This window comes from Trachypithecus francoisi, unplaced genomic scaffold (genome assembly GCF_009764315.1).
Source record: "Trachypithecus francoisi isolate TF-2019V2 unplaced genomic scaffold, Tfra_2.0 Lachesis_group3, whole genome shotgun sequence".
Taxonomy (NCBI): Eukaryota; Metazoa; Chordata; class Mammalia; order Primates; family Cercopithecidae; genus Trachypithecus; species Trachypithecus francoisi.
Window position 1 is genome coordinate 71,304,050 of NW_022681468.1, and position 143,056 is coordinate 71,447,105.

General features: G+C 45.2%; 2 protein-coding genes and 2 pseudogenes across 5 annotated transcripts; 3 read left to right on the forward strand and 1 right to left on the reverse strand.

The window, feature by feature from the left end:
• The first annotated feature begins 3,085 nt into the window (after positions 1-3,085).
• Positions 3,086-76,683, forward strand: SNX6 (sorting nexin 6). Of its 3 annotated transcripts, none has more exons than XM_033188302.1 (14): positions 3,086-3,090; positions 5,313-5,360; positions 24,060-24,164; positions 25,975-26,085; positions 32,883-33,004; positions 35,142-35,265; positions 40,929-41,024; positions 46,556-46,661; positions 51,192-51,267; positions 57,863-57,902; positions 63,211-63,297; positions 70,385-70,544; positions 70,627-70,712; positions 74,920-76,683. In XM_033188302.1, the coding sequence occupies exons 1-14, from the start codon at positions 3,088-3,090 to the stop codon at positions 74,971-74,973; spliced, it is 1,218 nt and encodes a 405-aa protein (XP_033044193.1). In that variant the 5' UTR covers positions 3,086-3,087; the 3' UTR covers positions 74,974-76,683. The 3 variants fall into 3 exon arrangements, with proteins under 3 accessions (XP_033044193.1, XP_033044191.1, XP_033044192.1); XM_033188300.1 differs by lacking the exon at positions 3,086-3,090 and adding an exon at positions 5,049-5,156; XM_033188301.1 differs by lacking the exons at positions 3,086-3,090; positions 25,975-26,085 and adding an exon at positions 5,049-5,156.
• Positions 76,684-79,755: 3,072 nt separating this feature from the next.
• LOC117071738 lies at positions 79,756-79,929 on the forward strand (annotated as a pseudogene).
• Positions 79,930-86,145: 6,216 nt separating this feature from the next.
• On the forward strand, positions 86,146-114,708 carry EAPP (E2F associated phosphoprotein). Of its 2 annotated transcripts, XM_033188303.1 has the most exons (6): positions 86,148-86,347; positions 89,445-89,626; positions 92,186-92,281; positions 96,812-96,929; positions 101,372-101,482; positions 114,069-114,708. In XM_033188303.1, the coding sequence occupies exons 1-6, from the start codon at positions 86,274-86,276 to the stop codon at positions 114,343-114,345; spliced, it is 858 nt and encodes a 285-aa protein (XP_033044194.1). In that variant the 5' UTR covers positions 86,148-86,273; the 3' UTR covers positions 114,346-114,708. The 2 variants fall into 2 exon arrangements, with proteins under 2 accessions (XP_033044195.1, XP_033044194.1); XM_033188304.1 differs by lacking the exon at positions 96,812-96,929 and having other exon boundaries at positions 86,146-86,347.
• Positions 114,709-138,643: 23,935 nt separating this feature from the next.
• Positions 138,644-139,119, reverse strand: LOC117071326 (annotated as a pseudogene).
• Between the last annotated feature and the right edge of the window lie 3,937 nt (positions 139,120-143,056).

Consider the following 143,056-nt stretch of genomic DNA (forward strand, 5'->3'; position numbering starts at 1 on the left):
CAGGCTGATCTCGAACTCCTGGGTTCAAGTGATCCTCCTGCCTCGGCCTCCCAAGAAGCTAGGATTACAGGCGTGAGCCACTGCGTGCAGCCATAGGGGTAAATCTTGATTGGGCGAAGTCTTAGACTCTAAGCCAATCATGATTATATCAGTCCCCTTGCCAGGGATTGTTTAAGAGTAAGGATGTGACCCATTTCTAGTCCATGAAATATGAAAAGTATATGAGACGGAGAGGGGTCACTTCTGGGCAGGTTTCTTGGGTTTTTTTTTTTTTGGTTTTTTTTTTTTTTTTTGAGACAGAGTCTCTCTCACTCTGTCACCAGGCTGGAGTGCAGTGGCGCGATCTCGGCTCACCAAAACCTCCGCCTCCCGAGTTCAAGCCATTCTCCTGCCTCAGCCTCTCGAGTAGCTGAGATTACAGGCACGTACCACCATGCTCAGCTAATTTTTAGTAGAGACAGGATTTCACCATGTTGCCCAGGCTGGTCTTGAACTCCTGACTTCGTGATCCACCCACTTTGGCCTCCCAAAGTGCTGGGATTACAGGCATGAACCACGGCGCCCAGCCTGGGCAGGGTTTTTTTTGTTTGTTTTTTTGTTTTTTCTGCTTGTGGATGTTGTTACATCAAGGTGTAAAACCTAGAAATACTGAAGTCATCTTGGATCATGAAGAGAAGCAGCCTTGGAATGAGGTTGTTAACTGAAGGTGGCAGAATGGAGAGTCGGAAGAAATCTGGGTCCTTGATGACACCATTACCCACGGGTTGTACTATGCCCAGAAACAGCTAGTTTCTTGATTTTTGTTGTTGTGGTGGTGGTGGTAAAATAATAAATTTCCTTACTGCTCAAGTTTATTTGAATTGGTGTTATCTGTTACTTGCAGCTAAAGGCATCCTGATTGATACAGTACATCTTGGAAATAACAGAGTTCAGCAATCTTCCTATAGAGAATTTTATTGCAGCATAACTCCTGTGGAGTAGGAGGAAAAAATTAGGATCCACAGGTTATCCAAAACAAAAAGGGATCTTCTAGAATTTGAGGAAGTGAGAAATTGGCAAAAACACGTTTTGGTGAAATCTTCTTTGATCAGAACATGATAAAAGGAAAGGAATTAAACATTTTTCTTCTATAATTAAATAATTGTCATTTTATATTAAAATTGTTTTCTAGAAAAAACTTGATTTTTGTTTGACAAAAATGTTTAAAGCAAAAACTATTTTTTATTTTTAAAATTTAAAAATAACATTCATTCTCTAAAATTTTACTCTTCTCTAAAATCTTCTAATACATTTGTTTTTGAAGAACACTATTAACTATTCACAATCATAACATTTTACTTTAGTGTAGCTAAATCTATTAGTAATCAGACAGCAACTCAGCATAATTAGTTCATTACATTTGTATAGAAGTAGATAATTTCATAGAAATCTATCAAAACAAAATGAAAAATTGATTATTTGCTTACAAATATTAGAAGAGTGGTTCAGCTTTAATGTCTTCTTTATTTTATCAGTAGCAGAAAAATCTGTCATGTAAACTTTCCTTAACTTCGTTTCTTCCGAAATTCCTTACTTTCTATAACTTGGCCTTTTGACAGTTGTTAGAATAAGTTACTGACAATTCCTTTTTATCATTCACAAAATATAGCTGGAGACCTTTGCTCAGAAAGGAAAGCTCTGGTATTAATTATCAAGTTTATTGTTTCAAGGTTGGGTTCTGTACTCATGTGAGTTTTCAGCTATGAATTATAGCTGCAGTAATTACCATGCCTTTGTTGATAATTTTAGTTGAGCTACTTGTACTTTAGATCATACCTCTTTTTTTCATAACTAATGATTTTAAAGTTTTGGCATTTGGGAATTACAATGTTTCTGAACTTTTTTTTTCTTTTTTTTTAGATAGGGTCTCACTCTATTGCCCAGGCTGGAGTGCAGTGGTTTGATATGGTTCACTGCAGCCTCAGCCTCCCTGGGCTCAAGTGATCCTCTCACCTCAGCCTCCCAAGTAGCAGGAACCATAGATGTGTGCCACCATGCCCGGCTAGTTTTTGTATTTTTTGTAGAGATAGGGTTTTGCCATTTGCCCAGGCAGGTCTTCAACACCCAGGCTCAAGCAATCCTCCCACCTCAGCCTCCCAGTGTGCTAGGATTACAGGGGTGAGTCACCATTCCCAGGCTGGACTTTATTTAAATGTTGAAATTTAAAACTCTTGGTTAATGATAGGAGGCATTTCAGGTGGTTCTCTGTGGCACTTCTCAACCTTTATCCACAAGGATGCACTTGGCCTTCCTAACAGTTGTATATAAATCCCTCTAATTTATTGTAGCTCCACTTCTTTCTCTCCACCTAGGAAGAGCTTTACAGACATTACCTTTAATCTAAAAACAAACCAATAGGAAATAGTGGCACTTTTAATCAGTAGCAAATTACTGGAACATTCCTCCTGACACTTCATCACACTACAATGACGCCACATGATGCCTCATGACTCCCAGTGAAAAAGACTACTTTAGTAGTCACCGCAATGCAGTAGGAAACAAGAAACAAAAGACAAAAAATAAAGTCCCTTTCACCCCCCATTTTGTAGAGTAACTTTTGTTGGAGCAGTAACTTAACCTCTCTATACTTCAGTTCTCCTTACACACAATATGAAAGCTAGAAGTTCTTATGAAAATATCAGTTAAGTGGTTTTTTAATTTTTAATTTTTATTTATTTTCTTTTTGAGACTCAGTCTCACTCTGTCACCCAGTCTGGAGTGTGGTGGCCTGATCTCGGCTCACTGAAATACCCGCCTTCCAAGTTCAAGCAATTCTCCTGCCTCGGCCTCCCTAGTAGCTGGGATTACAAGCACGCACCACCTCACCCAGCTAATTTTTTTTTTTTTTTTTTTGAGACGGAGTCTTGCTCTGTCGCCCCAGCTGGAGTGCAGTGGCCGGATCTCAGCTCACTGCAAGCTCCGCCTCCCGGGTTTACGCCATTCTCCTGCCTCAGCCTCCCGAGTAGCTGGGACTACAGGTGCCCGCCACCTCGCCTGGCTAGTTTTTTGTATTTTTAGTAGAGACGGGGTTTCACCGTGTTAGCCATGATGGTCTCGATCTCCTGACCTCGTGATCCGCCCGTCTCGGCCTCCCAAAGTGCTGGGATTACAGGCTTGAGCCACCGCACCCGGCAATTTTTGTATTTTTAATAGAGATGAGGTCTCACCATGTTGGCCAGGCTGGTCTTGAACTCTTAACCTCAGGTGATCCACCCCCCCCCCCCCCCCCCCCCCCGCCCCGACCCTTGGCCTCCCAAAGTGTGGGATTACAGGTGTGAGCCACTGCGCCCAGCCAAAATATCAGTTAAGTTTAATATTGTTTTGAGAGCTTCACTTCAATAAAATAGGATGGAGGGCCTTGCAGAGTAGAGAGGGATTCAAATGTAGAAGGCTTGAAATCGTAGGCTAAGGAACTGAATCGTGGGGGCTTGAGGGCCGGGCGCGGTGGCTCAAGCCTGTAATCCCAGCACTTTGGGAGGCCGAGACGGGCGGATCATGAGGTCAGGAGATCGAAACCCTCCTGGCTAACACGGTGAAACCCCGTCTCTACTAAAAATACAAAAACTAGCCGGGCGAGGTGGCGGGCGCCTGTAGTCCCAGCTACTCGGGAGGCTGAGGCAGGAGAATGGCGTAAACCCGGGAGGCGGAGCTTGCAGTGAGCTGAGATCCGGCCACTGCACTCCAGCCGGGGCGACAGAGCGAGACTCCGCCTCAAAAAAAAAAAAAAAAAAAAAAAAAAAAAAAAAAAAAAATCGTGGGGGCTTGTAAAGATCACTGAACAAGGTAATAGTATAATCATCAATATCTGTGTTTTAGGAGGAACACTCTCAGCAGTGTGTAAAATAGGAGAGAGTGATGGAAAATAGTAGAGTCAGGAGAGTATTGCAAAGGTCTAGACAAGAGTTGATGGTAATTGCTGTGAGAATTGGAAAAATTGGACTAATTAAAGAGGTATGGAAGACAATCAATTGTAGAAGCCATAGGATTTGGTTGGATATGAGGAGTAAGGGAGAGTAAGGATTTCTCTTTTTCTTTTTTGAGACAGAGTCTTGCTCTGTTGCCCAGGCTGGAGTGCAGTGGTGCAATCTCAGCTCACTGCAACCTCTGCCCCCCGGGTTCAAGCGATTCTCCTGCCTCAGCCTCCCGAGTAGCTGGGATTACAGGCGCACGCCACCACACCTGGCTAATTTTTGTATTTTTAGTAGAGACGGGGTTTCACCATGTTGGCCAAGATGATCTCGAACTTATGACCTCAGGTGATCTGCCCACCTTGGCCTCCGAAAGTGCTGGGATTACAGACGTGGGCCACAGCACCCGGCCCCTAGAGTACAGATTTCAATGGGTTAAGGGTTTCCGGTCTGAACATCTGAAGATGCCTTTCCTTAACTGAATGCAAGCTCAGGAACGTGTGGATTCTAGGATTAGGGATGATTTTCTCCTGTTATTTGAAATGCCTGTGGGTCCCGTGTGATGCTAACCACCTGGACAGTTAGAGTAGCTGTGGGGAAATTTCTTCCAACAAAGGAAAGGAATATTCATGTAATGAAAACAGCTCAATTTTGTAGTTCGCAACCATTAGTGCCCCAAACTCTGAGGTAGTTATTACCTCGCCAGCAGTAAAAGCTTGATTGTAGTCCCTGATTACTGACTCTGTGAAGGTCCTTGTTTCCAGCAACTTCCATAGGCAAAATATTATTGTGATTAATTATCGTGTGGCATAATACAAAGACTAGACGATGTATTGTGGCTTCCGGAGGGCGCCTGCTTCGTTTTTTCGCTGGAGCCCTCGCGGCAGGGGAACTGGAGAGATCCCTGCGTGGCCTTCGGCCCTTCCCTGGTCAGAGCCCGCCAGCAGCGAGGTGCTTCCAGCCATGAGGTCTGGGTCTTCAGGATCTCCCGACTTCGGTGCCTTGACCTTGGGCGGAGGGCCCTGTTATCCTTCCTTGCTTACGGACTCCAGCTTTCAGCGCCGGGGACGGGGCGGGACCGCACTTAGGTCCCGCCCCTCCGCCTCCGCCTCGCCCCGCCCCGCCCCGCCCCGCTCGCGGCCGCCTGCTCCCTCGGGCAGCAGGGGGATGCGCGCCTGCGCTGGCCCTAGCCTCGGAGCAGCCATGATGGTGGGTGTTCTCCGCGGCGCCGAGCCCCGGGAGCGCGGTGGGGGCGGCGGGCGCGGGGCGGGCGCGGGGACCGCGCCAGCCTGGCACTAATGTCTCCCTTTGTGTCTCCCCCATCCCATCCTTTTCTCCGGCGCGTCGGGCCCGCCGACCCCGCAGGAAGGCCTGGACGACGGCCCGGACTTCCTCTCAGAAGAGGACCGCGGAGTAAGTTCTGCCTCCGTTTCGCTCGCAGCCCTGCCACCCTCCCTCCCCATTCTGGGTCCACGGGTGTGGTACGGGGAGGGGTCCCCAGCCGCGCCGCACTCCCTCTCCGTAGTCCTCCTTTCGGTTTCCTCGCTGCACCGCGCCCCACCCTCCTGCAGCCCTTCCTCCCTGGGGGCCGCTTGGTTCCGATTCCCGGGGACCCGCGGCCGCTTTCTTGTCCCCCGCCGCTGGTTCGGGCCTTCTGGTGGACCTCCACTCCCACCCAGGGCGGGGTGCAGGTGGGGAAGTGGAAGTGGAGGCGGGAGCTGGAACGCCCCCACCTTCCCTCGCCACTTTTGGGCCATGAAAACCCATTCTCGGACCTTCTGGCGGCACCCTCGATTTTCACCCGGTGTTGACATTTCGAACTTGCTCCCGCCCACCCTTCTCTCTGTCTCTCAAATAGTACAGGTGTAGTCTACATTACCATTTTGCAAAGATTTTTACAGTGGCCGAATCAACTCCTGTCCAGTGCCCTACTAGATTATGCAAAGTGCGGGTAGCCCACGGTATCTTTACTTTTTCTAATATCCAACAAATCCTGTCTTTGGCAGGATTTCCTTGGTGTTTTATTCTTCCTTAGCTTCTTTGAGGTATATTGAAAAATACTATTGATAATTGTATATACTTAAGATATACATTATATTTTAATACACGAATACATTGTGAAATGAGTACCACAATCAACCTAACATATCCATTGCCTCACCTAGTTGCCAGTTTTTTTTTGTGAGAACATTTGAGATCTAAGCAAATTTCAAGTCTGTACCCTTTGACCAACATCTACACTCCACCCCCCCACCCCCTACATACACACCCCGCCAGGCCTTTGATAACCTCCATTCTACCCTTGGTGTCCTGAGGTTAGTTGCATTCTACTTCAGAAAGAGCCTTCCGGTCTCTGATTCCTCTCTTCCACCCCACTCTCCACTCCCTTTTTTCTTGGCTCAAGGGTGGTTATCTTTATAGTCCCTTGTACAAGTGAGCACTTGGAAAATGTTGATATATGATAATTACCATTCAGCAAGGTTCCATGGTTCCTTCACATTTCACAGCCTGCACTTCAGTTTTCCCTTTTGCTTTTTCTTAGCCATCTTAATGTGAAAGAGACATCTGTTAGTGCATATTTAGTAGGTGATAAAATATTGTGGGTTGTTATTGCTGTTTGTAATAACAGATGAGGTAGTTAGTATGAACTGATGACTTTTATAAAGCTTTTATTTACTTATTTGGTTTTATGAGACAGTATCTCCCTTTGTTGCCCAGGCTGGAGTGCAGTGGCATGGTTATAGCTCACTGCAGCCTTTACCTCCTGGGTTTCAGTGATCCTCCCACCTCAGCCTCCCAAGTAGCTGGGACTACTGGCATGGGCCACCATGCCTAGTTAGGTTGTTTGTTGTTTGTTTTTTGAGACGGAGTCTTGCTCTGTCACCCAGACTGGAGTGCAGTGGCACTATCTTGCCTCACTGCAAGCTCCGCCTCCCGGATTCACGCCATTCTTCTGCCTCTGCCTACCAAGTGTAGCTGGGACTACAGGCGCCCGCCACCACGCCCGGCTAATTTTTTTGTATTTTTAGTAGAGACGGGGTTTCACCGTGTTAGCCGGGATGGTCTCTATCCCCTGACTTCGTGATCCGCCCCCCTCAGCCTCCCAAAGTGCTGGGATTAGAGGCATGAGCCACCGCACCCGGCCTGTTCGTTTGTTTTTATAGAGACAGGGTCTCACCATGTTGTCCAGGCCAGTGTCAAACTCCTGGGCTTAAGTGGGCCTCTTGCCTCTGCCTTCCAAAGTGCTGGGATTATAGGCATGAGTCACTGTGCCCAACCGAGCTTTTAAATAGTAAGAAAGATGGAGAAGGTGCTGCATACTTTATAAATTAATTTCTCAGTGTAAACAAAGACATTATTTAGAATTTCAGGTTAAAGCAAAAGCATCATATAGAATTACTAGTTGTTTCTAAGATTTTTAGTTTCGGCCAGGCACAGTGGCTCACACCTGTAATCCCAGCATTTTGGGAGGCCAAGGCAAGAGGATTGTTTGAGGCAGGAATTCAAGATCAGCCTGAGCAACATAGCAACACCCCAACTCTACCGAAAATGTTTAAGACCGGATATGGTGGCTCAGCCTGTAATCCCAGCACTTTGGAAGGCCAAAGTGAGTGAATCACCTGAGGTCAGGAGTTGGAGACCAGCCTGACCAACATGGTGAAACCCCATTTCTACTAAAAATATAAAAATTAGCTGGGCATGGTGGTGCATGCCTATAATTCCAGTTATTCCCGAGGCTGAGGCAGGAGAATCACTTGAACCTGGGAGGTAGAGGTTGCAGTGAGCCGAGATTGCGCCATTGCACTCCAGCCTGGGCAACAAGAGCAAAACTCCATCTCAAAAAAAAAAAAAGAAAAAACAATTTTTTTTTGAACTTAGGCAAGCTTGGTGGTATATGCCTATAGTCCTAGCTATTTGAGAGATTGAGAGCTTAAGAACAGTGAGCTATGGCTTGAGAGGGCCTGGGTGACAGAGTGAGATCCTGTCTCTAAAAAAATATTTTTAATTGTATTTTGGATTTTAAAACAGGGGAAACTAGCAGAGTTACTTAATGAAGTGAGAGGAGTTGATTAGAGCACAATTAAACTGATTTTTCTAAATATAAAGCATATGACCTTTATATTTAGATAACTTTGTGTTCTATTTTTGGGGTCTACTAGCACAAGCAAACAGAATTTGCCTTCTTGAAGGATCTTACTAATAATGTTCAGTAAAAAAAAAATATTAATTTTTGAGTATGTCGATGATGTGAAAAGTATCTTTTGGTGAATATTTGTGTTCATGGCTTTATGCCTTCAGGAAGATTTGCTCATGGATCTGGAAGCACTTAAGTAATTTGTCCAGAAACTTTTTCTTTTTCTTTCTTTTTTTTTTTTTTGAGACAGAGTCTTGCTCTGTTGCCCGGGCTGGAGTGCAGTGTCACCATCTCAGCTCACTGCAAGCTCTGCCTCCCAAGTTCACACCATTCTCCTGCCTCAGCCTCCTGAGTAGCTGGGACTACAGGAGTCCGTGACCATGCCCGGCTAATTTTTTGCGCTTTTCTTTTTTTTTTTTTTTTTTTAGTAGAGGCGGGGTTTCACTGTGTTAGCTAGGATGGTCTCGATCTCTTGACCTCGTGATCTGCTCGCTTGGCCTCCCAAAGTGCTGGGATTACTGGCGTGAGCCACCGCACCTGGCCCCAGAAACTTTTTCGTGTATTACAAAATTAAAGGGAGAGGAAAACAAAAGAGGACGCCTGACTGAGATGTTCTTATAGAATCCTGTAGATGAAAATTTTAATATGGAAATGGAAAAAAAACATGAATTAGAACGCTTTTGGAACATCAGGATGGATATGTACACTTGCCCAGTTCTTCCTTATTTTTGTCCCATGGAACTGAGTGAATCATAATAATGATATAATTATAGGTGGGCACAGCATAATCATTGTTTCATTATATTTCATTATATCTCATCATCCCTCTGTAGCCTTTAGTATCCCCCTTTTTCTAATGAGAAATCTGAACTTCAGAGAAACTAAGTTAGTAGTCTGAGGTCACACAGCAATGAGTGGGAGAGCTGGACTTTATTTTTTATTTTTTATTTTTTTTTGAGATGGAGTCTCGCTCTGTCACCCAGGCTGGAGTTCAGTGGCCAGATCTCAGCTCACTGCAAGCTCCGCCTCCCGGGTTTACGCCATTCTCCTGCCTCAGCCTCCCGAGTAACTGGGACTACAGGCGTCCGCCACCTCGCCCGGCTAGTTTTTTGTATTTTTTAGTAGAGACGGGGTTTCACTGGGTTAGCCAGGGTGGTCTCGATCTCCTGACCTCGTGATCCGCCCGTCTCAGCCTCCCGAAGTGCTGGGATTACAGGCTTGAGCCACCGCGCCCGGCCTGAGCTGGACTTTAAACCACATTTCTGATATCAGAGCCACTGCACAGGTTTCTCAAAGTGCCCTTGAAATACTTGCCTTAGGCCGGGCGCGGTGGCTCAAGCCTGTAATCCCAGCACTTTGGGAGGCCGAGACGAGTGGATCACGAGGTCAGGAGATCGAGACCATCCTGGCTAACACAGTGAAACCCCGTCTCTACTAAAAATATAAAAAACTAGCCGGGCGAGGTGGCGGGCGCCTGTAGTCCCAGCTACTCGGGAGGCTGAGGCAGGAGAATGGCGGGAACCTGGGAGGCGGAGCTTGCAGTGAGCTGAGATCGCGCCACTGCACTCCAGCTGGGGCGACAGAGCGAGACTCCGTCTCAAAAAAAAAAAAAAAAAAAAAAAGAAATACTTGCCTTAGAATTACCTGGGTCGTTTGAAAATCAAAATGAAAGTTTCTGGGTGTCACCTCCTCACTGAATCAGCATCTCCTAGGGTAGGGAATACACAGTATTGAAAACTGTTGGTCACACTTTGATCTTTTCAGCCCCACCTCTACATAAGGACAGATAACTGCATTTTTTTTTTTTTTTTTTTAAATTTTTTTGAGACGGGGTCTCGCTCTGTCACCCAGGCTGGAGTGCAGTGGCATGATCTCAGCTCACTGCAGCGTCTGCCTTCAGGTTCAACTAGTTCTCCTGTCTCAGTCTCCTGAGTAGCTGGGGACTACAGGTGCATGCTACCACACCCAGCTAATTTTTGTATTTTTAGTAGAGACAGGGTTTTCACCATATTGGTCAGGCATGTCTTGAACTCCTGGCCTCAGGTGATCCACCTGCCTTGGCCTACCAAAGTGCTGGGAGTATAGGTGTAAGCCACTGTGCCCAGCTGATAACTTTTTTTTTTTTTTTTTAGAGGGAGTTTCACTCCTGTCGCCCAGGCTGTAGTGCAATGGCACAATCTTGGCTCACTGCATCCTCCACCTCCCAGGTGCAGGGATTTTCCTGCCTGCTGGGATTATAGGCGCCCACCACCACACCTGGCTAATTTTTTTGTTTTTTTTTTTTAATAGAGACAGGGTTTCACCATTTTGGCCAGGCTGGTCTCGAACTCTTGACCTCAGGTGATCTGCCTGCCTCGGCCTCCCAAAGTGCTGGGACTACAGGCGTGAGCCACCGCGCCCGGACGATAACTGCTTATTTAACAAGTGCCCAAGGAGAGTTTCTGTTTGTGACTGAAATTTGATTACTGCTGCACAAAGTTATCCTGCTATTTCCTCATTTTAGAAACAGAAATATCTGGCCTGTTTAAATTTCCTTACATTGTGTTTGTCCTGATAGAAATAGATTGCCATAATTAGAACTTTTAGGCATTGCATTTTTAGTTTAGATCATCTTGTTGAGCCTTTTAAGAAAGGGAGTCTTGGCAGGTCACAGTGGCTCACACCTGTAATTCCAGCACTTTGGAAGGCGGAGGCGGGTGGATCACGAGGTCAGGAGTTCAAGACCAGCCTGACCAACATGGTGAAGCTCTGTCCCTGCTAAAAATACAAAAAAATTAGCCGGGCGTGGTGGCGGGTAGCTGTAATCCCAGCTACTTGGGAAGCTGAGGCAGGAGAATCATTGGAACCCAGGTGGTGGAGATTGCAGTGAGCTGAGAGCATGCCATTGCACTCCCGCCTGTGCAACAGTGCGAGACTCTGTCTCAAAAAGAAAAGGGCGTCTTGATAGAGAAAAAGCATGAAGTACATCTTGATATGAGTTGCAAAGGGGGCAGCACATTCAAAAATAATAACTAGCATTTCATGTAAAGCAGTAAGTAAGCAAATTTTTTTTTTTTTTTTTCCTGAGATGGAGTCTTGCTCCGTCATCCAGGCTGGAGTGCAGTGGCGCGATCTTGGCTCACTGCAACCTCTGCCTCCTGGGTTCATGTCATTCTCCTGCCTCAGCCTCCTGAGTAGCTGGGACTACAGGCACCTGCCACCACGTCCTGCTAATTTTTTGTATTTTTAGTAGAGACAGGGTTTCACCATGTTAGCCAGGATGGCCTCGATCTTCTGACCTCGTGATCTGCCTGCTTCGGCCTCCCAAAGTGCTGGGATTACAGGTGTGAGCCACCGCACTGGCCCTTTTTGTTTTTTCTAGACGGAGTCTTGCTCTGTTGCTAGGCTGGAGTGCAGTGATGCGACCTTGACTCACTGCATCCTCCGCCTCCCAGGTTCAAACTGTTCTGCCTCAGACTCCTGAGTAGCTGGTACTATAGGCACTCGCCACCACGCCCAGCTAATTTTTGTATTTTTAGTAGAGACAAGGTTTCACCATGTTGGCCAGGATGGTCTCGATCTCTTGACCTCATGATCCACCCGCCTTGGCCTCCCAAAGTGCTGGGATTACAGGTGTGAGCCATCACGTCTGGCTACAGGTAAACAAAATTAAAGTCAGTGTTTTTAAATAAATCTTTAAGTAGCCACACATTTTCATCATGATGTTTCGATTAGAACAGAATCTCAGTGCCCTAAGAAAACCTTGTTTTGGCCAGGCACAGTGTCTTATGCTTGTAATCCCAGCACTTTGGGAGGCGGAGATGGGCAGATCACCTGAGGTCAGGAGTTAAAGACCTGCCTGGCCAACATGGTGAAACCCCATCTCTACTAAAAATACAAAAATTAGCCGGGCATGATGGCTGGTGCCTGTAATTCCAGCTACTTGGGAGGCTGAGACAGGAGAATCACTTGAATCCAGGAGGCAGAGGTTGCAGTGAGCCAAGACCTTGCCATTGTACTCCAGCTTGGGCAACAAGAGCGAAACTGTCTCAAAAAAAAAAAAAAAAAAAGGAAAATACTGTTTTGTGAGAAATTTAAAAAACAGGCTTCAAGAATACATAGTGTTGAAAAATATTGGCCACATTTTCATCTCTTTAGCCCTACCTCTATATAATAGGTTTTTCTCCCCCAAATAAAGGACAGTAACATATTATTTGGTAAACAAATGAGCCCTTTGAATTGGACACATTTTTTTCTGATGTGCTTGTTAAATAAGAACAGTGCGTGCCAGAGTGATGGCATGATTCTCTTTGCACTTGATTTCAATTCTAAATAATATGTTTATTGTTTTCAAGAATTACTTTAGGTAGAGTAACTACTCATTCTCCTGTACTCCTAGCCTTGTTCCTACCTCTGTATTTCTTATCTTCGTTAATAGCATCACTTTCCAGTTATGCTGGCAAGAAACCTCTGAGTCATATCCTTTATTTTATATCAGAGCAGTCATTGCAGCCAGTTACTTTCACCTTGGAAATGTTGTTTACCCCATCTTTCATGTGCATGGTCCCATTTAAACTCCTTGCTACTTCTTACTTAGACTGTAGCAGTACCTATCCTTAGTCTCTGTCTTTAGTCTTTCTACTTTCCAATTCAGTCTTCAAATTACTTGTATTACTAAAATGATTAAACCATATAGCACCATTAGTGAAAAGGACTTTCTTGGACCTCAATTTTTTTAGGGGAAAGGTCCAAACTCCTTAGGCTAACATTAAACTCTGTTCATAACCTTTTCTGACTGGCTTCATTTCTCAATATCCCTTCCCCCATATTCTAGTCTATTCCCCATTGCCCAAGCACCTCTACACTTGACTGTCTGTTTTATGCATGCATTTCAGTGTTTTATTTTCCCCTCACCTTTTCTTTCACTTGAAATTCAACTGGAATTTGGCCCAGATGCTTGCATTTTGTTTTGCACCTGCACACTTTTTAGCTTAAACACATTCCACATTTATTGATAGTTATTTCACATAAAAATGTGCTATATATTATGTTGGCTGAGGATTAAAAAGGTGAGTAAGACAAAGTTCCTGCCCTGAGACCATCACAGTGTAGTGAAGGAGCTAGAGTTATAATCCCTTGAAATAAAGTGTATGGGAGTAGAAAGTAAAGTGTTCAACTTTAGGGGAAAGGGTAGTAGTAAAGACAATGATAGTTACACACTTACATAGCATTCACTGTATGTCAGGGACTTTCCATATATTAACTCAATTCTCAAATCCCTATGAAATACACCTACTATTATTCCTATTTGGGAAAGGAAAACTGAGTTGCAGAGACATTAAATAACTTGCCCAAAGTCATACAGCCAGTAGGAGCTGTGGTCAAATAGGCAGTCTAGCTCTAGGGCCTGGCTTTTAACCACTGTGCTATTGGTCTGCTTTCCAACAGGGAGGATGGCATGTGTTGGTAATTTGGTTCCTCCTAGAGCACCTGTTCTTACTGGAGCAGAGGTTGCAAAGGTACATGAGGCTAGTATGGACAGAGTATAAAGTGCATAGTGAAAGACTCCAGGCAGTGGGAAGTGCTGAGGAATTTTAAGCTAGGAAAGACATGCCCAGGCCAGGTGCAGTGGCTCATGCCTGTAATCCCAGCACTTTGGGAGGCCGAGGTGGGCAGATCACCTGAGGTAAGGAGTTCGACACCAGCCTGGCCAACGTGATGAAACCCCATCTATACTAAAAATACAAAAAAAAATTAGCCAGGTGTGGTGGTGGGTGCCTGTAATCCCAGCTACTAGGGAAACTGAGGTAGGAGAATCGCTTGAACCCAGGAGGCAGAGGCAGCAGTGAGCCAAGATCACGCCACTATACTCCAGCCTGGGCAACAGGAGCAAAACTCCATCTCAAAAAGAAAAAAAGGGAAAGACATTTCCAGGTGAAAATATCATTGTAGATTATTCTAATATAGAGGATAGATTGATGCTTCCTTTCAGAAAGCAAAGAAACCAGGTAACAGGCTAATGCAACAGTCCAGATGAGAAATGACGAAAGTAGAACTAAGGCAGTGGAAGAGGGATGAAGGAAGGAATGTAGTAAAGAGATGTTTAGGAGATAGAATTGACAGGACGTAGTGACTGAATAAGTATACATGGGCTGGGCAAGGGAGAAGGAGAAAATAGAAAGGAAGACCAGGATTAGAGGTTAGGTCGTAAGTCTAGTTCCAGGTATGTTGGATTTAAAGTGCCTGTGAGGCATCTAACCTGCCCCTGCCAAACTAGAATGTAAGATCTGTAAGGTTGAGGATTGTGTCTCTTCACTGCTGTCTCCTTAACATGTAGGACAGTGCTTGATACATTGAGGGCAGTGAGTTGTTTAATAAGCAAATACATCCAGATGGCTATGTCTAGTTGGTAACTTGAAATTAAATTGGGAACTTAGAATAAAAGGTCTGAATTGGAGATGTAATTACTTAGGAATTATTAGTTGAGAATGGCTGATATTTCCAACATTAGATAGCACCCAAGGGAAACCAGCATTTAAGGACTAGAGCAAAGATGATTGCTTAATGGGGCTGAGAGGGGTAGGAGGCGAATCAGAGGAGACTTCAAAAGTTGAGAGAAGCTGGCTTAGTGGCTCATGCCTATAATCCCAGCACTCTGAGAGGCTGAGGCAAGAGGATCACTTGAGCCCAGGAGTTTGAAACCAGTCTGGGGTATGTAGAAAGATCCTGTCTCTACAAAAACTAAAAATTAGCAGGGTGTGGTCACACATGCATTTGGTCCTAGCTAGCTACTTGGGAGGCTGAGGAGGGAAGATTGCTTGATCACAGGAGTTCAAGGCTGTAGTGTGCTAAGATTGTACCACTGTACTCCAGCCTGGGCGACAGAGTGAGATGCCTGTCACCAATTTTTTTTTTTTTTTTTTTTTTTTTGAGGGAGAGTCCCACTTTTATCACCCAGGTTGGAGTACAGTGGCACTATCTTGACTCACTGCAACTTCTGTCTCCTGGATTCAAGCAGTTTCTTGTGTCTCAGCCTCCTGAGTAGCTGGGATTACAGGCAAGTACCACCATGCCCAGATAATTTTTGTATTTTTAGTAGACACAGGGTTTCACCTTGTTGCCCAGGCTGGTCTCAAACTCCTGGCCTCAAGTGATCCTCCTGCCTCAGCCTCCCAAAATGCTAAGATTATAGGCGTAAGCCACCACGCCCGGCCCCATCTCCAGTTTTAAAAATAATGATTTTTTAAAAGTTGAGATAGTTTTAAGAAAGGAGTGGTCAGAATGATACCAATGCAGAATACTGCAGAGAGGCCAAGCAGACTGAAAAATATCATTGGTTTGGAAATTAGGTACTCATGTAAAGAATTTTGTTTTTGTTTCTGTTTTTCGACATGGTCTTGCTCTGTTGCTTAGGCTGGCATGCAGTGACACCATCACAGCTCACTGCATCCTTGACCTCCTGGGCCTCAAGTGATCCTCCCACCTCAGCTTCCCAAGTAGCTGGGACTACAGGCGTGTGCCACAATGACCAGCTGTGAGGCAAAATTTATTTGTAAAAAGGTTTGTTGGTGGGCCTGAGAGAATAAACAGCTGCTGGCATTTATTTCTCTGGGCTGGAGGAGGCAAGTTCACTTGTTGAGGGTGGGGTGTAATGTGGTAGTAAAAGTTGGAATTATTGCTGCAGGGAATCAAAAGAGGATCTGAGCGAAGTTGCACAGGACTGGACTGCTGAGTAGTTTTAAAAGAGCGTTTGCAATTTGGAGACTGTTAATTTGAAATGGAACAGTACAAACAATGGTGACTTTTCTGTAGCCATACTCAGCAGCCCAAATGTAAAAGTTGAAGATTATATTGATCTTGAGGCCAGGTGGCTCATGCCTGTAATACCAGCATTTGGGAGGCTAAGGTGGGAGGATCGCTTGAGCCCAGGAGTTCAAGTCTAGCTTGGGCAGCATAGTGAGACCTCGTCTCTATAAAAAAATAAATAAATAGGCCGGGTGCGGTGGCTCAAGCCTGTAATCCCAGCACTTTGGGAGGCCGAGACGGGCGGATCACGAGGTCAGGAGATTGAGACCATCCTGGCTTACATGGTGAAACCCCGTCTCTACTAAAAAATACAAAAAACTAGCCGGGTGAGGTGGCGGGCGCCTGTAGTCCCAGCTACTCGGGAGGCTGAGGCAGGAGAATGGCGTAAACCCGGGAGGTGGAGCTTGCAGTGAGCTGAGATCCGGCCACTGCACTCCAGTCCGGGCAACAGAGGGAGACTCCCTCTCAAAAAAAAAAAAAAGAAAATAAATAAATAAAAGATAAGTAGATCCTGAGTATGGGAATTTGTAAGCCAGGTATGGTAAAAGAACAGTGAAAGTTGAAGGGACCAGCAGGAAAGGTATTGGAATGGCATTTGTGGAGTGGATTGGAAAAGGAGTGAAGCAGAGGGAGTGCTGACAGACTGGAAATAAATGGAAAGCTCACAGGACTGGAGGTGTTGATGAGGTTACATTGTATATGTGGTAAAAGTGGTAGGGAGAAAGCAGGAAGCAGTTAATTTTATGTTACATAGGTTGATTGTCTTTCTCATTGCAAATAGATTTCTTGAAGGCAGGGCTTTTTGCTCACTTTAAATCTTCCGCAATACCTGGAACAGTTGTTTGCGTATAAGTGCTGAAAAAAAAAGTTTATTAAATAACCGCATATTACTGTATTGCCTAGAGAGTCAAGTGTTTATATTTATTCTATCTATCTATATATTTTTGAGACAGAGTTGTGTTCTGTCACCGAGGCTGGAGTACAGTGGCGTGATATCAGCTGACTGCAACCTCCACCTCCTGGGTTCAAGTGATCCTTCTGCCTCAGCCTCCTGAGTAGCAGGGACTATAGGCATGCACCACTGCACCCAGCTAATTTTTGTATTTTTAGTAGAGATGGGGTTTCACCATGTTGGCCAGGCTGGTCTCGGACTCCTAACTTCGTGATCCGCCCACCTTGGCCTCCCAAAGTGTTGGAATTACAGGCATGAGCCACTGTACCCGGCCAATCAAATTCACTTCTATCATGGAGTTTTTAATTGATTGTACTGTAATTACCTGAAAGTAGTTTTGCAGCCCAGTTGTGGTTCCACCTTTCTTTCCTCTTCCCTCCTTTACATTCCACAAATATTTGTTGAGAACTTCCATTGGGAATATAGCAATGAACAAAATAGATAAAAACCTATGTCTTCATGGAGCTGAATTACAGTCATGAAAATACATTTTTGAAAAGTATAGTATATTAGGTTTTGAATAAGCATTATGAAGAAAAATGAGGGAGGAGTAAGGATTTTTGGGCTGGAAGGGAGGATGGTTTGAGCCACACTTTTACATAGGGTGCCTAGGAAATGCCTTCCTGAGGAAGACTTAAGGACTTGAAGAAAGTGAGCTGTGCAGATAGATATCTGGGGAGCAGAGTGTTCCAGGCAGAGGGAACCAGCAGGTGCAAAGACTCCCTGAGACGGCAGCATGTTTGTGTGTTCAAAAAACAAGGAGGGCCGGGTGCAGTGCCTCATGCCTGTAATCCCAGCACTTGAGAGGTCAAGGCGGGTGGATCACCTGAGGTTGGGAGTTCGAGACCAGCCTGGCCAACATGGTGAAACCTTGTCTCTACTAAAAATACAAAAATTAGCTGGGCGTGGTGACGCATGTCTATAGTTCCAGCTACTAGGGAGGCTGAGGCAGGAAAATCACTTGAACCAGAGAGGCAGAGGTTGCAGTGAGTCAATATCATACCACTGTACTCCAGCCTTGGTGACACAGCAAGACTCCATCTCCCCCAAAAAAGGAGGCTATATGGCAGGACTACGCCAGAGGAGTGGTAAATTAAATGATATCAGATGGAGATTTTATAGTGCCTGGTAGGCCACTGTAAGGTATTCAGCTTTTCTTCAAGCGGAAACTCCTTAGATTTTGAGCAGAGAAATGATTTCTAGTTTAATGATACCATAGTGGTGATCCTGTAGGGAATAAATTTATGAGGGGCAAGGGCTGAAGTAAGATCAGTTCAGATACTATTGTAAGAGTCAAAGTTATTTTCTTTCTTTTCTTCCTTCCTCTTTGCCCCATCCCATCCACTCATCCGTCTCTCTACATTTTTTTTCTGTCAAAATATGAACAACTGACTTTTTAGGGATGTTCTAAGCTAGATACTTCATAGTACACTAGTCAGTATAATAACTAGTAGTGAATGTCTTCCTAAGTCTTTTTTTTTTGAGACAAGAGTCTTGCTCTGTCCCCCAGGCTGGAGTGCAGTGGCTCAATCTCGGCTCACTACAAGCTCTGCCTCCTGGGTTCAAGCTATTCTCTTGCTTCAGCCTCCCAGGTTCCTGGGACTATAGGTGCCTGCCACTACGCCTGGCTCATTTTTTGCATTTTTAGTAGAGATGGGGTTTCTCTGCTTTAGCCGGGATGGTCTTGATCTCCTGACCACGGGATCCACCCACCTTGGCCTCCCAAAGTGCTGGGATTACAGGTGTGAGCTACTGTGCCCGGCCCAAGTCTCTTTTTTTTTTTTTTTTTTTGAGATAGCGTCTCACTCCGTCACCCAGGCTGGAGTGCAGTGAGACAATCACAGCCCACTGCAGCCTCAGCCTCCTGAGTAGCTGGGACCACAGATGTGCACCATTACACCCAGCTAATGTAAAAATTTTTTGTGCAGACAAGGTCACACTGTGTTGCCCATGCTGGTCTCGAACTCCTGGCCACAAGTGGTCCTTCTGCCTTGGCTTCCCAACGTACTGGGATTACAGGCATAAGCTACCGTGCCTAGCCTTTTAGTAAGTAATTATATATGGAACAACAGGTCAAGGTCTTTAAATTGTTCTTCTAATGATACTACATTTATGTTACTTAATCCTTATTTTTTTGTCATAATCTTTCTCTTGACCAGTGACACAAATGTTTAACCTAGTCAGCCTCTGACAGAAGACAGTCCAATGTTTATTGTCCCAGAAAAAGATTAAGCCATTGAATGTAATCTAATTAGAAATTTCTTCCAACTGAACTCACTAGTTGCGGAAAGTTGATTAAATTTTTTTTTTACCTGAGACGTCGTGCTCTCTCGACCAGGCTGGAGTGCAGTGGTGCGATCTCAGCGCCTGGTCTCTGCCTTTTGTATATAGATAACATGCTGGGCCGGGCGCGGTGGCTCAAGCCTGTAATCCCAGCACTTTGGGAGGCCGAGATGGGCGGATCACGAGGTCAGGAGATCAAGACCATCCTGGCTAACACGGTGAAACCCCGTCTCTACTAAAAATACAAAAAAAACTAGCCGGGCGAGGTGGCGGGCGCCTGTAGTCCCAGCTCCTCGGGAGGCTGAGGCAGGAGAATGGCGTAAACCCGGGAGGCGGAGCTTGCAGTGAGCTGAGATCTGGCCACTGCACTCCAGTCCGGGCGACAGAGCGAGACTCCGCCTCAAAAAAAAAAAAAAAAAAAAAAAAAAAAAAAACATGCTGGCTTGGCATTGTGGCTCACTCCTGTAATCCCAGCACTTTGGGAGGCTGAGGCGGGTGGATCACCTGAGGTCAGGAGTTGAAGACCAGCCTGGCTAACATGGCAAAACCCCATCTCTACTAAAAATACAAAAGTTAGCTGGGCCTGGTTGTACATGCCTGTAGTCCTAGCTACTTGGGAGGTATTAAATTTTTTTTTTACCTGAGACGTCGTGCTCTCTCGACCAGGCTGGAGTGCAGTGGTGCGATCTCAGCGCCTGGTCTCTGCCTTTTGTATATAGATAACATGCTGGGCCGGGCGCGGTGGCTCAAGCCTGTAATCCCAGCACTTTGGGAGGCCGAGATGGGCGGATCACGAGGTCAGGAGATCAAGACCATCCTGGCTAACACGGTGAAACCCCGTCTCTACTAAAAATACAAAAAAAACTAGCCGGGCGAGGTGGCGGGCGCCTGTAGTCCCAGCTCCTCGGGAGGCTGAGGCAGGAGAATGGCGTAAACCCGGGAGGCGGAGCTTGCAGTGAGCTGAGATCTGGCCACTGCACTCCAGTCCGGGCGACAGAGCGAGACTCCGCCTCAAAAAAAAAAAAAAAAAAAAAAAAAAAAAAAAAAACATGCTGGCTTGGCATTGTGGCTCACTCCTGTAATCCCAGCACTTTGGGAGGCTGAGGCGGGTGGATCACCTGAGGTCAGGAGTTGAAGACCAGCCTGGCTAACATGGCAAAACCCCATCTCTACTAAAAATACAAAAAGTTAGCTGGGCCTGGTTGTACATGCCTGTAGTCCTAGCTACTTGGGAGGTATTAAATTTTTTTTTTACCTGAGACGTCGTGCTCTCTCAACCAGGCTGGAGTGCAGTGGTGCGATCTCAGCTCACTGCAACCTCTGCCTCCCAGATTGAAGCAATTCTCTTGCCTCAGCCTCCTGAGTAGCTGGGATTATAGGCGCTCACCACCACACCTGGCTAATTTTTTTTCTCTTTTTTGTATTTTTAGTAGAAACAAGGTTTCACCATGTTGGCCAGGCCGGTCTCAAATTCCTAACCTTGCAATCCTTCTGCTTCGGCCTCCCAAAGTGCTGGGATGACAGGCTTGAGCCACCGCACCCAGTCAATTAAATTTTTATGAAACACATAAAATTTTTTAAATTTTTATGAAGCACAAGTTGTTTGCTTGACTCCTGTCCTTAATAAAACCCTCTAAATGATTGACTTTTTGCTAAACTGAGAAGAAAATCTGCCTAGACGATTTGTGTACATTTTATGTAATGAACACTAAATCTCACACCTGTAATCCCACCCTTGGCTAATTTTTGTTTTTGTTAACTGTTTTTGGTTTTTTTTTTTTTTTTAAGAGACCAGGTGCTGCTGCAATACCAGCACTCTGGGAGGCTGAGGCAGGTGGATCACGAGGTCAGGAGTTCAAGACCAACGTGGCCAAGATGGTGAAACTGCGCCTCTTACTAAAAATACAAAAATTAGCTGGGCCTGGTGGCAGGCGCCTGTAATCCCAGCTACTTGGGAGGCTGAGGCAGCAAACTGCTTGAACGTGGGATGTGGAAGTTGCAGTGAGCCAAGATGGCACCACTGCACTCCAGCCTGGGCGACAGAGTGAGACTCCATCTCAAAAAAAAAAAAACAGAATCTGGCTGTGTGTGGCAGCTCACGCCTGCAATCTTAACACTTTGGGAGGCTGAGGCGATTGGATCACTTGAGCTCAGGAGCTCAAGACCAATCTAGGCAACATGGCAAAACCCTGCACTCCAACCTGGGGGAACAAAGTGAGACTCCATCTCAAAAAATAACATGTGATTGATTACCTTTAAGGCCTACCTAGATAATCCAGGATAATCTCAAAATCCCCATCTCAAAATCCATAATTGAATGACATCTGCAAAGTCCTAGTCCTTTATTGACATACAAGGTAACATTTACAGCTCCCAGGAATTTGGATGTAGATACCTCCTAGGGAGCTACCACAATAAACATCTTAAAAGTGGCCTGGCCTGGCCTGGCCTGGCCTGGCCTGGCTCAGTGGCTCACACCTGTAATCCCAGCACTTGGGGAGGCCAAGGTGAAAGGGTTATCTGAGCTCAGGAGTTCAAGACCAGCCTGGGTGACATAGCGAGACCCTGTCTCTATTTGAAACAAAAAACAGAAAGAAAAGGCCTGAAGGTGATTAAAGAAAAAAGAGGCCAGGCACAGTGGCTCACGCCTGTAATCCCAGCACTTTGGGAGGCCGAGGTGGGTGGATCACGAGGTCAGAAGATCAAGACCATCCTGGCTAACACGATGAAACCCTGTCTCTACTAAAAAAAATACAAAAAATGAGCCAGGCGTGGTGGCAGGCACCTGTAGTCCCAGCTACTCGGGAGACTGAGGCAGAAGAATGTTGTGAACCTGGGAGGTGGAGCTTGCAGTGAGCCGAGATTGCACCACTGCACTCCAGCCTGGGCGACAGAGCGAGACTCTGTCTCCAAAAAAAAAAAAAAAGAAAAAAAAGGAAACAGGGAAACAGATTTTTTTTTTTTTGAGACGGAGTCTCACTCTGTCACCAGGCTGGAGTGCAGTGGTGTGATCTCCACTTTGTGCAACCTCCGCCTCCCAAGTAGCTGGGACTACAGGTACGCGCCACCATGTCCAGCTAATTTTGGTATTTTTAGTAGAGATGGGGTTTCACCATGTTGGCCAGGATGGTCTCAATCTCTTGACCTCATGATACACCTGCCTCAGCCTCCCAAAGTGCTGGGATTATAAGTATGAGCCACTACACCTGGCGCCCCCCCTCGCTTTTTTTTTTTTTTTTTTTTTTTTATTGAGACAGGGTTTGGCTCTGTTGCCCAGGCTGGAGTGCAGTGGTGTGATCTCAGCTCACTGCAACCTCCTTCTTGGGCTCAAGCCATTCCCCACACCTCAGCCTCCCAGGTAGCTGGGACTACAGGTATACAACATGTGCCAGGCTAATTTTTGTATTTTTTTGTAGAGATGAGGCTTTTCTGTGTTGGCCAGGCTAGTCTCAGATTCCTGAGCTCAAGCAATTTGAATACCAAGGTGGGTCAACATGGCAAAACCCCGTCTCTACCAGAAACTACAAAAAATAGCTGGATGTGGGGGTGCACGCCTATAATCCCAGCTTCTCAGGAGGCTGAGGTGGGAGAATCACTTGAACCCTGGAGGGAGAGGTTGTAGTGAACAGAGATCACCACTGCACTCCAACCTGGGTAACAGAGTGAGACCCTGTCTCAAAAACAAAAAATAAAATTTATATATACACATATATATATTTGAAATCATTGAGTAAACAATTTTGCATTTGCATTCAGCATTTTTTTTCATTTACCATATAATTAAAATTTGAGATACCAATGACCAGGTGAGATTCTCTAAGTCCTAGTTTTTACAACTAGAGTACTGTCTTTGAAACAGCCTATTTCATGTCTTTGCAGCTGGCTAAGACTTATCTTTTAGTGTTTGGAGTCTTTCCTAAGTCTCAAAATTACCCAAACAAGTTACAGTATTTATTGTTTAAAGAGTAAGAAAAACATGAAGTTTAAAAATTTTAAATAAGAAGAGTCTTCTTATAGATGAGAAAGTGGAAGCACTAAATAGGGAATATATTCATTTCTTCAAATGTAGCTTATGGAGTTACTTATTGAGTACTTACTGTATGTTAGTATTTTTCTTAGCACTTTACATTAATGTATTTAATTATATTTGATAGTTTCATTGTATATTCCTGAATATAAAGAGGCGAGAGTTAAACTTGTTGCTTGATAGTCTTTTTATTATTTTTCTTGTGGTTCAAGACAGACACATTCCTTAATTTTAGAGTGCTTGAACTTAGATGGACCACTTTCTTGGAAAACAGGTTTTTTGGTTTTTTTTTTTGAGACAGGTTTTTTTTTTGTTTGTTTTGTTTTGTTTTGTTTTTTGCTTTTTGAGACGGTTTTGCTCTGTTATCCAGGCTGAAGTGCAGTGGCATGATTACTGCTCACATCTCCTGCCTCAGCCTCCCGTGTAGTGAGACTACAGGTGTGTGCCACCATATTTGGCTATTTTCTTTCTTTCTTTTTTTTTTTTCAATATTTGTAGAGACAGGGTCTTGTTATGTTTCCCGGGGTGGTCTTGAATTCCTGGGCTCAGTCAGTCCTCCTGCCTCAGCCTCCTAAAGTACTGGGATTACAGACGTGAGCCATCACATCTGACTGAAAAGAGTTTTCTTTTTGAATTAAACTGTAACTAAACTGTAATTAATCATGATTAGCTCGGTGACTTAAGTAAAGCAAAATATAGTTGAATACTATAAAATGAAAATTCTAGAATTGAATACTACAGTATTAAGGTAATAGCGTTGCCCAAAGCAGCTGCTTCAAAATGTATATAATATGCATGTTATATGGACATGAGTACCTCTTTAGACTTAATCTTTTGTTATTTTTGTTTTGTTTTTGCATTGTCTTGTCTGAGAAAAAAATTACATAAAAGCACATGATTTTCATTAAGATACTGGTTTTCTTCTTCCAGCTTAAAGCAATAAATGTAGATCTTCAAAGTGATGCTGCACTGCAGGTGGACATTTCTGATGCTCTTAGTGAGCGGGATAAAGTAAAATTCACTGTTCACACAAAGGTAAATGTGATTTTGTACTTTCTATTATTTTAGCCATTTGTTATACTACATATGTGATATGTTGACCGGTACTTGGATTTTAAACATAATTGGAAAGAGACTATTTTAACAAAAATAGGTGTAGGAAAATGTACTTTTTTAAGATTAATATTCTGAGAATCAGAACCTAGACAGGGCAAATTTAATTTTTTTCCAAATTTTTATTAGTATCTTTTATCATTCTTGTTACTTTCTTTTTTTTTTTTTTTTGAGGCGGAGTCTCGCTTTGTCGCCCGGACTGGAGTGCAGTGGCCAGATCTCAGCTCACTGCAAGCTCCGCCTCCCGGGTTTACGCCATTCTCCTGCCTCAGCCTCCCGAGTAGCTGGGACTACAGGCGCCCGCCACCTCGCCCGGCTAGTTTTTGTATTTTTAGTAGAGACGGGGTTTCACCGTGTTAGCCAGGATGGTCTCAATCTCCTGACCTCGTGATCCGCCCGTCTCGGCCTCCCAAAGTGCTGGGATTACAGGCTTGAGCCACCGCGCCCAGCCTTTTTTTTTTTTTTTTTTGAGACGGAGTCTTGCTCTGCCACCCAGGCTGGAGTGCAGTGGCCGGATCTCAGCTCACTGCAAGCTCCGCCTCCCGGATTTACGCCATTCTCCTGCCTCAGCCTCCCGAGTAGCTGGGACTACAGGCGCCCACCTCGTCGCCTGGCTAGTTTTTTGTATTTTTAAGTAGAGACAGGGTTTCACCGTATTAGCCAGGATGGTCTCGATCTCCTGACCTCGTGATCCGCCCATCTCGGCCTCCCAAAGTGCTGGGATTACAGGCTTGAGCCACCGTGCCTGGCCCCAATTCTTGTTACTTTCAATTTCATTGTTCTTTCTGTCAAATTACTGTCTTACAAATGATTATTATTACTATTTTTTTTGAGATGGAGTCTCTTTCGTCCAGGCTGGAGTGCAGTGGTGTGATCCTGGCTCACTCACTGCAACCTCCGCCTCCTGGGTTCAAGCAATTCTGCTGTCTCAGCCTCCCAAGTAGCTGGGACTACAGTCACAAGCCACCACGCCTGGCTAATTTTTGTATTTTTAGTAGAGATGGGGTTTCACCATAATGGTCAAGGTGGTCTCGAACTCCTGACCTCAGGTGATCCACCCACCTTGGCCTCCCAAAGTGCTAGGATTACAGGCATGAGCCACCGTGGCCAGGCACAAATTATTATTGTTATTAGATTTCAGTTCTTGAGTGCATTTTCAGATTGCAGATTTCTTTCCTTTGTTTGAATAGGTGAGTTTGATATACTTTAGTAACGTAACTTTTAAGTAACTATAGCAGTACAATATAGTAAGAGTCTGTCAACTTACTTTCCCAACAATCCGAAGATAATTTTGTCCAGATATCTCAGGTTTTACGATAGACTTTAAAGGGCACTGATGGTCTTGAAATAAGATGAATTTTTTTAAATGATAGAAAATATTTATTAAAAAGTTTTTAAGGCCAGACACAGTGGCTCGTACCTATAATCCCAGCACTTTGGGAGGCCGAGGCAGGATGATCGCTTGAGTCCAAGAGTTCAAGACCAGCCTGGGCATCTTAGTGAGACCTCATCTTTACAAAAAATAAAATTAGCTAGGTGTGGTGGTTCGTACCTGTAGTCCCAGCTACTCTGGAGACTGAGGTGGGAGGATTGCTTGAGCCTGGGAGGTTGAGGCTGCAGTGAGCCGAGATTGTTCCACTGTACTCCAGCCTGGTGGCAGAGCAAGACGCAGTTTCAAAAAACTTTTTAGTGTAAATTTGATTTTTATTCAAGAAAATCTCTATCTTTACAGAGTTCACTGCCAAATTTTAAACAAAATGAGTTTTCAGTTGTTCGGCAACATGAGGAATTTATCTGGCTTCATGATTCCTTTGTTGAAAATGAAGACTATGCAGGTTATATCGTAAGTATTGAGACTCCATTTTAATTCCATTTTCTAGGAGATTTTAGGTACTTTATTATGTTTTGGAATATTGTTTAGCATTTTCTGTGAACTGTTTTTTTGTTTTGTTTTTGAGATGGAGTCTCACTCTGTTGCCCAGGCTGGAGTGTAGTGACTCAGTCTTGGCTCACTGCAGCCTCTGCTTCCCGGGTTCAAGCAATTCTCCTGCCTCAGCCTCCCAAGTAGCTGGGATTACAATCACGCACCAACACACCCAGCTAATTTTTGTATTTTTAGTAGAGACAGGGTTTCACCATGTTGGCCAGGCTGGTCTTGAACTCCTGACCTCAGATGATTCGCCCACCTCGGCCTCCCCAATTGCTGAGATTACAGGCGTGAGCCACCATGCCTGGCTCTGTTATGTTTTTTAGAGACAGAGTCTCACTCGTGTTGCTCAGGCTGGAGTACAATGGCGTGATCTTTGTTCACTGCAACCTCTGCCTCCTGGATTCAGGCGATTCCCCTGCCTCAGTCTCCCAAGTAGCTTGGATTACAGGCACCCGCCACCATGCCCCGCTAATTTTTTTTTTTGTATTTTTAGTAGAGACAGGATTTCACCATGTTGGCCAGGCTGGTCTCCAACTCCTGACCTCAGGTGATTCTTCCTGCCTCGGCCTCCCATAGTTCTGGGATTACAGGTATGAGCCGTCACACCCAGCCTGATATGTTTTTTTAAATTATCAGTTATGAAACATGTTTGGTTACCACCTTGATCCTGAAATGTTTTCTTAGGGGATGTGGGGTATGTTACATTCCCTCATTTAAACTTAATTTCTTACCGTTTGTTAGAATTGAAATGGGCTTGTCCTAGGGACTAAGGATATGTGACAAACCATACTGGTTTTAAAACCATGGTTGGGGCTGGGCGTGGTGGCTCATGCCTGTAATCCTAGCACTTTGGGAGGCTGAGGCGGGTGGATCACAGGTCAGAAGTTCAAGACCAGCCTGGCCAAGATGGTGAAACCTCGTCTCTACTAAAAATATTTTTAAAAATTAGCTGGGCATTGTGGCAGGTGCCTGTAATCCCAGATAATGGGGAGGCTGAGGCAGAATTACTTGAACCTGGGAGGCAGAGGTTGCAGTGAGTCAAGATCCCACCACTGCACTCCAGCCTATGTGACAGAGCGAGCCGCCGTCTCAAAAAAAAAAAAAAGAAAGAAAGAAAAAACCATACTTGGACAGATATTTAAGAGTTGGAAGTCTCGGCTGGCCATGGTGGCTCACGCCTGTAATCCCAGCACTTTGGGAGGCCAAGGCAGGCAGATCACCTGAGGTTGGGAGTTTGAGACCAGCCTGACCACATGGAGAAACCCCCATCTCTAATAAAAATACAAAATTAGCCAGGCATGGTGGCACATGCCTGTAATCCCAGCTACTCAGGAGACCAAGGCAGGAGAATCACTTGAACTCAGGAGGCAGAGGTTGCGGTGAGCCAAGATCACGCCATTGCACTCCAGGCTGGGCAACAAGGCACGGTGGCTCACGCTTGTAATCCCAGCACTTGAGGAGCCTGAGGTGGGTGAATCACCTGAGGCCAGGAGTTTAAGACCAGCCTGGCCAACATGGCGAAACCCTGTCTCTACCAAAAATACAAAATTAGCTGGGCGTAGTGTTGTGCACTTATAATCCCAGCTACTCCAGCCTGGGCGACAAAGCAAACCTCCGGCTCCAAAAAAAAAAAAAAAGTTATCTACTTTTTTTTTTTTTTTCTGGAGACATGGTGTTCCTCTGTCACCCAGGCTGGAGTGCAGTGGTGCGGTTTTGGCTCATTGCAACCTCCGACTCCCCGGTTTAAGCGATTCTCATGCCTCAGCCTCCTGAGTCACTGGGATTATAGGCGCCTGCCACCAGGCCCAGCTAATTTTTGTATTTTTGTCAGAGACAGGATTTTGTCATGTTGGCCAGGCTGGTCTCCAACTCCTGACCTCAGGTGATTCTTCCTGCCTCGGCCTCCCATAGTTCTGGGATTACAGGTATGAGCCGTCACACCCAGCCTGATATGTTTTTTTAAATTATCAGTTATGAAACATGTTTGGTTACCACCTTGATCCTGAAATGTTTTCTTAGGGGATGTGGGGTATGTTACATTCCCTCATTTAAACTTAATTTCTTACCGTTTGTTAGAATTGAAATGGGCTTGTCCTAGGGACTAAGGATATGTGACAAACCATACTGGTTTTAAAACCATGGTTGGGGCTGGGCGTGGTGGCTCATGCCTGTAATCCTAGCACTTTGGGAGGCTGAGGCGGGTGGATCACAGGTCAGAAGTTCAAGACCAGCCTGGCCAAGATGGTGAAACCTCGTCTCTACTAAAAATATTTTTAAAAATTAGCTGGGCATTGTGGCAGGTGCCTGTAATCCCAGATAATGGGGAGGCTGAGGCAGAATTACTTGAACCTGGGAGGCAGAGGTTGCAGTGAGTCAAGATCCCACCACTGCACTCCAGCCTATGTGACAGAGCGAGCCGCCGTCTCAAAAAAAAAAAAAAGAAAGAAAGAAAAAACCATACTTGGACAGATATTTAAGAGTTGGAAGTCTCGGCTGGCCATGGTGGCTCACGCCTGTAATCCCAGCACTTTGGGAGGCCAAGGCAGGCAGATCACCTGAGGTTGGGAGTTTGAGACCAGCCTGACCAACATGGAGAAACCCCCATCTCTAATAAAAATACAAAATTAGCCAGGCATGGTGGCACATGCCTGTAATCCCAGCTACTCAGGAGACCAAGGCAGGAGAATCACTTGAACTCAGGAGGCAGAGGTTGCGGTGAGCCAAGATCACGCCATTGCACTCCAGGCTGGGCAACAAGGCACGGTGGCTCACGCTTGTAATCCCAGCACTGAGGAGCCTGAGGTGGGTGAATCACCTGAGGCCAGGAGTTTAAGACCAGCCTGGCCAACATGGCGAAACCCTGTCTCTACCAAAAATACAAAATTAGCTGGGCGTAGTGTTGTGCACTTATAATCCCAGCTACTCCAGCCTGGGCGACAAAGCAAACCTCCGGCTCCAAAAAAAAAAAAAAAAGTTATCTACTTTTTTTTTTTTTTCTGGAGACATGGTGTTCCTCTGTCACCAGGCTGGAGTGCAGTGGTGCGGTTTTGGCTCATTGCAACCTCCGACTCCCCGGTTTAAGCGATTCTCATGCCTCAGCCTCCTGAGTCACTGGGATTATAGGCGCCTGCCACCAGGCCCAGCTAATTTTTGTATTTTTGTCAGAGACAGGATTTTGTCATGTTGGCCAGGCTGGTCTTGAACTCCTGACCTCAGGTGATCCTCCTACCTCGTCTCACAAAATGCTGGGATTATAGGCATGAGCCGCCATACCCAGCCTCAGGTTATCTAATCTAATATGTACCAGATGTGGCCAGTCACGTTTTCTCACGCCTGTTTATCCCAGCAGTTTGGTAGGCCAAGATAGGCAGATTGCTCTAGCGCAGTAGCTCAAGACCAGCCTGGGCAACATGTTGAAACCCTGTCTCTACCAAAAATACAAAATTAGCTGGGCGTAGTGTTGTGCACTTATAATCCCAGCTACTCCAGCCTGGGCGACAAAGCAAACCTCCGGCTCCAAAAAAAAAAAAAAAGTTATCTACTTTTTTTTTTTTTTCTGGAGACATGGTGTTCCTCTGTCACCCAGGCTGGAGTGCAGTGGTGCGGTTTTGGCTCATTGCAACCTCCGACTCCCCGGTTTAAGCGATTCTCATGCCTCAGCCTCCTGAGTCACTGGGATTATAGGCGCCTGCCACCAGGCCCAGCTAATTTTTGTATTTTTGTCAGAGACAGGATTTTGTCATGTTGGCCAGGCTGGTCTTGAACTCCTGACCTCAGGTGATCCTCCTACCTCGTCTCACAAAATGCTGGGATTATAGGCATGAGCCGCCATACCCAGCCTCAGGTTATCTAATCTTAATATGTACCAGATGTGGCCAGTCACGTTTTCTCACGCCTGTTTATCCCAGCAGTTTGGTAGGCCAAGATAGGCAGATTGCTCTAGCGCAGTAGCTCAAGACCAGCCTGGGCAACATGTTGAAACCCTGTCTCTACCAAAAAAAAAATTGATAATAATTAAATAAATATGTACCAGATGTTATAGTAAAGAATAGATGGTTATTGTGGTCTCAGCTGTTAACCGCAGTCTGGCTCTGTCGCCCAGGCTGGAGTGCAGTGGCCGGATCTCAGCTCACTTGCAAGCTCCGCCTTCCGGGTTTACGCCATTCTCCTGCCTCAGCCTCCCGAGTAGCTGGGACTACAGGCGCCCGCCACTTCACCCGGCTAGTTTTTCTTTTTGTATTTTTTAGTAGAGACAGGTGTTAGCCAGGATGGTCTCGATCTCCTCACCTAGTGATCCGCCCATCTCGGCCTCCCAAAGTGCTGGGATTACAGGCTTGAGCCACCGCACCAAGCCTGGATTTCTAAAATTTTTTTTTTTTTAATCATCGTGACCTGATTTCATCTCCATCCTTGTAGCTTCCACTCCTTTTCAGTAATTTGTTTTCTTTTTCTTTTTCTTTTTTCTTTTTTTTTTTTTTTTGAGACAAGGTCTTGCTCTGTCAACCTAGGCTGGGGTATAGTGCTAAGCATAGCTGAATGCAGCCTCCAACTCCTAGGCTCAGGTGATCCTCCTGCCTCAGCCTTCTCGGTAGCTAAGACTACAGGTGTCTACACCCAGCTAATTTTCAAATTTTTTTATAGAGAAGGGGGGGTCTCACTCTTTGCTTAGGCTGGGCTCAAGTGATATTCCTTGGCATCCCAAAGTGTTAGGATTACAGGCATGAGGCTCCACCATGCCCAGCCAACAGTTCTTATTTATGGGCCCTTCCTCCTAAGACAGTTTCTTTTCCTTACATCTTTCTCTTGAATGATATATCTCTTCTAGGTCTTATATTTTTATTTAAGGTAAGTGCTTACTTACTCCCTGACTGTGGATGAATAGAGTGAAGTTAGTCATTAATCTGTGTCTTGTTCTTTTTGTTTTTGAGACGGAGTCTCGCTCTGTCCCCCAGGCTGGAGTGCAGTGGCCGGATCTCAGCTCACTGCAGGCTCTGCCTGCTGGGTTCAGGCCATTCTCCTGCCTCAGCCTTCCAAGTAGCTGGGACTACAGGCGCCCGCCACCTCGCCCGGCTAGTTTTTTGTACTTTTTTTTTTTTTTTTTTTTAGTAGAGATGGGGTTTCACCAGGTAAGCCAGTATGGTCTCGATCTCCTGACCTCGTGATCCACCCGTCTCGGCCTCCCAAAGTACTGGGATTACAGGCTTGAGCCCGGCCCTTTTATTTTTAAAACAGTTCTTTCTTGGCCGGGCGCGGTGGCTCAAGCCTGTAATGCCAGCACTTTGGGAGGCCGAGACGGGCAGATCACAAGGTCAGGAGATCGAGACCATCCTGGCTAATACGGTGAAACCCTGTCTCTACTAAAGAATACAAAAAACTAGCCGGGCGACGAGGCAGGTGCCTGTAGTCCCAGCTACTTGGGAGGCGGAGGCAGGAGAATGGCGTGAACCTGGGAGGCGGAGCTTGCAGTGAGCTGAGATCTGGCCACCGCACTCCAGCCTGGGTGACAGAGCCAGACTCCGTCTCAAAAAAAAAAAAAAAAAAAAAACCGTTCTTTCTTTCTGGTACACTCCTCCAATCCAGGACCTGTTTTAACATCCCTGCTGCATTGTAATGTATTCATTAATTTAAAAAGTTTTAATTTGTATTAATTTTAAAAAACACAATAGCATAAAGCTATTAGGAGTTCATTAATTTTTAAAATACATTTTTGTTGGCCGGGCGTGGTGGCTCACGCCTGTAATCCCGGCACTTTGGGAGGCCGAGACAGGCAGATCATGAGGTCAGGAGATCGAGACCATCCTGGCTAACATGGTGAAACCCCGTCTCTACTAAAAATACAAAAAGAAATTAGCCGGGCATGGTGGCAGGAGCTTGTACTCCCAGCTACTTGGGAGGCTGAGGCAGGAGAATGTCGTGAACCCGGGAGGCAGAGCTTGCAGTAAGCCGAGATTGTACCACTGCACTCCAGACTGGGTGACAGAGCGAGACTCCATCTCAAAAAATATATATATACATTTTTGTTTAATCATACCATTTATATACTTTTGGAAAGCGATATGCGTATTTGTTACACGTATTCAGTCTGTGGTCAGAGCTTAGTACACACATGAATTTGAGGATTCCAGGTTGCTGTTGGAGTCTGTAGATTGAAATTTATTTAGAATTGCTGTTCTGATAGCAGAAAGTAGTTGTATCTATGCTGTATTTCTTCTTTAGTGTACAGGACTTCAGAACTCTTTTGTTTGTTTGTTTTTTGAGACGGAGTCTCGCTTTGTTGCCAGGCTGGAGCACAGTAGCACCATCTCAGCTCACTGCAACCTCTGCATCCCTGGTTCAAGCAATTCTCCTGTCTCAGCCTCCCGAGTAGCTGGGACTACAGGCGTGCACCACCACACCCAGCTAATTTTTGTATTCTTAGTAGAGACAGAGTTTCACCATGTTGGCCAGGATGGTCTCAATCTCTTGACCTCATGATCCACTTGCCTCAGACTCCCAAAGTGCTGGGATTACAGGCATGAGCCATTGCGCTTGGTCAAAACTCTTAATTTCTACAACTAGTCAAGTTCTCCAGTCTGAATTTGGATGTTCAGGGTGTTCAGCTCAGTCTGGATACCCTTAGCTTTCCCAGACGCAGTCTTTTATGGTGGCGGTAGTACAGTGCTTCAAGAAATGAAAATTTCCTTAAAATTAGTGATTTGGTCCTGTTACAGATTCCACCAGCACCACCAAGACCTGACTTTGATGCTTCAAGGGAAAAACTACAGAAGCTTGGTGAAGGAGAAGGGTCGATGACGAAGGAGGAATTCACAAAGATGAAACAGGAACTGGAAGCGTATGTGATTTTTTTTTTTTTTGGGTCGTTGTTGCCTTTGTTAATTGTGCTTGCCTTTTTTGGTGTTTTCTGATATCCCATCATTTTAATTGTTTCACCATGGAGACCCTTTCTGGAAGATGCAGGTTTAAGTCATACAACCAGTATTAATGATCATGATCAGAGCCTACAGGAAAATTACAGAATAGTTGTCTCCACTGTAAAATTATTTAAATTCATATTTGAAATAGACCCTGAAAGTTGAAATTGGAAGATCCAAAAGCTTATTTTAAAAAAGTAAAAGGTCCAGTCTCTTTTTGGACTTAGGGGAAAAAGAAGTAGAGAACGTGACTTTTTTAAAGCAGAATAGACATTGTTTTGTTTTTTTTCTCTTTACAAAGCCTTAGTCACTACCAACCTAGTTCTCTTTTTTCAATGTGGACATATTGCCGTAATTCTCAAAAGAGACTGTACTGAGCAACTACATATATTCTGTTTTCTTAAAAATGCATGTATATGCAGTGCGAATTATCACAATTTTTTCAAGAATCTAATACATTTCTAGTATATATGAAACTAATACAGTCATTTCATGAAAAACAGTTTTTAACTATTCTCTAGTTACTTTGCTTCTATATTCTTTTCTCTTTGGGCAGAAGCCACAGGCAGAGAAAGGAAGAAAGGGAAATTATGTACAGGTTGAGTATCACTTACACAGAATGCCTGGGAGTACATTTTGGATTTTAATTTTTGTTTTTTTTTTGGACTGTTTCCTTTATATTTACTGGTTGAGCATCCCTAATCTGAAATCTGAAATGTTCTGATGAATATTTCCTTTGAGCGTCATGTCTTTGTTTAAAACTTTTCAGATTTTGAAGTATTTTGGATTTCAGATTTTGGGGTATATTTTCAGATTTTCAGCCTATATTTCATTTTTAGTGTATTTACTAAACATACAGAATCTTTCGCCTTTTATTAAACATTTGGAGTAATTTTGGATTTGCTGGATATGTTTCTCTATTTTGAGAGTTGTACAAGGAAATAATTTTCCTTAGTTATCACCTCTGTCACTTTTTTGGGTCATTTCTCCCTTTCATACATTTCCTCTCTTCTTCTTCCACTAGTTTCAGTTATCAGTTATATATTGACACTGCTACTAGACTCCTCCTCAGGATGCTAAACTCTTGAAAAGATAAATCAGCAAAGCAGGTCTTGGATGCAAGCAGTGGTCTGATAGCAGACAGATATGTATTCAAAGTTTGTAAGATTGAAAACTGGAAATGAGCAGAGCACATTAATATAGAAGAATCTGTGATTTTCCAGTGGCCCTGATCATGATTCTTTTGTGGTCTGGTTAGGGGTTGGATAACAGAGAACCTTGGGTTTATTCTACTGCTACCTCCATCCTCTGCATCCTTCTTTTTTGTCTTCACTGAATGACTACCCTCACAGAGATCAAACTTCTCCCAACATTGGTCCTGCTGGTTTGCTGGTTTGCTGGTATGTAAAACTTATCCTTCTTGCACGTAGTTGAAGCAAGAATATCAGGCCTTTTCCTTGAATTTTTTTTTTTCCCCCCAAACTGACATGTATTACTTTGTGGTCTCTGAGATTCACTGCTGGTATTAAAATATTTTAAACACATTTCATTGGTGTAATGGCAAAAAAATCAGTTTCTTCGTAGTGTGTTTCTTGTGTGTTTGGGTAATTAGATGAAAATAATTATTAACGTTGAAAATATGCTCACTGAGGTTTTGGGTTTTAATTTTTTTTGTACTAAGTTGTTTAAAAGCAGTAATTGGATATTGAATCATTAAGATTCTATCAAATAATTTGTAGCATACTTTCTCTAGAGCTGAGAACAAGCAGCCCTATAGTTAACTTTAACATCAACTCTCGTAGTAAGAAAAATTTGTAAAACTTAAAAATATTAACAATCAGATATAAATATTATTAACTGGCATGAAATCTTTTTCAAAGCTGGGTTTTATGTATTTCATTAACAGTTCAACTAAAACCCTTGTTTACCTGAATTATGTCTTTGTATCTCTAATTTTGCATTTGGAATAATCCAAAGAATATTTTCTGAAAAAAATTGTTGCAGGTGACTTTTTAGTTGATGGAGTTTTTTACCTTTAATTATCTGTATTGTTTCTAGTGAGTATTTGGCAATATTCAAGAAGACAGTTGCGATGCATGAAGTGTTCCTGTGTCGTGTGGCAGCACATCCTATTTTGAGAAAAGATTTAAATTTCCATGTCTTCTTGGAATATAATCAAGATGTGAGTATCAAATTGATTGGTGGTCAAGTTTTCTTTTTTTTTTTTTTTTTTTTGAGATGGAGTCTCGCTCTGTTTCCCAGGCTAGAGTGCAGTGGCATCATCTTGACTCATTGAAAGCTCCACCTCCCAAGTTCACACCATTCTCCTGTCTCAGCCTCCCTAGTAGCTGGGAGTACAGGCACCCGCCACCACGCCCGGCTAATTTTTTCTATTTTTTAGTAGAGATGGGATTTCACCGTGTTAGTCACGATGGTCTCGATCTCCTGACCTCGTGATCCGCCCGCCTTGGCCTCCCAAAGTTCTGGGATTACAGGCGTGAGCCACCGCGCCTGGCCCAAGTTTTGTTTTTAAAGAGTCATTGGAAAAGGCAAGAGTAGTTAGAAAAGGCTCAAGGCCTTTTTTTAGAATGTTTGTATTTTTCTCTTTTTTTTTTGAGACAGAGTCTTGCTCTGTCATCCGGGCTGAAGTGCTGTGGCGCAATCTCTGCTCACTGCGACATCCTCCTCCCAGGTTCAAGTGAATCTCGTGCCTCAGCTTCCCAAGACTACGTGCCTATAGTCCCAGCTAATTTTTTTTTTTTTTGAGATGGAATTTCGCTCATGTTTCCCAGGCTGGAATGCAGTGGTACAATCTCGGCTTACCACAGCTTCTGCCTCCTGGGTTCAAGCGATTCTTCTGCCTCAGACTCCCAAGTAGCTGGGATTACAGGAATGCGCCACCATGCCAAGATGATTTTTGTATTTTTAGTAGAGATGGAGTTTCTCCATGTTGGTCAGGCTGGTCTCGAGCTCCCGACCTCAGGTGATTCACCCACCTCAGCCTCCCAAAGTGCTGGGATTACAGGTGTAAGCCACTGCGCCCAGCCTAATTTTTGTATTTTTAGTAGAGACGGAGTTTCACCATGTTGGCCAGGCTGGTCTCGAACTCCTGACCTCAGGTGATCCACCCGCCTCGGCCTCCCAAAGTGCTGGGATTATAGGCATGAGCTGCGCCTGGCCTGTTTGTATTTTTCAAGTTAAGTGACACTTTTTCAGTAGTAATGCAGTTATTTCAGTAGAACTTGAGTAGATTAATTGACAGAATGATAGTTACGCATGTTACTAGCCAGGCATGGTGTCTCATGCCTGTAATCCCAGCACTTTGGGAGGCCGACCCAGGCAGATCACCTGAGGTCAGGAGTTCGAGACCAGCCTGGCCAACATGATGAAACCCCATCTCTACTAAAAATACAAAAATTATCTGGGCATGGTGGTGGGTGCCTGTACCAGCTACTCGGGAGGCTAAGACAGGAGAATCACTTGAACCCGGGAGGCAGAGGTTGCAGAGAGCCGAGATCGTGCCATTGCACTCCAGCCTGGGGGACAAAAGTGAAATTCCTATCTCAAAAACTAACAATAAAAAATAAAAAAATCGTGTTACTGGCTGGGCACAGTGATGCCTGTAATCCCAGCACTTTGGGAGGCTGAGGCAGGTGGATCACAAGGTCAGCAGATCGAGACCATCCTGGCTAACATGGTGAAACCCCGTCTCTACTAAAAATACAAAAAAAATTAGCTGGGCGTGGTGGCGGGCGTCTGTAGTCCCAGCTACTCAGGAGGCTGAGGCAGGAGAATGGTGTGAACCCAGGAGGCAGAGCTTGCAGTGAGCTGAGATCACGCCATTGCACTCCAGCCTGGGCAACAGAGAGAGACTCCTTCTCAAAATAAATAAATAAATAAATAATCGTGTTACTTCAAGGGACACTGGTTTTTTTTTTGTAATCCTTAATTGCAAATCTCTTGAGAAGTGGGGGCGAGGCACGGTGGCTCAGCCTATAATTCCAGCACTTTAGGAGGCTGAGGCGGGCGGATCACGAGGTCAGGAGGTTGAGAGCAGCCTGGCCAATATGGTGAAACCCCGTCTCTACTTAAAATACAAAAATTACCTGGGCTTGGTGGCTACATGTCTGTCGTCCCAGCTACTCGGGAGGCTGAGGTAGAAGAATTGCTTGAATCTGGGAGGTGGAGTTTGCAGTGAGCCAAGGTTGCACCACTGCATTCCAGCCTGAGTGACAAAGCGAGACTTCGTCTCAAAAAAAAACAAAAACAAAAGAAATAGGGTTATCACATTGACTAATGTTCTTAAATTTGAGTTTGGAGTCTTCTGAAGCCTTGTAGAGAATTCCGAGGAGGTGATTGAGCTAAAGAATTCCAGATTTGGGTAAATCATTGACTCTGAATCTGTTTAACTGACCATTGGTGCTGATTGGTTGTTATTTTTCCCTTCCCTGCCTACTAAAAACTTTTTTTTTTTTTTTTGAGATGGAATCTCTCTCTGTCGCCCAGGCTGGAGTGCAGTGGCACGATCTCGGCTCACTACAACCTCCGCCTCCCAGGTTCAAGCGATTCTTCTGCCTCTCCCGAGTAGCCACCATACCCAACTAAATTTGTATTTTAGTAGAGACAGGGTTTTGCCATGTTGATCAGGCTGGTCTCAAACTCCTGACCTCAGGTGACCCACCTGCATCGGCCTCCCAAAGTGCGGGGATTACAGGTGTGAGCCACCGCACCAGGCCAGGGTGGTTGCGCTTTAAAGATTTCTTCGTTCATAGTGCTGGCAAAAAATTTTTTACTGAATGACTGATAAAAATCTTGGAACCTATGTTTGGATGACAAGATTAATTAATAATTTTCGCAGAAAATAAATGTAGCATAGTGCTCATGTACTTACAGGTTAACCTCAAGATCAAAGAATTTGGGCCGGGTGTGGTAAGTCACACCTTTAATCCCAGTACTTTAGGAGGCCGAGGCAGGAGGAGTGCTTGAGCTGAGGAGTTCGAGACCAGCCTGGGCAACATAGTATGACCCTGTCTGTTTAAAAAAAGAAAAGAAGAAAGAAAAAAGCCGGGTGTGGTGGCTCATTCCTGTAATCCCAACATTTTGGCAGGCTGAGGCAAGGCATTCACTTGAGGCCAGGAGTTCAAGACCAGCCTGGGCAACATGGTGAAACCCCCATCTCTACTAAAAACACAAACATTAGCTGGGCATGATGGTGCTTGCCTGTAATCCCAGCTACTTGGGAGGCTGAGACATGAGAATCACTTGTATATGGGAGGTGGAGGTTGCAGTGAGCTGAGATTGTGCAACAGCATGGGTGACAGAGAGGTTCTGTCTCAAAAGAGAAAAAAGAGAAAAGAAGCTAAAGTTTGTGAGTAAGGATGAGATGCTCAAAATTTGATTTGGGAAAGCTGTCCCAGGCAATAGAATGGATTGGAATAAGATGAGAATTATTAACTAATAGATCAGTCTAGGAAAGAGATGATGAAGACTTTACTAGGAGAATAGGAGTGGAAAGGGACAGTTTTCAGTCATTTGCTGGTAGAATTTGAGCTATGAGGAAAAGGAAGAAGTTGTAGAAATTTCAAGGTTTAAATGAGAAGTATGGAATTTTAAGGAACATGTTGGAGTCAGACTGTTCGGATGAAGGGGCCACAATTCAAAGAGGGAAGATAGAAATTTTGGAGTTTAGATTTTTCTTTTTCTTTTTTTCTTTGTTTTGGAGATGGAGTCTTGCTCTGTTGCCCAGGCTGGAGTGTGGTGGTGCGATCTCAGCTCAGTACAACCTCTGCCTCCCAGGTTCAAGTGATTCTCCAGCCTCAGCCTCCCGAGTAGCTGGGATTACAGGCACGTTTCACCATGCCTGGCTAATTTTTTTTTTTTTTTTTTTTTTTTGTTGAGATGGAGTTTCGCTCTTGTTGCCCAGGCTGGAATGCAATGGTGCGATCTCAGCTCATGGCAACCTCTGCCTCCTGGGTTCAAAAGATTCTCTTGCCTCAGTCTCCCTAGTAGCTGGGATTATAAGCAGATACCATGACGCCCAGCTAATTTTAGTATTTTTAGTAGAGATGGGGTTTCACCATGTTGGTCAAGGCTGGTTTCAAACTCCTGACCTCAGGTGATCCACCGGCCTTGGCCTCTCAAAGGGCTGGGATTACAGGTGTGAGCCACTGCGCCCAGCCCAGAGATTAAATTATAATGAGCACTGTGTTAGAGTCATCTAATGTGAGGTTACAGTCACAGTCTCCATGTAAGGAAATTATGTGGGCAATTGGATATAACATGTAAGGTTAAGGAATGAGCTTATGGGTAGTATTCTAGTCTGTTTGGCTGCTATAGCAAAATACCTTAGACTGGCTAATTTATAAACAACAGAATTTATCATTTACAGTTCTGGAGAATGGGAGGTCCAAGATCAGGGTGCTGGCAGATTACGTGTGTGGTGAGGGCGCTGTGCTTCATAGGTGGCACCTTTTTGTTGCGTTCTCACGTGGCAAGAGGATAACATTCCCTCAGCCTCTTTTATAAGGACTAATCCCATTTATGAAGCCTCCACCCTCATGACCTAATCACTTCTCAAAAGCCCCACCTATTTTTAAGAGATGGAGTCTTGCTGTATTGCCCAGGCTGAAATGTAATGGCTATTCACAGGTGCAGTTATAGCACATTGCAGCCTCAAACTCCTGGCATCAAATGATCCTCCCACCTGAGCCTCCCAAGTAGCTGGGACTCCAGGCACGAGCCACTGCACCTGGCTCAGGCCCACCTCTTCTTAATTATTATTACCTCGGAAGTTAAGCTTCAAGATACGGGCCAGTTGTGGTGATGCATGCCTGTAATCCCAGCACTTTGGGAGGCCGAGGTGTTTGGATCACCTGAGGTCAGGAGTTCAGGACCACTCTGGCCAACCCAGTGAAATCCTGTTTCTACTAAAAATAGTCGAGCATGATGGTACATGCCTCTGGTCCCAGCTCCTCAGGAGGCTGAGGCAGGAGAATAGCTTGAACCCAGGAGGCAGAGGTTGCAGTGAGCCTAGATCACGCCACTGTACTTCAGCCTAGATGACAGAGGGAGACAGTGTCTCAAAAAATTTTTTTTTCAGCATATGAATTTTAGGGGGACACATACATTCAGACCATAGCAGGTAGTGATAAACAGTTATGAGTCATTTACATAAAGGTGGGCATTGAAGCAATGGAAGTTCACGGGAATTAGATGCGTTGCTCCTTTATGGAGCACACTGATGCAACAAGTGCTAGGAGTCAAAGAGTTAGCTGCTGCTTGTTGGTTTTGCCCTTGGATAACCATTCATGTTGTTCAAAGTCATCTTTTTTGTGTCCCTTGTGCTATAAATTGCTGACCCCAAAAGCCAGACAAGAGACACTTGGATGAGTGCAGAGTTCCAAATGTATAGGATATGTATTCAGAGTTATTGAGGAATCGTACAGTAGTATATTGTGCCCCAATAAATTTTACATGTTTAAAGGAATTCTCGAGCCAAAATTTTGTGTATTAAAATTTTATAAAGCAGTGTTTGACAGAATACGGTGAGAGGGCTGCTTGCAACAGAATTATCAGATATGCTCATAATATGTGAAATATCTAGGCCTTCTTGTTGACCAACTGAACCTGAATCTTTGAGAGTGAGTCCTGAATATCTGTATTATTACCAAACTCCTTTTTATGCCCTAAAATTTGAAAATCATTGATGTACATGATGAAATTGCCACTTATATATTAAGATTAAAAACTAGGATCCTTTTGAGATTGCCATTTAAATATCAAAGAAAAAGGAGGCACTGCTTTCCTTTTGTAACCTTAAAAAATGTTAAATTACCTTTCTTTCAGTTGAGTGTGCGAGGAAAAAATAAAAAAGAGAAACTTGAAGATTTCTTTAAAAACATGGTTAAATCAGCAGACGGAGTAATCGTTTCAGGAGTAAAGGTAAGATTTTACTTGATTAACTGTGGTATTGAGACTTCTTTTAAAAGGGAGATAGATTGAGATTTCAAATGTGCAGAATTAGAGTAAAAGACACTTGTACGGTTAGAATCTTTAGTCCTAGGAACAGGAGGAATCCCCTTGACCTGGATTCCTTTCCTTAGAGCGTTCCCTTCTACAATGGATGAGAAGTCTTAAGCTAAGGGAATTTGCCCAACTGCAGCCCACACCCCTTCCCTTCACATCAAACCAGGATATAGGTTTCTAGAATCCCCTATTTCCCTTCCCAAATCCCAAGCCTTGCAGTTCCTACATGGGCAACGTCTCTGAGTTCGTGCCATTCATGTGTATTCCATGAGTGGTTAAGGGGTGATCATGGGGCAGGTGGGTGGAGGGGAGGAACAGTGTGCAATTTGGAATGTCCACCCACATGCACATGAAGTCCTCCTAGATGCAGGACAGACAGCTGCAGAGCGTACCAAGAGGTGCTGCCTCTGTTTTTACATTTAACGTTTAGCCTTGGAAATGTTAGGGACAGACCTAAGTTCAGCTTTGGAGTTAGAAGATCTCTGTTGAGGCCGAGCATGGTGGCCCACGCCTGTAATTCCAGCCCTTTGGGAGGCCAAGGTGGGTGGATCATTTGAGATCAGGAGTTCAAGACCAGCCTGGAGGTCTCGGGAGGCTGAGGAACCTAGGAGGCGGAGGTTACGGTGAGCTGAGATTTCGCCACTGCACTCTAGCCTGGGCGACAGAGTGAGACACCCTGTCCCAAAAAAAAAAACAAACAAAAAAAGATCGCAGTTGGAGTTTTGGTGTTGCTTCAAGCTACATGTCCTTGGGAAAAGTTACTTTATTTTGTTTTTCTGGATCTCGGTTTTTCCATTTTTTCTTTTTTTTCCCCAAGATAGAGTCTTGCTCTGTCGCCCAGGCTGGAGTACAGTGGCATAATCTCGGCTCACTGCAACCTCTGCCTCCTAGGTTCAAGCAATTCTCCTGCCTCAGCCTCCTGAGTAGCTGGAATTACAGGCACCCGCCACCATGCCCGGCTAATTTTTGTATTTTTAGTGGAAACGGGGTTTCACCATGTTGGCCAGGCTGGTCTCAAAGTCTTGACCTCCTGATCTGCCTGCCTCGGCCTCCCAAAGGGCTGGGATGTTACAGGTGTGAACCACTGCGCCCTGGCAGATTTTCCATTTTCAAAATGGGGTTAATAATACTACCCACCTTACTGACTTAATAAAAAGATTGAGATAATATGTGTGGAAAACACCTATATTTTTTTTCTTTGTTTTTTTTTTTGAGATGAAGTCTTGCTCTGTCGCCCGGGCTGGAGTGCAGTGGCCGGATCTCAGCTCACTGCAAGCTCCGCCTCCCGGGTTTACGCCATTCTCCTGCCTCAGCCTCTGGAGTAGCTGGGACTACAGGCGCCCGCCACCTCTCCCGGCTAGTTTTTTGTATTTTTAGTAGAGACGGGGTTTCACCGTGTTAGCCAGGATGGTCTCGATCTCCTGACCTCGTGATCCGCCTGTCTCGGCCGCCCAAAGTGCTGGGATTACAGGCTTGAGCCACCGTGCCTGGCTCTTTTTTTTTTTTTTTTTTTTTGAGACGGAGTCTCGCTCTGTCGCCCAGGCTCGAGTGCAGTGGCGCAATCTTGGCTCACTGCAAGCTCCTCCTCCTGGGTTTACGCCATTTTCCTGCCTCAGCCTCCTGAGTAGCTGTGACTACAGGCGCCTGCCACCTCGCCCGGCTAGTTTTTAGTATTTTTTTTAGTAGAGATGGGGTTTCACCGTGTTAGCCAGGATGGTCTCGATCTCCTGACCTCGTGATCCGCCCGTCTCGGTCTCCCAAAGTGCTGGGATTACAGGCTTGAGCCACCGTGCCCGGCCCTTTTTTTTTTTTTTTTTTTGTTGAGACGGAGTCTTGCTCTCTCGCCCAGGCTGTAGTGCAGTGGCATGGTCTCGGCTCACTGCAAATTCCGCCTCCCAGGTTCACACCATTCCCCTGCCTCAGCCTCCCCTGTAGCTGGGACTGCAGGCGCCAGCCACCACGCCCAGCTAATTTTTTTGTGTTTTTAGTAGAGACAGGGTTTCACTGTGTTGGCCAGGATGGTCTCGATCTCCTCACCTCGTGTCTGCCTGCCTTGGCCTCCCAAAGTGCTGGGATTATAGGCGTGAGCCACTGCGCCCGGCCGAAAACACCTGTATTTTTCTTAATGATGTTCTAAAAATGGTACAAGAGTTGATTTATCTGAAGATTCTTAGCATTAAAATATGAGAACAATGTTTCTATTATTAGGCAAATACTAGGAAAAAAAGAATGCTGCTTTGTCATCATTGCCTGTTTTTATAGACATAATAAAATCGGTGTGTAGAGTACTATTTGATTTATACTCTGATTTTTCAGAGACAGGTCAGTGGATACTTGACAGTGCATGTGCTGTGGCTGCTTTCCAATAAGGACTCAGCTTACTTCCATTTGATGCTGCTTATGCATTAATATCAATCATTTTTCTTAGCCATTAAATGTAAACCACTATGTTGATTATAATTTGATAATTTTATTAATAGAGTAATAACATTTTTGAACACTTATACTGTGTTGATTGGTAGCCCACATTTTCTTGTGTAATCTTCACAACAACCCTACCAGTGTTATCCACATTTTTACAATTAAGAAAACTGGCCTGGCGCGGTGGCTCACACCTGTAATCCTAGCACTTTGGGAGGCCAAGGCGGGCGGATCACCTGAGGTTGGGAGTTTGAGACCAGCCTGGCCAACATGGAGAAACCCTGTCTCTACGAAAAATACAAAATTAGCTAGGCATGGTGGCTCATGCCTGTAATCCCAGCTACTCGGGAGGCTTCTGAGGCAGGAGAATTGCCTGAACCCTGGAGGCAGAAGTTGCAGTTAGCCAAGATTGTGCCATGGCACTCTAGCCTGGGCGAAAGAGAGAGAGAACTGTTACATATGAATTATGAATTTTATTTTAATATTTGTTTTTTATTTTATTTTGTGTTTTGAGACAGGGTCTTGCTCTGTTGCCTTAGGCTGCTGTGCAGCCCCAGTCTCAGTTCACTGCAACCTCTGCCTCCCAGGCTCAGACGATCCTCCCACTTCAGCCTCCCAAGTAGCTGGAACTATAGGTGCATGCCACCGCACCCAGCTAATTTTTGTATTTTTTGTGGAGACAGTTTCTCCATGTTGCCCAGGCTGAACTCCTGGGCTCAAGTGATCTGCCCACCTCGGCCTCCCCAAAGTGCTGGGATTACAGGTGTGAGCCACTGTATCCAGCTGAATTACAGCTTTCAATGACATTTTGTCAGTACTGACTCTTGGCTGCTTGTGTTCTGTTGATACTGGTCTCCAATTATATCCTGTCAGCTGATGCTTTTTCACTTAATTATTGGTAATGTACAAGGGGGTAAAATACTATTAATTTTGTTTTTGTGCCAGGTGCAGTGGCTCACTCCTGTAATCCTAACACTTTGGGAGGCTGAGGCAGGTGGATCACTTTAACTCAGGAGTTTAAGACCAGCCTGGGCAACATGACAAAACCCTGTCTCTACAAAAAATACAAAAATTATCTTGGTGTCGTGGCATGCACCTGTAGTCCCAGCTACTTGGGATGCTAAGTCAGGAGGATTGCTTGAGCCAGGGAGGTTGAGGCTGCAGTGAGCCATGTTTGCACCACTGTAGTCCAGCCTGGATTACAAAGCAAGACTCTGTCTGAAGATAATAATAATAATTTTTATTTTTAATGTATAGCTAGCTTTGTTTCAAAAAAAAAGATTGAAGACAGTGGTTAATCGTATTATTGCTCTCAGATAGTTTGGCCAGGTTCCTCAGTGCAGTCAGAAAGGGCTTCAATGACTAAGGCTAGGCAGCCTTCAGGAATGGCCAGTGGAATACGTAACAGGCCAAGAAAAATAGATTTTCACTTCTGTCCACCAGAATTGTTTTCTTTTTCCTTAAAAACAATTGATCACTTATGCTGGCAATAGTATGTTTACTGAAGAGGCAAAATTGTAGAGGCAGATCACAAAGAAGTACACCATGTCAGGCCAAGTGCGGTAGCTCATGCCTGTAATCCCAGCACTTTAGCACTTTGGGAGGCCGAGGCGGGCAGATTACTTGAGGTCAGAAACTTGAGACCAGTCTGGCCAACATGACGAAACTCTGTCTCTACTGAAAAATACAAAAATTATCTTGGTGTCGTGGCATGCACCTGTAGTCCCAGCTACTTGGGATGCTAAGTCAGGAGGATTGCTTGAGCCAGGGAGGTTGAGGCTGCAGTGAGCCATGTTTGCACCACTGTAGTCCAGCCTGGATTACAAAGCAAGACTCTGTCTGAAGATAATAATAATAATTTTTATTTTTAATGTATAGCTAGCTTTGTTTCAAAAAAAAAGATTGAAGACAGTGGTTAATCGTATTATTGCTCTCAGATAGTTTGGCCAGGTTCCTCAGTGCAGTCAGAAAGGGCTTCAATGACTAAGGCTAGGCAGCCTTCAGGAATGGCCAGTGGAATACGTAACAGGCCAAGAAAAATAGATTTTCACTTCTGTCCACCAGAATTGTTTTCTTTTTCCTTAAAAACAATTGATCACTTATGCTGGCAATAGTATGTTTACTGAAGAGGCAAAATTGTAGAGGCAGATCACAAAGAAGTACACCATGTCAGGCCAAGTGCGGTAGCTCATGCCTGTAATCCCAGCACTTTAGCACTTTGGGAGGCCGAGGCGGGCAGATTACTTGAGGTCAGAAACTTGAGACCAGTCTGGCCAACATGACGAAACTCTGTCTCTACTGAAAAATACAAAAATTAGGCTGGGCGTGGTGGCTTACATCTAATTCCAGCACTTTGGGAGGCCGAGGCGGGTGGATCACGAGGTCAGGTGTTCGAGACCAGCATGACCAACGTGGTGAAACCCCGTCTCTACTAAAAATACAAAAAAAAATTAACTGGGCGTGGTGGCGTGCGCCCGTAGTCTTAGCTACTCAGGAGGCTGAGGCAGGAGAATCGCTTGAACCCAGGAGGCGGAGGTTGCAGTGAGCCGAGATCGTGCCACTGCACTCCAGCCTGGTGACAGAGCGAGACTCCGCCTAAAAAAAAAAAACAAAAATAGCTGGGTGTAGTGGTGTGCACCTGTAGTCCCAGCTATTGGTACGCCGAGGCAGGAGAATCACTTGAACCCGGCAGGCAGAGGTTGCAGTGAACCAAGATCATGCCACGGCACTCCAGCCTAGGCGACAGAGTGAGACTCCATCTCAAAAAAAAAAAAAGAGTACAGCATGTGAACTTGGACCTATTTGGGGAGCACTAAGCCTTCAATTACAAAATCATAGAAGATTTCTTACTTGATAGATAGAAATACATGTCTATTAAAGTCTTGGTGAAATTAGTACAGTAACATCTGACTATTAGAGGATAGCTGTGCTATTTTACTGATAATCTTTTGTATTTATAAAGTTATTTACATATTAAACTAAAGCAAATAAGTGAAAAAAGTTTATATTTTCTTTTGGTCTTGTAGGATATAGATGATTTCTTTGAGCATGAACGAACATTTCTTTTGGAATATCATAACCGAGTTAAGGATGCATCTGCTAAATCTGATAGAATGACAAGATCCCACAAAAGTAAGATTTTTCTGTGGTTAAAGCTTATATCTTTTAATGGAATAATTATAAAGTTCATATTATAGTTTGAAAAAGTCTTAATATAGAGCAGTAGTTCTCAAACTGTGGCCTGTTGGAGTCTAGGCTCCATGGCTCTTTTATAGTGAGCCTGTGAGGTCAAAACTATTTTCAGCTGGGCACAGTGGCTCATGCCTGTAATCACAACACTTTCGGAGGCTGAAGCGGGAAGATCACTTCACTTGAGCTCAGGAATTCAAGACCAGCCTGAGCAACAGAGTAAGACCCTGTTTGTATTGCACCAGCCTAATACAAAAAATAAAATTAGGCAGACGTGGTGGCCCATGGCTGTGGTCCCAGCTACTAGGAAAGCTAAGGTGGGAGGATGCCTTGGGCCTGGGAGGTCGAGGCTGCAGTGAGCTGTGGTCAGTCGTACCACCACACTCCAGTCTGGGTGACAGAGTGAGACTGTCTAGACAACAACAAAACAACAACTATTTTTATAATGATACTGTGATAGTTTTTGCCTTTTTCACCATGTTGACATTTACACCAATGATGGATAAAGCTGCTGCTGCATAATTACATGCAAATCGAGGCAGTGGCAACAAACTGGACTAGTAGTCTCTATATTCTTTCCTGCCATGCACTTGCTTTTTTTTTTTTTTTTTTATTTGAGACGGAGTCTCTATCGCCTAGACTGGAGTGCAGTGGCGCGATCTTAGCTCACTGCAACAACCTCTGCCTCCCAGGTTCAAGCAATTCTCCTGCCTCAGTCTCCCAAGTAGCTGGGATTACAGGCGCCTCCCACCGTGCCCGGTTAATTTTTGTATTTTTGGTAGAGATGGAGTTTCACCATTTCATCATCTTGGCCAGGATGGTCTTGAACTCCTGACTTCATGATCTACTCGCCTTGGCCTCCCAAAGTGCTGGGATTACAGGTGTGAGCCACTGCACCCAGCCACTTGCAATTTTTTAAAAATGTGACTTTCACTTAAGAATGCCCTTAATGAAACAGTAAAAATTGATTGTAATCTCTACCCTTGAGTATACATTTTAAAATACTCTGAGTGATGAAATAGGAGGTATGCATAAAGCACTTTGGCTACATACTCAAGTATGATGGTTCTGTAGGAAAGCATTTTAGTGATTGAGTTGTGATTGAACTAGCTAATTTTTTCATAGAACACTACTTTTACTTTAAAGAATGACTGATAGACAAACTATGTTTATGAATATTTGGCAAATGTTTTCTCAAAAATCAAGTAATTGTTTAAATTAGAGGAACCTGACCAAAAAAAAAAATCAGTTATTTCAAGGAAAACAAAGATAGTATTTGTTGCCAATGAAAAGTCAAGCTTCAAGTGATAATTAGAATTTTGGAAAACTTTATATCTCTCACCATGAGCTTACTTCCCAATAGATACTGGACTAGTAGTCTATATTCTTTCCTGCCATGCACTTGCAATTTTTTTTTTTTTTTTGAGACGGAGTTTCTGTTGCCCAGACTGGAGTGCAGTGGTGCGATCTCGGCTCACTGCAACCTCTGCCACCCAGGTTCAAGCAATTCTCCTGCCTCAGCCTCATGAGTAGCTGGGATTATAGGTACTTGCCACCAAGCCTGGCTAATTTTTGTATTTTCAGTGAGAGGGGGTTTCACCATGTTGGCCAGGCTGGTCTCAAACTCCTGACCTCAGGTGATCTGCCCCCCTTGGCCTCCCAAAGTGCTGGGATTACAGGCGTGAGCCACCAGCCCTAGCATCTTTATACTTTTTCCTTTTTTTGAGACAGAATCTCACTCTGTCACCAAGACTGGAGGCTGGAGTGCAGTGGCGTGATCTTGGCTCACTGCAACCTCCGCCTCACAGGTTCAGGCAATCCTTGTGCCTCAGCCTCCCGAGCAGCTGGGACTACAGATGCACACCACCACACCTGGTTAATTTTTGCATTTTTAGTAGAGACAGAGTTTTGCCATGTTGGCCAGGCTGGTCTCGAACCCTTGACTTCAAGTGATCCACCCACCTCGGCCTCCCAAAGGAGGGAGTGGTTACAGGTATGAACCCACCGCCCTCAACCCTAGAATCTTTATATTTTCATATAAATTTTAGAATCAGCTTTCTTTTTCTACACAAGTGGCTGCTGGGATTTTGGCTGGGATTGTGTAGATTCTATAGATTAATTTGAAGAGAATTGACATCTTAACAATATTGATCCTTCTGGTACATTAATATGGCATATTTCCACTGAGTTGGGTCTTTGTTAATTTATCTCAGCAGTGTTTTGTAGTTTTCATTGTATAGATCTTATACATCTTTAGTCAGATTGGTTCTTGATTATTTGGTTTTTGATGCTATTATAAATGTTGTGTTTTATTAAGCTGAAGACAGTGACTCAGACCTGTAATTTCAGCACTTTAGGAGGCTGAGGTGTTTGGATCGCTTGAGACCAGCCTGGGCAACATGGTGAAACCCAGTCTTTGCAAAAAATAGGCCAGGCGTGTTGGCTTACGCCTGTAATTCCAGCACTTTGGGAGGCTGAGGCAAGCGAATCACCTTAAGTCAGGAGTTCGAGACCAGCCTAGCCCACATGATGAAACCCCATCTCTGGCTGGGCGCAGTGGCTCACACCTGTAATTCCAGCACTTTGGGAGGCCAAGGCAGGCAGATCATGAGTTCAGGAAATCGAGACCATCCTGGCTAACATGGTGAAACCCTGTCTCTACTAAAAATACAAAAATTTAGCCAGGCGTGGTGACAGGCACCTGTAGTCCCAGATACTCAGGAGGCTGAGGCAGGAGAATGGTGTGAACCCAGGAGGCAGAGCTTGCCGTGAGCCGAGATTGAGCCACTGCACTCCAGCCTGGGTAACAGAGCGAGACTCCATCTCAAAAAAAAACCCCATCTCTGCTAAAAATACAAAAATTAGCTGGGCATAGTGGCGTGCCCCTGTAGTCCCAGCTACTCGAGAGGCTGAGGCATGAGAATTGCTTGAACTCGGGTGGTGGAGGTTGCAGTGAGCCAAGACCCTACCACTGCACTCCAGCCTGGACGACAGAGTCAGGCCTTATCCCTCCCCTGCCAAAAAAAAAAACAATTAGCCAACCGTGGTGGCATGCGCCTGTGTCTCAGCTACTCGGGAGGCTGAGGTGGGAGAATCACTTGAGCCCAGGAGCTTGAGACTGCAGTGAGCCATGATCACACCACGGCACTCATGCCTGAGCAACAGAGTGAGACCGTGTCTCCAAATAAATGTTATTTTTTGTTGGTGGTGGTGGTGGGTTTTTTTGTTTTGTTTTGTTTGTTTGTTTTGAGAGAGAGTCTAGCTCTATCGCCCATGCTGGAGTGCAGTGGTGCGATCTCGGCTCACTGCAAGTCTGCCTCCCGGGTTCATGCCATTCTCCTGCCTCAGCCTCCCGAGTAGCTGGGACTACAGGCACCCGCTACCACACTTGGCTAATTTTTTTGTATTTCAAGTAGAGACGGGGTTTCACTGTGTTAGCCAGGATGGTCTCAATCTCCTGACCTCATGATCCGCCCGCCTCGGCCTCCCAAAGTGCTGGGATTACAGGCGTGAGCCACCGCACCAGGCCATGTTACGTTTTTTAAAATTTCAATTTCAAATTGTTCTTTGCTGATACATAGAAACACAGCGTATTTTTTCAGTATTGATCTTATATTCTGCAATCTTGCTAAATAAACTCACTTATTAGTTCTAGTAACTATTTTGTAGATTCCTTAGTATTTTCTATGTAGATGATCATGTCACGTCTATTAATGAAGAAAGTTATACTTCTTGCTTTCCACTTTGTTTTTTTTGATTGTTTGTTTTTTGAGATGGAGTCTCGCTCTGTTGCCCAGGCTAGAGTGCAGTGGCGTGATCTCGGCTCACTGCAAGCTCTGCCTCTCGGGTTCACGCCATTCTCCTGCCTCAGCCTCTCAAGTAGCTGGGACTACAGGCGCCCGCCACCACAGCCAGCTAATATTTTGTATTTTTAGTAGAGCCAGGGTGTCACCATGTTAGCCAGGATGGTCTCGATCCCCTGACTTCGTGATCCACCTGCCTTTGCCTCGCAAAGTGCTGGGATTACAGGCCTGAGCCACTGCACCCAGCCTCCAGTTTGTTTTTTTGTTTGAGGTAGAGTCTTGCTCCATTGCCCAGGCTGGAGTGCAGTGGCGTGATCTTGGCTCACTGCAACCTCTGCGTCGTGGGTTCAGGTGATTCTCCTGCCTCAGCCTTCTGAGTAGCTGGGATTACAAGCATGCACCATGACACCTGGCTGATTTTTAAATTTTTGGTAGAGATGGAGTTTCACCATGTTGGCCAGGCTGGTCTCAAAACTCCTGACCTCAGGTGATCTGCCTGCCCCAGCCTCCCAAAGTGTTGGGATTATTGGCATAAGCCACCATGCCTGTTGTTTGTGTTATTTTCTTTACTAGTGTGTCTCATATTACACATTGTTTGACAGGTGAGTACTCAGTAAGTATTTTTAAATCAAGGAATAGGTATACTAAATTCTTAAAACTTTCTCCATAGGTGCTGCAGATGATTACAATAGAATTGGTTCTTCATTATATGCTTTAGGAACTCAGGATTCTACAGATATATGCAAGTAAGTATTCTAATTTAAAACATGAAATAGGCCAGGCGCGGTGGCTCACGCCTGTAATCCCAGCACTTTGGGAGGCAAACGTGGGCGGATTAAGAGGTCAGGAGTTCAAGACCAGCCTGACCAACGTGGTGAAACCCCGTCTCTACTAAAAATACAAAAATTAGCCAGGTATGGTGATGCACACCTGTGATCCCAGCTACTCAGGAGGCTGAAGCAGAATTGCTTGAACCTGGGAGGTGGAGGTTACAGTGAGCTGAGATCGCACCTTTGCACTCCAGCCTAGGCAACAGAGCAAGACTCCATCTCAGAAAAAAATAAATAAATAAAACATGAACTGTAGCTAGTCACAGTGGCTCATGCCTGTAATCCCAGCACTTTGGGAGTTGGAAAACCTGTCAGGAGTTTGAGACCAGCCTGGCCAACATTGCTAAACCCTATCTCTACCAAAAAATGTAAAAATTACCCAGGTGTGAGTGATGTGTGCCTCTAATCCCAGCTAGCTACTCAGGAGACTGAGGCACAAGAATCCCTTGAACCCGGGAGGTGGAGGTTGCAGTGAGCCAAGATTATGCCACTGTACTCCAGCCTGGGTGACAGAGCAAGACTGTTTCAAAAAAAAAAAAAAAAGTGTGTGTGTGTGTGTGTATATATATATATGAAATATAAATAAAGCAGAGAAAATTTTCTATTGGCAGTCTGGATACACAATACTTTTGGTTTTTGTTTTGAAACAGGGTCTTACTCTGTTGCCCAGGCTGGAGTGAGGTGGCATGATCATGGCTCTCTGCAACATCCTCTTTCCACGTTCAAGCAGTTCTCCCACTTCAGCCTCCAAAGTAGCTGGGATTACAGGTGCCTGCCACCATGCCTGGCTAATTTTTCTATTTTTAGTAGAGACGGGGTTTCACTGTATTGGCCCGGCTGGTCTCAAGCCCTTGACCTCAAGTGGCCTGTCCAGCTCAGCTCCCAAAGTGCTGGGATTACAGGTGTGAGCCACTTCTCGCAGCCAACAGTACTTACAATGCAAAACTTTTGGAACATTTTTGTCAAAACACATTGATAATAAGGGCCTCCTTTAAAAACTTGGGTTGAGGGCTGGGCAGGTGGCTCATGCCAGTAATCTCAGCACTTTGGGAGGCCAAGGCGGGCAGAACACCTCATGTCAGGAGTTTGAGACCAGCCTGACCAACATGGAGAAACCCTGTCTCTACTAAAAATACAAGATTAGCCAAGTGTGGTGGTGGGTGTCTGTAATCCCAGCTTCTTGGGAGGCCGAGGCAGGTGAATTGCTTAAACCCAGGAGGCGGAGGTGGTGGTGAGCTGAGATCGCACCATTACACTCCAGCCTGGGCAACAAGAGCAAAACTCCATCTCAAAACAAACAAACAAACAAAAACTTGGGTTGATATTTTTTCTCCTCCCTTTCTGTCCTATTTTTTAAATCTGAGAAATAAAGATCGACTTTACTCTCTCTCTCTCTCTATATATATTTTTTTCTTCCTCCCCTAACTGTGTTTTATTTATGAAAATGGGTTGATTTGTGTGTAAGGAGTGGAAGAACAGAATTTATATTAGTGTTTTTAGGTTTTGATAAAGCTTATAAATAAGAACTGCTATTTGGAAATTAGAACATATATGTATGTATGTATATGTGTGTATGTATTTCATTGGAGGTCAAATTGATTCCGCTCCCCGCCCCTCCCCTGCAAGACAGTGTCTTACTCTGTCACCCAGGCTGGAGAGCAGTGGCACGATCTCTAAAAACACAAAGATTAGTCAGACATGGGTGGCACACACCTGTAATCCCTGCTACTCGGGAGGCTGAGGCATGAGAATCACTTGAACCTGGGAGGCAGAGATGGTAGTGAACCGAGATCACACCACTGCACCCCAGCCTGGGCGACAGAGCAAGACTTGGACTCAAAAAAAACTAAAAATTAAACACATTTACACATTTTTAAGCAGGAAAACTATTTTCATAGTCTATGCCTTTCTCTAAACCACATCCTTGACCTTTTCTCTAGTATATTCTGTCTCAGATATTTAAAAGTCAAGTTTTTCGGCAAAGCACGGTATGATAGCTTACACTAATTAACATGCCATCGGCCAGGCACAGTGGCTCACACCTGTAATCCCAGCACTTTGGGAGGCCAAGGCAGGCAGATCACCTGAGGTCGGGAGTTCAAGACCATCCTGACCACACAAAATCAGCCAGGCATGGTGGCGCATGCCTGTAATCCCAGCTACTCCGGAGGCTGAGACAGGAAAATCGCTTGAACCTGGGAGGCAGAGGTTGCAGTGAGCGGAGATTGCGCCATTGTACTCCAGCCTGGGTAATGAGAGGAACTCCGTCTTAAAAAAAAAAAAAAAAAAAAAAGAGCCGGGCGCGGTGGCTCAAGCCTGTAATCCCAGCACTTTGGGAGGCCGAGACGGGCGGATCACAAGGTCAGGAGATCGAGACCATCCTGGCTAACACAGTGAAACCCCGTCTCTACTAAAAAATACAAAAAACTAGCCGGGTGAGGTGGTGGGCGCCTGTAGTCCCAGCTACTCGGGAGGCTGAGGCAGGAGAATGGCGTAAACCCAGGAGGTGGAGCTTGCAGTGAGCTGAGATCTGGCCACTGCACTCTAGCCTGGGCGACAGAGCGAGACTCCGTCTCAAAAAAAAAAAAAAAAAGAAAAAAGCCACCTTCCCAAAGAGTTAATTCTTATCCAGAAGAAGGGAAAAAGTCAACTTCACCGTCTGTTCTCTAATGTAAATCTGTCAAAGCAAGTTCTCTTGAAGGAAAGCAAAGTTCATAAAATTGTTTTTGCTTTGAGTAGTATTTGCCCTAATTCATTTATAATGTCATTTTAATTATATATTTTACAGAATACTTGAAACTGTGCTGTGCCCTTTTTTTTTGAGAGCAGGTCTTCCTGTGTGGCCCAGGTTGGCATACAGTAGCTATTCGCAGGTGCAGTCATAGAGCACTGCAGCTTTGAACTCCTGTGCTCAAGCGATCCTCTTGCTTCAGCCTCCTGAGTAGCTGGGACCACAGGTTTGCGCCAGAACTGGGTGACAGAACAATAGCCCATCTCAAAAAAAAAAAAAAGAAAAGAAAAAGAAAAGAAAAAAACGAATAACCAATTTCTACTTAAGAATTTATTTTCACTTTTAACTAGTTTATCTGTCAAATGCTGATACCAACTAAAAAATATCCCAGCACCAGACTTTTTTTATTGTTGTTGAGATGGAGTCTCACTCTCTTGCCTAGGCTGGAGTGCAGTGACGCAATCTCGGCTTACTGCAAGCTCCGCCTCCCAGGTTCACACCATTCTCCTGCCTCAGCCTCCCGAGTAGCTGGGACTACAGGCCTGTGCCACCACACCACCTGGCTAATTTTGTTTTGTATTTTTAATAGAGACAGGATTTCACCATGTTAGCCAGGATGGTCTCGATCTCCTGACCTCATGATCTGCCCACCTCGGCCTCCCAAAGTGCTGAGATTACAGGCACGAGCCACTGCACCTGACCAAGCACCAGAGTATCAAAGGGTAGTTCAATTACAGGATTGTGACACTGTGCCCCACTAATTTTTTGTATTTTTAGTAGAGACAGGGTTTCACTGTGTTGCCCAGACTAGTCTCAAACTCCTGGCTTCAAGTGAGCTGCTTGCCTCAGCCTGTTTGCGAAAATGAATCTAGATAAATTTTGTTGGCCAGGCACAGTGACTCACGCCTGTAATCCCAGCACTTTGGGAGGCCAAGGTGGACAGATCACTTGAGGCCAGGAGTTCGAGACCAGCCTGGCCAACATGGCAAAACCCCATCTCTACTAAAACTACAAGAATTAGCCAGGTGTAGTGGGTGCCTGTAATCCCAGCTACTTAGGAGGCTGAGGTAGGAGAATCGTTTGAACCCAGGAGGTACAGGTTGCAGTGAACCGAAATGGCACTACTGCACTACAGCTGGGGCGAGAAAGTGAGACTCAGTCTCAATAACAACAACAACAACAACAAAAACACCTTTAATGTATGGCTTAGGCTGTCATCTTGAAATGGAGCCTGGCGCTCTGGCTCACACCTGTAATCTTAGCAGTTTGGGAGGCCAGGGTGGGCAGATCACTTGAGATCACGAGTCCAAAACGAGCCTGGACTCAAGCCATCCTTCTGTCTTTGCCTCCTGAATAGCTGGGATTACAGGTGTGCACCACCACACCTGGCTAATTTTTAACCAGGTGAAAACTCGTCTCGACTAAAAAATACAAAAATTAGCCAGGCATGGGGGCAGTTGCCTGTAATCTCAGCTACTCAGGAGGCTGAGGCAGGAGAATCACTTGAACCCAGGAGGCAGAGGTTGCAGTGAGCTGAGATTGCGCCACTGCGCTCTGGCCTGTGCAACAGAGCCAGACTCTGTCTCAAAAAAAAAAAAAAAGAAAAGAAAAGAAAAGAAAAAAACGAATAACCAATTTCTACTTAAGAATTTATTTTCACTTTTAACTAGTTTATCTGTCAAATGCTGATACCAACTAAAAAATATCCCAGCACCAGACTTTTTTTATTGTTGTTGAGATGGAGTCTCACTCTCTTGCCTAGGCTGGAGTGCAGTGACGCAATCTCGGCTTACTGCAAGCTCCGCCTCCCAGGTTCACACCATTCTCCTGCCTCAGCCTCCCGAGTAGCTGGGACTACAGGCCTGTGCCACCACACCACCTGGCTAATTTTGTTTTGTATTTTTAATAGAGACAGGATTTCACCATGTTAGCCAGGATGGTCTCGATCTCCTGACCTCATGATCTGCCCACCTCGGCCTCCCAAAGTGCTGAGATTACAGGCACGAGCCACTGCACCTGACCAAGCACCAGAGTATCAAAGGGTAGTTCAATTACAGGATTGTGACACTGTGCCCCACTAATTTTTTGTATTTTTAGTAGAGACAGGGTTTCACTGTGTTGCCCAGACTAGTCTCAAACTCCTGGCTTCAAGTGAGCTGCTTGCCTCAGCCTGTTTGCGAAAATGAATCTAGATAAATTTTGTTGGCCAGGCACAGTGACTCACGCCTGTAATCCCAGCACTTTGGGAGGCCAAGGTGGACAGATCACTTGAGGCCAGGAGTTCGAGACCAGCCTGGCCAACATGGCAAAACCCCATCTCTACTAAAACTACAAGAATTAGCCAGGTGTAGTGGGTGCCTGTAATCCCAGCTACTTAGGAGGCTGAGGTAGGAGAATCGTTTGAACCCAGGAGGTACAGGTTGCAGTGAACCGAAATGGCACTACTGCACTACAGCTGGGGCGAGAAAGTGAGACTCAGTCTCAATAACAACAACAACAACAACAAAAACACCTTTAATGTATGGCTTAGGCTGTCATCTTGAAATGGAGCCTGGCGCTCTGGCTCACACCTGTAATCTTAGCAGTTTGGGAGGCCAGGGTGGGCAGATCACTTGAGATCACGAGTCCAAAACGAGCCTGGACTCAAGCCATCCTTCTGTCTTTGCCTCCTGAATAGCTGGGATTACAGGTGTGCACCACCACACCTGGCTAATTTTTAACCAGGTGAAAACTCGTCTCGACTAAAAAATACAAAAATTAGCCAGGCATGGGGGCAGTTGCCTGTAATCTCAGCTACTCAGGAGGCTGAGGCAGGAGAATCACTTGAACCCAGGAGGCAGAGGTTGCAGTGAGCTGAGATTGCGCCACTGCGCTCTGGCCTGTGCAACAGAGCCAGACTCTGTCTCAAAAAAAAAAAAAAAAGAAAAGAAAAGAAAAAAAACCAGGCCTGGGCGTGGTGGCGCACACCTGTAATCCCAGAACTTTGGGAGGCTGAGGTGGTCGGATCACAAGATCAAGAGATCAAGACCATCCTGGCCAACATGGTGAAACCCTGTCTCTACCAAAAAGACAAAAATTAGCTGGGCGTGGTGACGGGCGCCTGTAGTCCCAGCTACTCAGGAGGCTGAGGCCAGAGAATCGCTTGCAGCCAGGAGACGGAGGTTGCGGTGAGCTGAGATTGAGCCATTGCACTCCAGTCTGGGCAACAAGCGTGAAACTCCATCTCAAAAAAATAAATAAATAAATGAACAGATAGTCTATCTTTAAACAGATTTCGTTTTTGTTTTTTTTTTTTTGAGACGGAGTCTCGCTCTGTCACCCAGGCTGGAGTGCAGTGGCCAGATCTCAGCTCACTGTAAGCTCCGCCTCCCGGGTTTACGCCATTCTCCTGCCTCAGCCTCCCGAGTAGCTGGGATTACAGGCGCCGCCACCTCGCCCGGCTAGTTTTTTGTATTTTTAGTAGAGACGGGGTTTCACAGTGTTAGCCAGGATGGTCTCGATCTCCTGACCTCGTGATCCGCCCGTCTCGGCCTCCCAAAGTGCTGGGATTACAGGCTTGAGCCACCGCGCCCGGCCAACAGATTTCAAGTAATCTCTTTTATTGGTAGAAATACAGGGAGATTTTTGTGAAGCTAAATGAAGTCTGCAGTTAATAGGGCTATTGGATATAATTGCAATGAGACAAGGTGTTACTAATATGGTTTGGGAGCATATTCTCATACATTTGAAATGGAAAATTACTTTGAATGTAGCATATGATGAAAATATTTTCCTTTACAGGTTTTTTCTCAAAGTTTCAGAACTGTTCGATAAAACAAGAGTAAGTACTAAATTATAGAGATATACTGCATAATATCGTGCCCAGAGAGCTCATGTTAAAGGTTTTTTTTACCACAATTCATAAAATTTTTTTAAAAGAGTAATCATTATTGGCCGGGCACAGTGGCTCATGCCTATAATCCCAACAGTTTGGGAGGCCGAGGTGGGCAGATCACGAGGTCAAGAAATCAAGACCATCCTGGCCAACACGGTGAAACCCTGTCTCTACTAAAAATACAAAAATTAGCTGGGCGTGGTGATGCATGCCTGTAGTCCCAGGTAATCGGGAGGCTGAGGCATGAGAATCGCTTGAATCTGGGAGGCTGACATTGCAGTGAGCCAAGATCGCACCACTGCACTCTAGCCTGGCAACAGAGCAAGACTCCGTCTCAAGAAAAAAAAAAAGTAATCACTATTTATCTTTCGGCTATTTAAATATCTGCATATGGTAATGTTTAACTTGCTATGGTTCTGTTTAACTCTATTGAAGAAGATGATTATACTTCAGAAGGATGATGAAACAAATTCAGATTTGGATTCCATTGTGAGTTTTTCAGGAAATTCCATTTTTTGTTATGGCCTTTAGGTATTTGTATAAAAGTTCATATTCTTCTGGGTGCAGTGATTTAATGCTTGTAATCCCAGCACTTTGGGAGGCTGAGGCAGGAGGGTCTCTTGAGCCCAGGAATTTGAGATCAGCCTGGGAAAACATAGCAAGACGCCATCTCTACAAAATGTTTACAAATTAGCCAGGTGTGGTGGTGCAAACCTGTAGTCCTACTTGGGAGTCTGAGGCAGGAGGATGCTTGAGCTCAGGAGTTTGAGGCTGCAGTGAGGTGTATGATCGTGCAACTGCATTCTATCCTGGGCGACAGAGTGAGACCCTATCTCTAAAAAAAAAAGAATACCTCCTGGAACAGACAAACAAATTAATTAAATACTACATACCAATAAGAATAAAGGAACCAGGCCACGTGGCCCACGCCTATCATCCCATACATTGAAGGATGAGGTGGGAGGATCAGTAGAGGCCAGGAGTTCAACTAGCTTGGGCAATGTAGCGAGACTCCCTCTCTACAAAAGTTACCAAAAATTAGCCAGTCATGATGGCGCACAACTGTAGTCCTAACTATTTGGGAGGCTAAGGCAGGAAGATTCTTGAGCCCAGGAGGTCAAGGTTATAGTGAGCTGTGATTGTGCCAGTGTACTCCAGCCTGGGTGACAGAGACCCTGTATCAAAGAAAGAAAGAAAATAAATAGAAAATTACCAGCAACTCAGATGCCTGGCCTCCTCCTCATCTCCTCAGCTGCCTCTCAAGGCACTGCCAGTACAGATTCGGGTTTTTTGTTTTGTTTTTTGTTTGTTTTGAGATCAAAACCAGGCTGGAGGCTGGAGTGCAATGGCACGATCTCGGCTCATTGCAACCTCCGCCTCCCAGGTTCAGGTGATTCTCCTGCCTCCCGAGTAGCTGAGATTACAGGCATGCACCACCACACCAGGCTAATTTTTGTATTTTTAGTAGAGAGGGGTTTCGCCATGCTGGCCAGGCTGGTCTCAAAGGCCTGATGTCAAGTGATCTGCCTGCCCTGGCCTCCGAAGTGCTAGAATTACAGGCATGAGCCACTGCGCCCGACCCAGCCCCTTTTTTAGTTTTATACATAATACAAATGCTTGTGCAACATGTATTCTTTTTCTTTTTTCTTTTTTTTTTCCTTTGGTAGAGACAGGGTCTTGCTATGTTGCCCAGGCTGGTCTCAAACTCCTGGCCTCAGGCAGTCATCCTGCCTCAGCCTCCCAGAGTGCTGGAATTACAGGTATGAGCCTCTGTGCCTGGCTTATATTTTTTCATGTGTGTTTAATGTACTCAACATTATATTCATTCATAGGATTAAACCATGTTGTTGCACATAGATGTAGTTCCTTTATTCTTTTTGTTTTAGAGACGGGGTCTCACTCTGTTGCCCAGGTGGGAGTGCACTTACATGATCATAACTCATTGCAGCCTCAAACTCTTGAGGTCAAGCATCCTCCTGCCTTGACCTCCCAAGTAGTTAGGACTACAGATGTGTGTTATCATACCTGGCTAATTTTTGTAGAGAGGGAATCTCACTACATTGCCCAGGCTGGTCTTGAACTCCTGGCCTCTATTGATATTCCTGCCTCACCCTTCAAAGCATTGGGATTATAGGCATGAGCTACCTAGCCTGGTTCCTTTATTCTTCTTGCTGTATAGTATTTTATTAATTTGTTTATCTGTTCTACTGTTGATAGGCATTTGGATAGTTTCTCATGTGGGTTTCTTTATAACAATACTGCTAAGATTATTCTTGTATATCTTCTGAACACAAGTATACAATTCTGTTGGATATATATAACTAGGAGGGGAATCGATGGATCATAGGATAACCATGTGAAAAGCTTTTGCAGAAACTGCAAAACTTTCCCATAATGATTGTACCAATTTGCATGCCCACAAGGATAAGTATGAGCATTTAGGTTATTCTACAAGCTTGTTAAAACTGAGTGTTTTCTACCTTTATAATTTTTGCCATTCTGGTAGGTGTATAGTTGTTTTAGTTTAACTTTTTTTTTTTTTTTTTTTTGAGATGAAGTCTCACTCTGTCGCCAGGCTAGAGTGCAGTGGTGCAATCTTGGCTCACTGCAACCTCCGCCTCCCAAGTTCAAGCAATTCTCCTGCCTCAGCCTCCCGAGTAGCTGGGACTACAGGTGCACGCCTCCGCGCCCAGCTAATTTTTGTATTTTTAATAGAGATGGGGTTTCACCCTGTTGGCCAGGGTGATCTTGATCCCTTGACCTCGTGATCCGCCCACCTTGGCCTCCCAAAGTGCTGGGATTACAGGTGTGAGCCACCGCGCCTGGCCCCTTAACTTTTTTTTTTTTTTTTTTTTCTTTTTTGAGACAGTCTCACTCTGTCATCTAGGCTGGAATGCAGTGGCGTAATCTCGACTCACTGCAACCTCTGTCTCCTGGGTTCAAGTGATTCTCCTGCCTCAGCCTCCCAAACTGAGATTACAGGCACACATCACTGCACCCGACTAATTTTTGTACTTTTAGTAGAGATGGGTATCACCATGTTGGCCAGGCTGGCCTCGAACTCCTGACCTCAAATGTTCCACCCGCCTCAGCCTTCCAAAATGCTAGGATTACAGGCATGAGCCTTATTAAGGTGCCGGCCTTACTTTAACTTTTTATTTTGACGATAATTTCAGACTTATGGAAAAGTTGCAGAAAATAGTACAAGAATTCCCGTAATGCATCAGCCAGGTTTCTGAATATTAACATTTTCCCTTTTGTTTTTTGTTTGTTTGTTTGTTTTGAGACAGAGTCTTGCTCTGTCACCCAAGCTGGAGTGCAGTGGCACGATCTTGGCTCGCTGCAACTTTCGCCTCCTGGGCTCAAGTGATTCTCATGCCTCAGCCTCCCAAGTACCTGGGATTATAGGCGTGTGCTGCCATTCCTAGCTAATTTTTGTGGGGGGTTTTCACCATGTTGGCCAGACTGGTCTCAAACTCCTGACCTCAAATGATCCACCTGCCTTGTCTTCCCATAGTGCTGGGATTACAGATGTGAGCCACTGCACCTGGCCAATGTTAACATTTTCTACATTGCTTAAAGTTCTTACATTCCAAAAAGTTCGTCTTCATTCTGTTTTGTGTCCTTCATGCATACCTGTCTCTTTTTTTAGTATAAGAATTATTTTTAATATAGTCAATACTGTTACTAATGATTCCCCGTTAATGTCATCAGTTATCCAGTAGGTACATTTTCCCAATTGTCTCATAAATGGCTTTTTATTATAGTACAGTTTTTTTGATCAGGATACAAACAGGGTCCCATATATTGCATTTGGTCGATACATTTTTTTTTAATCCTCTGTCCAGTCATACTGAAGAGCTATCTTTTAGTCTGACCTGGCTACTTCCCCTTCAATCTCACCTTGAACATACCACTTCTGTTTATTACTCTACAGTGTCTTCAGGCACATTTTACTAATGCTTTGACTATATTTCTGGTTGTCCTCAGCAGGAGGATTAGATTGAATTAACTAGTCTACCATTGCAAGTCTTCATTCCTTTAAAATTGTGTGTGCGTATCAATTACAATTGAAATGAATAGCAGCTTGGCACAGTGGCTCACACCTGTAATCCCAGCAGTTTGGGAGGCTGAGGTGGGCAGATCACCTGAGGTCAGGAGTTTGAGACCAGCCCGACCAACAAGACAAAACCCTATCTCTACTAAAATAAATACAAAAAAATTAGCCAAGTGTGGTGACATGCACCTGTAATCTCAGCTACTAGGGAGGCTGAGGCAGGAGAATCTCTTGAACCCAGGAGGCGGAGGTTGTAGGGAGCTGAGATCATGCCACTATACTCCAGCCTGGCAACAGCGAGACTCCATCTGAAAAAGAAAGAAATACCTAGAAAGTTTTTTTTTTTTCTTTTGAGACAGAGTCTTGCTTCGTCATCCAGGCTGGAGTGCAATGGCTCAATCTTGGCTCACTGCAACCTCAGCCTTCTGAGTAGCTGGGATTACAGGCACACACCACCATGCCCGGCTAATTTTTGTATTTTTAGTAGAGACAGGGTTTCTCCATGTTGGTCAGGCTGGTCTCAAACTCCTGACCTCATGATCCGCCTACGCGGCCTCCCAAAAGTGCCAGGATTATAGGCATGAGCCACCGTGCCTGGCCTGAGAAAATATTAATGACGGTAAAAGATGATATTGAAACTCACTATAGAGTCTGACTGGGCATGGTAGTTCACACCTGTAATCCCAGCACTTTGGAAGGCTGAGGCAGGAGGATCACTTGAGGTCAGGAGTTTGAGACCAGCCTGGCCAACATGGTGAAACCATGCCTCTACTAAAAATAGAAAAATTAGGTGGGCATGGTGGTGCATGCCTGTATTTCCAGCTACTCCGGAGGCTGAGGCAGGAGAATTGCTTGAACCTGGTAAGCAGAGGTTGCACTGAGCCGAGATTGCACCCACTGCATTCCAGCCTGGGTGACAGAGTTAGACTCCGTCTCAAAAAAAAAAAAAAAAAGTCCTTCCATAAACTCACGAGTCTCATTTGATCTGATCTTTTTTCTGTTCATTTTATGTGAGAGTTGTAAAGAAAAGTAGCAGGCTAGTAGAAACAAAAAGGGAAGGAAAGCTAGATAAATAGGAATGGATACTATAGTTAAAACTTCAGTTTTTTTAAACTGTAACAATAGTTGTAATTAAGAAGGAAACCACTGAGAGCAGAATGTAGTTGTTGATTAAATATTCAATTTTTTCCTTTCCAGAAAATAGAAGCACGAGTGTCTGCTGATGAAGACCTCAAACTTTCTGATCTTTTAAAATATTACTTAAGAGAATCTCAAGCTGCTAAGGTAATTTTAACCTTTTTTTAGATGAGCCATTTTACAAAAAGCCATTTCTTGAGAGTTTGTTAGACTTCAGATTGTTAATGATGATTTATCTCCTTTATGTGATTTTAAATTAAATTTTCAAATATGAATTTTATTTCTCCTTTTAGAAATTGTATATATGTATATAATTATACATATTTCATGTGGGAAACCTCACATAAAATTCTCGTCTTTATTATATTTCTGATATAATCTAGAACTTTAAAAAAATGAATTTGTGGTCAGGTGTGGTGGCTCACACCTGTAATCCCAACACTTGGGGAGGCCAAGGCCAGAGGATCACCTGAGGTCAGGAGTTCAAGACCAGCCTGGCTAACATGATGAAACCCTGTCTCTACTGAAAATACAAAAATTAACTGGGCATGGTGGTGGGTGCCTGTAATCCCAGCTACTTGGGAGGCTGAGGTGGGAGAATCACTTGAACCTGGGAGGCAGAGATGACAGTGAGCCGAGATCGCGTGCTGTTGAACTCCAGACTGGGTGACAAGAGCAAAACTCCGTCTCAAAAAAAAAGAGAGGCTGGGGGTGGTGGCTCATGCCTCTAATCTCAGCACTTTTGGAGGGTGAGGCGGATGGAAAACCTGAGGTCAGGAGTTCGAGACCACCCTGACCAACATGGTGAAACCCCATGTCTACTAAAAGTACAAAAATTACCAGGGCATGGTGGTGGGCACCTGTAGTCCCAGCTACTCGGGAGGCTGAGAAAGAATTGCTTGAATGCAGGAAGTGGAGGTTGCAGTGAGCAGAGATTGCGCCATTGCACTGCAGCCTGGGCAACAAGAGTGAAACTCTGTCTCAAAAAATAATAATAAATAATAAAAACAAAGAAAAAAAAAAAAAAGCAAGACCTGGCTAGGTGCAGTGGCTCACACCTGTAATCCGAGCACTTTGGGAGGCCAAGGCGAGTGGATCACCTGGGGTCAGGAGTTCAAGACCAGCCTGACCAACATGGCGAAACCCCAACTCTGTCTTTAAAAAAAAATGAATTGGGTGTATTTCTTCAGGTAAAATATCTTGGAAAACAAAAGTAAAATGATCAAATAACAGTTGAATTGCTAAAGGATTTCTTTCTTTTTTTTTTTTTTTTTTTTTTGAGATGGAGTCTCACTCTGTCACCCAATTACATAACCTCTGCTTTCTGAGTTCAAGCGGTTTTCCTGCCTCAGCCTCCTGAGTAGCTGGGATTACAGGCATGTGCCACCACACCCAGCTAGTTTTTGTATTTTTAGTAGAGGCGGCATTTCCCTATGTTGGCCAGGCTGGTCTCGAACTCCTGACCTCAGGTGATCTGCTTTCCTTGGCCTCCCAAAGTGCTGGAATTATGGGCATGAGCCACATATTGCAAAAGGATTTCTTTTTTCTTTTGAGGTGGACTCTAGCTCTGTCGCCCAAGCTGGAGTGCAGTGGTGTGATTGCAGCTCACTGCAACCTCCGCCTCCTGGGTTCAAGTGATTCTCCTGCCTCAGCCTTCCAAAGTAGCTGAGATTACAGGCGCCCGCCACCATGCCCGGCTAATTTTTGTATTTTTAGTAGAGATGGAGTTTCACCATATTGGCCAGGCTGGTCTTGAATTCCTGACCCCGTGATCCCCTCACCTGGCCTCCCAAAGTGCTGGGATTACAGGCATGAGCTACCACACCCAGCTGCAAAAGGATTTCTTATTTGGTCTATGCAAGTCCTCCATTGAGAGTGAGAGCACCATAAAACAAAAACATGTTTTTTTATAAGGCAATTCATGTTTCCCTTTAAAAGCCGTGGGCAGCAGGACGCAGTTGCTCACACCCTGTAATCCCAGCACTTTGGGAGGCCGAGGCAGATGGATCACGAGGTCAGCAGTTTGAGACCAGCCTGGCCAACATGGTGAAACCCCATCTCTACTAAAAACACAAAAATTAGCCAGGCATGGTGGCAGGCGCCTGTAATCACAGCTACTCCAGAGGCTGAGGCAGGAGAATCGTTTGAAGCCAGGAGGGGGAGATAGCAGTGAGCCGAGACCGTGCCATTCCGCTTCCAGCCTGGGCAACACAGTGAGACTCCGTCTCAAAAAAAATTAAAAAGAAAAAACTGTGCAAGACTAAAACACTAACCAAAAATTATTATTATTATTATTATTTTTTTTTTTTTTTTAAGACAGAGTGTCGCCCTGTTGCCCAGGCTGGAGTGCAGTGGCGTGATATTGGGTTATGGCAACCTCTGCCTCCTGGGTCCAAGCCATTCTCCTGCCTCCTCCTCCTGAGTAACTGGGACTACAGGCACTCGCCACCATACCCGGATAATTTTTGTGTTTTTAGTAGATACAGGGTTTCACCACGTTGGCCAAGGTGGTCTCGACCTCCTTACCTCAAGTGATCCACCAGCCTCAGCCTCCCAACATGCTGGGATTACAGGCGTGAACCATCCCGCCTGGCCTCAAAAAAATTTTTTTGACTGGGCACTGTGACTTATGCCTGTGATCCCAACACTTTGGGAGGCCAGTGTGGGAAAATCACATGAGGCCAAGAGTTCAAGACCAGCCTAGGCAACAAAATGACATTCTATGTCTACAAAAAGTTTTAAAAATTAGCTAGGCCATGGTGGTATGTTCCTATAGTCCCAGGGGAGGTTGACACAGGAGGATTGCTTGAGCCCAGGAGTTCAAAACTGCAGTGAGCCGTGATTGTCACTGTATACTCTTGCCTGAACAACAGAGTAAGACCTTGTCTTTAAAAAAAAGTTAACACAAGGCGGGGCACGATGACTCACACCTGTAATCCCAGCACTTTGGGAGGCTGAGGTGGGCGGATCATGAGGTCAGGAGATCGAGACCATCCTGGCTAACACAGTGAAACCCCATCTCTACTAAAAAATACAAAAAACGAGCCGGGTGTGGTAGTGGGCACCTGTAGTCCCAACTCCTTGGGAGGCTGAGGCAGGAGAATGGCATGAACCCGGGAGGTGGAGCTTGCAGTGAGTGGAGGTCATGCCACGGCACTTCAACCTGGGCGACAGAGCGAGACTCCATCTCAAAAAAGAAAAAGTTAACACGAATAACTGAAAAGCACTGAAAACTTAGTGGATCCGATAACCCAAATTCAGTGTTAATTTGTGAATTGAGATATTGTACACAAAATTCCCACCTGATCACTGATGCTGATCATTTTTATTAAATTATCTATAACCCTTTAACTTTGAATTCTTAGGTACTTAAAAGTACACTGTTCATATCAAATTATATCTTATAAACTATTTACATTGGATGGGCAGGGCTAAAATATTCACTTTTGAAGACTTTAAATTATCAAACATGGTTGTTTTTTGTTTTAATTTTTTGCAGAGACAAGTATCTCACTATGTTGCAAACTCCTGGGCTCAAGTTACCCTCCCGCTTCAGCCTCCCAAGGTGTCAGGATTATAGGTGTGAGCCCCTGTTCACAGCCAAATGTGGTCGTTAATAGATAACAATTTCTTAGTAATTTTAAGAAATGATTAAAATTTAAAAGTTGTCAGAATTAAAAGTACAACAAGGTATCACTATACACCTTAATTAGAATGGATAAAAGGAGAAAAATTCTGGCAAAGATACATAGCAATTTAAACCATCATATACTGTTAATAGAAATGTGGTGCACCTTCTTGGGAAACTTCCATAGTTTTTGTTTGTTTGTTTGTTTGTTTTTGAGATGGAGTCTCGCTTTGTCGCCCAGGCTGGAGTGCAGTGGCACCATCTCGGCTCACCGCAAGCTCCGCCTCCTGGGTTCACGCCATTCTCCTGCCTCAGCCTCCGAGTAGCTGGGAATACAGGCACGCACCACCAGGCCCAGCTAATTTTTTGTATTTTTAGTAGAGACGGGGTTTCACCATGTTAGCCAGGATGGTCTCGATCTCCTGACCTCGTGATCCGCCCTCCTCGGCCTCCCAAAGTGCTGGGATTACAGGCGTGAACCACCGCGCCCGGCCATAGTTTCTTAAAAGGCGAAGTATACTATGGAGTGATCCAGTCAGTTCACTTCTAGGTATTCACCCAAGAGAAATGAAAGCAGGTCTGGGCATGGTGGCTCACCCCTGTTATCCCAACACTTCGGGAGGCCAAGGCAGGAGGATTGCTGGAGGCTAGGAATTCAAGACCAGCCTGGCAACATAGCATGATCCTATCTCTATTGAAAAGAAGGAAAGGGCCGGGCGTGGTGGCTCACGCCTGTAATCCTAGCACTTTGGGAGGCCGAGGCGGGCAGATCACGATCGTGGTCAGGAGATCGAGACCATCCTGGCTAACATGGTGAAACTCTGTCTCTACTAAAATACAAAAAAATTAGCTGGGCATCATGGTGGGTACCTGTAGTCCCAGCTACACGGGAGGCTGAGGCAGGAGAATGGCGTGAACCTGGGAGACGGAACTTGCAGTGAGCCAAGATCATGCCACTGCACTCCAGCCTAGGCGAGAGAGCCAGACTCCATCTCAAAAAAAAAAAAAGGAGAAGGCCAGGTGTGGTGGCTCACGCCCATAATCCCAGCACTTTTGAAGGCTGAGGCAGGTGGATCGCGGAGTTGAGAGTTCAAGACCAGCCTGGCCAACATGGTGAAACCCCATCTCTACTAAAAATACAAAAAAATTAGCCAGACATGGTGGCGGGCGCCTATAATCTCAGCTACTCGGGAGGCTGAGGCAGAGAATTGCTTGAACCGGAAAGTGGAGGTTACAGTGAGCCGAGATCGCGTCACTGCACTCCAGCCTGGGTGACAGAGCAAGACTTTGTGAAAAATAAATAAATAAATAAAAATAAATAAAAAGAGAACCCAATTTAAAAATGGGCAAAGGACTTAAAGTTTTCTCCAAAGAAGATACATAAATGGCCATTAAACCATCAAAAGATACTCACAAGCTGTCAGGGAAATGCAAATCGGCAGTATGAGATAGGCCTGGCGTGGTGGCTCACACCTATAATCCCAACACTTTGGGAGACCAAGGCAGGTGGATCACTTGAAGTCAGGAGTTTGAGACCAGCCTGGCCAACATGGTGAAACCCCATCTCTACTAAAAATATAAAAATTAGACAAGCATAGTGACAGGCACCTGTAATCCCAGCTACTCAGGAGGCTGAGGTGGAGAATTGCTTGAACCTGGGAAGCAGAGGTTGCTGTGAGCCAAGATCGCGCCACTGCACTCCAGCCTGGATGACAGAGCACGACTCCGTGTCAGCAAAAAAAAAATACGAGATATCACTTTATACCCACAAAGTGGCCTTCATTTAAAAAAGAAAAAAAAAAAAACAGGTAAAGCCAGGCACAGTGGCTCACACCTGTAATCCCAGCACTTTGGGAGGCAGAGGCAGGCAGATTACCTCAGGTCGGGAGTTTGAGACCAGCCTGACCACAGAGAAACCCCATCTCTACTGAAGATACAAAATCAGCCAGGCATGGTGGCGCGTGCCTGTAATCCCAGGTACTCTGGAGGCTGAGGCAGGAGAATCGCTTGAACCCAGAAGGCAGAGGTTGCGGTGCGCTGAGATTGCACCATTGCACTCCAGCCTGGGCAACGACAGTGAAACTCCTTCTCCAAAACCAAAAAACAGATAATAAGTGTTGACAAGGATATGACTGAGGAAATTGGAACTGTCATATGGTGTTGGTAGGAATGTAAAATGTGCAGCCACTATGGAAAACCATATGGCAGTTTCTCAAAGGTTTGATGTAGAGTTACCATATTACTCAGCAATTTCATTCCTTAATAGTGAGAAATGAAGCCATGTCCATATAAACACTTGTATGTAAATGTTCACAGCAGCATTATTAATTATGTCCAAATAGTGGTAATAAACCAAATGCCTATCAACTGATGAATGAATTAATGTGATATAGCCATATGTGAAATACTATTAAGCAGTAGAAAGGAGTGAAATACTGATTTGTGAAACAACATAGATGAACTTGAAACATGCTAAGTGGCAGAAGCCAGGCACAAAAAACTCACATGATTCCATTTTTATGAAATATCCAGAATAGGTGAACCCCCATTTCTACTAAAAATTCAAAAATTAGCCAGGCGTTGTGGCACATGCCTGTAGTCCCAGCTACTCAGAAGGCTGCGGCAGGAGAATCGCTTGAACCCAGGAGGCGGAGGTTGTAGTGAGCCAAGTTCACACCACCACACTCCAGCCTAGGCAACAGAGTGAGATTCCATCTCAAAAAAAAAAAAGGACATGTCCAGAATAGGCAAATCTGTAGATGCAGCAAATTAGCGGTTGTCTAGGGATATGGGCACACATGGGAAAATGGCAAGTGGCTGTTGATGGGCATGGGGTTTCTTTTTGGGTGATGAAAGTGTTCTAAAATCGATTATGGTGATCCTCAATTCTGTGAGCTTGCTAAAAACCATTGAATTTCATATTTTAAATTGTGAGTTATGTGGTACATGGACTGTGTAATTCAAGCTGTTACTTAAGAAACGAGCTGAGTGCAGTGACTCACGCCTGTAATACACTTTAGCAGGCTGAAATAGGAGGATCGCTTTGAGGCCAGGAGTTTGAGACCTGCCTGGACAACATAGTGAGGCCCCATCTCTACAAAAATATTTAAAAATTAGAATAACTTTGGGAGGTGGAGGCGGGTGGATCACAAGGTCAAGAGATGGAGACCATCCTGGCCAACATGGTGAAACCCCGTCTTTACTAAAAATACAAAAATTAGCCAGGCGTGGTGGTGCACGCCTGTAGTCCCTGCTACTTGGGAAACTGAGGCAGGAGAATTGCTTGAATCCGCAAGGTGGAGGTTGCAGTGAGCTGAGATCGTGCCACTGCACTCCAGCCTGGTGACAGAGCAAGACTCCGTCTCAAAAAAAAAAAAAATTTAGAATAACTTCAGAGGTTGCAGTGAGCCAAGATCATGCCATTGCACTCCAGCCTGGGCCACAAGAGCAAAACTCCACCTCAAAAAAAAAAACTGGAGTAACTAGCATGTAGTATATTCACTGTGTGTTAGCTCTGATGGTTGTGGTGGTGGTGACAGTGGTGGCTGGGTGTGACTACTGGAAACATGCAATATATATACTATTGTGAAGCATTCTGTTTTATAGGATCTCCTGTATCGAAGGTCTAGGTCACTAGTGGATTATGAAAATGCTAATAAAGCACTGGATAAAGCAAGAGCAAAAAATAAAGATGTTCTGCAGGCCGAAACTTCCCAACAATTATGTTGTCAGAAATTTGAAAAAATCTCTGAGTCTGCAAAACAAGGTACTGTTATGTTAACTTTCAATCACAAGGTATGCTTTATGACTATTATGTAAATTAAATAATCCTAATTTCTTGTTCACAGAACTTATAGATTTTAAGACAAGAAGAGTTGCTGCATTCAGAAAAAATTTAGTGGAACTGGCAGAGTTAGAACTGAAGCATGCAAAGGTAGTGTTGTAACAAAGATGTAATAATTTAAGTTACTTGTAATTTAGAAATGAATCAGTTATGACATTGATAATTCTTTAATCTTAATTCTCATAGGGATACTGTGACAGCTATTCCTGAATTGGAATTTCATTTTCCGAGGTTATTTCACTGCTTCAAAACAGTTGGTCTGGGTTTTTTGTTTTGTTTTGTTTTGTTTTGAGACAGAGTCTCGCGCTCTTGCCCAGGCTAGAGTGCAGTGGCACGATCTCAGCTCACTGTAACCTCTGCTTCCCGGGTTCAAGCGATTCTCCTGCCTCAGCCTCCCGAGTAGCTGGGATTACAGGTATGTGCCACCACACCCGGCTACTTTTTGTATTTTTAGTAGAGACACGGTTTCACCATGTTGGCCAGGCTGATCTCGAAATCCTGACCTCAAATGATCCTCCTGCTTCAGCCTCCCAAAGTGCTGGGATTACAGACATGAACCACTGTACCCGGCTAGTCTGGGGGTTTTTTGTTTTGTTTTGTTTTGAGACAGAGTCTTGCCCTGTTACCTAGACTGGAGTGCAGTGTCATGATCTCGGCTCACTGCAACTTCTGCTTCCCAGGTTGAAGCAACTCTCCTGCCTCAGCCTCCCGAGTAGCTAAAGCTAGCCACCACACCTGGCTAATTTTTGTATTTTTAGTAGAGACAGGGTTTTCACCATGTTAGCCATACTGGTCTCGAACTCCTGACATCAGGTGATACCTGCCTCGGCCTCCCATAGTGCTGAGATTAACAGGCATCAGCCACCATGCCTGGCCTGGTTTTTTAAAATTGTATTTATTTAATTATGTTTTAGAGCTGGAATGTTGCTGTGTTGTCCAGGATAGCATCAAACTCCTGGGCTTAGTTAATCCTCCTGCCTCAGCCTCCCGAGCAGCTGGGATTACAGGTGTATGCCACCATGCCTGACCCTCTGGTCTTTTTTACATTAGTTGTTTACTTTGAATTAAGCCTCTTCTTGTAGTTAATATAAAGTTTGGCCCAAACCTTAGTAATTTTAAGACTAGAGAATCTTAGAATTGAGAGGGATTTTAAAGATTATTTAATCAAAGTAAGAATAATATCTATATCGTCTCTAATGGTCAGCTCTGAAAGAATCTAATACCTAATATGGAAACCAGTATCATTTTTTGACTAGTTGTTTTTTTAAAAGTCTTTCTTAATAAAAACATTTAAAAATTAGGCCGGGTGCGGTGGCTCACACCTGTAATCCCAACACTTTGGGAGGCCAAGACGGGTGGATCATCTGAGGTCAGGTGTTCAAGACCAGCCTGGCCAGCATGGTGAAACCTCATCTCTACTAAAAATATAAAAATTAGCTGGGCGTGGTGGCAGGCGCCTGTAATCCCAGCTACTCGGGAGCTGAGGCAGAATTGCTTAAACCCAGGAGGTGGAGGCTGCAGTGAGCCAAGATTGCGCCACTGCACTTCAGCCTGGATGCCAAAATAAAATTTATTTAACATCTGCTATTTTTGTTTTCTGATTTCTTAGTCTAATAACCCTGTCAACATGTTTTGATAAGTTTGGCATTATTACTCTTACAGAGCCTGAGCTGGTTTCTGATATTCATTGTTTTTCTTTTTTTTTAAAGAGAGGCCAGGCACAGTGGCTTACGCCTGTAATCCCAGCACTTTAGGTCAGGAGTTCGAGACCACTAACCAAGATGGTGAAACCCCGTCTCTACTAAAAATACAAAAATCAGCTGGGCATGGTGGTGCACGCCTGTAATCCCAGCTTCTCCGGAAGCTGAGGCGAGATGACCACTTGAACCCAAGAGGCGGAAGTTGCTGTGAGCCGAGATATGCCACTGCACTCCAGCCTGGGCAGCAGAGTGAGATTCTGTGTCCAAAAATAAAAAGTTATGAACTACCAGAAGTTTTGCTATACATCAAGGGTTGGCAAACTACAGCCCATCTTCTTTTGTAAAGTCTGTGAGCCAGGAATGGTGTTCCCATTTTTAAATGGTTGGGATTTTCTTGTTTTTTTTTTGAGACGGAATCTCACTCTGTTGCCCAGGCTGGAGTGCAGTGGCGCCATCTCGGCTCACTGAAAGCTCTGCCTCCCGGGTTCACACCATTCTCCTGCCTCAGCCTCCCGAGTAGCTGGGACTACAGGCGCCCGCCACCACACCCGGCTAATTTTTTGTATTTTTAGTAGAGACGAGGTTTCACTGTGTTAGTCAGGATGGTCTCGATCTCCTGACCTCGTGATCCGCCCGTCTCGGCCTCTCAGAGTGCTGGGATTATAGGCTTGAGCCACCACACCCGGCCTGGTTTTTGTTTTCAAGGTAGAATAATATGTCGGCCATGTGCCGTGGCTCACGCCTGTAATCCCAGCACTTTGGGAGGCCGAGGCGGGCGGATCACAAGATCAGGAGATCGAGACCATCCTGACTAACACAGTGAAACCCCGTCTCTACTAAAAATACAAGAAAATTAGCCGGGCGTGGTGGCGGGCACCTGTAGTCCCAGCTACTCGGGAGGCTGAGGCAGGAGAATGGCGTGAACCCGGGAGGCGGAGCTTGCAGCGAGCCGAGATCGCACCACTGGACTCCAGCCTGGGCAACAGAAAGAGACTCCGTCTCAAAAAAATAAAGAATAATATGTCATGACATGTATTAATTATGAAATTCAGATTTAAGTATCTATAAATAAAATTTTATTGGAACGCAGCCAAGCTCATTCATGTATGCTTTGTGGCTGCTTTTACCTAGTAGCATACTGGAGTTATTGAAACAGTCTAAAATACTTATTATTTAGCCTTTTACACAAAAAGTTTGCTGAGTCCTGCTATAGATTGATGTCAGTGTCCAGTTTCCAGATTCTGCACTTTTTTTTTTTTTATTATTTGATACGGAATTTTGCTCCTGTTGCCCCAGACTGGAGTGCAGTGGTGTGATCTCGGCTCACTGCAACCTCTGCCTCCTGAGTTCAAGCGATTCTCCTCCCTCAGCGTCCCAAGTAGCTGGGACACAGGTGCACACCACCACGCCCGGCTAATTTTAGTAGAGATAGGGTTTCACCATGTTGGCCAGGCTGGTCTCAAACTGCTGAACTCAGGTGATCCGCCTACCTCGGCCTCCGAAAGTGTTGGAATTGCAGGCATGAACCACCGCGCCTGTCCAGATTCTATACTTTTTCAAATTCTTTCTGACCTGAGTTCTCTGTATTTAGATTTCTGATAACTGTTCTATTAACAGTAGTACTCAATCAGAGGTGATTCTGCCCCCCAGAGGACATTTTGCAATAGCTGAAGACATTTGTGGTTATCACAACTGGGTGTTCTATGGTTACTACCAGTATATGGTGGGCCAAGGATGCTGTTAAACATCCTACAGTGAAGGCTGGGTGCCGTGCGTGGCTCACCCCTGTAATGCCAGCACTTTGGGAGGCCAAGGCGGGCAGATCACCTGAGATCAGGAGTTCAAGACCAACCTGGCCAACATAGCGTAACCCTGTCTCTACTAAAAAATACAAAAAATTAGCCAGTGTAGTGGCACACGCCTGTAATCTCAGCTACTCAAGAGGCTGAGGCAGGACGATTGCTTGAACCCAGGAGGCAGAGGTTGCAGTGAGCCGAGATCATGCCACTGCACTCTAGTCTGGGTGACAGAGCAAGACTCCATATCAAAACAAAGAAAGGCTGGCGTGGTGGCTCATGCCTGTAATCCCAGCACTTTGGGAGGCTGAGGCAGGTGGATCACCTGAGATCAGGAGTTCAAAACCAGCCTGGCCAACATGGCAAAACTCTGTCTCTACTAAAAATACAAAAATTAGCGGAGCATAGTGGCAGACGCCTGTAATCCCAGCTACTGGGGAGGCTGAGGCAGAATTACTTGAACCTGGGAGGCAGAGGTTGCAGTGAGCTGAGATGGTGCCATTGCACTCCAGCCTGGGCAACAGAGTGATACTCCATCTCAGAAAAAAAAAAGAAAAAAAATTTACTGAAGAATCTGGTATGTAGAAAGTATTATTGTATGTGAAACAAATTATGTAATTTTATGTGTTTAACCCTTTGTGTGTATATAATGAATGGCTGTTTTTAAATTTCTAATGTATCAGTAAAGTCATATGACTTCTAACACTACATTTTATGTGGTTTCTAACATTGTATTTTCAATAGGAGTCTTCTAGATTGTTTGGACTAAAATTTATAATTTATTTTTTATTCCTTTTTAAGGGTAACCTACAGTTGCTGCAGAACTGCCTGGCAGTGTTAAATGGAGACACATAAGCCACATTCTGCCTTCCTGTTAAAAAGGGCTGCCTTCCTTCAAATTTTATTTTTGTTTTCTTAATGATGTTAAGCATTTATGCTCACTGGAAACCAACAGAAAACAGCTGAAAAAGTGCATCTACTCCTCTTTTTCTGAGAAACATTGAGCAGCGCACACCCAGGTGATGCCAGTCTGTGTGCTGTGATGCTGCACTGTGTTCCCCACGACAGTGGTCCATCATCGTGCACTTGTCATACTCAGAAGTCCAAAGTTCATTCTTCTTTAAAGTAGCCTCTATAACTCTGTTTATTTTATAAATAGTATTCCTTATGGCTGCCAATCTTATTTACCTTTAAATAATTTCTGAAGTTTAACCTTTTCAGAATGCATTGTTCAAACAAGATAAAGATTGCCTTTTTTGAATTTTTTTTTATTTTGTTTTTAAAGGCATTATATACCATCTTAGCTCATTCATGTATCCTGGTAAAGCATCTTAATCAAACTTATTTTTAATTACTGAATATTTCTTAGAAGTTTTGGGAAAGATTTTATGTAATCTTTATAAGTATGATTTCTGAAGAAAAGCAAATGCATTAGTATGTTTGCCTTAAACTTGTAGACTAAACCAATTATTGTAAAATAAACAGCGATAACAGTGATAGTTTTTAACTCTGTGGTAATTGTATCATTCTGGAAAATGTGGAGTAGCTGTAATAAATCTACTCCTATATAATGCTTTACAGCGCAGGTCTTAGTTTTTCTTTTTTCTCGTTTCTTTTGAAATGGCATCTCGAACAAAGTCCACCAATCCCTTTACAAAAGAATGAACTGCTCCTCTGTGTGTACTTCATAGAAGGTGGAATCGGACAGAGGCAGATTAGCGACAGTTATTCCTGAAATACAGGAGCCAAGTACAGTCTGTTGTGGTTTCCCGGATTCCACGCCTAGCTCAGCCAATTAAGCATGAGACATATGCCATTGAGCCACTTAGTAGTTATGCGAGTGGATAGATTGGTATGTAGAGGGAAAGGGGTGTGCTGCTGTAAAGAACAACACTTGTTTGTCTGTGGGGAAAGAAAAGTAGAATACTTGAGATGAAAGTTGGCATACAAATAGGATACTATCGCCAGTAGTTATATTACAAACACTGTCGGCCTTTCTAATGTGAATGAACATTACTGTCATTCCTAGTTTAAAGTTAGGTTGCGTGGCTGGATTTTTCCACTATCTTTTTCTAATTTTTCTACCATTTGGAGACCATAGGGATTTGGGCCTGTCACCCCTTGGATGGGTTCCTAGTTTGTTTACATTTTCCTGAACCCTCCTGAGTGCCCATTCTTGGTCTAGTCCCTGGTCGTGATGATTCCACACTTCCTCGGCAGCATGTTCTCTTGCCTCATTCATGAGCTGATCAGTGTTTCGTCTCTTTAACTGACATGTTCCCCAGTGCTGTTTGAACTGTTGATTTTCCGTTGCTGGCTGAGTGCGTTTTGTCCTTCACATAACCTTCACTGGTAAAAATAAGCCCATGTGATGTCCACCAGTGGATGAATGCAGGACCAAGAGCCCTAGCTTCTGGATCCAGGTCTAGCCCCTTCATCTGCTGCTCTGTGGCCCAGGGCGGGTTTGCTTGACCTCTGCCTCAGTTTTCTACTCTAAGGGACATATTGACCTACCTCACAGGGGTGTTGTGAGGATTAATAAATGTTGGTACTGTGCTTTGGAAATGTGAAAACGCTGTGTAAATGTTAAGAAATACTAAGTATAGGGCCAAAAGCTATACAGTGTTTCACTTTAACCATTTGCTATTCTGATCTTTTCTGGGGAAGGAGGTAGAGTGGAAGGTGCATCCCTCAGGCCCCAGGTTTACATTGTTAGAGTGCTTATTGTGGGAATGCACTCTAAAAAGTGGGGGTAGAATGAAAGCAGCAGTCCAGTGGTCCTGCCTTTTCTGCAGTTTCACTTTTCTTCAAGTTACAGCAGTTACCTGAAATCTGAAAACATTAAATGAAAAACTGCAGAAACGATTTATGTTTTAAAGTTTATGCTGTTCTGAGCAGCGTGATGAAATCTGTTGCCGTCCTACCGGGAACACTGAGTCACGCCTCTGCCCAGTGTGTCCATGCTGTATACACTGTCCACCCATCAACCACTAAGTAGCTGTCTTGGTTGTCGACATAACAGATCACAAGAAGATTGAGGTTGGGTGCGGTGGCTTACCCCTGTAATCCCAGTACTTTGGGGGTCCAAAGTGGGAAGATTGCTTGAGCCCAGGAGTTCAAGGACCAGCCTGGGCAACTAGGTGAGATCCTATCACTAAAAAAAATTTTAAAACAACTTTGGCTGCCAGCAGTGGCTCAGGCCTATAATCCCAGCACTTTGGGAGGCCAAGGGGGGCGGATCACGAGGTCGGGAGATCAAGACCATCCTGGGTAACAGGGTGAAACCCCGTCTCTACTAAAAATAACAAAAAATTAGCCGGGTTTGGAGGCGGGCGCCTGTAGTCCCAGTTACTCGGGAGGCTGAGGCGGGAGAATCACTTGAACCCGGGAGGCGGAGGTTGCAGTGAGCTGAGATCGTGCCACCGCACTCCAGCCTGGTGACAGAGCGAGACTCCGTCTCAAAAGTGTGTGTGTGTGTGTGGTGTGTGTGTGTGTATGTATTACATTAGAAGAAAAGCAAACAAGTCTAGAGAGTTGGTTGTGGTCCTAGGACTTGTAACAGGACACGTAAACGAGCTGAGGCTGCCATTGTGGGGTGACCTTTGGGGATTCCATGCGCTGATGCCCAGCAAGCAAAGAGAAGCAAGAGTTTGGAGCAAACAGAGAAGCAGGGAGGCTTTCCGTGACCCCCTTGTCTAACATGTTAAGCCCTCAACCCCAGCCTTTTCTCTCCATGCCCTCTTCTCTATCCCGTGGTCCACGTTTTTCCCCCTTCTGCTTCATATTACTTGTCTGCTCACTGTCCGTCTCCCCGTTCCATTTCTCTATTGCTTCCCGAAAAGACCACCCTCAAAACATAAAGGCTTTGCAACAACAATGATCATGCATTTCTATCCCAAGTCCGCAGTTTTGATGTTCTGCTCCCTGATACCTAGGGTCTCGGCTGGGGAATGAAACTGTTTCCATGCATTTCTCTCCACAAAGCCTCGGGCTTCCTCACGACACGGCAGCCTGTGTAGTCAGCCTTCTTCCATGGCGGCGCAAACCTCCAAGACGATTCCCGGAGACCCAGATGCCTCTGGAGCTGTAAGGATGCCTCCCACCCAGCCTCAGGAGCCCCTGGACATCGCTTCTGCCAAATGCCGTTGTGCAAGGTAGTCACTATGGCCAAACCAGATCCAAGGAGAGGGGAATTGGGCTCTACTTCTCAATGGGAGAAGTAGTAAAGAAGAAAGTTCTCAGGTTACTGTCCAAAAAAACCGGCCGGGCGCGGTCGCTCTGGGAGGCCGAAGCAAGCGGATCACCTGAGGTCAGGAGTTCAAGACCAGCCTGGTCTACTAAAATAAAAAAACTAGCCGGGCATGATGGCGGGTGCCCGTAATCCCAGCTACTCGGGAGGCTGAGACGGGAGAATCGCTTGAACCCGGGGAGATCGCGCCACTGCACTCCAGCCTGGACAACGAGAGCGAAACTCCGTCTCAAAAATAATAATAACAATAACAACAACAACAACAACAATAATAAAATAATAATAACCGTGTATTTACAGATTTTCCCAAGTGTTTAAAAACGGTTTGTTGTCCAGCGTTATACACTTAACTCGACCAGTGCACGCACGGTTTGCATAGTGGACAACTTTGTCCTTTGTCCTGATTTTTTTTCCTTCAAAGTAAGAGGCTTGATTCTCCCCCGACTCCACCCGGCCCCCCCTCCTTTAGGTTCTCCTAGGTTTCGTCGCCGCGTATGTTAGTTACAGTCATTTCCGACAGGCCTACCAGGGAAGATGCTCAAGGAAAACGATGTTCTGTCAAGCTGCTTGGGGAAATCTTAGTGCTTAATGTTTAACCGCGGGGGGGGGGGGGGGGGGGCGGGGAGGAGGGGAACCTCATAATAGTTATGTCCTGTGGGGAAGACTTCTGTTGGGCTGGCGAGAAGAGAAGGGGCCGAAACGTGCTTTTTGCTGAGAGGAAGGTGAGCCCAAACCCGAGCCCTGCCCGGCCCAGACGCTAGGTCCCTCGGGGACTGGGCGGTGGGGCCGCAAGCTCTTTCTCTCTCTCTCTCTCTCTCTCTCTCTCTCTCTCTTTCTCTCTCTCTCTCTCTCTCCCCCCTTCTTCTTCTCGCTCTCTCCCTCTCGCCCTCTTCTTCTCTGTTTCTCTGTCACTGTCTCTCTCTCTCTCTCTCTCTTTCTCTCTCTCTCTCTCTGTCACTGTCTCTCTCTCTGTGTGTGTCTGTCTCTCTCTCTCTCTCTCTCTCGTCCTCTCAGGTCTCCCTTTCAGGTCCCAGACTCCCGGCCGCGTCCCCACTTGCGCCCACCCAGCCCCGGAGACACCCAGGCCTGTCGCTCAGTAGGTCCCCGGGCAGGCAGCTGGAGAGACCGGAGCGCCGGGGACGTCCCCCCCCCAGCGAGGGCGTGGCGTATGCAGATGAGCACCGCGCGCGGAGGCTGCCGGTCACGCTCGGTCTGGGACCCCACGTCCCGCGCGTATTTCCGAGTGCTGCCGGTGTGATTTTCCCTAGCGGCGAGGGTGGAGCGAGGAGGCTGGAGAGGGTGAGGCGGCTGGGGCCGCATGAGAGAAGTGACCGTGTGTTGGAGTGTAATGGGCGCGAGGGTGTGAGAGAAAGCGGGAGTGGTAACTCATATTTACCTGGCGGGGGTGAGGGGAGCATACCACGATCAGGAAGGTGGTTTCCCGGGATGAGGCTTATCCGTTGTACTCCGGATGTAGTGACCCCTGCGATTTCCTCAACATGTGGGAATCTCGACCGCATAATTTGTGGTAGTGGGGGGGACTGCGTTCGCGCTTTCCCCTGGTGTTGGAGAGGTTGGTAAACGGGCCCAACCAGATTGTTTTTCTAGTTTAGCGATCTGCGCCTTTAGGCTGCATTAGCCTACAAAATGCTGCTGAGTATTTTTTTTCTCTTTATATGGGTGTAAGAGCTACTATTTTTTGTCTTCGCCCGCCCGGGGAAGAGCCCTTGGCAACGGGTTGCCTGAAAACGTTACGATCTCCTGCTTTTCCAGGCCAAAGCCGCGTTTTTCCTGCGAGTGTGGGGTATGTAGAGAAAAAAGCCAGAACAGCTTTCTCTGGCGTGGACTAGGCCCCTGGGGAAAATATCCCAGGATCTGTTAACCGCTAGCAGAAACGACAGAGTATGTATGGGCAATTAATCCTGGTACAGGCAAGTATCCGGCTCAGAGGTTTAGGAAGAACCCGTCAGAGTTGAGTTCCCCGCGTCCCCACCTAGGGGGAGATCGAGTCCGCGGGAGCTGCTGATCCCACCCAGGCAGGTGCTGGGCTTGTTGGCAGAAGGATCTTCTGGAAGGACTAGAACTGACTCATCCCACTCCCAAAGAGAAGCAGGGGTGTCATGCATGACAGTGAAGGCCGGACTACAAGGCCCTCAAGAACAGTTTGGGTCCTCGCTAACGGCCTTGAGAGACCACGCAAGTGGTCAGAACAGCCATGTAGAAAGGCTTTTCATGGGCCGGGCGCGGTGACCCGCCTCTAAACCCAGCACTTTGAGAGGCCGAGACGAGCGGATCACTTTGAGGCCAGGAGTTGGAGACCAACCTGGGCAACATGGTGAAAATACAAAAAATTAAAACCCAGCACTTTGAGAGGCCGAGACGAGCGGATCACTTTGAGGCCAGGAGTTGGAGACCAACCTGGGCAACATGGTGAAAATACAAAAAATTAGCCGGGCGTCGTGGCTCGTGCCTGTAATTCCAGCTGCTCGAGAGGCCGGGGCATGAGAATTGCTTAAACCCGGGAGGCGGAGGTTGCACTGAGCCGAGATGGCGCCACTGCACTCCAGCCTGGGCGACAGAGCAAGACTACGTCAAAAAAAAAAAAAGGAGGGAAGGAGGGAGGGAGGGAGGAAGGGAAGGAGGCTTTTCATGAATGCTTTTAAGGTCTCCTGACAGCCTCTGTACATGTCCCCAAGGAGGAAACAAGACACTCTGATGTTCGGGGCCACCATCCTGACATGGACCTTTCTTTCCTCCAATTATAATGTTGCCATTTTGCTATCTTAAGACCGTTATGCCCAAGCCTTCTCAGACCTCAGCACCCCTGGGATATGTGTAATAGAAGGGTAAACACAGGTTAGGCGCCGTGGCTCATGACTGTAATCCCAGCACTTTGGGAGGCCCAGGTGGGCAGATCACGTGAGATCAGGAGCTCGAGACCAGCTTAACCAACATGGCAAAATCCTGTCCCTAACAAAAACACAAAAATTAGCCGGGCGAGGTGGCCGGCGCCTGTAGCTCAATAGATAAGTCTCATCCTGGGAAAACCATCTCCCTGACCATGGTATCTCCCCCTGTCAGGTAAATATGAGTTACCACTCCCGCTTTCTCTCACACCCTCGCGCCCATTACACTCCAACACACGGTCACTTCTCTCATGCGGCCCCAGCCGCCTCACCCTCTCCAGCCTCCTCGCTCCACCCTCGCCGCTAGGGAAAATCACACCGGCAGCACTCGGAAATACGCGCGGGACGTGGGGTCCCAGACCGAGCGTGACCGGCAGCCTCCGCGCGCGGTGCTCATCTGCATACGCCACGCCCTCGCTGGGGGGGGGACGTCCCCGGCGCTCCGGTCTCTCCAGCTGCCTGCCCGGGGACCTACTGAGCGACAGGCCTGGGTGTCTCCGGGGCTGGGTGGGCGCAAGTGGGGACGCGGCCGGGAGTCTGGGACCTGAAAGGGAGACCTGAGAGGACGAGAGAGAGAGAGAGAGAGAGAGACAGACACACACAGAGAGAGAGACAGTGACAGAGAGAGAGAGAGAGAAGAAGGAGGGGGAGAGAGAGAGACAGTGACAGAGAAACAGAGAAGAAGAGGGCGAGAGGGAGAGAGCGAGAAGAAGAAGGGGGGGAGAGAGAGAGAGAGAGAGAAAGAGAGAGAGAGAGAGAGAGAGAGAGAGAGAGAAAGAGCTTGCGGCCCCACCGCCCAGTCCCCGAGGGACCTAGCGTCTGGGCCGGGCAGGGCTCGGGTTTGGGCTCACCTTCCTCTCAGCAAAAAGCACGTTTCGGCCCCTTCTCTTCTCGCCAGCCCAACAGAAGTCTTCCCCACAGGACATAACTATTATGAGGTTCCCCTCCTCCCCGCCCCCCCCACCCCCCCCCCGCGGTTAAACATTAAGCACTAAGATTTCCCCAAGCAGCTTGACAGAACATCGTTTTCCTTGAGCATCTTCCCTGGTAGGCCTGTCGGAAATGACTGTAACTAACATACGCGGCGACGAAACCTAGGAGAACCTAAAGGAGGGGGGGCCGGGTGGAGTCGGGGGAGAATCAAGCCTCTTACTTTGAAGGAAAAAAAATCAGGACAAAGGACAAAGTTGTCCACTATGCAAACCGTGCGTGCACTGGTCGAGTTAAGTGTATAACGCTGGACAACAAACCGTTTTTAAACACTTGGGAAAATCTGTAAATACACGGTTATTATTATTTTATTATTGTTGTTGTTGTTGTTGTTATTGTTATTATTATTTTTGAGACGGAGTTTCGCTCTCGTTGTCCAGGCTGGAGTGCAGTGGCGCGATCTCCCCGGGTTCAAGCGATTCTCCCGTCTCAGCCTCCCGAGTAGCTGGGATTACGGGCACCCGCCATCATGCCCGGCTAGTTTTTTTATTTTAGTAGACCAGGCTGGTCTTGAACTCCTGACCTCAGGTGATCCGCTTGCTTCGGCCTCCCAGAGCGACCGCGCCCGGCCGGTTTTTTTGGACAGTAACCTGAGAACTTTCTTCTTTACTACTTCTCCCATTGAGAAGTAGAGCCCAATTCCCCTCTCCTTGGATCTGGTTTGGCCATAGTGACTACCTTGCACAACGGCATTTGGCAGAAGCGATGTCCAGGGGCTCCTGAGGCTGGGTGGGAGGCATCCTTACAGCTCCAGAGGCATCTGGGTCTCCGGGAATCGTCTTGGAGGTTTGCGCCGCCATGGAAGAAGGCTGACTACACAGGCTGCCGTGTCGTGAGGAAGCCCGAGGCTTTGTGGAGAGAAATGCATGGAAACAGTTTCATTCCCCAGCCGAGACCCTAGGTATCAGGGAGCAGAACATCAAAACTGCGGACTTGGGATAGAAATGCATGATCATTGTTGTTGCAAAGCCTTTATGTTTTGAGGGTGGTCTTTTCGGGAAGCAATAGAGAAATGGAACGGGGAGACGGACAGTGAGCAGACAAGTAATATGAAGCAGAAGGGGGAAAAACGTGGACCACGGATAGAGAAGAGGGCATGGAGAGAAAAGGCTGGGGTTGAGGGCTTAACATGTTAGACAAGGGGGTCACGGAAAGCCTCCCTGCTTCTCTGTTTGCTCCAAACTCTTGCTTCTCTTTGCTTGCTGGGCATCAGCGCATGGAATCCCCAAAGGTCACCCCACAATGGCAGCCTCAGCTCGTTTACGTGTCCTGTTACAAGTCCTAGGACCACAACCAACTCTCTAGACTTGTTTGCTTTTCTTCTAATGTAATACATACACACACACACACACACACACACACACACTTTTGAGACGGAGTCTCGCTCTGTCACCAGGCTGGAGTGCGGTGGCACGATCTCAGCTCACTGCAACCTCCGCCTCCCGGGTTCAAGTGATTCTCCCGCCTCAGCCTCCCGAGTAACTGGGACTACAGGCGCCCGCCTCCAAACCCGGCTAATTTTTTGTTATTTTTAGTAGAGACGGGGTTTCACCCTGTTACCCAGGATGGTCTTGATCTCCCGACCTCGTGATCCGCCCCCCTTGGCCTCCCAAGTGCTGGGATTATAGGCCTGAGCCACTGCTGGCAGCCAAAGTTGTTTTAAAATTTTTTTTAGTGATAGGATCTCACCTAGTTGCCCAGGCTGGTCCTTGAACTCCTGGGCTCAAGCAATCTTCCCACTTTGGACCCCCAAAGTACTGGGATTACAGGGGTAAGCCACCGCACCCAACCTCAATCTTCTTGTGATCTGTTATGTCGACAACCAAGACAGCTACTTAGTGGTTGATGGGTGGACAGTGTATACAGCATGGACACACTGGGCAGAGGCGTGACTCAGTGTTCCCGGTAGGACGGCAACAGATTTCATCACGCTGCTCAGAACAGCATAAAATTTAAAACATAAATCGTTTCTGCAGTTTTTCATTTAATGTTTTCAGATTTCAGGTAACTGCTGTAACTTGAAGAAAAGTGAAACTGCAGAAAAGGCAGGACCACTGGACTGCTGCTTTCATTCTACCCCCACTTTTTAGAGTGCATTCCCACAATAAGCACTCTAACAATGTAAACCTGGGGCCTGAGGGATGCACCTTCCACTCTACCTCCTTCCCCAGAAAAGATCAGAATAGCAAATGGTTAAAGTGAAACACTGTATAGCTTTTGGCCCTATACTTAGTATTTCTTAACATTTACACAGCGTTTTCACATTTCCAAAGCACAGTACCAACATTTATTAATCCTCACAACACCCCTGTGAGGTAGGTCAATATGTCCCTTAGAGTAGAAAACTGAGGCAGAGGTCAAGCAAACCCGCCCTGGGCCACAGAGCAGCAGATGAGGGGCTAGACCTGGATCCAGAAGCTAGGGCTCTTGGTCCTGCATTCATCCACTGGTGGACATCACATGGGCTTATTTTTACCAGTGAAGGTTATGTGAAGGACAAAACGCACTCAGCCAGCAACGGAAAATCAACAGTTCAAACAGCACTGGGGAACATGTCAGTTAAAGAGACGAAACACTGATCAGCTCATGAATGAGGCAAGAGAACATGCTGCCGAGGAAGTGTGGAATCATCACGACCAGGGACTAGACCAAGAATGGGCACTCAGGAGGGTTCAGGAAAATGTAAACAAACTAGGAACCCATCCAAGGGGTGACAGGCCCAAATCCCTATGGTCTCCAAATGGTAGAAAAATTAGAAAAAGATAGTGGAAAAATCCAGCCACGCAACCTAACTTTAAACTAGGAATGACAGTAATGTTCATTCACATTAGAAAGGCCGACAGTGTTTGTAATATAACTACTGGCGATAGTATCCTATTTGTATGCCAACTTTCATCTCAAGTATTCTACTTTTCTTTCCCCACAGACAAACAAGTGTTGTTCTTTACAGCAGCACACCCCTTTCCCTCTACATACCAATCTATCCACTCGCATAACTACTAAGTGGCTCAATGGCATATGTCTCATGCTTAATTGGCTGAGCTAGGCGTGGAATCCGGGAAACCACAACAGACTGTACTTGGCTCCTGTATTTCAGGAATAACTGTCGCTAATCTGCCTCTGTCCGATTCCACCTTCTATGAAGTACACACAGAGGAGCAGTTCATTCTTTTGTAAAGGGATTGGTGGACTTTGTTCGAGATGCCATTTCAAAAGAAACGAGAAAAAAGAAAAACTAAGACCTGCGCTGTAAAGCATTATATAGGAGTAGATTTATTACAGCTACTCCACATTTTAGAGAGTGCTACGGTCTCGGTAGGAGGCAGGAACCCGAGTTCCTCGTTCTGAAACAGGGTTGGAAACAGTCTCCCGATGGACATCAAGTGGCTGTCATCTGCCTGGTCTCTCAAGCATCGAGTGGGATCAGTTGAGGGCTGAGCAAAAGTGGGGACTGGGAAGATGACGAGAAAATATAAGTTTTCGGTAGATTGTAGAGGCCGAAGTCAGACTGAGGAGTGAACAGTGTGAAGGTGCGGTTGAGAGCCTCACGGTGTGTAAGGCATAAGGGTTAGAGGAGAGGTTGGCGAGATGCGGGTGCTGGTGTCTGAGGACCTATTGGATTTCGGGCCGTGTGTCCCTCAGCGTCTGGATTCCTGCTTCGTAGGTGATGAGACACTGCATGTAGCATGTTCACCTCAGAGACTACCACTTACGAGAGTGTCCATCATTATTTTTGGTGGCAAGGTAGCTGCTAGTTTCCTGTAAGCAGAAGCCGCGGAAGAAAATGGTGGTATCAAGACCCGCCCCCGTCCCCGCCCCTTTTCGCTCCTGCTCCGCCCCTTCCCCGCCTTCTACCTGCCCCCCAGCTGTGGTCGGTCTGCGCCGGCGCGCAAGGGGGACTCGGAAGTTCAGACGGAAGTGGCGTCAGGGGAGCTTTAGGGACTGGACCGGCAGTGTAAACAGAGACGCTGCAAATCGCTTGTGGATGGTATAGGCCGCTGCGGGCCACCATGAACCGGCTTCCGGATGATTACGACCCCTACGCGGTTGAAGAGCCTAGCGACGAGGATCCGGCTTTGAGCAGGTGGGCCCCTGCCCCACCCTGGCCCCTGAGGATTTGGGTCGAGGCCTGGCTTTGGTCGCCTCACTCGTTGCGCCTGCCGAGCCTATGCAGACCCTAGCGGCTCGGGAGCCTGTCGTGCCTCACTGTCACTTGTGCGAGGCCAGAGGGCTTTCCTGATGGGGTCACGCAGCCCCGGGGGAGGCGGGGCCGATGTCGCCTATAGGAAGAGGGATATTCCGGAATCACGGGGGACCGCATGTAAATCTTCAAAAGCAATGAGATCGAAACCTACCTCTACAGCTTAGTAGCAGAGTGACGGAAGGCAAGTCACTTATCCTCGATTACTCACCTGTAAAATTGAACTATAATAACGTATAGTTGTATAACATATATAGCACAGCGTAACACACTACGTTTGTTGTGAGGCTCACAGGACTTAATGTGAAGTGTCCATCTTGAAGACTAAACTGCCATAAACAGAAATAAGGGAATGCTGAATAGCCTTTTTTTTCTTAACGGGGACTGTTTTATGCTTGCTCTGAGCAACAGTGGGAAATCATAAGGTCCTTGTCTTCCAGAGGCTTATAGTATAATAAGGATAATAAGATAAAGTAGGTATATCTTGGCAGTGCATTGTAGAAAATATTGACCTGAGATAGTCACAGAAGAAGGTTCGTGGTATTTCCAGAAGGGTGGTCTTTATTCTACCAGGGAAACTTGAAGCTATTTTGCAAACGATTTCCACACAAATTTAGTTATTTCTTAAGCTGTCAGCAAATCCTATTCTTAAACTTTAAAACATTCATTCTGTCCAAAGAAGCTTTCTGTAAAGCTGTGCTTTCATTAACAACGTTGGCTAGGTGTGGTGGCCCAACGTAGTGAGACCTCATTTCTTAAAAAAAGAAAAAAAATTTCAAAAGAACAATGTTTCCTCATATTGTCATGGGGAGACATTGGATGCATGGGAAATCAGACTGCTGTTAAGATTTCTTTTGCGGGGAAGTGAGGATGGATACCAGGATTCCCTGTGAAAAAGAGTTTCAGTTAATGGGTCCTGTCTGTGAAAGGAGATATATACATGTCTTATTTATTTATTTATTTATTTATTTATTTTGAGACAGAGTCTCACTCTGTCAGCCAGGCTGGAGTGCAGTGGCATGATCTTGGTTCACTGTAGCCTCCACCTCCTGGGTTCCAGCAATTCTCCTGTCTCAGCCTCCTGGGTAGCTAGGATTACAGGCACGAGCTACCACGCCCGGCTTATTTTTTGTATTTTTAGTAGAGACGGAGTTTCACCATGTTGGCCAGGCTGGTCTCGAACCTTAGGCGATCCACCCACCTCAGGCTCCCAAAGTGCTAGGATTACAAGGATGGGCCACTGAGCCCGGCCTGTTGTATCATTTCTTTAAGGAAGCTTTATAATCCTGTGACAGTTGCCACTGGTAAGGTAACTGTAAAGATAAATATTATAAAAACATAACAGTGTTACCAGACAATATTGCCTGTTGAAGGCTCTGAGCCAAATGGTTATTATTTTAAAAAGGGAGATTAGTGTTAGAGAAGTATCTGTCAGGATTTAATTTTACACTATTCATAAGCTAATACATTGTAGCCTGGTACTGTTTCACAGTAGCTGACCGAAGACATGAGATTCCTGGGTCAAAGATAAGACCACACATAGCACAGCAAGCAGCATGAGCATCATGTTTGTGTGGCTTGCTCTTGCTTGTCAACCTTACAGGTATTGTGCTGACAGTCCTAGAAGAATACTGCACATTCAGTGGGTTGGCATCGTGGCTAAAGAATACTTGAGCTTGGAGAATCCACCTGTTTCATGGCAGACAGTAAATACACCTGCTCTTTGTCCTGGAAGGAGACATTATCTCATTCCTCAAGGTTGTTTGCTGCAAACACAATCCTGAGAAATGGCTGGAGTGAACAGTGGTCAGTACCTTGCATTCTTGGCATACTTAACTTGCATATCCAGGGTCCATGATGTATTATTGCCTTTCCCAGTAGTGCTGAAAACTGAGACTTTGGTTGAAATAATCAAAAGAATTGAAGAAAATTTGTAGAAAAAATAACTCTCGCTTTGTGGTTCAGTTTTTAAAAATTAAACATTTTATTTTGAAGTTTTTGTAGATTCACATTCAGTTATAAGAAATAATACAGGTCTGGTGCAGTGGCTCACACCTGTAATCCCAGCACTTTGGGAGGCCAAGGCAGGAGAATCACTTGAACTCAAGAGTTCAAGATCAGCCTGAGCAACATGATGAAATCATGTCTCTACCAAAATTACAAAAAATTAGCTGGATACGGTGGTGCATATCTGTGGTGAGGGTGGGAGGGTGAGGCAGTTGGTTGGCTTGAGCCTGGGAGGCAGAGGTTTCAGTGAGCCAAGATGGCACCATTGCACTCCAGCCTGGGCAACACAGTGAGACCCCCATCTCAGAAAAATAATAATAATAATAATACAGAGAGACCCTGTGTACGCCTTCTCCAGTTTCCTCCAGTGTTAACATACTACAAAACTATAGTGCAATATCACAACCAGGATATCTATCTATGTATTTTTTGAGATGGATTCTGAATCCTGAGGCAGGAGAATTGCTTGAACCCAGGAGGCGGAGGTTGCACTGAGCAGAAATCATGCCACTGTACTACAGCGTTGATGACAAGAGCGAGACTCTATCTCAAAAAAAAAACAAAACAAACAAACAAAAAAAACCAGCCTGGGCAACATGGTGAAATCCTATTTCTACAAAAATTAAAAAAAAAAAAGACTGGGAATGGTGGCATGTGCCTGTAGTTCCAGCTACTGGGGAAGCTGAGGTGGGAGGATTGCTTGAACCGGGGAGGTGGAGGTTGCAGTGAACTGAGATCATGCGACTGCACTCCAGCTTGGGTGACAGAGTGAGATGCCATCTCCAAAAAAAAAAAAAAGATTGGAAATATGCAGAACTGGCCTATTAAGTGAGAATAGCTATATGTAATATATAAGTATATCAAATGCAACCATGTAATACTTAAAATTGTTGTTGGACAATGAGATGCTGGGAGTTTTAAATTATTTTAATTTTTAAATATTCATATTCTTTTTGATTTAAATGTATACTAGCTCTGAGGATGAAGTGGATGTGCTTTTACATGGAACTCCTGACCAAAAACGAAAACTCATCAGAGAATGTCTTACTGGAGAAAGTGAATCATCTAGTGAAGATGAATTTGAAAAGGAAATGGAAGCTGAATTAAATTCTACCATGAAAACAATGGAGGACAAGTTATCCTCTCTGGGAACTGGTAAACTTTTGGTTCAATTTTATATATATTTTTGTAAGCTCTATAAGGGCAGGAACCTTATTTGTGCCCTTCTGTGTCCCCAGCACTTTCAATAGGTGCTCAATAAATATTTATTGAATGAAGGAGTAAATGTATTTGGCAGTCTGAGCTAGAGTCTTCTTTTTCTCATTTAAAAAAGTTATTGATTTATTTATTATTTTAGGTTCAATGTCTCATTCTGTCACCCAGGCTGGAGTGCACTGGCATGATCAATCATAGCTCACTGTAGCCTAAAACTCTGGGCTCAAATGATCCTCCCACCTCCGCTTCTTGAATAACTGAGATTACAGGCATGTACCACTGTGCCCAGCTAATTAAAAAAAAAATTTGGCATGGGCACGGTGGCTCACACCTGTAATCCCAGCATTCTGGGAGGCCAAGGTGGGCGGATCATGAGGTCAGGAGATCGAGAGCATCCTGGCTAATACGGTGAAACCCCGGCTCTACTAAAAATACAAAAACTTAGCCGGGCATGATGGCGAGTGCCTGTAGTCCCAGCTACTTGGGAGGCTGAGGCAGAAGAATGGCGTGAACCCAGGAGGCAGAGCTTGCAGTGAGCCAAAATGGCGCCACTGCACTCAAACCTGGGAAATAGGGAGACTCCGCCCCAAAAAAAAAAATTTGTAGCGACCAGGTACAGTGGCTCACACCTGTAATCCCAGCACTTTGGGAGGCCGAAGCGGGTGGATCACCTGAAGTCAGGAGTTCGAGATGAGTCTGGCCAACATGGCGAAACCCTGTCTCTACTAAAAATACAAAAATTAGTTGGGTGTGGTGGCATGCACCTGTAGTCCCAGCTACTCGGGAGGCCAAGGCAGGAGAATGGCTTAAACCCGGAAGGCGGAGGTTGCAGTGAGCCAAGATTGCGGCACTGCACTCCAAGGAGGGTGACGGAGTGAGACTCCATCTCAAGAAAAAAAAAAAAAAAAAAAAGAGGCCGGGCTTGGTGGCTCACGCTTGTAATCCCGGCACTTTGGGAGACCGAGGCCAGTGAATCACGAGGTCAGGAGTTCGAGACCATCCTGGCCAACACAGTGAAACCCACCTCTACTAAAAATACAAAAATTAGCCGGGCGTGGTGGTGTGCACCTGTATTCCCAGCTACTCAGGAGGCTGAGGCAGGAGAATCGTTTGAACCCAGGAGGCAGAGGTTGCAGTGAGCTGAGATCGTGCCATTGCTCTCCAGCCTGGGCAACAGAGCTAGACTCCATCTCAAAAAAAAAAAAAAATTGTAGAGACAGGGTCTCACTATGTTGCCCAGGCTGGTCTTAAACTCTTGGCTCAAGTGGTCTTCCTGCACTGGCCTGCCAAAGTGCTGGGATTACAGGTGTAAGCTACTGTGCCTGGCCTGGAGTTTTCTTTGATGACTGTCTTGTGTTCTTGGAAAGAGATTAGTTAATACTGTTTACTTACATAATTTTATTTTGCAGTTTTTACCCTAGAGTTAAAAGACACACAAACTTACAGAAGTATTTTTAGGGTTAGATGGCACTAAAATGTGTCAGATTTAATTATGTATCATCACAGATTCCTGTTTCATTTTAGTGAGTAATGAAACATACTTCATTTTGATACTTGGTCTTTATGTAAAATTTACCTGACCTGAAAACTGGTTTGTGAAAGTAGAACTCTTCGACTGGGCGCAGTGGCTCACGCCTGTAATCCCAGCACTTTGGGAAGCCGAGTTGGGTGGATCATGAGGTAAGGAGCTCAAGACCAGCCTGCCCAACATGGTGAAACCTCGTCTCTACTATAAATACAAAAAATTAGCCAGGTGTGATGGCAGGTGCCTATAATCCCAGCTACTCAGAAGGGTGAGGCAGGGGAATCACTTGAAACCGGGTGGCAGAGGTTGCAGTGAGCCAAGATCGTGCTATTTTACTCCAGCCTGGGCAACAGAGTGAGACTCAGTCTCAAAAACAAAAAAAGGAAGGACTCTTCAGCGTTGATTTCCATGTTGATATGCTATGTATTAGCTGGAAAGATCTGAAAGCATGTAAAAATATAATAAAAACTAAAGCTGATGCTAACTAAGGAATTAGGGATATGGGCATATGATGATGTAAGTATAGGTAATGTCATGGCCCTGGGCATAACTGAGGAGAAGAATGTGTCCTTGACTCATTCCTCCTGACTTCCTGTAGGGTTTTTACCCTTTTTCTGCTAATGTTTCTTAGAACAAAATGTTTGTTCTATGTTCTGCATAGTATATTGCATGACTGAAAGGTAGAGATATGTGTGCTGGTAGCCTGAAAATATGGCTGTTTTATTTAATGAGATTTGTGGGAAGGGAGAGAGAAGAATTTTCTCAAGATTTGGAACATTTTAAGGGGGGCCAGTTCTCTGTAACTGTATAGGGCATAGACATCGAGTAAGTCACTGATGTGAAAATATTTCACCATCAAATGAGATTGTGAATGAGTTGATAATTGCTTTGAGGTGATGGAAGAATATATGGAGTTTTTCACCTTGTGAATTATGTATGATTTAGTCTGTAAACTTTACTTCTGGTTTGAATAGGATCTTCCTCAGGAAATGGAAAAGTTGCCACAGCTCCGACAAGGTACTACGATGATATATATTTTGATTCTGATTCTGAGGATGAAGACAAAGCAGGTAAATAGCCTATTTACCAGGTTTAGCAGTTATATTTTATAAAAAAGGGTTTACCTAACAATTTTTAGATGTTAGGATTTCCCTCTGAGTTTGGTCTTTTAAGAAATTACGGCTGGGCATGGTGGTTCATGCCTGTAATCGCAACACTTTGGGAGGCTGATGCAGGCAGATCACCTGAGGTCGGGTGTTTAAGACCAGCCTGGCCAACTTGGCAAAACCCTGTCTGTACTAAAAATACAAAAATAAGCCAGGCATGGTGGTGCACACCTGTAGTCCTTGCTACTTGGGAGGCTGAGGCAGGAGAATCACTTGGACCCGGGAGGCAGAGGTTGCAGTGAGCCGAGATTGCACCACTGCACTCCAGCTTGGGCAACAGAGTGAGACTGTCTCGAAAAAAAAAAAAAAGTAAATTGGATGCCGTTTATGTGAAAACAAAAGCAGGATTGATTAATAAGAAAAGCTGGGGGCTGGGCATGGTGGCTTAATGCTTGTAATCCCAGCACTTTGGGAGGCAGATGTGGGCAGATTGCCTGAGGTCAGGAGTTTGAGACCAGTCTGGTCAACATGGTGAAACCCCATCTCTACTAAAAATACAAAAAAATTAGCCGGGCTTGGTGGCGTGCACCTGTAATCCTGGCTACTTGGGAGGATGAGACAGGAATTGCTTGAACCAGGGAGGTAGAGGTTGTAGTGAGCTGAGAGTGCACCACTGCACTCCAGCCTGGGCAGCAGAGCAAGACTCCATCTCAAAAAAAAAAAAAAAAAAGCCTGGAGATGCAAGCATGTGAGGACATGGCACCAACAGTGGTGCTGCTTGGGTGTACCTAGGAAGTAAGCAAAAGTGTATCTCAACTCAATACCTCCCCTCCTCAGGGCTCTTGCCCCCTCTTCCTTTAGGTTCCCTGTAGCAGCAGTATTTGTTTTCATGCCTGCAAATAGTTTCTATGTTTTCATCCTCCTGCAGATTTTTTTTTTTTTTTTTTTTACACAGAGTCTTGCACTGTCGCCCAGGCTGGAGTGCAGTGGCACTATCTCGGCTCACTGCAAGCTCTGCCTCCAGGGTTCACGCCATTCTCCTGCCTCAGCCTCCTGAGTAGCTGGGACTACAGGCACCTGCCACCACTCCCGGCTAATTTTTTGTACTTTTATTAGAGATGGGGTTTCACCGTGTTAGCCAGGATGGCCTGGATCTCCTGACCTCGTGATCCACCTGCCTCAGACTCCCAACTTTTTTTTTTTTTTTTTGAGGCGGAGTTTTGGTCTTGTTGCCCAAGCTGGAGTGCAATGGCGCCATCTTGGTTCACTGCAACCTCTGCCTCTCAGATTCAAGCAATTTTCCTGCCTCAGCCTCCCGAGTAGCTGGGATTACAGGCTCCTGCCACCACGCCCGGCTAATTTTTTGTATTTTTAGGAGAAACGGAATTTCACCATGTTAACCAGGCTGGTCTCGAACTCCTGACCTCAGGTGATCCATCTGCCTCAGCCTCCCAAAGTGCTGGAATTACTGGTGTGAGCCACCATGCCCGGCCTCCTCTTGCAGAATTTTGCTTAATGCGTTGCTTTTTAATCAGCCTCTGTGTTCTTCAAAATTGAATTTTTATAAAATTTAAGCAAAGTTGAACATAACAAGAGCTAAAACTAATTATTTCAGTAATTACACTGAAATATTCAAGTAACAAATTTCTGTGGTAAACAACAATATTATACTTTTATGCATTATTACTTAAATATTGACCTGCTAGAATGTACGTGTTTATTTATTTATTTATTTATTTTGAGATGAGTCTCGCTTTGTCACCCAGGCTGAAGTGCAGTGGTGTGATCTCAGCTCACTGCAAGCTCCTCCTCCCGGGTTCATGCCATTCTCCTGCCTCAGCCTCCTGTGTAGCTGGGACTACAGGCGCCCGCCACCACGACCGGCTAATTTTTTGTATATTTAGTAGACACGGGGTTTCACCATGTTAGCCAGAATGGTCTCGATCTCCTGACCTTGTGATCTGCCCACCTCGGCCTCCCAAAGTGCTGGGATTATAGGCGGGAGCCAACCGTGCCCAGCCTTGTTTGTTTATTTTTTAGGCAGCGTCCCACTCTGTCACCCAGGCTGGAGTGCGGTGACACAGTCTTCGCTCGCTATAGCCTCTGCCTCCTGGGTTCAAGTGATTCTGGTGCCTCAGCCTCCCTGGTAGTTGGGACTACAGGCACACGCTACTATACCTGGTTACTTTTTGTATTTTTAGAAGAGACAGGGTTTTGCCATGTTGGCCGTGGTGGTTTGAAACTCCTGATCTCAGGTTGTCTGCCCACTTTGGCCTCCCAAAGTGCTGGGATTACAGGCATGAGCCACCACTCCCTGCCTGCTAGAATACATTCAAAAAGTCTAGTGTGTGTAGATGGCCATAGTTTTTTTTGTTTTTTTTTTTTTGTAGAGATGGGGTCTTGCTTTGTTACTTAGGCTGGTGTCGAATTCCTGGCTTCAAGCTATCCTCCCAAAATGCTGGGATTACAGATGTGAGCCACTGTGTCTGACCTCATACTGTTTTTTTTTTTTCAATTCACTTTTGAAATATTTTTGTTCTAATTTTAGTAGCATTTTATATATGAGAATGCGTGGAGAATTCATACATCAAAAATAATTTCTATTCTTGGCTTGTTTTCAGTGTCTCTTTTGAGTTTCTGAATTCTCATTGTTTGAACTTAGTCTTTGAGATACCAGTTTTGGGTAAATAAACAATTTTTGCCTCCTTTGTTGTTTTAATGCTTTGTTAGTTGGAGAAGAACTTTATTTTTTACATTTTTGTTGAATTTTTTACTTTTTTAGAGATAAGTCTCACTCTGTCACCCAGGCTCCAGCAGTGCAGTGGTGCAATTATAGCTTACGACATCCTCAGACTCCTAGGCTGAAGCCATCCTCCCAGCTCAGCTTCCCTAGTAGCTAGGACTACAGATGTTCCTGGCTAATTTTTAATTTTTATTTGTGTAGAGATGGGGTCTCGTTATGCTGGCCAGGCTGGTTTTGAACTCCTGGCCTCAAGTGATCCTCTTGTCTCAGCCCCTCAAAGCTCTAGAATTATAGGTGTGAACTACCGCACCCCACCTGGACAAGCACTTGTTTAGATGAAGGGTTTTTTTAACTTTTTTTTTTTGAGACGGAGTTTCGCTTTTGTTGCCCAGGCTAGAATGCAATGGCGCAATCTCGGCTCACCGCACCCTCTACCTCCTGGGTTCAAGTGATTCTCCTGCCTCAGCCTCCTGAGTAGCTGGGATTACAGGCATGCCCCACCATGCCTGGCTAATTTTGTAGTTTTAGTAGAGACAGATTTTCTTCATGTTGGTGAGGCTGGTCTCGAACTCCCGACCTCAGTTGATCTTCCCCCCTTGGCCTCCCATAGTGCTGGGATTACAGGCGTGAGGCACTGCGCCTGCCCTCTGGCCTTTTTTAACTTGTTTTTTTTTTTTTTGGAGACTGAGTTTTCGCTCTTTTACAGAGGTTGGAGTGAAGTAGCATGATTTCAGCTCACTGCAACCTCTGCCCCACTACCCGGGTTCAAGTGATTCTCCTGTATCAGCCTCCCAAGTAGCTGGGATTATAGGTGCCTGCCACCACGCCTGGCTAATTTTATATCATATTTTATTTTTTTTCTTTTTCGTTGAGACGGAGTCTCGCTCTCGTTGCATTTTTTTCTTTTTTTTCCCCAAGATAGAGTCTTGCTCTGTCGCCCAGGCTGGAGTACAGTGGCATGATCTCGGCTCACTGCAACCTCTGCCTCCTGGGTTTAAGCAATTTTTCTGCTTCAGGCCTCCAAGTAGCTGGGATTACAGATGCCCGCTACTATACCCAGCTAATTTTTGTTTTTTTTTTTTTTGAGACGGAGTCTTGCTCTGCTGCCCAGGTGCAGTGGCCGGCTCTCAGCTCACTGCAAGCTCCGCCTCCGGGGTTCACGCCATTCTCCCGTCTCAGCCTCCCGAGTAGCTGGGACTACAGGCGCCTGCCTCGTCGCCCAGCTAGTTTTTTGTATTTTTTAGTGGAGACGGGGTTTCACCGTATTAGCGAGGATGGTCTTGATCTCCTGACCTCGTGATCCGCCCGTCTTGGCCTCCCAAAGTGCTGGGATTACAGGCTTGAGCCACCGCGCCCGGCCATTTTTGTTTTTTTAGTAGAGACAGGTTTCACCATGTTGGCCAGGGTGGTCTCAGACTCCTGACCTCAGGTGATCTGCCCGCCTTGGTGTCCCAAAGTGCTAGGATTACAGGCGTGAGCCACTGCACCTGGCCCTAATTTTGTACTTTTAGCAGAGACGGGGTTTTGCCATGTTGTCCAGGCTGGTCTTGAACTCATGACGTCAGGTGATCTACCCACCTTGGCCTCCCAAAGTGCTAGGATTACAGGTGTGAGCCACTGCGCCTGTCCCTTTTTAAACTTTTTAGGGAAAATATAAATAAATGTGTAGCTTGGGAAATGAGACTCTTCATTTAAAGAAGTGTGAACTTGACACGTGATTCTTAGCCATATCCTAACATTTTCAAAATTAGTACAGGTGACCAAGAAAAAAAAGAAGAAACAACACAAGATTCCAACAAATGACGAATTACTGTATGATCCTGAAAAAGATAACAGAGATCAGGCCTGGGTTGATGCACAGAGAAGAGGGTAAGAACTTAATGTTTAGAATCTTTAGAAAAAAATGATTGAAAGATGATTTTTACTACATTCACAGTTTGAATATATGTGTATATGTTTACACAAACACATACATACAAACAAAAAAGTTTGAGGAAAAAACTGCTCAATAGTTTATTTTGAAAATAACCAGCAAATTTTAGTGAGACAATTTTTTTTTTAATTTTTAATTTTTAATTTAATTTAATTTAATTTTGAGACGGAGTCTTGCACTGTCACCTGGGCTGGAGTGTGGTGGCGCGATCTCGGCTCACTGCAACCTCCGCCTCCCGGGTTCAAGAGATTTTCCTGCCTCAGCCTCCCAAGTAGTTGGGATTACAGGCGCCTGCCACCACGCCCAGCTAATTTATTGTATTTTTAGTAGAGACAGGGTTTCACCATGTTGGCCAAGCTGGTCTCAAACCCCTGACCTCGTGATTGACCCACCTCGGCTTCCCAAAGTGCTGGGATTACAGGCGTGAGCCCCAGCACCCGGCCCGACAATTGTTTATTTTTTTTTTTTTTTGAGACGGAGTCTCGCTCTGTCGCCCAGGCTGGAGTGCAGTGGCCGGATCTCAGCTCACTGCAAGCTCCGCCTCCCGGGTTTACGCCATTCTCTCGCCTCAGCCTCCCGAGTAGCTGGGACTACAGGCGCCCGCCATCTCGCCCGGCTAATTTTTTGTATTTTTTCAGTAGAGACGGGGTTTCACCGTGTTAGCCAGGATGGTCTCGATCTCCTGACCTCGTGATCCGCCCGTCTCGGCCTCCCAAAGTGCTGGGATTACAGGCTTGAGCCACCGCGCCCGGCCAATTGTTTATTTTTTAAAAAAACTCGTTGAATTCAGGCTGTGTTAGTCAATCTTTCCTTCAAGAAAAACTGACCTTTTTTTATCAGATGCCGTTTTAAATTACTTTGAGATTAAGAGTTTATGTGGATGAGCCAGGGTGGTGGCTCATGCCTGTAATCCCAGCCACTTTGGGAGGCTGAGGCAGGTGGATCACCTGAGGTCGGGAGTTTGAGACCAGCCTGGTGAACATGGTGAAATCCTGTCTCTACTAAAAATACAAAAATTAGTGGGGCCATGGTGGCGCACACCTGTAATTCCAGCTACTCAGGAGGCTGAGGCGGGAGAATCGCTCGACCCTGGGAGGTGGAGGTTGCAGTGAGCCGAGATCACGCCACTCCACTCTGGACTGGACGACAGAGTGAGCCCCTGTCTCAGATAATAAAAAGCTTTTGTGGATGAAGAGTGGATTTAGCAAATTGTTTTTTTTAACTACTTACGAATTTGATTTTTAAAAATTGAGATGAGGCTGGGCATGATGGCTCAAGCCTCTAATCCTAGCACTTTGGGAGGCCAAGGCGGGTGCATCACTTGAAGTCAGGAGTTCAAGACCAGCCTGGCCAACATGGCAAAACCCTGTCTCTACTAAAAATACAAAAATTCCCTGGGCGTGGTGGCATGTGCCTGTAATCACAGTTACTCTGGAGGCACAAGAATCGCTTGATCCCAGGAGGTGGAGGTTGCAGTGAGCTGATATTGTACCACTGTACTCCAGCCTGATTGAGAGAGACTGTCTCAAAAAAAAAAAAAAAAAAAAAAAAAATTAAGATGAGGCTACTCTAGGTACACTGCTATGGGGTATCCCTGCTCTGAAAGGAGCAGTTAAAATTTTTTTTTGAGATGAAATTCACATAACAAAATTGCCCACTTTAAAAGTGAACAATGTAGTGTCATTTAATACCATTCACAGTGTTATACAGCCACCACTTTTATGTGGTTTCAATGATTTTCATCATCCTAAAAGGAAACCCTGTACTGTTAGGTAGTTTCCCTACCCTTCCCCTCAGCCCCTTGGCAGCCACTGATATGTGCACTGTCTCTGTGGATTTGCTTATTTTAGATATTTCATATGAATGGGATATTACATAGTATGTGACCTTTTGTATCTGGCTGCTTTCACTGGGCATAGTGCTTTTGAGGTTCATCTACATTTTATCATATGTCAGTACTTCTCTACTTTTTATGACTGAATAGTATCCCATTGTATGTCTATATCACAATTTGTTTATCCTTTCATTCACTGAGGGATGGATATTTGTGTTGTTTCCACACCCTTCGCCCCCACCTTTTTTTAAGAGATGCCTGGGCTGGAGTGCAGTGGTGCAGTTATAGCTCACTGTATCCTCAAACTTCTGGGCTCAAGCACTCCTCCTGCTTCAGCTTCCTGAGTAGCTGTGACTGTAGGCACACACTGCCTCCCTGGTTCAAGCACTCCTCCCACCTCAGCCTTCCGAGTAGCTGGGACTATAGGCACACACCGCCTGGCTAATTAAAAATTTTTTTTTTAGTGGCGAGGTCTAGCCATATTGCCCAACGTGATCTTAAACTCCTGGCCCCAGGTGATGTCTTCATCTCCTGTGCTGGCATTACAGGTGTGAGCCATTGTGTCAGGCCATTTTTTTTTTTTTTTATTTGAGATGGAGTTTTGCTCTTGTTGTCCAGGCTGGGGTGCAAATGCAATCTCAGCTCACCGCAACCTCCTCCTCCCAGGTTCAATCGATTCTTCTGTCTCAGCCTCCTGAGTAGCTGGGATTACAGGCATGTGCCACTGTGCCTGGCTGATTTTGTAATTTTGTATTTTTAGTAGAGATGGGGTTTCTCCATGTTGATCAGGCTGGTCTCGAACTCCTGACCTCAGATGATCCGCCCAGCTCGGCCTCCCAAAGTTTTGGGATTACAGGTGTGAGCCACTGCACCCAGTCTTCTTTTTTTAAATTTAAAGACAGGGTCTTGCTCTGTTGCCCAGACTGTAGTGCAGTGATGCCATCATACCTCTATGCAGCCCTGAACTCCTGGGCTCAAATGATCCCCCTGCCTCAGTGTCCTGAGTGCATGTTTGTTTTTTTTTGTTTCTAATTTAATTTTTAATAGACACGAGGTCTTGCTATATTGCCTAGGGTGATTGATCTTAAACTCCTGGGCTCAAGCAATCCCCTCCTGCCTTGGCCTCTTAAGTGCTGAGATTACAGGTGTGAGCCACCATGCCCAGTTTATGCTTATTTATTTTTATTTTTTATTTTTTTTTATTTTCTTATAGAGACAGGGTTTCACCATGTTGCTCAGGCTGGTCTCAAATTCATAGGCTCAAGTGGTCTGCCCACCATGGCCTGGGATTACAGGTGTAATTCCAGCCTGGCTCTATGCTTGTTTTTGTTTTTTTGGGATGGAGTCTCGCTCTGTCGCCCAGGCTGGAGTGCAGTGTCACAATTTCGGCTCACTGCGACCTCCACCTCCCGGGTTCAAGCAGTTCTCTGCCTCAGCCTCCCAAGTAGCTGGGATTATAGGCACCCGCCACCATGCCCAGTTAATTTTTGTATTTTTAGTAGAGACGGGGTTTCACCGTGTTGGCCAGGATGGTCTCAATCTCTTGACCTCATGATCCACCCACCTCGGCCTCCCAAAGTGCTGGGATTACAGGTGTGAGCCACTGTGCCCGGCCTTGATACATTATTATTAATCAAAGTCCATAATTTTAAAAAATTTCCTTAGTTTTTATGTACTGTTCTTTTTCTGTTTGAGGATCCCCTGTAGGATAGTACATTACTTTTAGTTATCATGTCTCCCTAGGCTCTTCTTGACTATGTCAGTTTCTTAGACTTTCCTTGTTTTCAGTGTCCTTAATTACTTTGAGGAGCACTAATCAGGTATGTGTAGGAGGCCCCTCTGTTGGAATTTGTCTGTTGTTTTCTCTCATAATTAGGATGGGACTATGGATTTTTATGAGTGAGAACATCAAGTAGAGAGCCATTTTTATCACATTGTATCAAGAGTACATACTACCAACCTGAGTTTTGTGTATTGATGTTGACCTTGATCACCTTGCTGACCAGCGTTAACTTTCTCTACTGTAAAGTTAGTCTTTACCCACCTTACCATACTGTACTCTTTGGAAGGAAGTCACTGTGTCCAATCCAGACTTAAGGACTAGGGAGTTATACTCCACCAATGTGAGGGAAGAGCATCTTTATAGATTATTTAGAATTCTGTGTGGGGATTTGTCTGTTTTCCCCCATTTATTTGTTTATTCAGTATATTTATATTAGCATGGACTCGTGGGTATTTATTTTATACTTTGGGTTGTATTCCAATACTGCTTTATTTTGTTGCTCAGTTTGTTTCAGCTTTGGCAATTGGTGACTTGTTCAGTTGGCTCCTGTTTCCCTTTGTCATAACCACCTCACTGTTTTGTTTTTGTTTTCTTGAACTTCTTTTCTGGCACTAAAAGATGCTCCGGTTCATCTTGTGTTCCTCATTCCTAGAATTTGCGATTTCTCTGAAGAGTACTGGTTCTTTTTATTGGAAAATGACACTAGAAACCAAGATCTGGTTTTAATATGTTTTTCTCCCCACTTTCTTCTTCTGTTCTAGTTACCATGGTTTGGGACTACAGAGGTCACGTCAACAACAGCCTGTTCCAAATAGTGATGCTGTCTTGAATTGTCCTGCCTGCATGACCACACTTTGCCTTGATTGTCAAAGGTAATGGATGAAGGACACATACACACACATTTTGTTTAAATCAGAAACAGACTTTTCTTTTTTGAAGACAGAGTCTCGCTCTGTTGCCCAGGCTGGAGTGCAGTGGCACAATCTCACTTCACTGCAGCCTCTGCCCCGTGGGTTCAAGCAAGTCTCCTGCCTCAGCCTCCCAGGTAGCTGGGATTACAGGTGGCCACCACCATGCCTGGCTAGTTTTTGTGTGTGTATATATCTAGAGTTAGATCTATCTATATATGTAGATCTAGATCTAGATCTAGATCTAGATATATATATATATATATATATATATATGTTTTGTTTTGTTTTGTTTTGTTTTTTTGAGATGGAGTCTCGCTCTGTTGCCCAGGCTGGAGTGCAGTGGTGCAATCTTGGCTCACTGCAACCTCTGCCGCCCAGGTTCAAGTGATTCTCCTGCCTCAGCCTCCCAAGTAGCTGGGATTATAGGTGCCTGCCACTACATCCAGCAAATTTTTGTAGTTTTAGTACAGACAGGGTTTCACCATTTTGGCCAGACTGATCTTGAACTCCTGACCTTGTGATCCACCCGCCTTGGCCTCCCAAAGTGCTGGGATTACTTAGGTGTGAGCTACCACAGCCAGCCTTATTTTTGTATTTTTAGTAGAGACAGGGTCACACCGTGTTGGCCAGGTTAGTCTCGAACTCCTGACTTCAAGTGATCTGCCCACCTTGGTCTCCCAAAGTGTTGGGATTACAGGCGTCAGCCACTGCGCCCAGCCCAGAAATGGACGGGTACTCAGGAATTCTGATAAGGTTCTGTACTTATATTCTTGGTGCTGTGTGATTAGTCTTTATACAATTAATTTTGGTGATATATAGTTCTATTAAAAGTAGCTTTTATACTTTTAAAGCTGGGCACAGTGACTCATGCCTGTAATTCCCAGTACTATGGGAGGCTGATGCAATCACTTGAGCCCAGGAGTTTGAGACCAGCCTAGGCAACATAGTGATACCTCGTCTCTACAAAAAATAAAAATATAAAAAATTAGCTGAGTATAGTGATGTATGCCTGTAGACCCAGCTACTCGATAGGCTGAGGTGAGAGGATGGCTTGAGCTCAGGAATTGAAGACTGCAGTGGGCTATGACCACCATTGTACTCCAGCCTGGGCAACAAAACAAAGGTGAGATCCCCATCTCTCAAAAAAAAATAAAAGATTCTTTTCTAGTGCAAAATAGCAGCATAGAAGCAAACTGGCTTTCCTTCCACCTGCAGAATACCAAAACCAAATATACAGCACTGAAGCTATCACCACCAGCATCCCAAATCGCAGTATAAGGAGGAGATAGTTTCTAGGGCCACGGAGAAGTGAAAAAAACGTAAAGCAGACAGTAAGAGAATTGTTCTTCCATATCTGCTTATCCTTCTCCACAATCTGCCTGGCACCAAGTGAGCAGAAAAATTCCCCTGAGCTCATGATTTTTACATTAGAAAAAGTGAGATTGAAAGTGTACAACCAGCTTCTTTACCTTTTTGAGTTCTCTGGTAAGAGATTTGTTCCTGCCTCAACCCATAGGAAGCACTGAGAGTGGCTGAAGGAAAATATATCACTGAGGATAGCCAGAGACAAAGAAGGATAGGCAGAAAAAAAGCCAGGTCCCAAGTGTGAACCCTTAGCCAGCATTCCCATCCTACTGGGATATCCCTATCCTCTTTGGGACCCACCCACGGCTTCATTTGGAACAGGCAGCACTCTCAGTGTTTACTAGAACTGTGGCTTAAAGTGCCATCTAGTGCCTAAAAGGAAGCAGTGACATAATGGGAAGAAAGAAGAAAGAATATCAACATGCAAATTGCAAATTACAAAGTATCTCTAGGTACACATAACTAATAACCAAAAAAAGCCAAGCAGAGAAGACTGGAATAAATAACTAATCCTTCAATACAAAGACATACATTTACATCCACAAGACACAGTAGCAAATGGAACCATGACCTCTTCAAATGGATAAAACAAGGAATCAGTGACTGACCCCAACAATACTATGATATGTGAACTCTCTGACCAAGAATTCAAAATAGCAGTTTTAAGAAAATTCTCCAAGACAGCCCAGACAATTCAGAAATTTATCAGAGAAATTTAACAAAGAGATCGAAATAATTTTTAAAAAAAATTATGGGCACAGTGGCTCATGTCTGTAATCCCAGTACTTTGGGAGGCCAAGGTGGTAGGATGGCTTGAGGCCAGGAGTTTGAGACCAGTCTGGGCAACATAGTAAGACTCTGTCTCTACAGAAAATGAAAAAACTTAGTTGGTGTGTTGGCATACGCTTACAGACCCAGCTACTTTGGAGGCTAAGGTGGGAAGATCACTTGAGCCCAGGAAGTCGAGGCTGCAGTGAGTCATCATTGTACCACTGTATTCCAGAATGGGTGGCAGAGTCAGACTCTGTCTCTAAAAGAAGAACAAAATAAAATACAGCAGAAATCTGGGAACTCGGACGGGTGCAGGGGCTCACGCCTGTAATCCCAGCACTTGGGAGACCAAGGCGGGCCAATCACGAGGTCAGAAGATCGAAACCATTCTGGCTAACACGATTAAACCCCCTCTCTGCTAAAAATAAAAAAAATTAGCTGGGCATGGTGGCAAGCGCCTATCATCCCAGCTACTTGGGAGACTGAGGCAGGAGAATTGCTTGAACCCGGGAGGCAGAGATTGCAGTGAGCTGAGATCATGCCACTGCACTCCAGCCTGGGCGATGGAGCGAGACTCCATCTCAAGAAGAAAAAAAGAAATCTGGGAACTGTGAGAAATACATTTGCTGAACTAAAAAATTCATTAGAGGCTCTCAACAGCAGAAAGGATCAACAAAAGAAAGAATCAGTGAGCTTAAAGATACACTGTTTGAAAATGCACAATCAGAGGAGAAAGAAAAGGAATGAAGATCTCCTACAAGATATAAAATATTACCTCAAAAGATTAAATCTAAGAATTGGTACTCAAGAGGGAGTAGAGCAAAAGCAAGGGGTAGAAAGCTTATTCAAAAAAATAATAGCAGTAACTGGGGATGGTGGCTGACACTTGTAATCCCAGCACTCTGGGAAGTGGAGGTAGGTGGATCACCTGAGGTCAGCAGTTCAAGACCAGCCTGGCCAACATGGTAAAACCCTGTCTCTACTAAAAATGTAAACAAATTAGCTGGGTGGGGTGATGCATGCCTGTAATCCAAGCTACTTGGGAGGCTGAGGCAGGAGAATCACTTGAACCCAGGAGTCGGAGGTTGCAGTGAGCTGAGATCACACCATTGCACTACAGCCTGGGCAACAAGAGCAAAACTTGGTCTCAAAAATCATAATTATGATAATAATAGCAGAAAATGTTCCAAAACTTGAGAAGAAGATATTTATGGCCAGAGAACACCAAACACATTTGACCCAAATAAAACCATCCCCAGGCATATAACAATAAAACAATAAAACTGTCCAAAGGTTATGGACAGAGGATCTTGAAAGGAGCAAGAGAAATGAAGCAAATAACATAAAATAGCTACAGTTCATCTGGCAACAGACTTCTCAATGGAAACCCTACAGATCAGAAGGGAGTGAAATGAAAAAAAAAAAAAAAATGCCAGCCTGGGTGTGGTGGCTCATGCCTGTAATCCAAACGCTTTGGGAGGCCGGAGTCAATCACTTGAGGCCAGGAGTTTGAGACAAGCCTGGCCAACATAGTGAAACCCCTCTGTACTAAAAATATTAAAAAATTAGCTGAGCGTGGTGGGATTTGCCTATAATCCCAGCTATTTGGGAGGCTGTGGCACAAGAATTGTTTGAACCTGAGAGGCACAGGTTGCGGTGAGCTGAGTTGCACCACTGCATTCCAGCCTGGCGGACAGAGTGAGACTCTGTCTCAGAAATAAAGGGCTGGGCATGGTGGCTCACGCCTGTAATCCTAGCACTTTGGGAGACAGGGGCGGGCGGATCATCTGAGGTCAGGAGTTCAAGACCAGCCTGGCCAACATGGTGAAACTCTGTCTCTACTAAAAATACAAAAATTAGCTGGGTGTGGTGGCACATGCCTGTAATCCCAGCTACTGGGGAGGCTGAGGCAGGAGAATTGCTTGAACCAAGGAGGTGGAGGTCACAGTGAGCCAAGATCATGCCACTTCACTCCAGCGTGAGTGACAGAGTGAGACCCTGTCTCAAAAAAAAAAAGAAAAAAATAGAGAAAAGAAAGAACTGGGCCAGGCATGGTGGCTCATGCCTGTAATCCCAGCACTTTGGGAGGCTGAGGCAGGTGAATCACCTGCGGTCAGAAGTTTGAGACCAGCCTGGCCAACGTGGTAAAACCCCGTCTCTACTAAAAATATAAAAAATTAGCCGGGCATGGTGGCGGACACCTATAATCCCAGCTACTCAGCAGTCTGAGGCAGGAGAATCACTTGAACCAGGGAGGTGGAGGTTGCAGTGAGCCAAGATTGCGCCACTGCACTTCATCCTGGGCAACAAGGGTGAAACTCTGTTTCAACATTAAAAAAGAAAATAAAATAAAAGAAAGAAACTTGTTATATCTGTAAGATTTTTTTTGTGAGCTTCATGATAACCATAATGCAAAAACCTATAATAGATTCACCAAAGTCAAAAAGCAATGGATTAAAACATACTACCAGAGAAAATCACTTAATCACAAAGGAAGACAGTAAGGAAGGGAAGAGTTACAAAACAACCAGAAAATAAGTAGCAAAATGCCAGTAGTTGTATTAGTCTGCTCTTGCACTGCTATAAGGAAATAACAGAGACTGGATAATTTACAAAGAAAGAGGTTTAATTGGCTCACAGTTTCAAAGGCTGTATAGGAAGCATGGCTGAGGAGGCCTCAGGAAATTTTTTTTTTTTTTGAGAGAGAGTCTTGCTTGTCACTCAGGCTGGAGTACAGTGGCACAATCTTGGCTCACTGCAACCTCCACCACCCAGGTTCACGCAATTCTCCTGTCTCAGCCTCCCAAGTAGTTGGGACTACAGGCACACACCACCACTCCTGGCTAATTTTTGTATTTTTAGTAGAGATGGGGTTTCACCATATTGGTCAGGCTGGTCTTGAACTCCTGACCTCAGGTGATCCACCTGCCTTGACCTCCCAAAGTGCTGGGATTACAGGTGTGAGCCAGCACGCCTGGCCAGGAAACTTTTAATGATGGCAGAAGGCAAAGGGGAAGCAGGCATATCTTACACGGCCAGAGCAGGAGGAAGAGAGACAAGGAAGGTGCCACACACTTTTAAACAATCAAATCTTGTGAGTACTCACTATCACAAGAGCAGCACGAGGGGAAATCTGCCCCCAAGATCTAGTCACCTCCCATCAGGTCCTACCTCCAATGTTGGAGATTACAATTTGACATGAGATTGGAGCAGGGACACAAACCCAAGCCATATCAGTAGCAAATCCTTACTTATCAGTAATAACACAATGTGAATGGACTCACTTCTCCAAATAAAAGGCAGACAGTGGCTGAATGGATCAAGAAACAAGACTCAACTGTATGCTGCCTAGAAGAAACTTACTTCACTTGTAAGGACACATGGACTGAATGTGAATGGGAAAAGATATTTCATGCAACTGGAAACCAGTATAGGAATAGCTGTCCTTAAAACAGACTATAAATCAAGGACTGTAAAAAGGAAACAAAGAAGTTTACTATATAAAGGGGTCAATTCAGCCAGAGGAATTTATATAACAGTATAAATATCTATGCAGCCAACATTGGAACTCCCAGGTACATAAACATTAATAGATCCAAAGGGACCAGGCACAGTGGCTCACGCCTGTAATCCCAACACTTTGGGAGGCCGAGGTGGGAGGATTACCTGAGGTCAGGTGTTGAAGACCAGCCTGGCCAACATGGTGAAACCCTATCTCCAAAAAATACCAAAATTAGCTGGGCATGATGGCAGGTGCCTGTAAGCCAGCTACTTGGGAGGCTGAGGCAGGAGAATCGCTTGAAGCTGGGAGGTGGAGGTTGCAGTGAGCCGAGATTGTGCTATTGCACTGCAGCCTGGGTGACAGAGTGAGACTCCATCTCAAAAAAAAAAAAAATCTAAAGGGAGAGACACAATTCAGTATTAATATTGCAATACAATAATAGTAGGGGACTTCAACACCCCACTCTCAGTAATGGACAGATCATTCAGATAGAAAACCATAAAGAAACATCAGAGTTAAACTACACAGTAGACCAAAGAAGCCCAACTGACATTTATGGAACGTTTCACCCAAATAATCTAATGATATACCAAAGAACTAGAAAAGCAGGACAGACCAAATCCAACATTAATAGAAGGAAAGAGGCCGGGCATGGTGGCTCACACCTGTAATCCCAGCACTTTGGGAGGCTAAAGCAGGTGGATCACGAGGTCAGGAGTTTGAGACCAGCCTGACCAACCTGGCGAAACTTCATCTCTACTAAAAATACAAAAATGAGCTGGGTGTGGTGGCGTGCACCTGTAATCCCAGCTACTCAGGAGGCTGGGGCAGGAGAATCGCTTGAACCCAGGAGGCAGAGGTTGCAGTGAGCCAAGATCGCACCATTGCACTCCAGCCTGGGCAACAGAGTGAGACTCCATCTCAATAAATAAAAGGAAAGAAATAATAAAGATCAAGGCAAGAATGAATGAAATTGAGACCCCAGGAATCCCAAACAAACAAGCCAGAAGATTAATGAAATTAAAAGTTGACAAATTTAAAAGATACAATTGGCAAACCTCTTAGACTAAGAAAAAAGAGAGAAGGCCCAAATAAATTAGAAACAGAAAAGAAGGCATAACAACTGAGACCACAGAAATACAAGGAATCAGGCTAGGCGTGGTGGCTCATGCCTGTAATCCCAGCACTGTGGGAGGCCGAGGTGGACAGGTTACCTGAGGTCAGGAGTTCGAGACCAAACTGACCAACAGTGAAATCCTGTCTCTACTAAAAAACACAAAATTAGCCAGGCATGGTGGTGCATTCCTGTAATCCCAGTTACTTGGGAGGCTGAGGCAGGAGAATCACTTGAACCTGGGGGGCAGAGGTTGTGGTGAGCTGAGATCACACCATTGCACACCAGCTTGGACAAGAGTGAAACTCCATGTAAAAAAAAAAAAAGAAATACAGTTGGCCAGGTGTGGTGGCACACGCCTGTAATCCCAGCACTTTGGGAGGCCAAGGTGGGCGGATCACGAGGTCAAGAGATTGAGACCATCCTGGCTAACATGGTAAAACCCCATCTCTAATAAAAATACAAAAAAATTAGCCGGGCATGGTGGCAGACGCCTATAGTCTCAGCTACTTGGGAGACTGAGGCAGGAGAATGGTGCGAACCTGGGAGGCGGAGCTTGCAGTGAGCCGAGATCGCAGCACTGCACTCCAGCCTGGGTGACAGAGCAAGACTGTGTCTCAAAAAAAAAAAGAAATACAAAGAATCATTAGACACCACTACAAACAATTATATGCCAACAAATTAGAAAACCTAGAAGTGAATAAATTCCTGAACACATACAGCCTACCAAGATTGAACCATGAAGAAATAGAAAAACTCAACAAACCAATAATGAGTAATGAGATCAAAGCCATAGTAAAAAGCCCTTTATCAAAAAAAAAAAAAAAAAAAAAAAGCCCAGTACCTGATGGCTTAAAGAGCTAATACCAATTTTACTCAAACTTCAAAAAAAAAAAAAAAAAATTGAGCAAAATATTGGAATACACATTTCTCAAAAGAAGACATAGAAATGACCAACAAGGCCGGGCGCGGTGGCTCAAGCCTGTAATCCCAGCACTTTGGGAGGCTGAGACGGGCGGATCACGAGGTCAGGAGATCGAGACCATCCTGGCTAACCCGTGAAACCCCGTCTCTACTAAAAAATACAAAAAAACTAGCCAGGCGAGGTGGTGGGCGCCTGTAGTCCCAGCTACTGGGGAGGCTGAGGCAGGAGAATGGCGTTAACCCGGGAGACGGAGCTTGCAGTGAGCCAAGATCCGGCCACTGCACTGCAGCCTGGGCAACAGAGCGAGACTCCGTCTCAAAAAAAAAAAAAAAGAAATGGCCAACAAGTATATGAAAAAATGTCCAACATCACTAATCATGGATGGAAATGGACATCATGGAAATGGAAATCAAAATCACAATGAACTATCTCACCCTGTTTAGAATGGCTTTTATAAAAAAGACAGGGAATATGGGATGCTGGTGAGGATGCAGAGAAAGGGGAACCCTTGAACACTGTTGGTGGGAATGTAAATTAGTATAGCCGCTATGGAAAACTGTATGGCAGTTCCTCAAAAAACTAAAAATAGAACTACCATATGATCCAGCAGTTCTGCTACTGGGTATATATCCAAAAGAAAGGAAATCAATATATCAAAGCAATATCTATACTCTCATGTTTATTGTAGCACTAGTTACAATAGCCAAAATACCTACCTAAGTGCCCATTGATCAGCAGGATGAATTATAGTTTAAAATAATCTATTGTAGAAAAAATTATTGTATATTTCACAATAGCTAGAAGAGAATAATTCAAATGTTTCTGGCATAAAGAAAAGATAAATATTGGCTGGGCATGACAGCTCATGCCTGTAATCCCAGCACTTTGGGAGGCTGAGGCAGGTGGATTACCTGAGGTCAGGAGTTCAACACCAGCCTGGCCAACATGATGAAACCATGTCTCTACTAAAAATACAAAAATTAACTGGGCATAGTAGCATGTGCCTGTAATCCCAGCTACTCAGGAGGCTGAGGCAGGAGAATCGCTTGAACCTGAGAGGTGGAGGTTGCAGTGAGCTAAGATCACAACATTGCACCCCAGTCTGGGTAAGAGTGAGACTCTGTCTTAAAAAATAATAAATAAATAAATAAATAAATAAATATTTAAGGTGATGGATCTCTCAATTATACTGATTTGATCTTTACAAATTATATGAATATGTTAAATTACCACATGTACCCCCTGAAAATATGTGCATCTATGATGTATCGATAAAAATTTTTATTTAAAAAGTAGCTTTTCTAATAAAGCACTTGCCAGTGCTAATAAGGATTCGGTGAAACTGCATATGTGTTGTGCAATGATGTAATACCTTAAAAGACAAACTATATCTCTACTCATACAGCACTTCTGACACCAAATGTGTGGAGCTGCCCCCCCCGCCCATATCAAGCAATTTTCAATTTTCTGTGGACATGGAGTGTCCTACAATATAATTCTGACACTACCTTGGAGTTAGTGCAGAACCCACAGGTTGAGATCAGTCTTATTAAGACTGCCCCCACCACTTCAGATGACATTGCAAGTAGGAGGTCCCTAGGTTACCCATGCCTTTTATCCAATTGGCCTGTAAATTAGGGGTTCCTTTTTTTTTCTTTTTTTGAGACAGGGTCTCACTCTGTCACCCAGGCTGGAGTACAGTGGCACCGTCTCCGCTCACTGCAACCTCTGCCGCCCAGGTTCAAGCGATTCTCATGCCTCAGCTTCTCAAGTAGCTGGGACTACAGGCGTGCGCTACCATACTCTGTTAATTTTTGTATTTTTAGTAGAGATGGGGTTTTACCATATTGGCCAGGCTGGTTTCAAACTCCTGGTCTCAAGCTATCTGTCCACCTCGGCCTCCCAAAGCGCTGGGATTATAGGCATGATTTTTTCTTCTATTAGTAGCCTTATAAGTGGCTGTCTTAGTATATCTTCTGAATCAAGTTAACTGAAAATAAATAATGATACAGGTGGTCGATTTGTTCTAGGAACTAATGAGTAACCACTTGCAGTTTATTCTTATTACCTACCTGGCTTGAGGTTTATGATGATTTGTAACAATTTTTTACTGTACATATGAGCCTTAAGCATTTTGTATAGAAGTTAACAAAGACTTTGTTTATGAGATGAGGTCTTTGTACTTAAGTTGCCTCTCTTCCAATTAAACCATAACATGGGGTTCCTATATTCAGAAGTTTCTTCATGATCTAATTGGCCCTGGTGAAAATTATGTTCCCTATTAATGCAAGGTTCTAATACAATGGAGTAATTTTTTTGAGACGGAGTCTCGCACCCAGGCTGGAGTGCTGTGGCCGGATCTCAGCTCACTGCAAGCTCTGCCTCCCGGGTTCACGCCATTCTCCTGTCTCAGCCTCCTGGGTAGCTGGGACTACAGGCGCCACCATGTCGCCCGGCTAGTTTTTTGTAGTTTTTAGTAGAGACGGGGTTTCACCGTGTTAGCCAGGATGGTCTCGATCTCCCGACCTCATGATCCACCCGTCTCGGCCTCCCAAAGTGCTGGGATTACAGGCTTGAGCCACTGCGCCCGGCAATTTTTTTTTTTAATGAAAATTTTATTTAAAGTTTGGGGAAATGATTTAAGACTCCTAAGAGTGTTCTTTTTTTTTTGAGATAGAGTCTCATTCTGTCACCCAGGCTGGAGTGCCGTGGTGCAATCTCGGCTCACTGCAACCTCCACCTCCCAGGTTCAAACGATTCTCCTGCCTCAGCCTCCTGAGTAGCTGGGATGACAGGCATGTGACATCATGCCTGGCTACTTTTTGTATTTTTAGTAGCAACAGGGTTTCACCATGTTGGTCAGGCTGGTCTTGAATTCCTGACCTCGTGATCCGCCCGCTTCGGCCTCCCAAAGTGCTAGGATTACAGGCGTGAGCCACTGCACCCGGCCTTCACCGGTGAGTGTTCTTTAAGAAAACAGTTTAGGTTGGGCGTGGTGGCTCACACCTGTAATCCCAGCACTTTGGGAGGCTGAGGTAGGAGGATCGCTTGAGGCCAGGAGTTCAAGACCAGCTTGGGCAACATAGGGAGGCCCCCCCGGCCACCAAAAAGAAAAAAATTAGCCACGCATGCTGGTGTATGCCTGTAGTCTTAGCTAATTGAGAATCTGGAGTGGGAGGATCACTTGACCCCGTGAGGCAGAGGCTGCAGTAAGTCATGATTGTGCCACTGCACTGCAGCACTCTTGCTCTGGGCAAGAGAGTGAGACCTTGTCTCAAAAAAAAAGAAAAAAAGTTTAGAAAAAATGATTTGTTCTGATGCACAAGGGATACAGAGAAAGGGAAAAATATATATTAACATGTGATAAGGGATTCTTAGAGATGTGAGACAGATATAGTCATGCAAGCACTTACAGTTACACAGGAAACTAGAACTATTTATGTTTGAAGATATTTTTTGAAAGGTTAGATTATTTTTCCCTGAGAAGTGCCCACTTGCACACTCTTACTTCCTGGTGGTTATGATGGTAATGAAGGTGAAGGTTAATATTTGGAACTAGTGAGTGCACAGTTTGAGCTCACTGTTTTTAGCCAGGTAGATATTTTTGTTGCATGAGGTCTAAGGGGGAAAAAAAAAAACTAAGTGGGAAAATAAGTAGGAAAATATTACATATATGAGGTGAACAAAGTCGGGGGATGGTTTCTGGATGAAATTGTTCTACCTTGGATCATCAAGCATTAGTTAGATTCTCATAAGGAGCACGCAACCTAGATCCCTTGCATGCGCAGTTCACGATAGGGTTCACACTTAAAAGAATGCAATGCTGCCGCTGATCTGACAGGAGGCAGAGCTCAGTTGGCAATGCTTGCTTGCCCGCTGCTCACCTCCTGCTGTGCTGCCCAGTTCCTAACAGGCCACAGGCTGGTACTGGTCTGTGGCCTGGGCTTTGGGGACCCCTATGTTACACTGATCAAATATATAATAGCTAAGAGTAGACATTATAAAGTCAGAAGCTCCTTAAGCTTTTAAACCTGTAGCTTTTACTAAAATGTTGACCACAATGGCACCATCTAAAATGAGAATAGGGCAGAGTCTCAGGCCACAATGTGAAAAGACAGTAGTCAACGATTATTGCACATTACCTGGCATGTTTCCAACAACTTTTTTCTAAGTTTAAAGAGCAAATAATTTTTTTTCCCCCTGAGATAAAAGTTACTTTCAAAAAGCAGAAGGAAAGAGACACGTTTCTTCTTTATACTGTTATATACTAAAATGTTTCTTCTGCCTGGTGCAGTGGCTTGTGCCTGTAATACCAGCTACTAGGGAGGCTGAGGCAGGAAGATCACTTGAGGCTAAGAGTTCAAGGCTGCAGTGAGCTGTGTTCACAAGTTTTAATTATTCTTTTTTTTTTTTTTTTTTTTGAGATGGAGTCTCACTCTGTCGCCCAGGCTGGAGTGCAGTGGCCAGATCTCAGCTCACTGCAAGCTCCGCCTCCTGGGTTTATGCCATTCTCCTGCCTCAGCCTCCTGAGTAACTGGGACTACAGGCGCCCGCCACCTCGCCCTTCTAGTGTTTTGTATTTTTTAGTAGAGACGGGGTTTCACCGTGTTAGCCAGGATGGTCTCGATCTCCTGACCTTGTGATCCGCCCGTCTCGGCCTCCCAAAATGCTGGGATTACAGGCTTGAGCCACCGCGCCCGGCCTAATTATTCTTAAAACAACTGTTTAAAATTTCTTTAAACTTGCTTCTTTGTTCCTATGTCTTTGGTTGGTATTTCAGTAAGTTTTTGGTGTTCTCAAATTTTATCTAAATGGATAAACTATTAACATAGAACATAAACCCCAATTCTCCATTTCATTTTTCTCTTAGGCATGAATCGTACAAAACTCAATATAGAGCAATGTTTGTGATGAATTGTTCTATTAACAAAGAGGAGGTTCTAAGATATAAAGCTTCAGAGAACAGGAAGAAAAGGCGAGGCCATAAGAAGATGAGGTCTAACCAGGAAGATGCTGCCGAGAAGGCAGAGACAGATATGGAAGAAATCTATCACCCAGTCATGTGCACTGAATGTTCCACTGAAGTGGCAGTCTATGACAAGGATGAAGTCTTTCATTTTTTCAATGTTTTAGCAAGCCATTCCTAAACAGCCCAACTGGCATTTAATTACCCAATACTGTATATAAGGCAAATATGGACAGTTACTTTCCTCCTGCCTGTTCATATGTGACACTGAGGAAGCAGTGTTTCTCTTTATAAAGAAGAATAGTTGTCAGCCTTCATTCATCTCTTACATCTCTCACCCTTTCCTTTTTTTTTTTCCTTTGATTTTCCCCCTTATTGATGGGACTGATTCATTCTGTTTTTGATGAACATTTGGAAACGGAGCTTTTTATTAAGGCTCTTTAGAATTAAAATGTTCTGGAATTATAAGCAATCTTTGTTTCTGAGTATTATTTTTACTTTCGATGTAGCTTTGATGTAATTAAACTGGAAACTCTTTCCTGAATTGTCTGTATTGTTTTTGCTAAGATGTATCTTTATTCACCCCCACCCCACAGGATGGAATGACAATATTTAGTAACTGTTACAATTGTGTGGAGTAGGCCACTAGCCATGGCTCCTGCCTGTAATCCCAGCACTTTGGGAGGTCAAGGGGGTGGATCAGGAGTTCAGGAGTTTAGGAGTTTGAGACCAGCCTGGCCAACACAGTGAAACCCTGTTGGTCTCTACTAAAAATAGAAAAATCAACTGGGTATGGTGGTACGCACCTGTAATTCCAGCTACTCAGGAGGCTGAGGCAGGAGAACTCTTGCTTGAACCTGTCAGCCAGAGGTTGCAGTGAGCTGAAATCACGCCACTATACTCCAGCCTGGGTGACAGAGTAAGACTTTGTCTCAAAACAAACAACAAAGAAACAAACAATTGCATGGAGTAGGTACTGTCAGATGCTTTAAGAAATAAAGGTCCTTCTCTGAAAAAAGTACACTTACCAGTACTCTAAATTTAATGAATGCACATTTTAAAATGTAAATTTATGGTGAGGGAAAGCTACCTCCCCTCCTAACTAGACTTAAACATTCTGGCCGGGCACTGTGGCTCACCACTGTAATCCCAGCACTTTGGGCGACCTAGGTGGGCTGATCACTTGAGGTCAGGAGTTCCAGGGCAGCCTGGCTAACATGGTGAAACCCCATTTCTACTAAATATACAAAAACTATCCAGGTCTGGTGGTGGGTGCCAGTAATCCCAGCTACTTAGGAGACTGAGGCAGGATGATCACTTGAACCTGGGAGGCAGAGGTTGCAGTGAGCCGAGATTGTGCCACTCCACTCCCACGTGGGTAACAGACGAAGACTCCGTCTCAAAAAAAAAAAAAAAAAGAAAATTCTGCTGCCACCTCTTGTGCCTACTATTTATTACTTCTGTTGCAAACAACTAAGATATAATTTTTTTAGGTATTAATATAAAAACCATCAGTGGCAGCTTGAGGGGAAATTGCATTGTAGGCATCTGTGTATTTTATTTTCAGTCTTTAAAAAAATGATACGGCTGAATGCAGTGGCTCATGACTATAATTCCAGCACTTTGGGAGGCTGAGGAGGGAGGATCGCTCGAGCCCAGGAGTTCAAGACCAGCCTGGGCAACATGGCAAGACCCTGTCTCTAAAAAAAAAAATTAAAAATCAGCTAAACGTGGTGATGTCTGCCTCTGGTCTCAGCTACTTGGGAGGCTGAGGTGGGAGGATCATTTGAACTTGGGAGACGAAGGCTGAATTGAGCTTTGATCATGCCACTGCATTCTAGCCTGGGTAACAGATTGAGGCCCTCTCTTAGAAATAAAAGAATGATATGATTTGGGCTGTTTCTTTCTTTCTTTTTTTATTCTAGACAGAGTCTCGCTCTTTCACCCAGGCTGGAGTGCAGTGGCGCAATCTCGGCTCACTGCAACCTCTGCCTCCCAGGTTCAAGTGATTATCCTGCCTCATCCTCCCAAATAACTGGTACTACAGGCACGTGCCACCACGTCCGGCTAATTTTTATATTTTTAGGAGGGGCGGGGTTTCACCATGTTAGCCAGGATAGTCTCGATCTCCTGACCTCGTGATCCACCTGCTTCGGCCTCCCAAAGTGCTGGGATTATAGGTGTGAGCCACTGCACCTGACCCTTTTTTTTTTTTTTTTTGAGACAAAGTCTCGATCTGTCACCCAGGCTGGAATACAGTGGTGTGATCTCAGCTCTCAGCTCACTGCAACCTCCACCTCCTGGGTAGCTGGGACACCTGGCTAATTTTTGTATTTTTAGTAGAGATGGGGTTTCACCATGTTGGCCAGGCTGGTCTTGAACTCCTGGCCCCAAGTGATCCACCTGCCTCAGCCTCCCAAAGTGCTGAGATTACAGGTGGGACAGCACTTGGCCTCTATTTATTTATTTATTTATTTATATTTTTTGAGATAGAGTTTTGCTCTTATGGCCCAGGCTGGAGTGCAAAGGCATGATCTCAGCTCACTGCAACCTCCACCTCCTGGGTTCAAGTGATTCTCCTGCCTCAGCCTCTCAAGTAGCTGAGATTACAGGCATGCACCACCCCGCTGAGCTTATTTCGTATTTTTAGTGGAGATGGGGTTTCACCATGTTGGCCATATTGGTCTGGAACTCCTGACCTCAGGTGATTCACCTGCCTTGGCCTCCCAAAATGCTGGGATTACAGGCATGAGCCACCTTGCCCAGCCTATTTTTATTTTTTATACATTCTTTAAATGTTTCCATTTATAGCCAGGTGATACACTGCAGAATAGCACTTCCAGTCTATTCCTTGTAATCTGTGTTTGCCATATAGTACTTTGAAAGAGCTCCTGTATTACCATCATTACAAACCTTACTTTCTTTCCAGGTACCCGCCCAACAACCACCCCACCATCGCACCCTCATCCCACTTCTACTGGAAATTTCTCAGTGGTTTTACACATAAATATCACTTTGGACTGGAACAGTGGCTCATGCCTATAATCATAGAACTTTGGGAGGCTGAGGCAGGAGGATCCCTTGAGCCCAGGAGTTTGAGGCCAGCCTGGTTAACAGGGAGACCCTATCTCTATATAATACAAACACAAATAAAAAAATCACCTGGACCGGGCACGGTGGCTCACGCCTGTAATCCCAGCACTTTGGGAGGCCGAGGTAGGCAGATCACGAGGTCAAGAGATCAAGACCATCCTGGCTAACACGGTGAAATCCCGTCTCTAATAAAAATACAAAACATTAGCCGGGCATGGTAGCAGGTGCCTGTAGTCCCAGCTACTCAGGAGGCTGAGGCAGGAGAATGGTGTGCACTTGGGAGGTGGAGTGTGCAGTGAGCCAAGATTGCACCACTGCACTGCAGCCAGGGCAACACAGCAAGACTCCTCAAAAAAAAAAAAAAAAAAAAATCACCTGGAGCAGACCACAGACCACGTGCAATGGCTCATGCCTGTAATCCCAACACTTGGAAGGCTGAGGTGGGTGGATCACCTGAGATCAGGAGTTCAAGACCAGCCTGACCAACATGGGGAAACCTTGTCTCTACTAAAATAGAAAAATTAGCTGAGCATGGTGGCATGTGCCTGTAATCCCAGCTGCTCAGGAGGTTGAGGCAGAGAATCACTTGAACCCGGGAAGTGGAGGTTGCAGTGAGCCGAGATCGAACCACTACACTCTAGCCTGGGCAACAGAGCAAGACTCCATCTCAAAAAAAAAAAAAAAATTAGTTGGGCGTGGTGGCAGGTGCCTGTAATCCCAGCTACTCAGGGAGGCTGAGGGAGGAGAATCACTTGAACCTGGGAGGTGGAGGTTGCAGTGAGCTGAGATCACACCACTGCACTCCAGCCTGGGCAACAGAGCAAGACTCCATCTCAGCAAAAAAAAAGTGAGGCAGCAAATCACAGTGTATAAAGTTATAATTTGTGATCATCACAACATAAAGGAGAGGGAGATAGCTATATAGGAACAGGGTTTTATATGCTATTTAACCTCAGTTGATTTTTTTTTTTTTTTTTTTTTTTTGAGACAGAGTTTCACTCTTATTGCCCAGGCTGGAGTACAATCTTGGCTTGCCACAACCTCCCCTCCCGGGTTCAAGCGATTCTCCTGACTCAGCCTCCCGAGTAGCTGGGATTACAGGTATGCACCACCCCAGCTGGTTTTGTATTTTCAGTAGAGACGGGGTTTCTCCATGTTGGTCAGGCTGGTCTTGAACTCCTGACTTCAGGTGATCTATCCGCCTCGGCCTCCCAAAGTGCTGGTATTACAGGCATGAGCCACTGCGCCTAGCCTAAGTTCAGTTGTTATTGATTCAAGCTAGTTTGTTATAAATTTAATATGATGGCCAGGCACGGTGGCTCACGCCTGTAATCCCAGCACTTTGGGAGGTTGAGGTGGGTGGATCACTTGAGGTCAGGGGTTCAGAACCAGCCTGAACAACATGGTGAAACCCTGTCTCTGTAAGAAAATTTAAAAAATAAAATGGTTATAAAAATAAACAAGCATACACTGGGCATGATGGCTCACACCTGTAATCCCAGCACTTCAGGAAGCCAAGGCAAGAGGGAATTGCTTGAAGTAGGAGAATCACTTGAATTCAGGAGGCGGAAATTGCACTGAGCCGAGATTGGGCCACTGCACTCCAGCTTGGGTGACAGAGCGAGGCGTGTCTCAAAAAAAAAAAAAAATTATCTTTCTTTCTGAATTCATTTTGATAAATGACCATTTATCAGGATGATTTATCAGGATTTTATGTAATTAATTTATTAACAATTTTTTTTTGAGACAGAATCTCATTCCTTCACCCAGGCTGGAGTGCAGTGGTGCCATCTTGGCTCACTGTAACCTCTGCTTCCCAGGTTCAAACGATTCTCCTGCCTCAGCCTCCTATGTAGCTGAGACCACAGGCATGTGCCACCATGCCCAGCTATTTTTTTGTGTTTTTTGGTAGAGATGGGGTTTCACCATGTTGGCCAGGCTGGTCTTGAACTCCTGACCTCAAGTGATCCACCTGCCTCAGCCTCCCAAAGTGCTGGGATTACAGGCGTGAGCCATCATGCCCAGCCAGTTTATCGGGATTTTAAAAGAATTTGTTCATTTTTTCTGTGTTTTCAAATTTATTGAATAAAATTGTTCATACCTTTCTCTCATTATCTTTAATATCTGCTGGATATGTAGTGGCACCTTCCTTTTCCATTTCTAATATTTACTTCTCCTCCTTTTTTCCTTGATGGAATTTCGGTCTTATTTCATTAATTTTTAATATTATCTGTATCATCTCCTTCATTCTAGTCAACTTGCATTTATTCTGTTGTTTTTTATGAATCTTCTTCTTTCTTTTTTTTTTTTTCCTGAGACAGAGTCTTGCTGTTGTGGCCCAGGGTGGAGTGCAGTGGTACAATCTCACCTCACTGCAACCTCTGCCTTGCGGGTTCAAGCGATTCTCTGGCCTCAACCTCCCAAGTAGCTGGGATTACAGGCACTCGCCACCAGGCATGGCTAATTTTTGTATTTTTAGTAAAGATGAGGTTTCATCATGTTGGCCAGGCTGGTCTCGAACTCCTGACCTCAGGTGATCCGCCTACTTTCGCCTCCCAAAGTGCTGGGATTATAGGCATGAGCCACTGCCACTGGCCTTTTTCTATCTTCTTAAGGTAGATGCTTCACTCATTTTCAGCCTTTCTCTTTTTTAATGTAAACATTTAGGGCTATAGGTTTTCTCTCCTTTCGTTGCATCGCACAAGTTGTATATGTAGTCTTTTTGTTCAGTTTCAACTATTGTTATTTTTCAATTATGATTTTAAAAGTTATTAGTTATTGAGAAGTATTTTTACAATTTCTTTTTTTTCTTTTTCTTTTCTTTGAGACACAGTCTTGTTGTGTTGCCCAGACTGGAGTACAGTGGCACAATGGCGTGATCTTGGCTCACAGCAACCTCTGCCTCCCAGGTCAAGCGAGTAGCTGGGATTACAGGCGCCTGTCACCATGCCCGGCTAATTTTGTTTGTATTTTTAGTAGAGACGGGGTTTCACCATATTAGCCAGGATGGTCTCGATCCCCTGATCCACCCACCTCGGTCTCCTAAAGTGCTGGGATTATAGGCGTGAACCACCATGCCCGGCCTTTTTTTTTTTTTTTTTTTTGAGACGGAGTCTCGCTCTGTCGCCCAGGCTGGAGTGCAGTGGCCGGATCTCAGCTCACTGCAAGCTCCGCCTCCCGGCTTTACGCCATTCTCTCGCCTCAGCCTCCCGAGTAGCTGGGACTACAGGCGCCCGCCATCTCGCCCGGCTAATTTTTTGTATTTTTTTAGTAGAGACGGGGTTTCACAGTGTTAGCCAGGATGGTCTCGATCTCCTGACTTCGTGATCCGCCCGTCTCGGCCTCCCAAAGTGCTGGGATTACAGGCTTGAGCCACCGCGCCCGGCCTTTTTTTTTTTTTTTTTTTTTTTTTTTTGAGACAGAGTCTTGCACTGTCCTCCAGGCTGGAGTGCAGTGGTAAGCAGCTCACTGCAACCTCTGCCTCATGGGTTCAAGGGATTCTCCTGCCTCAGCCTCCCAAGTAGCTGGGATTACAGGCACCTGCCACCAAGCCCAGTTAATTTTTTGTAATTTTTAATAGTGACGGGATTTCACCATGTTGGCCAGGCTGGTCTTAAACTCCCGACCTCATTATCCTCCCACTTCGGCCTCCCAAAGTGCTGGGATTATAGGTGTGAGTCACCATGCCTGGCATTCTTTTACAACTTCTAAACATATATAGGACTTTAAAAATGTATCTATCTTAGGCTGGGCACGGTGGCTCAAGCCTGTAATCCCAGCACTTTGGGAGGCCGAGACGGGCGGATCACGAGGTCAGCAGATCGAGACCATCCTGGCTAACACAATGAAACCCCGTCTCTACTAAAAAATACAAAAAACTAGCCGGACGAGCTGGCGGGCGCCTGTAGTCCCAGCTACTCGGGAGGCTGAGGCAGGAGAATGGCATAAACCCGGGAGGCGGAGTTTGCAGTGAGCCGAGATCCGGCCACTGAACTCCAGCCTGGGCGACAGAGCGAGACTCCGCCTCAAAAAAAAAAAAATGTATCTATCTTTTGCCAGGTGCAATGGCACATGCCTGTAGTCCCAGGTATTTAGAAGGCTGAGGCAGAAGAATTGCTTGAGCCCAGAAGTTCGAGGCTCTAGTTGATATGTTATTGAATTATTTTGAATAGAGACCATTATTAGTATGCTATAACTTCTTTGAAATTTTTTAAGACTTTATTATCTAGTTCTGAATTTTTTTGCTTTAATACTCCCTTTTAATTAAATAATTAATTAATTTATTTACTTGTTTTTGAGATGGAGTCTTGTTCTGTCACCCAGGCTGGAGTGTAAGTGGTAACATCTTGGCTCACTGCAACCTCTGCTTCCCTGGTTCAAGTGATTCTCCTGCCTTAGCCTCCCAAGTAGCTGGGATTACAGGTGCCCACCACCAGATCCAGCTAATTTTTGTATTTTTAGTAGAGACAGGGTTTCACCATGTTGGTCAGGTTGGTCTTGAACTCCTGACCTCAGGTGATCCACCTGCCTTGGCTTCTCAAATTGCTGGGATTACAGGTGTGAGTCACCACACCTGGCCAGATAATTGTTAATATTCTTCTTTGGTACTACATGAAATCTTAACATGTATTACTTTCTTTAAGTTTAGATGCAGTGTGGAATCTGAAACCATATTAATGAAAGTTTCAACCTTTTATCTTGACCTTTGAATGGCTCTCTTACCTTTGTATATTTTTCTGCATAACAAATTATCCCCAAAATTTAGGGGACTAAAAAAATAACATATATTATCTTGTGATTTCTGTGGGTCAGGAATTTGAGGAATTGCTTAGTTTGGCAGTTCTAACCTGAGGTCTCTCAAGAGGTTGCAGCATATATATACATAGATATAGATATAGATACAGATATATATATATATTTTTTTTTTGAGACAGAGTCTCACTCTGTTGCCCAGGCTGGAGTGCAATGGTGCAATCTCAGCTCACTGCAAGCTCCGCCTCCTGGGTTCACGCAATTCTCTTGCCTCAGCCTCCCGAGTAGCTGGGACTACAAGCACCCACCACCATGCCCAGCTAATTTATTTTAGTACTTTTAGTAGAGACAGGGTTTCACCATGTTAGCCAGGATAGTTTCGATCTCCTGATCTCGTGATCTGCCCACCTCGGCCTCCCAAAGTGCTGGGATTACCGGCATGAGCCACCGTGCCCGGCCTCAGCTTATTTTTAATTAATTAATTAATTTATTTATTTGAGACAGAGTCTCACTCTGTCGCCCAGGCTCTAGTGCAGTGGTGCCATCTTGGCTCACTGCAACCTCTGCCTTCCAGTTGCAAGTGATTCTTGTGCCTCAGTTTCCTGAGTAGCTGGGATTAAAGGTGTGTACCACCACACCTGGCTAATTTTTATATTTTTAGTAGAGAGGGGTTTCACCACATTAGCCAGGGTGGTCTCGAGCTCCTGACCTCAGGTGATCCGCCTGCCTTGCCTCCCAAAGTGCTGGGATTACATGTGTGAGCCACCACACCCAGCCAAGGTACAGTTTAAATATTGGTTAAGACTGTAGTTATCTGAAGGCTTCACTGGGGCTGGAGGATCTGCTGGCATGATGGCTGTTGGCAGGAGGCTTTAGTTCCTTGCTATATGGACCACCTGTGCAGGTTTGGATCATAATCCTGAAAGACATAATCATATATTAGATAGAAACAGGGTCTCACTGTTTTGCCCAGGCCAGTCTCACTCCTGGCCTCAAGAGATCCTGCTTTGCCCTCCCAATGTGTTGGGATTACAGGTGTGAGCCACCACACCAGCCAAAAGACAGAATCTTGAATGCCTTCATTCTGAATGTTGAGACTCCAAAAAAATCAAAATCCCTAAAGTCTAAAATCCCTGACATCAAAGATCCTGAAAATCACAATCCTGAAAGATGAAAATCCCAAAAGCTAAATTCTGGAGAAGGGATTAGTGGATTTTCAGTTGTCCATAGGATAGTTGCATTATGTTAGTTACATGATGTTAGGTGGAACTATTGCTTTGTTATTGTCTTTATTTGGAAATTAAAAATGGTTTAAATAGGTGTATATGGGTGGCAAGCTGATCAAGGGTAGACTTAATTTTAGGTGTCAGTTTGACTGGTAAGGAATACCTCGAAACCTGTAAAGCACTATTTTGAGTGTGACTATCAGGATGTTTCCAGAGCAGATTACTGTGTGATTCCTAGTGCACTAGGTTGGGAAGATCTGCCCTCAATATTGGTGGGCACCATCCAATTGGCCCAGAAAGAACAAATACAGAAGACAATTTGGTCTCTCTGAGAGTTGGCACAGATTTTTCTTCTGCTGCCTTGGACATCAGAAACTTGACTGTATGAATGTGTATTATCACAATGTTGACTTTTTTTTTTTTTTTTTGTAAGACAGAGTCTCAGTCTGTCGCCCAGGCTGGAGTGCAGTGGTGCGATCTCAGCTCACTGCAATCTCCGCCTGCTGGGTTCAAGCGATTCTCATGCCTCAGTCTTCTGAGTAGCTGGGAGTGCAGGCACCTGCCACCATGTCCAGCTAATTTTCGTTTTTTTTTTTTTTTTTTTTTGTAGAAATGGCGTTTCACCGTGTTGGCTAGTTTCGAACCCCTGAGACCGGCAACAATGTTGATTTTGTGTGCATAAGCAGTGTACATGTATGTGACAACACTGAAACTTTTGAAACTTCCTCAATAAAGGAAGAGAGAGTCAGGTGCGGTGGCTCACGCCTGTAATCCTTGTACTTTGGAAGGTCGAGGAGGGCAGATCACCTGAGGTCAGGGGTTCAAGACCAGCCTGCTGCACTGCACTCCAGCCTGGGCTGGAGGCTGCTGTGAGCCGAGATGGCGCCACTGCACTTCAGCCTGTGCTGTGACAGAGCGAGATTCTGTCTCAAAAAAGCAAAAAAAGAAAAAGAAAAAAGAAGAGATCTTCTTCTTATTACTCTTTTTTTTTTTGAGATAGAATTTTGCTCTTGTTGCCCTGGCTGGAGTACAATGGCAGGATCTTAGCTCGCTGCAACTGGGTTCAAGCGATTCTCCTGCCTCAGCCTCCCGAGTAGCTGGGATTTACAGGTGCCCGCTACCAAGCCCAGCTAATTTTTGTATTTTTAGTAGAGACGGGGTTTTGCCATGTTGGCCAGGCTGGTCTTGAACTCCTGACCTCAGGTGATCCGCCTCCCTCGGCCTCCCAAAGTGCTGGGATTACAGGCATGAACCACTGAGCCCAGTGAGATGTTCTTTTCATACATCTGCATTTGTGATAAAATTTCTCCCGATCTCCGGGCGCGGTGGCTAATGCCTGTAGTCCCAGCACTTTGGGAGGCTGAGGCGGGCTAATCACCTGAGGTCAGGAGTTCGAGACTAGCCTGAACAACATGGAGAAACCTTGTCTCTACTAAAAATACAAAATTAGCCGGACATGGTGGCACATGCCTGTAATCCCAGCTACTCAGGAGGCTGAGGCAGAAGAACTACTTGAACCTAGGAGGCAGAGGTTGCGGTGAGCCAAGATAGCGCCATTGCACCACTCCAGCCTGGGCGACAAGAGTGAAACTCCCTCTCAAAAAAAAAAAAAAAAGTCTCTAGATCTTGGCTCTTTGGGTGACCGAATATGTGGTGGTGACCCATCAAAGTTTTTGACTGATCTCATCAAAGACTTAGATTATTCGTCATGGTATTTCAGATGACCGCAGTTATAAAGCTGGGTGCACACAATTACCAACTGTAGTGATGTGTGTTTATATGTTTCCCATTTCGACCTATTTCTTTATGAATATGGCTTGTCTGCTCATAACTGTTATGCCCATACAGCTGTTGTTAGTATATCTGAGTGTTTATACTTGCAAAAAAGTAAATGTTATTGTTGTCTATTTTATTGTGTAAAGTGGTTTATGAAGCCTTCTATTGTGTTTTTATATATTTCTCAAATAAATCCCCCTTAAAGACTTTTAAATGATTTTTTCCAGAATTGTATTTGTAGGATTTTGATCTTTTAGGATTTCAACATTCAGGATGATGGCATTCAGGATTGTGCCTTTTCGGATTCTGATTGACCCATAGGACTACTGAGCGTCCTCACTGCTGGCTTCCCCTGGAGTAAATGATCTAAGACCAAGACAAGGTACAAACGGCAGTATCTTTTATGATCTAGCCTTGGAAACAACACACTGTTACTTCTGCCTCATTCTGTTGGACATAGAGTACAAACATGATTCCAAGTGGGAAGGTCTGTAAACTAGTAAGTGAATTCCAGAAAGCAAGGATCACTGGGGCCATTTGGTGACTGGCTACCACAATAACCTTCCAGCTTATCTGAATGGAAAGTTGTAATGACTCTTGTAAACCTTATCTAAAAGGGTTTAACTTATCCCCTAACTTGGGAATGTGATATGCTGATGTTTATTCACTGTATGAGGAGTCTTCCATTTGTCCTATGTTCAAAGTCCATCAGAAACTCATATAAATAGACCATTTAAAAATGGGTTGAAATTTATCTTTTTGTTTGTTTGTTTTGTTTTGAGACAGAGTCTCGGTCTGTAGCCCAGGCTGGAGTTCGGTGGTGTGATCTCAGCTCACTGTAACCTCCGCCTCCCAGGTCCGGGTTAAGCAATTCTCCTGCCACAGCCTCCTGAGTAGCTGGGATTACAGGCGTGTGTACCATACCCAGCTAATTTTCATATTTTTAGTAGAGATGGGGGTTCACCATATTGACCAGGCTGGTCTTGAACTCCTGACCTCGTGATCCGCCCACCTTCGCTTCCCAAAGTGCTGGGATTACAGACATGAGCCACTGTGCCCAGCCTTTGTTGTTTTTTCTGTTGAGATGGAGTTTCACTCTTGTCACCCAGGCTGGAGTGCAATGGCGGGATCTCAGTTCACTGCAACCTCCACCTCCCAGGTTCAAGCAATTCTCTTGCCTCAGCCTCCCGAGTATCTGGGATTACCACGCCACCACCCCTGGCTAATTTTGTATTTTAGTAGAGATGGGGTTTCACCATGCTGGCCAGGCTGGTTTCGAACTCCTGACCTCAGGTGATCCACCTGCCTCAGCCTCCCAAAGTGCTGGGATTACAGGTGTGAGCCATCATGCCCAGTCCTGTTTTGTTTTTTTAAGTGGGTTGAAATTTAACAAAGGCATTCTTCAGTTCCATGGTGCAGAAACAGTCCTTGACAGGATTTTCTTTTAGTCTAATACATAAGGTGATCAAGCAGTAGATCTGTGGGCTGTATGTCTTTTTTTTTTTTTTTTTAAGACAGAGTCTTCTTCTGTCGCCCAGGCTGGAGTGCAGTGGCGCAATCTTCGCTCACTGCAAGCTCCACCTCCCAGGTTCACGCCATTCTCCTGCCTCAGCCTCCGGAATAGCTGGGACTACAGGCGCCTGCCACAATGCCTGGCTAATGTTTTGTATTTTTAGTAGAGATAGGGTTTCACTGTGTTAGCCAGGACGGTCTCCATCTCCTGACCTCGTGATCTGCCCTCCTCGGCCTCCCAAAGTGCTGGGATTACAGGCATGAGCCACCGCGCCCAGCCAGCTCTATGTCTCTAAAGAGGGCACAGTTTATAATCATCATGAAGGGGTTTCAGAGACGTATGCCGCCATGTGAAATCTCTATAGAATATCAAATGTTTGAGACAGGCGGGGTATGGTGGCTAACACCTGTAAACCCAGCACTTTGGGAAGCTGAGGTGGGCGGATCACTTAAGGTCAGGAGTTCGAGACCAGCCTGACCAATGTGGTGAAACCCCTGTCTCTACTAAATACAAAAAATTAACTGGGTGTGCTGACACATGCCTATAATCCCAGTTACTCAGGAGGCTGAGGCAGAATTGCTTGAACCCAGTAGGCGGAGGTTGCAGTGAGCCAAGATTGCGCCATTGCACTCCAGCCTGGGCAACAAGAGCAAAACTCCATCTCAAAAAATAATAAAAATAAAATAAAATATAATGTTCCATACTCATCTACTTTTTCATCTAGTCAAACACTAAGTCCGGGTTATTTTCATCCTTTGTGGACCATTACAACCATCTGCCAACTGGTTTTCTTGCTCACAATCTCCCCTTCATTCACAGTTTCATCTATTCATCATCAGTTGGGTTCCTCCTGTGTGCCAGGTGCAATGTACAGATCAATGATGGGACCCGGCTCTCAATGAGCTGAGATGAACAGGGAAAACAGGTAAACCAACAACCCCAATATTGTGGTTGGCGTGTGCCATGCCACAAATATAACACCAGGTGCCACCAGAGTATAGAAGAGAACGATTAGGGACAGCTTTCAAGAAGAGAGAATGTTTGAGCCAAGTCTTACAGGATTACTGTGAATTGGCTGGGAATTCAGCCCTGTGAGGTTTTCTCTGACCAAACTCTGATAATTTTTTTTTCTCTGAATGCAAATTTTCTGTATATATATTTTTGAGACAGGGTCTTGCTCTGTTGAGCAGGCTGGAGTGCAGTGGCATAGTCATGGCTCACTGCTGCTTCTACCTCCCACTCTCAGGCAATCCTCCACCTCAGCTTCCCAAGCAGCTGGGACTATAGCTGTGCTCCACCATGCCTTGCTAAGTAAAAAACAATTTTTTTTTCTAGGGAAAAGGTTTCACTATGTTGCCCAGGCTGGTCTCAAATTCCTGGGCTCAAGCAATCCTCCCACCTTGGCTTCCCAAACTGCTGGGATTACAGGCGTGAGGCACCATGCCTGGTCCCATATATATAGATATTTTTTTGAGACGGAATCTCGCTCTGTCGCCTGGGCTGGAGTGCAGTGGTGCAATCTTGGCTCACTGCAAGCTCTGCCTTCCGGGCTCACGCCATCCTCCTGCCTCAGCCTCCAGAGTAGCTGGGACTACAGGCGCCCACCACCATACCCGGCTAATTTTTTTGTACTTTTAGTACAGACGAGGTTTCACCATGTTGGTCAGGCTGGTCTCAAACTCTTGACCTCAGGTAATCCGCCCGCCTCGGCCTCCCAGAGTGCTGGGATTATAGGCGTGAGCCACCGCGCCGGGCCCATTGTTTTTTAAAAGCAGACTTTAAGGCTCTTAAAATGCTATTCGCACATTTTAATAATTTTAATTCAAGGACAGAATTAAGTTTCAAGCTAACAAATGACTATATTAAGAAACTGAAACTCAGGCATAAATTTGCTAAATGTTTTTCCCTGCCACACATGTATAGTCATATCCCAAATACTATACTAAACGGATTGTTATGTAGCCTTTTTGAGACCAGCAGGGTTCTCATAGATTGCGATGCTATCTGTCCCCATTCAGGGAATCTGAGAAAGTCAGGTTTATCAACCCGTTGTAATGAAGTAGACTGTACACCAGAGGACCAAAGGACAGTTTTTTTTTGTTTTTCTTTGTGTGTGTGTGTGTGTGTGTGTGTGTGTGTGTTGAGAGGGAGTTTTGCTCTTGTCCAGGCTGGAGTGCAATGGCACGATCTTGGCTCACTGCAACCTCCGCTTCCCAGGTTCAAGTGATTCTCCTGCTTCAGCCTCCCTAGTAGCTGGGATAGCAGGCGCCTGTCACTATGCTTTGCTAATTTTTGTATTTTTAGTAGAGATGGGGTTTCACCATATTGTCCAGGCTGGTCTGGAACTCCTGACCTCAAGTGATCCTCCTGCCTCAGCCTCCCAAAGTGCTGGGATTACAGTGTGAGTCACCACGCCTGGCCCCAAAGGACAGTTTATGTAGGATTTGGGTGAAGGGTGGAGATAAAATTTAAATGAAGCGGTGTTTTGACAACCTCAAAGCAAAACAGGGCTTGTCTAAAAGAATCAATATCAGGCTTGAACTGCAAAATGCCCTTAGAGTGTGGTTTCTTTGGAAACTGCAAAGTTTAGATGAGGAATGCTGTGTCCACAGATCCCCATTTGGAAGCCTTGGACTTGGGTTGTCAATAAAGGCTGCTTCTCTGTATTAAGGTGACTTAGAGTCACCTGGTCAAGGGTGGAATGTTTCATTATTACTGATAGAATTTCAAACAGCAAAGTTTCTGATCCTCTGTATTTCAGAGAACAAAGGCTTTCAGTAAGAGAGCAGTGGTCATTCAAAGAAGAAAATACTTTATAGCTGTAATGTGTCATTGGGAGAGATGCTGTCTTGTTAATTTTGTAGATGCCTTTATGTGTGTCTGTTATCCTAATCTGGGCAGGGTGGATTTTTAACTCTCTCAGTCCTACCAAATTTTTACTTTTTCATCAGTGCTCATGTTACAATAAAGCAGGATCTGTAGATGAAATCAAAGCTACCTGAGCAAAGCCTGTGGCTGGTTGGCCTCTGTTGCTGGCGTGGGCTGCTTGCCTTGCAGGGGTAATGGAATTATATGTAATGCTTACGTATCTGGGCTGTGAGCTTCTTGAGAGCTGTGCCTTTGAAAGATTCCATTTGTTCTACCAGTTCCTGGCACACACTCTTGAGACAAATCAGAAATGAGTCACTGGGGTTGCTCCCAAGTTTTTACTGATCTGCAACTCTCAACAGATCCAAGATGGGGGTAGTGAGTGCCACCTGTCTCCTGACCAACTTGTCCTCACAATCCCAAGGACTGTGAAAGCTACTGACTCCGGTTGTTGCTTGATTAGCAAAGAATCATTTGCATATGTGTCAAAATCGGCTAACTTGAGTCTTCATGCAGAGCCTTAAGCCATGCTATGAGCTACTTGCAGAATCTCTGGCCCCACCTTCAAAAGCAAGACCTCTCCTTTAGTGATGGAGGCGTGGCACTAATGCTTCCTCTTTGCACAGGCTCTGATGGGAAAATGTGATGATGCTCTTCCAGAACATTCTTCAATAAAATACCAACAGTTAAGCAGTTGTCATGAATTTCTCAACATTAGCACTTACAGAATCCAAAAGAAGCAGTCTCATGTTTAAATGAATTCTTAACATCTTAGATCACCTTGGTGTGTAATTCCTCTGTGTTGACATAGAAGTAGCTAACATGAATGACTTTAAAGACTCTCAAACGAAGTGGCTTTTCCTGTCTCTTGTTCTTGTGTTTTTGTTTGTTTTGTTTTTGAAACAGTTTCTCTCTGTTGCCCAGGCTGGAGTGCAGTCACCTGATCTTGGCTCACTGCAACATCTGCCTCCCAGGTTCAAGTGAGTCTCCTGCCTCAGCCTCCCAAGTAGCTGGGATTACAGGTACCCACCACCATGCCCCAGCTAATTTTTGTATTTTTAGTTGAGATGGGGTTTCATCATGTTGGCCAGGTTGGTCTTGAACTCCTGACCTCAGGTGATCCACCTGCCTTGGCCTCCCAAAATGCTGGGATTACAGGCGTGAGACACTGCGTCCAGCCAAACTTCATAATCTTTTTTTTTTTTTTTTTTTTTTTTGAGACGGAGTCTTGCTCTGTCGCTGGGGCTGGAGTGCAGTGGCCGGATCTCAGCTCACTGCAAGCTCCGCCTCCCGGGTTCATGCCATTATCCTGCCTCAGCCTCCCGAGTAGCTGGGACTACAGACGCCCGCCACCTCGCCCGGCTAGTTTTTTTTTGTATTTTTTAGTAGAGACGGGGTTTCACAGTGTTCGCCAGGATGGTCTCGATCTCCTGACCTCGTGATCCGCCCGTCTCGGCCTCCCAAAGTGCTGGGATTACAGGCTTGAGCTACCGCGCCCGGCCCATAATCTTTTAAGAAAGCTTACTAATTTGTGTTGGGCCGCATTCAAAGCCATCTTGGGCTGCATGTGGCCCAGGGACCACGGGTTGGACAAGCTTGCTGTATTCCCAAATAAATATGTTTTCTTTTAGAGAGCCTCAGCAGCTGGGTGAGGTGGCTTATGTCTGTAATCCCAGCACTTTTGGACACCGAAGTGGGTTGATTACTTGAGCTCAGGAGTTCAAGATGAGCCTGGGCAACATGGTAAAACTTCGTCTCTACAAAAAATACAAAAAAGTAGTGGGGAGTTGTGTGGTGGTGCACACCTATAGTCCCAGCTACTCCGGAGGCTGAGGTTAGAGGGCCATTTGAGTCCGGGATGTGGAGGTTGCAGTGAGCTGAAATCAAGTCACTGCATTCCAGCCTGGGCAACAGAGTGAAAACCTGTCTCAATTAAAAAAAGAGAGAGAGGCCGGGCGCGGTGGCTCACGCCTGTAATCCCAGCACTTTGGGAGGCCAAGGCGGGCGGATCACAAGGTCAGGAGATCGAGACCACGGTGAAACCCCGTCTCCACTAAAAATACAAAAAATTAGCTGGGCGCGGTTGCGGGCGCCTGTAGTCCCAGCTACTCGGGAGGCTGAGGCAGGAGAATGGCGGGAACCCGGGAGGCGGAGCTTGTAGTGAGCCGAGATCGCGCCACTGCACTCCAGCCTGGGCGACAGAGCGAGACTCCGTCTCAAAAAAAAAAAAAAAAAAAAAGAGAGAGAGAGAGAGAGCCTCTCTTTGTTATTTAGGTTGACAAATAATTATCTTCATCCTTAGGTAATACAAAAAACTGCCCTTTATCATCACAGCTATCTTTTTTTTTTGGACAGAATCTCACTGTGTTGCTCAAGCTGGAGTATAGTAGCGTGATCTCAGCTCACTGCAACCTTCACCTCCTGGGTTCAAGCAATTCTCCTGCCTCAGCCTCCCAAGTAGCTGGGATTACAGGCATGTACCACCATGCCCAGCGAATTTTTGTATTTTTAGTAGAGATGCAGTTTTGCCATGTTGGCCAGGCTGTCTCAAACTCCTGGCCTCAAGTGATCTGCCTGCCTTGGCCTCCCAAAGTGCTGGGATTACAGGCGTGAGCCAACGTGCCCAGCCTTTTTTTTGGGGGGGAGACAGGGTCTTACTCTGTCACCCAGACTGGAATGCAGTGGCATGATCTTGGCTCACTGCAACCTCTGCCTCCCAGGTTCAAGCAATTCTCCTGCCTCACCCTCCCGAGTAGCTGGGATTACAGGCCTGTGCCACCACACCTGGCTAATTTTTGTATTTTTAGTAGAGATGGTGTTTCACCATGTTGGCCAGCCTGGTCTTGAACTCCTCACTTCAAGTGATCTGTCCCTCTCTGGCTCCCAAAGTACTGGGACTACGGGTGTGAGCCACTGTGCCTGGCCCATCACAACTATCTTAATTTTTTTTTTTTTTTTTTTTGAGACAGTCTCGCTCTGCTCTGTTGCCCAGGCTGGAGTGCAGTGGCGCAATCTTGGCTCACTGCAAGCTCCGCCTCCCGGGTTCACACCATTCTCCTGCCTCAGCCTCCCAAGTAGCTGGGACTACAGGTACCCACCACCACGCATGGCTAATTTTTTGTATTTTTAGTACAGATGGGGTTTCACCGTGTTAGCGAGGATGGTCTTGATCTCCTGACCTCGTGATCTGCCTACCTCAGCCTCCCAAAGGGCTGGGATTGCAGGTGTGAGCCACCGTGCCTGCCTGTAAATTTTTAACATATAAACAATTATAAATATAAAATAGTACTAAAAAGCAACAAAACAGCATTTCTCTCCCCTAGACATGATCCTGTTGCTCAGAGGTATCTACTTCTAATTCACTTTTTTTTCTGGTATTCACTTTCTCTATCTAAATAATGTTTATTTTATGGATTCTTGATTCATATTGCTTTAGTTAATTACATTTACTTTATATTATGGTCAGAAAGAAACCTAGAACTCTTCTCTACCCTGCCTTCAATATGACTATAGTACAGGCTTTCTTTTTTTTTTTTGAGACAGAGTTTTGCTCTTGTTGCCCAGACTGGAGTGCAATGGCACGATCTTAGCTCATTGCAATCTTCGCCTCCTGGGTTCAAGTGATTCTCCTGCCTCAGTCTCCCAGGTAGCTAGGATTACAGTCATGTGCCACCACACCCAGCAAATTTTGTATTTTTAGTACAGACAGGGTTTCACCATGTTGACCGGGCTGGTCTGAAACTCCTCACCTCAAGGGATCCACTTGCCTCAGCCTCCCAAAGTGCTGGGATTACAGGTGTGAGCCACCATGCCCGGCAGTGCAGGCTTTCTTTTAAAAATTGATATCAAGTGATAACATTATGGGTGAACTAAGCGATGTAAATTGGTTACAATTCCTTTCTTTTATTTATTTATTTTTTTGAGATGGAGCCTTGCTCTGTTGCCCAGGCTGGAGTGCAATGGCATAATGTAGGTTCACTGCAGTCTCTGTCCTCTGGGTTCAAGTGATTCTCCTGCCTCAGCCTCCTGAATAGCTGAGATTACGGGTGCCTGCCACAACACCAGGCTAATTTTTAAATTTTTAGTAGAGATAGGGTTTCACTGTGTCAGCCAGGCTGGTCTCAAACTCCTGATCTCAAATGATCTGCCCACCTTGGCTTCCCAAAATGCTGGAATTACAGGTGTGAGCCACCGTGCCTAGGCTGAAACCTTTATATTTTTAACCCATGACTTTTCCCCTGTGATATCCAATGTAAATATAATATGACACTATTTTTAAAAATATGTGTATCAGAATAATTTTTTTCCGTTTCTTTTTTTCTTCTTTCCTACACAACATGAATGTAATTTTTTTCAGTTTCTTGAATTTTATTGTGTGTTTACTATGAGCAAAAACATAGTTGATACTGTCAGAATAATTAATTTTATTCTTAATTACTTTGGGAAGCTGTATGCTTATTGTTCTGATGCTATTCTTGCTAAAACATTCTTAGAACTTTTCTTTTTTCTTTCTTTCTTTTTTTTTCTGAGATGGAGTCTTGCTCTGTTGCCCAGGCTGGAGTGCAGTGGCTTCATCTCAGCTCACTGCAACCTCCACCTCCTGAGTTCAGGCAATTCTCCTGCCTTAGCCTGCCAGTAGCTGGGATTACAGGGTCGTGCCACCATGCCTGCCTAATTTTTTTTTTTTTTTTTTTTTTTTAGTAGAGGCGGGGTTTCACCATGTTGGCCAGGCTGGTCTTGAACTCCTGACCTTATGATCTGCCCGCCTCACCCTCCCAAAGTGCTGGGATTACAGGTGTGAGCCACTGCACCTGGCCATGAACTCTTCCTTCTTTTACTTATTCATTCAACAAGAGTTTGTTGAGCGTCTTTTTTGTTCCAGGCACTGCAGGGGACATAAAGATAAAAACGTCTAGGGCTTGTCATCCAGGAGCTCACTGAACGGTGGGTGCAACCCCTGGGTAGACTGTGACAATGCTGGTAGCAGGTGCTCTAGGGCAGGGGTGTGCTAGGGCCTGTGTCCTTGTTCAGGGAGAAGGGGGTGCTTGGGGCCTGCAGGAATTAACAAAGGCAGCATGAAGGAGACAGTGGAGCTAATCCTTAACAGATGAGCTGGAATTCACCAGAAGGACTCAGGTGCTTCCCAGCACAGGGAAGTGAGAAAGAGCGTGTTCCACAGAGAGGAGTCATAATTCAGTGTCCCTGGTGGGGAGAGGCCAGAGCAAAAGCATGAAGAACCTTGCCTATCCTACTGAGATGATGAAAAATCATAGAAAGGTTCTAGGAATATTCGCTCAGGCAGCAGTGAAGGAGGATGGGTTAGAGGACAAGAGAGGAAGATGAGGTATGAGGCTAATGCAGCTCATTGCACAACATGGATGTGGGGAGGCTCCGTGGGAGGTGCCTAAGGGGAACAGGCACACCTTCCCCACTGATTCCTAGAGGGAGTTGAAAAGCTGTTGTTTTTCAACAATATAGGTGCGGGTGGCTCACGCCTGTAATCCCAGCACTTTGGGAGGCCGAGGCAGGCAGATCATGAGGTCAGGAGATCGAAACCATCCTGGCTAACATGGCGAAACCCCGTTTCTACTAAAAATACAAAAAATTAGCCAGGCATGGTGGTGGGCGCTTGCAGTCCCAGCTACTTGGGAGGCTGAGGCAGGAGAATGGCGTGAACCCAGGAGGCGGAGTTTGCAGTGAGCCGAGATCCAGCCTGGGTGACTCCATCTCAAAAAAAAAAAAAGAAATATGTTAGAACTCTCCAATATGGGAACTGTATATATATATATATATATATATACACACACACACACACACACACACACGGTTCCCATATACATATATATACATGGTGAAATATACATGTGTATACCATATATACATGGTGAAATATACATATATATATACCATATATATGGTGAAATATAACCCACAGTTCCATGTGCTCTTGGAAAGCATTAACAATTAAACATTTTTCATCAAGGTAGAAAATGACAAACTAGTTTCCACCACCCTGCACCCAACCAAAATACAGGCACCTTTGGCTCATCCAGGTGAGAACCAGTGGTTAACCTAAGATACGGCCTGGGAAGGAAAGGAGAGAGGTGGCCAGGACAGTGGAGTCATCCAATGGCTAGGGAATGATTACATATCTTGGTCAGTAATCTAAAGTGAAGGTAGAGGCAGAGGGAGGAGTCTAGGAGAATTCCTATACTTCTGGCTTGGTCACTAACTTTTGAAATTGCCTTTTGAATTCCTGTATGGGCCAAGATCAGTTTCATGACTTTATCATGAAAAACATTTCATGACTTTTTTTTACGCATTCAAGAGAGTATGAACCAGTTTGGTAACCTACATGAATCACCAGAGTATTCTCTAATTGACTTTGGGATATTTATAAAAAAGGACCTACTTTCGAAGGATAAGCTTTGCCCCCAGTAAGAGAACATGCCCATGCTTTGTCCCTTTTTTCAAAAAATGTTTTCTTCTGTCATGTGGAAATGGGAAAACATTTCTTAACTGGAAAAATTTAGTTAACAAATTTTTAGTTAACTCAGCCTTTGACTTAGCCAATGGGCTTGCCATTCTGAAGAGGCCGGGACCTTTCGAGTCCTGGATGTCTCCTGCTCATGCAGTTTCCTTTGTCTGGAATGTCTCCACATGGCCCCCTCCTCCCATTTCCAACTTTAGGCTGGGGAATCCTACACACCCTTTGAGGCCCATGTTAAATGTCATCTCTTCTATCAGGCCTTCCTAACACCCAGACATTCCAGGCAGAAAAAATCCCTGCCTCTTCTGGACTGTTTTCCCTACTAGCCTGTGCATTCTTTTAATGGAGGCCCCTCATGCCCATCTCTGAGTTGCCATCATCAAACACCTGGGATATAGCTTTTTTTTTTTTTGAGACAGCATCTCACTCTACCCAGGCTGGAGTGCAGTGGTGTACTCATAGCTCACTGCAGCCTTGAATTCTTGGGCTCAAGTGACCCTCCTGCCTAAGCCTCTTTGGTAGCTAGGACCATAGGTGTAAGCCAACACACTTGGTTAAATTAAATTTAATTTATTTATTGCAACAGAGTCTCGCTCTTGTTGCCCAGGGTGGAAAGCAGTGGCATGATCTTGGCTCACTTCAACCTCTGCCTCCTGGGTTCAAGTGATTCTTCAGCCTTAGCTACTGGGTAGCTGGGATTACAGGTGCCCACAACCACACCCAGGCAATTTTTGTATTTTTAGAAAAGACAAGGTTTCCCCATGTTGGGCAGGCTGGTCTCATTCTCCTGACATCTGGTGATCTGCCCTCCTCAGCCTCCCAAAGTGCTGGGATTACAGGCATGAGCCACCATGCCTGGCCCACACTTGGCTAAATTTTAAACATTTTTTTGTAGAGATGGGGTCCTGCTATGTTGTCCAGGCTGGCATTGAACTCTTGGCTTCTAGTAATCCTCCCATGTTGGTTTCCTAAAGTGCTGGGATTACAGCCATGAGCTGCCATGGCCCAATATTAATTCCTTTGGTTAAGTTGTGGAGGATTTGGAAATATAGTAACTAACATTCCATTTGTCTGAGAGGGTTGGAACCCAGAGGCCACTATTAGGAGGCTACGGGAAGGTGTCCAGCCTGGGGGCAGAACCTCTTAGCACCTGGCACCAGCAATAGGTAGCCATCAGGGAGCACTGAAATGAAGGTAGGGTGAGCTGGGGTTCAAAGCCAGGGTAACTGCCTCTGGAAGGCCTGGAAGGGCAAGGGATACAGGGACTAAGGCAGGAACTTGGCATGGAGTCATGGGGAAGAGAAACGGCTATTGGGATGGTTTAGTTGAGGACTTAGGGACCAGAGATAAGGCATTATCCAAAATGTAAGGAAAAGGTTGGGTGCGTCCGCCAGGTGAGGTGGCTGACACCTGTAGTTCCAGCACTTTGGGAGGCTGAGGTGGGCGGATCACTTGAGCTCATGAGTTCGAGACCAGGCTGGCCAACAAAGTGAAACTCCATCTCTACTAAAAATACAAAAATTAGCTGGGCGTGGTGGTGTAGGCCTGTAGTCCCAGCTACTCGGGAGGGTGAGGCAGGAAAATTGCTTGAATCCGGGAGGTGGAGGTTGCAGTGAGGCAAGATCATGCCACTCCAGCCTGGATGACAGAGTGAGACTCTGTCTCAAAAAAAATAAAAATAAAAAAGGCTGGGCGCGATGGCTCATGCCTGTAATCCCCACACTTTGGGAAGCAGAGGCTGGGGGATCACAAGTTCAAGAATTCAAGACCAGCCTGGCCAACATGGTGAAACCCTGTCTCTACTAAAAATACAAAAATTAGCTGGGCGTCGTGGTGGGTGCCTCTAACCAAGCCACTTGGGAGGATGAGGCAGGAGAATCGCTTGAACCCAGGAGGTGGAGGAGGTTGCAGTGAGCCAAGATCGTGCCATTGCACTCCAGCCTGGGCAACAAAGAGGGAAACCCCGTCTCAGAAAAAAAAAAAAAAAAAAAAATGGCTGAGCACGGTGGTTTATGCCTGTAATCCCAGCATTTTGGGAGGCTGAGGCAGGCAGATCACTTGAGGCCAGGAGTTCAAGACCAGCCTGGCCAACATGGTGAACCCCATCTCTACTAAAAACACAAAAAAATTTAGCTGGGCGTGGTGGCGCTTGCCTGTGACCACAGCTTCTGGGGAGGCTAAGGCACAAGAATCACTTGAACCTGGGAGGCAGAGTTCCAGTGAGCCAAGATTGCACCACTGTACTCCAGCCTGGGTAACAGAGCAAGACTCTGTCTCAAAAAAAAAAAAAAAAAAAAAGGGAAAAAAATCAAGTGATGGCCAGGCGCCAGTGGCTCACACCTGTAATCCCTACACTTTGGGAGGCCGAGGCAGGCGGATCACGATGTCAAGAGATCGAGACCATCCTGGACAACATTGTGAAACCCCAGCTCTACTAAAAATACAAAAATTAGCTGGGTGTGGTGGCGAGTGCCTGTAGTCCCAGCTACTCGGGAGGCTGAGGCAGGAGAACCGCTTGAACCCGGGAGGCAGAGTTTGCAGTGAGCCGAGATCATGCCACTGCACTCCAGCCTGGGCAACAGTGCGAGACTCTGTCTCAGAAAAAAAAAAAAAATATCAAGTGATGAGCCAAATTGTTGGTGCAGACTGCTACTGTTACTACATTTTGGAAGAGCAGAGTATCATTAAATTCCATTAAATTTTTTTTTTTTTTTTTTGGTGAAAAGATATACATATTTAGAATTAGCCAGCTGGACTCAGTTTAGATGATCCCAATTTTTTTGGCAACATCTAAAACGTTGTAATCAGGAGCCAGTTGAACATATGCCTTCTTCTCTCCATCAGGCCGAATCAGGGTGTTGACGTTAGCCACATCAGTGTCACAGACCTTCTTCACAGCCTGTTTGATTTGGTGCTTGTTGGCTTTAACATCCACTGTGAACACAAGTGTGGTGTTGTCTTCTATCTTCTTTATGGTGGACTCAATTGTCTGCAGAAACTTGATGATGGCATAGTGGTCAAGCCTGTTTCTCCTGGGGGCGCTCTTCTGAGGATATGTGGGCTGCCTCGGGAATCACAGTGTCTTAGGCTGCTGGAAGGTGGGTGACGTGGATGTGGGTCTTCTTTTTTTGTGTAGATGTGAACACCTTTCAACACTGCCATCTTGGCCTTTAAAGCCTTCACTTTGGCTTCGGCTTTAGGAGGGACAGGCGCTTCCTTCTTGGCATTCAGCGCCATCTTGTGAAAAGGGCAAATTCCGTTAAATTTAAGAAGGAACACTTAAGCTAAATCCGGAAGAACATGATTTAACATAATTTGGACACTTAGAGGCAAGTGGGGAAGAAATTCCAGGCATAAAGGTAGGAGCAAGCATGTGGTGTTTATGAATGGAGGAGCCTTTTGTGGATGTGGGGGCCACCAGCATTTGTGGGGACTCTAGTAACCAGGAGATTGCAGTCTGACGGTGGCGATCTTCAAAAGCAGAAGATCTGGTTCCTACCGGATGTGAAAGAAAACAGGGGCCCTGGGCCGGGTGCGGTGGTTCACGCCTGTAATCCCAGCACTTTGGGAGGCCATGGCCGGTGGATCACTTGAGGTCAGGAGTTTGAAACAAGCCTGGCCAAAATGGTGAAACCCCGTCTCTACTAAAAATACAAAAATCAGCTGGGTGTGGTGGCATGTGCCTGTAATCCCAGCTACTCAGGAGGCTGAGGCAGGAGAATCAATTGAACCCAGGAGGTGAAGGTTGCAGTGAGCTGAGATCACACCACTGCACTCCAGCTTCGGTGACAGAGCAAGACTCTGTCTCAAAAAAAAAAAAAAAAAAAGAGACCAGCTGTGGTGGCTCACGCCTATAATCCCAGCACTTTGGGAGGCTGAGGTGGGTGGATCACCTGAGGTCAGGAGTTCAAGACCAGCCTGACCAATATGGAGAAACCCCGTCTCTGCTAAAAATATAAAATTAGCCAGGCGTGGTGGCTCATGCCTGTAATCGCAGCTACAGGGGAGGCTGAGACAGGAGAATCGCTTGAACCCTGGAGGCAGAGGTTGCGGTGAGCCAAGATCGCGCCATTGCACTCCAGCCTAGGCAACAAGAAAGAAACTCCATCTCAAAAAACAAAATAAATAAAATAAAAAATTTTAAAAAAAGAAAAGAAAAGAAAATAGGGGTCCTTATGCTTTGTGAGCAGAAGAATGATAAGAACAGCCACTTGTTAGGGAAGTGATATGAGCTGTTGATTGAAGCCTACAGATCCTGGAGTCCTGTAATTGCCAGAAAACTTTGTGTTTTTTTTTTTGTTTTGTTTTTTTTTTTTGAGGCAGAGTCTCGCTCTGTCGCCCGGACTGGAGTGCAGTGGCCAGATCTCAGCTCACTGCAAGCTCCGCCTCCCGGATTTACGCCATTCTCCTGCCTCAGCCTCCCGAGTAGCTGGGACTACAGGTGCCCGCCACCTCGCCCGGCTAGTTTTTTTTTGTATTTTTAGTAGAGACGGGGTTTCACCGTGTTAGCCAGGATGGTCTCGATCTCCTGACCTCGTGATCCGCCCGTCTCGGCCTCCCAAAGTGCTGGGATTACAGGCTTGAGCCACCGCGCCCGGCCAGAAAACTCAGATAATCAAATCAGAGCTGAAGGTGAGGTGGGAAAGGCCTGTGGCCAGGTTTTCAAACTAGCATCTAAGTCAGTTTGTGTGCTGGGGAGACGTGAAACCACCAGATAGATTCATGTCTTCCTTGGAACATCAGATTCACTTGGGAGATTTTGGGGGAAAATATATATTGAAACAATATATATTGAAAATACGAACCCCAAATATCTGAGACAGGTCCCAGCAATTTAGAAAGTTCATTTTTCCAAAGTTAAGGATATGTGGCAAGGCATGGTGGCTCATGCCTGTAATCCCAGCACTTTGGGAGGCCAAGGTAGGAGGATCACCTGAGGTCAGGAGTTCAAGACCAGCCTGACCAACATGGAGAAACTCTGTCTCTACTAAAAAAACAAAAATTAGCTGGACGTAGTGGCACATTCCTGTAGTCCCAGCTACTCAGGAGGCTGAGGCAGGAGAATCACTTGAACCCAGGAGGTGGAGGTTGCAGTGAGCCGAGATGGTGCCACTGCACTCCAGCCTGGGTGACAGAGCAAGACTCTGTCAAAAAAAAAAAAAAAAAAAAAAGCATGCCTGTTAGAAATACAAAAATTGTTGGAAATAGATAATCAGTGCTGCAAAGAAAAGTCAGCACAGAGACAAAAGATCTCTCAGCAAGGACATCTTTACTTGAAAGGGTGCTCAATTGCAGATGGAACAATGGCAAGAGCATACCTGAACAAAGGAAAAGCAGACATATTTATCGCTTACGCATTTGGGTCATCCTTACTGCTGTGTCCTGCATCCATTGGCTGGCGTGGGACCTCACAATCTTAAACTGATACCCGATTTGCTAATAACCTGAAACTTTCCTAAATAGATAAGTTCAAGGAAGAATAAAGAAGTTGCTTATGAAAGGTTTAAGGAAGCAGCAACATTTCCAAATAAGGAAGGGGCATAGGCTGTGAGCTGGAACATGTCTGTGAGCATGTCCAACAGTTACACAGGATAGAGCCTAACAAAGAGTTATTAGCACAAAGCAAGGAGGCTTGAAGAAAATCTTCAAAAGAAACTATTATTTCTAACACTTATTTTAATTTTTTTTTTTTTGAGATAGTCTCGCTCTGCTCTGTCACCCAGGCTGTAGTGCAGTGGCACAATCTTGGCTCACTGCAAGCTCCGCCTCCTGGGTTCACACCATTCTCCTGCCTCACCCTCTCGAGTAGCTGGGACTACAGATGCCCGCCACCACGCCCGGCTAATTTTTTCTATTTTTTAGTAGAGACGGAGTTTCACCGTGTTAGCCAAGATAGTCTTGATCTCCTGACCTCATGATCCGCCCACTTTGGCCTCCGAAAATGCTGGGATTACAGGCGTGAGCCACCATGCCCGGCCTCTAACACTTATGTTTTATTCTTTAACAAGAAGGGGAACTTTGAAGAAGAAACATTTTATACTTTCTACGATGCCCATGACACAGCCTCAGGAGGGCCTGACGACATGTGCCCAAGATGGTTGGAGCACAGCTTGCTTTTATACATTTTAGGGAGACATGAGACATCAATTAAGTATGTAAGATGAGCATTGGTTAGGTCCAGAAAGGCGGGATAACTCTAAGTGCTGAGTTATCTACCTATGACCTAGGAGGGGGCTTCCAGGTCATAGGTAGATACGAGACAAACTGTTGCATTCTTTTGAGTTTCTGATGAGTCAAAGGAGGCAGTCAAATACGCATTTATCTCAGTAAGCAGAGGGATGACTTTGAATAGAATGAGAGGCAGGTTTGCTTTAAGCCTAAGGTTAAGGTTTACCCTAAAAGTCAAGTTCCCAGCTTGACTTTAGCTTAGTGATTTTGGGGTCCCAAGACCATTTCGCAAAACTATATATATAAAACTATAAATATTAAACTATATATAACTATAAATATAAAACTATATATAATTATATATAAAAAACTATATATATGTAAGTATGTACCCCTATACCCAGCCAAGGCCTCAAGGGAAGGCTCTCTTCCTGCCTCATGGGGTACCTCAGTGAGCAGTAATGAGTAAGAGGGCCAGCTAAGGTATTCTTCGTGGGATTGATGGGGAAGTTAAGGAGACTTAGGACTTGTCACAGTGCTGAAGGTCAGGGGCTAGCACTGACTGGGGCAGCAGAACCAGGAAACCTCCCTCTATTTTGTGTTGACTTTTTTTTTAAGATGGAATTTCGCTTTAGTTGCCCAGACTGGAGTGTAATGGCGCAATCTTGGCTTACCACAAGCTCTGCCTTCTGGGTTCAAGCAATTCTCCTGCCTCAGCCTCCTGAGCAGCTGGGATTACAGGCATGTACCACCACGCCGGCTAATTTTTGTATTTTTAATAGAGACAGGGTTTCTCCATGTTGGTCAGGCTGGTCTTGAATTCCCGACCTCAGGTAATCCACCCGCCTCAGTTTCCCTAGGTGCTGGGATTACAGGCGTGAGCCACTGCACCCGGCCTGTGTTGACTTTTTTACTACTGCCATCAAATCAGCAATCCACGTAAAGGAAAAAAAGAAAACTCTCGAGTGTGGTGGTCATCTGTAGTCCCCGCTATTTGGGAGGCTGG

Bases quoted from the DNA above. Each gene is read 5' to 3' on its own strand.
- SNX6 (XM_033188300.1), top strand. From the start codon at position 5,115: ATGCGCGCCTGCGCTGGCCCTAGCCTCGGAGCAGCCATGATG. The intron at 26,086-32,882 runs GTAAGTATTGAG...GTCCTGTTACAG, and splicing joins AAGACTATGCAGGTTATATC to ATTCCACCAGCACCACCAAG. The intron at 70,545-70,626 runs GTACTGTTATGT...TCTTGTTCACAG, and splicing joins CTCTGAGTCTGCAAAACAAG to AACTTATAGATTTTAAGACA.
- EAPP (XM_033188303.1), top strand. From the start codon at position 86,274: ATGAACCGGCTTCCGGATGATTACGACCCCTACGCGGTTGAAGAGCCT. The intron at 92,282-96,811 runs GTAAATAGCCTA...TTTCAAAATTAG, and splicing joins TGAGGATGAAGACAAAGCAG to TACAGGTGACCAAGAAAAAA. The intron at 96,930-101,371 runs GTAAGAACTTAA...CTTCTGTTCTAG, and splicing joins GTTGATGCACAGAGAAGAGG to TTACCATGGTTTGGGACTAC.